The 144,179-nt window shown below is 44.4% G+C and overlaps 3 protein-coding genes, 1 long non-coding RNA gene and 2 pseudogenes across 13 annotated transcripts in view; 2 read left to right on the forward strand and 4 right to left on the reverse strand.

The window, feature by feature from the left end:
- The first annotated feature begins 3,152 nt into the window (after positions 1-3,152).
- On the forward strand, positions 3,153-32,201 carry LOC147913655 (uncharacterized). 7 transcript variants are annotated; one of them, XR_015548605.1, is made up of 5 exons: positions 3,153-4,678; positions 4,756-4,820; positions 18,659-18,757; positions 21,492-22,328; positions 23,017-30,533. It is a non-coding gene; the product is annotated as an uncharacterized LOC147913655 (long non-coding RNA). The 7 variants fall into 7 exon arrangements; XR_015548609.1 differs by having other exon boundaries at positions 3,167-3,574; positions 4,513-4,678; positions 21,492-30,531; XR_015548604.1 differs by having other exon boundaries at positions 3,169-3,916; positions 4,513-4,678; positions 21,492-30,531.
- Positions 21,098-31,425, reverse strand: LOC101403363 (speedy protein E4-like; annotated as a pseudogene).
- Positions 32,202-41,229: 9,028 nt separating the features above from the next.
- On the reverse strand, positions 41,230-46,488 carry LOC147913656 (speedy protein E4-like). The gene is made up of 6 exons (XM_087417521.1): positions 46,330-46,488; positions 45,580-45,804; positions 44,874-44,932; positions 44,297-44,382; positions 41,467-41,635; positions 41,230-41,289 (listed from the first exon to the last, which is right to left on the reverse strand). Exons 1-6 carry the CDS (start codon positions 46,436-46,438, stop codon positions 41,230-41,232), a joined length of 708 nt encoding a protein of 235 aa, XP_087273647.1. The 5' UTR covers positions 46,439-46,488.
- A 3,918-nt stretch (positions 46,489-50,406) lies between these two features.
- ZNF12 (zinc finger protein 12) lies at positions 50,407-111,625 on the forward strand. 4 transcript variants are annotated; one of them, XM_087417515.1, is made up of 7 exons: positions 50,407-50,530; positions 51,275-51,458; positions 51,970-52,034; positions 60,791-60,917; positions 61,194-61,289; positions 64,841-64,948; positions 111,266-111,625. In XM_087417515.1, exons 3-7 carry the CDS (start codon positions 52,020-52,022, stop codon positions 111,343-111,345), a joined length of 426 nt encoding a protein of 141 aa, XP_087273641.1. In that variant the 5' UTR covers positions 50,407-50,530; positions 51,275-51,458; positions 51,970-52,019; the 3' UTR covers positions 111,346-111,625. The 4 variants fall into 4 exon arrangements, with proteins under 4 accessions (XP_087273641.1, XP_087273643.1, XP_087273642.1 ...); XM_087417517.1 differs by lacking the exon at positions 111,266-111,625 and adding an exon at positions 68,667-68,702; XM_087417516.1 differs by lacking the exon at positions 111,266-111,625 and adding an exon at positions 67,279-68,582.
- Positions 80,303-82,709, reverse strand: LOC101403103 (uncharacterized; annotated as a pseudogene).
- A 15,762-nt stretch (positions 111,626-127,387) lies between the features above and the next one.
- ZNF316 (zinc finger protein 316) overlaps positions 127,388-144,179 on the reverse strand; it is a 19,667-nt gene continuing 2,875 nt past the window's right edge. Inside the window, 6 exon segments of the mRNA XM_087417522.1 lie at positions 127,388-131,186; positions 131,188-132,784; positions 140,192-140,305; positions 140,827-140,953; positions 141,790-141,899; positions 142,116-142,444. Coding sequence (XP_087273648.1) covers positions 130,481-131,186; positions 131,188-132,784; positions 140,192-140,305; positions 140,827-140,953; positions 141,790-141,899; positions 142,116-142,416 — 2,955 coding nt within the window. The 5' untranslated portion in view covers positions 142,417-142,444 and the 3' untranslated portion in view covers positions 127,388-130,480.

Below are 144,179 nucleotides of genomic sequence, written 5' to 3' on the forward strand. Positions count from 1 at the left end.
TAAAGCAAAACACCAAAGTAATAGAAGGGGAAAATACTAAAGAAAGTCAGTCAGTCAGGTTCTATTGCTTCTTTGGATTCACCCCTAGGAGCTGAGAAAAGATGCACCTGGGCTTCACCTGCTCATGAGGTGCACCACTCATTTTTGTTTTCCTTTTTTCTACAGTTTTATTGAGGTCTAATTGATATACACAACCCAGCACATATTTCCTGTATACAATTTGACGAGTTTGGACATAGGCAGACACCTGTGATACTATCACCACAGTCAAGGTAACAAACACATCCATCTCCTCCAAAAGCTTCCTTGTGTCCCTCTGCTTTTTGCGTGAGTACGTGTGCCTGTGTGTGTTAAGAATACTTAACATGGTAACAGGTATATGAAATGGTGCTCAACATCACTAACCATCAGGGAAATGCAAATCAAAACCACAGTTAGAGGGCCGGCCCTGTGGCTTAGCGGTTAAGTGCGAGTGCTCCGCTGCTGGTGGCCTGGGTTCGGATCCCAGGCGCGCACCGACGCACCGCTTCTCTGGCCATGCTGAGTCCGTGTCCCACATACAGCAACTAGAAGGAGTGCAGCTATGACACACAACAATCTACTGGGGCTTTGGGGGGAAAAACAAAACAAAACAAAAAAAACCACAGTTAGATATCACCTCACATCTGTTAGCATGGCTATTACCAAAAAAAAAAGAAAGAAAGAAAGAAAAAAGGCAACAAGAGTTGTTGTGGTTCTGGAGAAATTGGAAGCCTTGTATGCTGTAGGTGGGAATGTAAGTTGGTGCAGTCACTATGGAAAACAGTATGGAGGTTCATCAAAAAATTAAAAATAGGGCCAGCCCCATGGCCTAGTGGTTAAGTTTGGCGTGCTCCACTTCAGCAGGCTGGGTTCACAGGTTTGGATCCCAGGTGCAAACCTATACCACTCATCAGCCATGCTGTGGCAGTGACCCACATACAAAATAGAGGCAGACTGGCACAGATGTAGGTTCTGGGCAAATCTTCCTCACGGAAAAAGGTGAAGATTCGCAAAGGATGTTAGCTCAGGGAGAATTTCCTCAGAAAAAAAAAAAATTAAAAATAGAACTATCATATGATCCAGCAATCCCAATTCTGGTTATGTATTCAAGGGAAGTGAAATCAGTATCCGGAAGAGATATCTGCACTCCCATGTTCATTGCAGCTTTATTTACAATAGCCAAGAAGTGGAAACAACCCAAATGTCCATTAACAGATGAATGGATATATATACAATGGAATATTATTCAGACTTTAGAAAGAAGAAAATCCTACTATTTGTGACAACATGGATGGAACTGAAAGACATTATGCTAGATGAAATAAGTCGGTCACAGAAGGACAAAACTATATGACTCCACTCACATGAAATCTCTAAAACTGTCAAATTTAGAGATGGAATGGTGATTGTAAGTGGATGGGGGGCAGGGGATGGGGGAAGGGGAAACATGGAGTTGTTCAATGGGTATGAAGTTACAGACATACAAGATGAATGAGTTCTAGAGACCTGCTGTGCAACTCTGTGCCCAGAGTTAACAACGAGGTGTCTACTCTTGACTCGAGGTTTCCCTGGCTCTGTTAGGTGAATCCATTGGGGATCTCTGTGAAGACCTCCAAAACTGTTAAAACATAGGCTAAGATCATGACTCTCATACAGATATAAACATGAACATATGCTAAACATTTTATTGAATTCAAGAGGGATCCGGCAGCTGTTATAACTGAATCAAAGGAGAATCTGAGAAACAGACACCTTACAGATCAGGACTATTGAAATGAATACGTAAATGGAGAAATGAAGACAAAACTGGATTTTCCCTGGGTGGGAGTGGGGTAGGGGAAGTCAACTGAAATTCCACCAGACAGGACAGAATTTGCACCAGTTACCTAAGAACAGGGCTGGAATCAAATCACATGCAGGGATGTCCTCCAAACAACGCTTAGTTTTCCACTGAAACAGACAATTCTTTTTTTCACATGCATCATCCTCTTCAGGAGGTCAAGTTCTGAGTAATTTTCATCTTTCAATTTTGTGTTTTATAATTTTCTACAGTTGTCACAAATTAAAAGTGGTTTGGAAAAGCTAGGTTTCTTTTTCCCAACAAAGGGGGAGGAAGGTGTCCTAGGCTAATACTCTATTATGCTATTGCTGAGCTCTATTTACTAATATTTTAGTTAAATGTTTCACTTATGATTGTCAACGCAAATAATCTATAATCAATCTATAAATCAAAATTGGGGTGAGTTTATTATATAAGCCAGTTTGAGGACTATAGCCTGGGAGAACATTTCCACCAAGGAAGGACGCTCTGCAAAGAAACAGGGTGTACAGAGCGGTTATATATCATCTTGGAACAAAGAGCTTACATCGCATATGACAGGAATATCTCTTTTACTACAGTCGTGAGATGCTTTGCTAGCACAGCAGGTCGGTGGTCAGAAGGTGAGCACAGCAATTGGGTAGTTAGAGGGTCGTTTTCACCAGCCAAGTTAAAGTAGGTCAGTAATTAATCCCTAGCTTCTAGGAAGACATGCCTATCCTTAAAGAAGTGCTGATATGGAGGAGACCACATCCCTATTTTAAGGGCATCATTCTCCGCTGTGGGACATTTTAAACGTTTAAAGTAGATGTACAATACATGCTCGGTAGGCCACATCAGGCCTTTCTGGAAAAACAAGGTCAGACTCAATTAGTTTTAAACCAAATGGCTTCCTCATATACTCCAATACATCCTCTTGCTTTTCATTTACTCATCATGATCATAAGCGGACATGATACATCTCCTTCTCTTATTTGTAATGGTTGTGCTAGACATTGTAAGCCTTAAACACTCAAGGTGAGGAAAAGACTTGGGCGCCAGGACACAATTAGGCAAGACAGGCGACATTACACATGATCCCTTAAATTAACTGAAAATTTGAGAGCCATGCCTAGATGGCCAAGCCGCTCAGCCAGAGGGCCTCCTAACGGCTAAATGAGGTACAGACGTTTAAGACGTTGCCAGCTAAATCAGGTAGAGACGTTTAACACGTTCCATAAACGCGTAGGCTCACCAGAAACAGAGTTCTGGTATTTGCCAGGTTGCCGCCACCCCGCCCCTGGGGGGGCCGGGCAGGCCGACTCCCCACATCCTCCTGCGCATGTGCACCTTGCCCAGTGTACGTGTTCGTGCATGCGCACCGCCGGCGCGCTGGTCTGGCTTTCTGTTCGTGTCCAGGTCGCCGCTCGCCGTCGTCCTCAGACTTTGGCCTGTGGAGGGCGAACGTCCCGGGACCTGCGGGGTTGGACGCCGTCCGGCCGCGCCGGCACCCAGCGAGCGTGGGCTGTGCGGGCAAGGGTTCGCGTTGGCCGGGCGGGGACTGGAGAGGGCACATCCGAGCGCGACCCCGGAGCCCGCAGGCTGGGCCGTGGGGCCGGGCGGGCGGCGGCGGCGGCGGCGCGGGGTCGGCGGGGCCCGGGCCCGGTCCGTCTGCACTCGCGGCGGCTCGGCGGAGGCTCGGACCGTGCGGCCCCGTGAGGCCGAGTTGGGCCCCGGGAGGGACGGTCGCCTGAAGTGAGTGTGTCCCGTAGGCCCGGAGCAGGCTTCTCGGGAACTGGGGCCTGGTAGGGGGAGAGGAGGGGACCCCGGGAGGGAAACGCCCCGGAGGAGCAGCCCCCGGCCCGGGCCTCGGGAGCCTGGGGCGGATGAGCGCGTCCCGGCGGGGTAGGGGGTGGGCGTGCGCCCTCGAGGCGGTTCTCGATCTTCCCGCCCGCAGTGAGCAGGGCTCGGGGGAACTGGCCCAGGCCGAGGACGCGAGAGTGTGCGACAGGGAGGGTCGAGCGCTCCCGGAGACGCGCGTGGCTGTGCTGGAGGGCAGGGGCGCTCTGCTCTCGGGTGGACCCTGCACTGGGACTCGTGAGTTCAAGGTTTTCTGGGGCTTTAGGGCCACAGGCTGCGCTACGGACATGCGGTGTCCACTCCTCCCTGCACAGCCCAACACCCCTTCCTCCTTCTCCTGCCCTCTCCCGATTCCAAATGTGTCTCTAAAGGTCCACCAGCACCTTTGTGCTCTGATCGCAGTGTGCAGTGATTCCCCCTCAGTTCTGCCCTTGTGGAATCACACCGTGCCGTGCGGGGTAACTCTGCCGGGTTCTGTCCTGCAGCCTCGGTTGACAGAGGAGGAGATTGGGCCTGAGAGGGGAGGAGAGTTGTCCAAGGTCGCCGGGTCTGTAGGTGGGATTGTGAAAAGGACTCAACTCCTGGGCCAAGTGTTCTGTCTTCTGTATTAAATTTAAACCAAAGTACATTTCTTAAGGAAAGATCCTTTTGAGCAGCAGGCTGCAGTTTGTAGAAATAATTTAAAGGCTGAGCCATACCTGAATGTCTCTGATTACTCAGAACATCTTGTGGATTTCGTGATCTTAAGTAGTTAAAAGAGTTAGTAAGAAAATCGATGACTATAATAGAGTTTCTTTTATCTTCTATTTAATGATGGACGATTATTTCAATAGGATTTGATGTTCACTCTGTAATGAGAAGTATATCCTCTCCCTCACCACATAATCGTGTGGAGTTCTGCGTGTACAAGTGGGTGCTTCCTCCTTAATCTGCTATCCAGTCACTTCTGAAGGCTTAAAGGGACCGTCTCCCATAAGTATCTTTCATGGAACTTTCTGGGTAGGTTCTTAGGCAGGAGGTACTTCCTGGCAGGCCAAATCACTTGTAAGTTCATTGCCTGCATTTTCCTTCCTCAGGTCTGCCTCTGCTTTCACAGTCCTCCACGTTTTTCCAAGAGCAGCAGAAAATGAATACATCTTTGGTGAGTTGTTCAGTTTGCTTATTTATTCCGTACCTTGTTTTATAACACACCTTAGGAAGTGAAGAGTCCAAAGTTTAAAGTGTGAAAGTAGGGCTAGATAAAAGATATGGTGAGGGAAAACACAGAGTAGTAGATCACCACCGAGCATCTGTCACAGTCATACACGTAGATACCATGATCCTTCAGAGCTCTTACAGCCGGAGTGCCAGTGCACCTCGTGTTCATTGCAAACAATGACAAATACCACCCATTACTTGACTCAGCATTGACCTGCCCAAGTACTTTTGTGTCCTTGTGAGATTTCCAGCTTTTTTTGATCATCTTACTGTAATTGTGGCTAGCCTTCCTAAATGACAGCCCCTAACCCATTTCGGTTGGTCCCTCACTTGTGCCTTCTGTAAGCTAAGGACATACTGTCCAGGGAGCACTCAGTGCACGTGACTTTCCTGGTGAGTAAGCCATTGTCGTCCCATAGATACATTGTTTTCACAGCTCTATCCAGGGATAAAATGAGGATCATGGAGGAATGCCCTTCCAGCCTTCAGATAATCTCCTGGAGTGTTTCTCTCTGGCAATCTGTTTGGGTTGCACAGTGGACTGTGCAGTGGTGTCTCTGGCAAAGATTCCTTATTTCCCATTCACATCTTCTCCTGCAGCCAACAGTCTTGCTTCTGCCCTGAACCTGCCCCGTAAACGTTACCTGTGATCTAACACACAAACCCGGTGGAGACTTGCCAGTCCTTGCCTTGGAGCACTGTGCCGCCTCTCCTACCTGCAGAGGCTCCTTTGTTGGTTTCTGTGACAAATCTCTCCAGCTCTCTTCCTGACTGTTTGTTCTGCCCTCCTCGTGTGTTCTTCCACCCTTGGCTCACGACTCTCACGCCTGTCTGAGCTGACCCTCCCGTGCTTACCCGCCAGCTCTGTCGGTTCTCCCGGGAGGACCAGATGCCTCTGTCCAGCCTCCTGCCAGCATCTCCACGGAGTTTGTCCACAGAACACCTCAAGTGGATAGATCCAATAGATCCCAAAAGTATAATTTGCACCCCCACCTATGCCTTCTCCTCTTGTCCCTATTGGTTCTTTGTTCCATCGTCCAGCCTGTCACTCTGTCCAGAAAAATGGGATTCATTTGAAACTTCTTTTCCCTCCGCTGTTACCCGCTTCGATTGCTCAGGTTTGGTAATGTTCTTTACTGCGTGGTTTTAATCCCTCCCCCTTCAGCCCCTCCCTGCTGCCATTGAAGTGTATTTCTTCACCCCTGGGCTGTGACATAAACTTCTTTCTGTGCTGCTGCTTCTTTCCTCCACTGGCTCACATGTGTTTTCCACGTTGAGTGTTTCTCCTCAGATGTTAATCAGGTGATTTTGCCTCCGTGTGGAAGGCACTTTAGAGGCTCCCTGCGTGACTAGGAAAACGAGGTTGCCATTCCACTGAGATGGGGAAGGTTGTGGGAAAAGCAGATGTGAGAAAAGGCTAGAATTAGGTTTTGCACATTTTTTTTAATTTTAATTTTTACTTTTTTTGTGAGGAAGATCAGCCGTGACCCAACGTCCATGCTAATCCTCCTCTTTTTGCTGAGGAAGACTGGCTCTGAGCTAACATCTATTGTCAGTCCTCCTCCTTTTTTTCCCCAAGCCCCAGTAGATAGTTGTATGTCGCAGTTGCGCATCCTTCTAGTTGCTGTATGTGGGACGTGGCTGCAGCATGGCTGGAGAAGCAGTGCGTCAGTGTGCGCCTGGGATCCGAACCCGGGCCGCCAGTAGTGGAGCATGCGCACTTAACCGCAAAGCCACGGGGCCGGCCCCTCAGACATTTTAAACTTGAGCTGGCAATGTGACGTGCACGTGGAGATGTTGGGAAGCAGGTGTGTGTGACTGGGGCTGGAGCCGAGCCTGGGCCGAGAGTGGAGCAGGTTGTGCATTGCTGCCTTATGGATGAGACACAGGAGGGAGGGAGCCCCGGTGCTCCCGGGTGAAGAGTCTGGAAGAGGAGGAACTGAGCAGGGGCTGCCAGGAAGAGGAGAGCGAACTGGGAGAGTGCAGGCTTAGAAGCCAAGGGAGCGATGAGTTTCAGGGAGGGTCATCCCTGTGTCAGATGTGGCTGATAGTCAGGTACAGTGAGGACTGAGAATCAGCCCTTGAACGTAGCACCAGGGAGGTCACGTGATGATGATCAGTTTGGGTGGATGCGGGTAAAGTTCTGATGGGAGAGGTTTAGGAGAGAGGGATATAAGAACTGGATTGGGTCTATTCCTCACTTTTTGAAGACGTTTTGCCCGAATGGGGAAAAGAGAAATTGGAGAGTAGCTGGAGTAGGAGGTGAGATCAGGAGAGGATTTTCTGTTTTGTTTAGTTTTAGTGGGAGAAATGGCAGTGGGAATGATCCAGTTAGAATGAAAATAGTTGATTCGTCCATGTGGGGGAGGGGAGAATTGTTGCGGGGGTCCTGAGTGGAGAGGGGCCGGGGGCGGCAGAGTGGAGTTGGAGACAGGGTAGGACGTGTGGCATTCCCTCTGGTGGCTTCTCTTTCTCAGGGAAGTAGCCCATCAGCAGAGGGCGAGGAGGAGGTTGGGGGTTTGAGGAGAGTGGAGTTTCGGGGCCCAGCTCCAGCCTGGCCATCAGCACACACAGCTCAGCTCGCTGGGAGGGCTGGTATTTTCCTGCTCGTGTCTGAAACCCCATCTCCATTCTTAAAATGTGGATGTCGTTTCCGCCTTGGGGAGCGTATGTCATCACACCGTGCCTCTCAGCCCAGTTGTGCCGTGGAGGCTTTCTGCGCTGCTGCTTGAGAATTCCCAGCAGAGCTCCGGACCTGCTTGGCTCTTTGCTTTTGTGACCCTTTGCATCATCGAGTGTCTTATCTATTTTCTTAGACATTAACGTCCTGTGTCTTCAGGTTTCGGATATGATTTTAAGAGGCAGTTCTTTCCCTCAAGGAGCTTCTGTCCTCCCCACAGGAGGTACTTACGGCAGATGATGGGGGTCCTCCTGGTCAGTATGTGGGAAACCCTCAACTGATGACGAAGCACAGTGGTTTTAAATGTGTCGTCAGAGGCTGTGGCTCAGTCAGTGAGCCAAGGGAGAAGTGTTTATGTTGCCACATTTGGCTTCACAGGTTCAGTCGTGTATTCCGCAAGATTAAGGGGGAAAGAAGATGACGTGGTGTCAAAAGCGTGAACGGCAAAGACTGAAGCAGCATTAATATCTAAAAAGGGGTGCAGAGAAGAACAGGGCAGAGAGACCAAGAAGGGACTTTGTTAAGGACAGCTTTTTGACAGTAAGAGTTGGTTCTAGTTCAAGAGAGCGGTTGAACCTACACAGTTACTTTCCTGCCTCAAAAACGCAAAAAGTCCAATTCAAAGATACAAAATGCAGCACTGGAACACAGAGGTTACCAACAGCAGAAATTTCTTTGAGGAAATTATTGAGATATGGAGTAGAGTAGAAGATGAGAAATCAGAGCTGAGGACACACAGCTTTACGCAGGGCAGATATTGGGCCACAGCAAAAGTGAAGCCCAGACCTCCCAGCAGAGCCCTGGAAAATCTCCAGGCCCATCAAGGGGGCCTTGGGTTCCTGTGGGCAGTAGAGTGACTGATTGACAGAGAAATTAACCACAGGACTACCTGACTGCCTGAGTGGTTCTCTGTTTTCAGTACACAGAGCAGCCAGATGAAGGGTGAATCTGATAAGATCTCTCTGGCTATAGGCACTGTGGCCACACACATAGTACAACACACTCTAGACCTCCTCAGTTAGGGTGGCCACACATTCACTGCCCAACCAGAAAACTTCTGACTGGGACAAATGTTAAACTAGACAGGATACCAGGAATATAGGTGTAATCCAAGATGGCCTCAGGGAAACCAGGACATACATTCAGGTCTATCCATGTTGGGCATGGATGTTTTTCCTAAAGGCAACTCTTAGAAAACTGCTCTCAATGTAAAGCAACTTGAGTGACTTAACCTTGTCTGCCAGCTCACCGCCAGTTCAAAATGGAGTGGCGCCTACAAATTTTGTGCTTCAGAAAACACTACCAACAGAGGAAAAATGCAGCCCACAGAATGGGAAGATATATGGCTACTACCAAAAAAACAGGAAATAATAAGTGTTGGAGATATTAGAATCCTTGTGCCCTGTTGCTGGGAATGTAAAATAGTACAGCCACTGTGGAAAATGGTATGGCGATTCCTCAGAAATTAGAATTATAGATGATGCAGCAATTCCACTGCTGAGCATATACTCAAAAGAATTGAAAGCAGGATCTCAGATATTTATATACCTATGTTCCTAGCGGCATTATTCACAGTAGGTAGAACGTGGTAGTAACACAAATGTCCATCAATGGATGAATGATAAGCAAAATGTGGTATATACATACAATGGAGTATCGTTCAGCCTTAAAAAGGAGGGAAATTCTGGGAGATGCTCCAACATGGATGTACCTCAAGGACATTATGCTAAGTGAAATGAGCCACTCACAAAAAGACAAATACCGTATGATTCTACTTAGATGAGCCACTTAGAGCAATCAAAATCACAGAGACAGAAAGTAGAATGGTGGATGCCAAGGACTGGGGGGAGGGAAAATGGGGAATTATTATTTGATGGGACAGAGTTTCAGTTTTGAAAGATGAGAAGTGTTCTGGAGATGGATGGTGGTGATGGTTACACAGCAATATGAATGTACTTGATACCACTGAACTGTACACTTAAAAATGGTTAAGACAGTAAATTTCATGTTATGTGTATTTTACCACAATAAAAAAAATTGGAAAAATAAATTGAAGTGGTGTCTGTCTAAATACGTATCCCTGCCCACTCACTTCTAGAGCTCTGCAGCCATCCCCTCCATGAAGGAAGGGGGAGTGAAACAGGGTCAGTAGTGTATATTCACATTATCTATCAGTAATCATTCTCTCAAAAATCGAAATGAAAAAATCAAGAATTGCCAGGTAATTGAGGAAAACAGTGTAAATGAAAGATAAGCATCAAGATGTATCACTCAACAATGATACCACCAAATTCATAAAGGAAAGAACTTACATTTTCTTCTATTGATTTAAAGATTTTTTTTTTATTTTTTTTTTATTTTTCCCCCCAAAGCCCCAGTAGATAGTTGTGTGTCATAGCTGCACATCCTTCTAGTTGCTGTATGTGGGACGCGGCCTCAGCATGGCCGGAGAAGCAGCGCGTCGGTGTGAGCCCGGGATCCGAACCCGGGTTGCCAGCAGTGGAGCGCGCTCACTTAACCACCAAGCCACCGGGCCGGCCCTCTTCTATTGATTTATATTTTTTAGTAAATCAGGCAGGATATTGCTTCCTTAAAATGAGAACATTCTGCTAAGAAACAGCCATCAAAAAATACTTAGAAATTAAAGGCTGGATTGTTGAATTTTAAGAAAATCCTCAAGTAAGAAGCTTGAATAACAAATGGGGCATAGAATATCTAATTTAGAAAGTCTCTCAGACTATGAGAAATCAAACTGATTAGATAAAATTTGAGATGTGAGAGCCAGATCCAACAGATTCAGTATCTTCAGAAAGAGAGAATGAGGAGGATGAAGAAAAAGATCATCAAAGGCAGAATTGAAAGTGATGCCTGCGCTAAGAATTGTAAGTAGTGGTCTAATGTGCAACAAGAATATTGGGAAAAATACAGAGACCCAGAAATTTCTTGATAAAATATCGAAAATTGAAAAACTAAGAAAAAAATCCTAAACTTACAGAGAAAAAAATACATAGTTACCCTGGTAACTGATGTTCCACTTCTCAGCTGAGAGAAAACAATGGAGAACTGCCCACAACTTTTGAAAGAAAAAGGATTTTGGACCTAGAGCTGTATACCAAGCCAAACCATCACTGAAGCCTAAAGACACTGCAAAAGTATTTTCAGAAAAGCAAGAGAATTTATTACTGATGAAAACAGTTTCTGTAAAACCTTCAAAGATGTACTCCACTGAAACCCAGGAGATCCAACAAAGAGGAACGTGGGGATATGGAAACCTCACTGAAAGACCAGCCACAAGGGGTTTCAGTGCTGTTGTGAGGAGCAGTTCTAGAGATTGCAAACCTTTAACTCATATTTCAGAAGGGAAATGCTCAGCAGACATGTCCCTTATCCTACTGTTTATAAAGGAGACATCAACAGAGGGTTTCCATGAGCTGATACAGCCACAGCTGGGTAGAACCCACGGCTGAGATTCCCTGAGATCGAGAAGCAGAGCTGCTTCAATGACTGGTGAGAACCCAAAGCAGGACAACCAGGACTATCCAAAGGGCAGCCAAGTGAACTTTAAAGGCTGCTGCAGGGAGTAATACCCTCCAGGTCCACTTAGTCCAGGAGCCAAGGAGTGGAAGGGGTTAGCAGACTGATCAATCCAATAAATAAGTTACATACCAGTATCACTTATGTCAACACCCATATCCAAATAAAATATTAGCAAACAGAATCCAACACCAGATTGAGAAGGTAATATGTAATAGCCAGGGAGGACTTATTCCAAGGCTACAGACTGGTTTAATATTTGGAAATCCATTAGTATTATATGCTGTTATAATACAGCTAAGAAGAAAAATCTTATATCCCAAACATGCTGAGGAGGTCTCTGACAATATTCAAAATGCATACCTGATTAAAAAAAAACCCATGAAAATAGGAATTGGTGGATACTTCACTAACATGAATATAGGTGTACACGCACACACACACACACACACCATAATATGTATAGTACGTGTGATATATATATATATATGCACAAACATATATCTCAATCACATACAAGCATATATGTACGGTTACATTTACACACGTGCACCCACACACACATTTATGCTTCAGTCCTCTTCAGTTGTCAACTCAGGATTTTACTTAATGGAGGAACACTAGACACATTCCCACTAAGATCAGGAACAAGGCAAAATGCTCATTATCTCCAATTAGAGAGAAAAATTAGAACCATAATCATCAGTAAGAAAAAGTAAAAACATTTCTATTCGCAGATGGTATACTGTACCTGGAAAACTCCCAGAGTCACTGATGAAACCAACTCCATAAAAGAACTCTGTTAGGCATCAGGGCATATAATTAACACATGTAAAGCAACAACCTTCATCAACTAAAAAAGAGTGAGAAGATGTAATTCAAGTGTACACACAGTTTACAGTAGCAACAGAAAAGATAAAACTCGTAACAAGAAATGTACAAAATCTATATTAGGAAAATGTTAAAACACTCCCGAAAGACATGGAAGTAGACTTGAACAAATGAAGTGATATTCCTGCTTCTTGGTTAGGTCAACTTAATAATACAAAGATGTGTGTTACCCTAAATTACTTTATAAATAGATGACCCCAATAAAAGTACCAAAAAGCTTTTTCCTGGAACTAGACAAGTTGACACTGAAGTTCATATAAGAGGGAAAAAAATTTTCAAACAGCTCAGGAAATCTCCAAAGAAAGAAACTATCAAAAGGACCTAACATTATGAGATTTAAACCATAGTCTTTATGATTAAAATAGTTTGGTACTGGCGCATGAATGGAGAGAGACCAGTAAAATAGAGCACAAAGTCTAGAACTAGACTCTTAAGATCATATGATATATGACTGTGATTATTAAACCATAATACAGTAATCGGTGGAACTGACTTTTAATAAACGGTGTTAGAGTAACTGATAGCCGTTTGGACGTGGATAAAACTGCATCCAGATCTTACACCATAAAAGAACAAAGTCCAACTGGATCAGTGACCTAAATGTTACAATTAGCAGAGGAGATTAAAATAATTTATAACTGTATTGCATATGTTGAAAAAAATTGAGTAAAGAAAGGGAAGGTATAAAAAAAAGACTCAAATTGAACTTCTGCAGGTCAAAATTACAATATCTGAGATGAAAATCATACTGGACTAGGTTAACAATATTGCCAGAAAAAAGATTAGTGAACATGAAGACACAGCAACAGAGAAGCTATATAAAATGAAACACAGAGAGAAAAAAATTAAATCAAAAGGCATCAATGAGTTGTGGGACAATTTCAAGCAGCATAATATACAGGTAAAAGGAGTCACTGAAGGAAAGGTGGGGGGGAGGCAGGTGAATATTTGAAGAAATAGTGGTCAAAATTTACCCAAACTTGATGAAAAACATAAATGCACAGATCCACAAAGCTCAGTGATCCCCAAGCACAGAAACATGAAGAAAACAATAGCTAGACATATCCCAATCAAATAACTCAAAACCAGTGATAAAAAAATTTTAAAGGAAGAGAAAAAAGCAGATGTTATATACACAGGAGCAAAGATGAGGCTGACATCAGATTTCTCTTGGAAACAGCATAAGCAATAAGACAGTGGAAGAACACATTTAAAGTACTAGAGAAAAAAAGCACAGCAAAGATACCATTAAAAGCAAAGGCAAAATAAAGATATTTTCAGACATATGAGACCTGAAAGAATTCATTACCATCTGGAAATGTTAAAGAAACCCTTCAGGCAGAAGTAAAGTGACAGTAGATAAAAATCTGGATCTATGCAAAGGAATGAAGAGTACCAGAAATGGTAACTGTATTTTCTCTTTTTACTTATATATCTTAAATAGATAGCTCTTTAGTTAAAAATAACAGTATTATGCAATTGGTACTACCTGTGAAAGTAAAATTCAACAATAGAGTAAGACCAAGTGGGGAGAAATGGAAGTCATTGTAAGCTTCTTACACTCAAAGTGCAATGGGATATTCCTTGAAGATAAACTAGGATAAATTATAAAGTTGCGTGCAGTAGCCCTAAAGCACCCACTGAAATACCAACGGTGTTGTAGCTCACAGCCCATCAAAGGATGTGAAATGGAGTCTAAAAAATACTCAATTGAAAGGAAGGAAGACAAAGAAGGAAAAGGAATCAAGGAAGATGAGATAAATAGAAAACAAAGACAACAGAGTATAAGCTCTCGGTTATGTCACTAGTCACATTACATGTAAGTGGTCTGCACACCCCAATTAATAGGCAGAAATTGTCAGGTAGGAGAAAAAAGGAAGACCAAACCATATGCTGTCTGTAGAAATGCACTTTAAATGTAAAGATGCAAATAGGTGAAAAGTAAAAGGATGGAATAAGACACAACATGCCCACACTACTCAAAAGAAAGCTGGTATCACTGTATAAATATCAGAGAAAGTCCGTTTCACAGCACAGAATGTGACAAGGAGTAAAGAAGACCATTTCACAGTGACAAAGTTGTTAATCAATCAAGAGGACATGACAATCTTAAATGTTCATGTACCTAATAAAATACATAAAGGAAAAACTACAGAATTGCAAGAAGTAGGTAAACCACAATTGCAGGAGATTTCAGTTCCCCACTCTGACGACTGAGGGGACATGTAGGCAGAAGATCATCAAGGATGCAGTGCCCTGAACAACACTACCACCTTGATCTGACATTCACAGAACACGCCAGCCTCCGAGACAGAACAGGCATCTTCTCCAGCGCACTGGGAACTCTTCCAGGAGATGCTCTATTCTGGGCCATATGTTTAACAGGAGTCCTTAATCCTGTAGCAGTCCTGCCGAAAATTCACACTCTAAAGCAAGTCATGAAGAAGCAACAGGGAAACCTAAATTCAAAGAATTCTATAAAATAAGTGGCCTGTATTCTTCAAATGTTATAATGGCACTGAGAAACTATTCCATATTAAACTGACCTAAAAAGCATGACAGCTGAATGCAATTTATAATCCTGGACTGCTTCCTCGATCAGAACTCACAAATTGCTATAAAGGAAATTACTAGGAAAACGGGAAAAACTGGAAGATGAATTATAGATGAGATAAAAGTATTATATCAATGTTAAATTTCCTGAATTTAAAGACTGTGCCAGGATATGTAAGAGAATATTCTCGATCGTAGGAGGTACAGTCTGAAACGCGACAGGGTGAAGGGGCATGACATACGACATCCACTCTCAGTTCAGGAAAAGTGTGTATCTACACAGAGAGAGATGAGCTGATAAAGCAAACGTGGGAAAATGTCAGAAACTGGAGAATCAGGGCAAAAGGAACATGGGAGTCTTTTGTACCATCCTTGCAACGGTTCTGTAATAAAGTTGATTTATTACACGGTTCTTAATAAAGTTGATTTTCAAAATAAAACAATGACTATTCTGGATTATTTAACAATCATGTAGTGATTCTTCTGTAGCAATGACAGGTACAAACTACTGATACACACAACAACCTGGATGAATTTCCAGAGAATTGTGTTAAGTGAAAAAAGCAAATCCCCAAATGCTACACACTGTATAATACCATTTATACAACATTCTCACAGTGGCTGGATTACACAGAAGGAGAATGATGAGTGGTTGCCAGGAGGTGGAGATAGTGCGGGCGTTCGTGGTGGAGGGGAGTGAGTGTGAGTATAAGGGTAGGATGCACACGGGAGGTCTTTGTGGTGGTGGAATAGGTTTGTTTCTCGATTGCTGCCATAATTACACAGATCTACACATGTGGTAAATGGCAGAGACCTACACACATATTGTCCTGAGGTCAGTTTCCTGATGTGGATATTACACTATGGTTACATAAGATGTCGCCGTTGGGGGAAATTTGGTGAATGGTACATGGGACCTCTGTGTATCCTCTTTGCAATTTCCTGTGAATCTATAAGTATTTCAAAATAAAAGGCTAAAAATTCCAACAAAGCACATTATACGGAGTGAAAAGTGCAGACACAAGAGTGCTGTATTCTTCCAATTTTATGTGTCTTTAGAAAAGACAGCCTAATCTACAGGAACAGAAAGCAGATCAAGGGCTGGCCCCGTGGCGTAGCAGTTAAGTGTGTGCACTCTGCTGCTGGCAGCCCAGGTTGGGATCCCAGGTGCGCACCGATGCACTGGTTATCAGCCCATGCTCTGGCGGCGTCCCACATAAGGTGGAGGACGATGGGCATGGATGTTAGCCCAGGGCCAGTCTTCCTCAGCAAAAAGAGGAGGATTGGCATGGATGTTAGCTCAGGGCTGATCTTCCTCACAAAAAAAAAAAAAAAAAAAGCAGATCGGTGGCTTCCTCTGGTGAAAGTTTGGTTGGATTGTTTGGGAAGAGGCACAGGAATATTTGTTTTCTGGCTTGATTTTGGTGGTAGCTACATCATCGTATAAATTTTCTTTTCTGAAAGTGATCAAAATGTACACATTAAATGTTTTTCATTATCTGTACATAAATTATATCTTAATAAGGTTGATTTTCAAAACAAAACAATGATTTTTCCAGATTACTTAACAATCATGTAGTGATTCTTCTGTAGCAATCACAGGTAAACTGTCCTGTGCTCATGCTTCTCTCCTCCCTTAGTAATACAACCCTAACTTCTTTCTCAACTTTCATGATGGCTGGTGTGGTCATGTGATTGGTTCAGGCCGAAGTTTTTGAGGGAGAACAATCTGAGCATCCTTGGGTCGTCTTCTTAATGGCAAGGACACTGCCCTAGACTCTCTTTCTTCCTCCTGCCCCCTCAGTAGTAAAGAGTGCCCAGTTCAACAGCCATCCTGGACCCAGAGATGGAAGCCAAATCTCAGCACAGCAGAGCCAAGCCATCAGCCATCATCCCAGTTGGCTTCATGACAGAATCATTTCCCCCCTATCACTGCAGGATCACAGGAGGAAGAGAGCGCATCTGGTTCATGTGAACTGTGTATTTGGAGTCTCTCTGTTTCAGCACTTTATCCCATAAGTTAACGTGTCCCCCCTGCCCACTGGTGGGTGTAAGGGTGTCCATTTCTCTACACCTTTCGATGACACTGAATATTGTCAAGCTTTTACATGTTAGGAAAAGGATAGCCTATTGCTGTGGTTTTGATTTGTAGATTCTGACCAGTAGTAAGTGTTATGCACTGAATTGTGTGCCTTTCTCCAAATCCAATGTGACTGTGTTTGGAGACAGGCCTTTAAGGAGGTCATTAAGGTTAAATGAGGTCACAAGGGTGGGACCCTAATCTGATAGGACTGGTGTCCTTATAAGTAGAGGAAGTGACACCACAGATCGATCTCTCTCTCTGCCTCTCCCTCTCTCTCTTACTCTCTCCCCCTCTGTTCCTCTCTCCCCCTGTGTATGCACAGAGGAAAGCCATGTGAGGACACAGCAAGAAGATGGCTGTTTGCAAGCCAAGAAAGTGACTCCCACCAGGAACCTAATCTGCCCCCACCTTGATCTTGGACTTTCCAGTCCCCAGACTGTGAGAAAATAAATGTGTGTTGTTGAAGCTCCCCATCTGTGGATTTAGTTATGGCTTAACCACTATGCCATGGGGCCGGCCCCTAGGGCTTCCTAAATACATTTCAGTTCCTAGGTGTCTCATAAGCTGTATCTGTTTCCAAGCTGCTCCCATCAGACTGTTACTCCTCTCTGTTTTCTAGTTGTTTCCGTGTCTGCTGAATATAGTTTCTCTGCTACCCGTAGCCCATCAACCATGTCCCACTGCTGAGTGCGTCCATCTCCCGGAGCTGTTGCCATCAGCTGTTGATGTCCCCATAGCACTTTTGGCCTTGGTGGTTTCACTCTCTCCATTTGCTCTGTGATCGTCAATGGATCTCATTTACAAGAACTGCACGCCAACTCTTGGCACACAGACATGCGTTTTCTATGGCATTTCTTCACTCGGTTACTCACATATCATTAGCTACTCCTATCTCGTAAATTTCTCACATCTCTTGAGGTGTTACAGTTGCCTGTGAGAACCCCATTATTTCAGTCCTTCTCAATTCTTTCACCTCTCCAGTCTCCCCTGACATAGCTCTGACCTAAAATGTTCCTGAACCTACACCTATTTACCTTCCCTGACCAGCTGAGTTCTGAGGGAGCTCCCGACCATGGTCAGGGTGTTGTATAAGGAAGAATTTGGCTGGTCCCTTTCCCTGGTTCTTGGGACGAAGCCTTTAAATCCTTGGAATTTCCTGAGTGATAGGAGTGTCTGTTACTCATGGTGGGCCCCTCAGACCACACTTGAGTTTATGCTAACGAGGTGACCTAGGATGCTGGCCAGTCACCCTAGAAAGACCATCGCCATGATTATAGGGTTGGGGCTTGGAGCCCCTTGACATCAGCCCAGTCTCTGGGAAGGGAAGGTGGCTGGAGATTGAGTTCATTGCATGGCCAGTGATGGAATCAATCACGCCTACATAATGAAACTCTAATAAAAACTCAGATCACTGAAGCTCAGGTGAGCTTCTCTGATTGGTGAAACACATGTGTGTGCTATGGGGTGGCTTGAGGACACGGAAGCTTGGTATTTGGGGCTGTCCCAGTGTTCTCTGATGCTCCCATCTCCTAAGATCTTTTTCTCCAATAATTCAGTATTCATGTTATTATCTCTTTCTTCTTCACACCTATCTTGTTGAACAGATTTAGCTCTTCCTGTCTTCTCCTTTTTTCCAGAAATTTCTCCAACACCCTCATGTTTTTCCTTGCTCCTATTTTTTTCACCCGCTCTAGGTTTCCCTTCTACCACATAAACCTGGAAGGGGAGGTTGTGAAAAGGACTCCCATTAGGATTAAAATAGAGCACACTGTGTGTGTTCCCTTGTGCCCTTGGGTCTGTGTGCCAGGGACCATTTCCAGGATGCATGGCTTGTTGGTCGCCTTTCCTTGATTCTGAATTTCATTATTATGCAGGTACCCAGAGTGCTTTCTTCCTTCTTTCTACTCTTCCCATTGTCCTCCCTCAATATCTTCCCCTTATTTCCTGCTTTAAGACTCTAGCTTAGGATCTGCCCTGTCTTCTATTGCTTTTTCTACGTGAAATGTGTCTACATGAAAAATAATTCAGCATTATTTTTCAGAGTTAAGAAATGTGGTTGAATCATCACAGCCCCGTTAAGCAACATTGTCATTAGACAGCGAACGGGCAAACCAGACTTTGGACCACACACATGGTGAAGGTGAGGAGACTTTCATCTTTATTATATTTCCCAAGAGATGAAATATCACTGTTTTCTTTCATAATCTAAATAACATACAAACATGTCATCGAGGCGAGTTTAAAAAGTACAACTAAATTCTCACAATTCAATAAGGGAGTCTAAAAAATATAAATTTATGTTTACAAGAATTTGGGGGAACTACCCACCTAGCTATAAGTAAATATATAATATATATATATATATTATGTAAATATACCAGATAAAAACACAAAAACATTTCTTAAATGTAAATAAAATTATATTTATAGCTCATACAATACTCATCACAAAACTTTTTAGGAACAGTATGTTTTCAAAACCATGAGTATTTCAAAACTATTTAAAATAAATATATAAACAAATATAAATTAGAAAAATAGATATAATAATTGTATGGGCAACATTTCTAAAATAAATCAATGAAATTTATAGTGTAGATTGTGCTACCTATCACAATCTTTGGCTGTAATATTATATTTTTAAAGTAATTCCCTCTTATTCTGAGCCCCTATAATCCACCTTCAAATGGTTCTAGACTATGTCAAGCAAGTGTGTAAAAAACGGGACCTCCAGCTTCTACCTCAGGGGAGATTTGAATTCAACAATCTGAGAATCTGGGTGGTGCCTTAGCAAGCGATGGGACCTGAAAAACCCTGGTTTCTTGTTGTCCGTCCAGGAACTCCTAGAAGTATCCCCAGCTCCTAGGTCTACGATGTGATAACTCTGTTCAGCTCATTCTAAGATTCTGGGTTCTTCTAGATTATGTGCACCAGAGGTTCCTCTCTTGCTTCCTCATGTCTGTCGTTAGTGTCTGGAATGACTTCCTACTGAAAACCAGCATCTCCCCTGGGCTCAGTGATCTGGAAGTAAGAGAAAGATAGGATGTCAGATTTCAAAGAGGCAACTCCCCAGATATAAAGATTATTCACATTTTCAGTCAGTTCTAACCAGAGTTTAAACAAACTTAACAAATGCCATTTTATGTCTAATGCTCCATTCTAAACCCCAATCCTGAACCATCATTTTCAAGTGTGATTCTTGGACTTTGGTGACCCTGACTCCAAAAATTACTTAATACGCCTAAGGGCAGGCCCAGTAATCAGCTTCATAGCAAGGACTGTGTGTGATTCTGCTCAGGGAGTGGTGAAGAGGGTCTTCACCAGAACCCGACCATGCTGGCACCCTGGTCTCGTAATTCCAGCCTCCAGAACTGTGAGAAATAAATGTTGTTCATAAGCCACACAGACTGTGGTATTATGTTATAGCAGCCCAAATGGATTAAGATAGCAAATTCACGAGATTTAAACCAAATCTTTGCTTAATCCTCTGCCAAAATCTATCACTCTAATGTGTCGATTGTCATAAGCCACACTGAAGCTAGTATTTCTTAACCTTTGCTCTTTCTGAGAAATTGCTTGATCATAAACCTGAGGGGGAAGGTGTCTTTGTACAGGAGGAGAGACTGGTCCAGAAGTGGTTGAGTCAGGGGAAAGGAAGGGCACACAAGTCGTCTGGCCATAAGCAACTTGTTTGAAAGTAAATTTGGATAAAACATAGCTAGTCCTAATTTATCTTTTATCATTGGATGTGTAGACTGTCCCATCTAATAATCTCTTGTTAAGCATTTACTTTGTTGTAAATAGATCCCTAAGGTGGGTATTCTTGAAGGATGACAGGCCAAAAATGAATGAAAAAGAGAAAGGCAACAGGCTGGTCCTATGCCCTAGTGGTTAAGTTTGACATGCTCCGCTTCGGCGGCCCGGGTTTGGATTCTGGGCGCAGACCTACACCACTTGGCAGCAGCCATATTGTGGCGGTGACCCACATACAAAATAGCGGAAGGTTGGCACAGATGTTAGCTCGGGGCCAATCTTCCTCAGCAAAAAAAAGAAAGTAAGTTAAAAACACCATATATGGAAAAAACTAGAAACAAATTCATTTCTCACAAAAATCAGTGTTTCACTAAAGCTGTTATTTGGACCCAGTTGCTTTGGGTGAAGTGATTTCAGGTGAATCCATGCCTCGGTGACAAACTGGTTATGTGAGTTCTGGCTGCCCACCCACCCCACCGAGGTCGTGCCTGTGTGTGGTTGTCAGTTTGTGCTGGGAGCTGAGTCAGTGTCTGGCTGTGCGCTTGGATGGTCTACTTCACAGTGTGTGGAAGGGTGATGTGGGGTGGGGGGCCCATAACTGTGGGTCCTGCAATTGGATTCCTCAGATTTCCAAAAAAGATGAGAAATCATCCTGTCCATACCTGACAGGACACAGACCTACCTTCCCTCAGGCCGGTGACCTCAGACCTCCATGGTCCCTGGATCTCTAGGGCAGGAGGGTGCGATCTCACCCCCACACCCAGAGCTCTGGATCAAAAGCCTGGATCTGGAAAGACAAACAGCCCCCTCAAGAGATGATGACTCTCCAGGTGGACCCCGCCCTCTCTTGTCCAGCCTCCAATTCCTTCTCTTCCCCAAATCCCAACTCCATTCCCCATGATCCCCTCTCTCTGCAATCGGCCCCTGCCCCTCTCCCAAATCCACACAGCCCACCCACCTCCTCGCACTCTTCCTGGGAGACCCTCATCCTCCAGTCCATGGAACGGATGAATTGGAATCGCAGTTTGTGAAACGGGGCGCTTGGCGCGGTTCTCCCCATAGAGGAAGGAAAAGATGGCCTGTTTAGGGGCCTGGTTATCCTCTTCCATGTCGTTGGCCAGGTAGCTGGGGAAAGACATCAGCATGCTGGTGAGGAGCGGGACCAGGAAGGACCCCCGCCTGAGGTCAGCTTCCCAGAAAGGACATGGGCTGATCATCTTCACACAGGACCTACGGGAGCCCTGCCCAGTGTCGCAGAGTGCTGCCAAGTCATTGAGAAGTCACGGGGCCGGCCTGGTGATGTAGTGGTTAAGTTTGTGAGCTCTGCTTCGACACCCTGGGGTTTTCCTCAGCAAAACAAAGAGGATTGGCTGCCAATGTTGCTGAGGGCTAATCTTCCTCACTGAAAAAAAAAAAAAACCACTGCTGGGCAATGACCTGAAGGACGCCTCTCACACCTTGATGATGAAGACAAAGCCCAAAACCCCTCCACCCTTCAACTGCCTGTCTGTGCGCACAGCTGTGTCCTTAGATTGTAAGCACATAGGCAGCTCCTGAGGGCAGGAAGGGGCTGTGGTCTGTTTCTCAATTCATCTCTTCCTAACAAATGACTAACATAGGCTTGGTGCCTATTGATGCATTAGTTCAACAGCACTTCTTGAATCTCTTTCCCCATCACCTCATATTCCCTGGCATGGAGGATGTACTTTATAAGGTTTTGTTGAATGAATGAATGAATGCTTTATCCTCTAGGCAAACGCAATACTGATTACCTCGTAGGCTCAATATAACTTAAACATTTACAAAATGTAAAGAATTGTGCTGAGTATTTTAAGAATGCATTGATATTTTTACCATACCTGCCTTCAACAGGTGCCTAGTCTAAAGGGTTGAAGAGGAGGAAGGGAGAGACAAGAAATAACTATAATCCAAGCTATCATATTATCATAGGATTTTAAGTAAGTGCTACCGGGATGTGGAAGTTAGGGAGGTCAGGGAAGGCAACATGAAGGTTTCGGTGTTTGAACCGACTCTGAGAGGTCGTTTTCTTCAGATAAATATGGGTGAGAGACACCTAGACAGAAAGCACAATATAGAAGCAGAGGGAAGAGTATTAGGAAGGCGCAGTGGAACAAAGGAATGAGATGTCAGGACAGGAAGCAGTTTTGATGGAGATTGTAGGGAGGGTTGAATTCAGACTGAGGATTCTGGCCTTGGTTTAGAAGGCACTGAGCCAAGGGAATTCTGAAAGAGGATGTGAAGGGGTTAGACCTGTGTTTTGGAAGGATATTCAGGGAAATAAAGCCATCTGGCCTGGGGAGAGACTTGTAGAAAACACAGGAGGGGAGGGTATTGTACAATAGATCTGTGTGAGGTAATGGGGGCCTGAACTGTGGCCTTTGTCCTGGGAACCCAGAGGAGGAGGACAAGGACACTTGGTGTTGATCTGGGAGGAGAGAGACAGAGGATCAGAGAGGGCACCTTCTCAAGCCTCTTTGCTTGGGGGCAGGGTGTGTCAGCTCTTTCTTTCCCTCCTCTCAGGAGGGTGTTCTTTCTTTTCACTGATGGTAGGGTTGTTTGTTTTTACAAAGAATGGCATGACAGAGGAAAGGTCAAAGTCCTCTTTCTCTCCCTCCACCCTCCAAGGGTCGGGAAGATTGACTGACGGGAGGAGGGGAAATACCCACAGAGCAATGAAGAAATGAATCCGCTGGTACTGCCAGGAGAAGAGGCCAGCCCGGCTGAAATAAGCTATGACCATGGCCAGGAGATACTGATGGAAAGAGGGTAAAAAACACAAAGGAGAGGTTACATCCTAAGGAGGAAGAGCAGGATAAGGGTGCGGGAGCATGGGGGCAGCTGTCTCTGCTGCTCAGGGAAGAAATCCCCGTGTTGGGTGAGCCTGCTCAGTTGGGGAGGACAGGGGACGTCGGTGGGCCGGAGTTTCTGATGCTCCCCGGACGGCAGGCTCTACTGGTTTGAAGGCCTGTGTTTAGGACTGCCGGCGCAGGAGGGTCTTTGAGAAGCTGGAGCAAAGGGGAGTCCTCAGGAGCTGAGAGGAGAGAGAACTTAAGGTGGCAACAACCAAAGGGGCACGCTGAGAGCTCAGGTCCCTGAGGATCTGCAAGAAACTACGAGGACCACGAAGGGACCTGTTGAGAAGGTGTCAGGTTGAAGAGAGAAGTGAACTGTAGGTTCTGAAAGCACTCCCCCGCCCCAGGAGAGATGCTGGACCAGGAAGACATCTGAGTGGGGAACAATCATACCTTGTCAGATAGCAGCAGATCTCTGTCCCAGGCTAGGAATTTTTTAATGACGGGATCCTCTGAGAAGAGAGGGCATTTGTTAGGTCGACAACCAGAAGAAGATTGCTTTAGGAACATTCCAGAGCAAGGAGGAGAACCATGCCTCCCTTGGAGAAGTTTTTGGGTTGTGGGCAAGGGGGAGGTTGATGGGAAAAGGGGCAAGCAGACCATTCACTGGACAAGGAAAGATGGTGACTGCCTTGTTTGGCGTGGCTGAGTGGGAGGTGGGTGTCCATAACACGTCTCCATGGTTCAGAGCTTACATGACAGTGATGCTCCCTCATCATGTGTGAATGTACACTGCAGAGGCCATGAAGTCATTGAGAGTCATTTTCTCAACTGACAGTCGCATCAGGCTGCAAAGACAGCCTTATTATCTCGCTCACACTGGTGAAGGCATTGAGTATCTAAAGGCCAGTAAGAGTTAAGAAGTCTCAGAGGGACAGTTGAAACCAAGATCTCTTATCCCAAATGCACACCCTTTCCAAGTCTAGCCTGGTAAATAAATGGCAAGCAATAGGATATATTGGAGTATATGAGGAAGACATTTGGTGTAAAACTAATTTGGCCCTACCTTGTTTTTGCAAAAGGGCCAGACATGGCCTTTGAACATGCATTGTATATCTGCTTCAAGCATTTACTATGTCACAAAGACAAGAACAAATGTCCTTAAAATAAACTAACTTCCCCCACTTCAGCATTTCCTTAAGGATAAGAATCTCTCTCCCTAGGCTAGTGATTGATTGCTGACCTGCTGTGACCACCCAGCTGGAGACCACAGACCTGCTACCTGCTGTGTTTACCAATGCTGTGTGAGTCCGTGTGCTGGCTAGGCAGGCTAGGCAATCTCGTGACTGTTGTAAAAGGGACATTGCAATCACATGTGATATATGCTCTTTGATGATGTGTAACCACTGTGTACACCCCACTTCTTTGGTGCACTTCCTTCCTTGGGGAAGGAAGGCCCCAGGCTGTATGGTCCTCTAATTTGGCTCATAGTCAACTCACCCCAATGTTGATTTATAGATTGGTTATGGATTATTTGTGTCAACATTTCTTGGCATAGTCGTGGCAGAATTTCAGAGTAACCCGCCAGACACCACCTGGCATCTACACTGAACTGGCATTTGGTGCCAGTAGGGGCCCATTGAGCCCCCCTGGATCACTGCATTCTTCAGGTGACTCTGGTGAATTCTCCTGAAACCTGGACCTCCTTATTTTAAGTTGATGGTCCAGAGTTTATTTGAGCTTTTTCAAGCCTTAAGACTAGGTGTCTTAAGGGTGTACTGGTACATATCCTAGGTAACAGGAACCTGGAGGGGGTTTCCTGGGAAAGAGAAACCTAGGGGAAATTTCCTAGGCCAGGGGAGCCTAGGGGGAACTTTTGGAGTGAATGGGGCAGGCTGACCTTTTTAATTTGGAAAGAATTATGTTTATAAAAGTCTGAACAAACTGCTTGGTAAATGAGAGGCTGAATGTGTTCAGCTCTGAAGAAAAGGGACATTGCTCCTCCTGGTTGAAAGACATTCTCAGGTGACTGAGAACCTCAGCGGGAGTGTCAGAGGTGATCCTCACGACGTGTAGCAGTCACATAGAGAACTCCACTATCATTCACGTTAATTAATTAATGGCTCTTCCTGGGATGTGCTTATGAGGGTTGGTGACCCATGCGCTCTGTGCCCCCATGGTGGTCTTACACGGCCGGCGGGAAAAAACAAGGCACGTAAGACAGTGATTACGACCTTTCTTTAGGGAGTAACACTCACAGGCAGCACACTTCTGACCCACTATACTGTCACTGGAAATTGTTCAGACTTTATAGCAAAATGAAACTAAAAGAAAAGCAGGAAATCGAGCTTCTAAAAGCCTGACCAGTTCCCATGCGGCCAGCCTCCCCTCCAAACTCTAGAGTCTTGAACAGGTGCTTAATAAAAGGAAATATCTAGCCCATCCCAGATTCCTGAGACTGAAAGACAAAAAATGGGAAAAGAAGCTTTTGCAGACACAAACTGCTAAAATTTTTAAAACAGAGGCCATAAAATCTTAGTTGCATATGTTTGTTAGTTATGTGTGTGTCTATATGTATGTTATATGTGTGTGATATTTTACCTCTGGATGGTATGGCTAAAATTAAGAGCTCTGTTGGCTTAAAGTAAGCACTTACAAAAATGATTTGTATGATAAAATATTACACATTAATTATAAGTTTATCTACTTTTGGCTTCTTATTACAGAGAAACTAAAAGGTTTTTTGGATCTATTAGTAAACATGTCATGTGTTTTATTAAAAGATTGTACTATGAAGTAAAATATTTTTAAAAATTATAAAAGGTATTTATAAGTTTGCGAAGCCATGAAAAGCTAATGTAAAAGAAAGTTTATAATTGCTTGCTTAGTTTTTCCTAGAAATTAGGTTTCTAAGGGTTAAAAGTTCTAATATATGATTAGAGCTACTAAAAATCAATAAGGGAAACATCTTTGTATTCAAGGAAAGTAAGATGTATGTTTTCAGTAAAGAAGGTATAAAGAAAGGAAATATTTTTGTTTGGTTGGTTAAGAAAGATAAATTTGTCCTAAAGTATTAGAAAGGGAAAAAAAAAGGCATGGGACAAATTCTGAATGTAAAAGGATAAGTTACAGAAGATTTGTTGAAGAGGAATCCTGAGGAAAGAGTTTTATGCATGATCAAGTTGGCTAAGATTAAAATAAATTTAATGAAGGGAATAAGTTTTAATATCAGAAGTAAGCTGGTACAAAAATTAGAATTTGGTTTTCTCTTTCTCTTAAAAGGATAATTTTCTTAAATGCTTAGTCTGGTCTTGATAGAGTTTATTATATAAGAAGGTTTTTCTTTACCTTTGAATAAGTTTACCTAAAAGACAGAGATCTATGTTTTGTTAAGGTAATTTCCTTTGTTCAAAAGACTGAGGTCTCTCTATTAAGGCTTTTTTTTAAATATATTTTTTTACTGTTTTAATGCTCTGTTTGCAGCTGACTGTTTCTGTTGTCACTTTGTTTGAATGGATAACTAAGCATTGGTTCACAGCGACAAGATCAGCAACCTCTTGTTCTTGTCTGACCAAGTGCTTTAAAACCTTTTCATATTTTTGCCAATCTCCCCAAAATTCATATCTTAAATAAAGTCTTTCTTTCGACTTTTTCTTTGAGAATTTTCAAAGGGCTCCTGGGACTTCTCTAAGAAATTTATTCTCTCTTCCTATAAAGCGGGAGATACTAAACCAATTAGGGTTGTTTGGTATACTAAATTGCATGGGAAACATTGTCAGGTAAATGATAAACCTTCTTAGGTTATATTGTGTAGGTAAATATTATTCACTATTTTAACCCTGCTGCCTTGCTTCCAACATCACGAGGAAAAGACCATGACTGCATTCTGTTATCTAATTTGGTTTACAGATGGGTCTTACTTAAATGATAAGCAAGACAGTATCAAGCTGGGTATGCTGTCCAGCCTTGAGAATGCCTGTTACTTCCTATGAACTCTGCTAACCCCATAAAAGATTTCCTTCTACAGGCTCAAGAAATTGCCACAGAAGAAAAGAAACAGATATAGCAGTCAAAAGGGGGAATTCTTGACACCGCCTCACAGATATGATTAGGGTCCAATAAAAAAACCCACATAGTACCTATTTGAGCACTTGTTGTGTTATATGCCCAAAATATAATCTAGGGAAACTATTTCATGGATCAGAAGGAGGTCATATCACTCTCCCTTCCTAAGGGACTCTTTGAGATATGGCAATTGGATTTTGTCCAAATGCCACCATCTCAAGGATATAAATACAACTTGGTAATGATCCATGTGTTCTCATATTGGATTGAGGCCTTTCCTTGCAGAAGAGCAATGGCTTTAGACAAATTATTATTAGAGAGAATAGTTCCTGTTTGAGGAATTCCTACTGAGTTACATAGTGACTGTGGAACTCATTTCACTGGACAAATAATTAAATCTATTTGTGATATTTGGCCAGTAATGCAGCATTTCCACTGTGCTTACCATCCCTAATCCTCAGGATTGATGGAAAGAACTAATAGCACAATCAAAACTCAATTGGCAAAGCTTTCAGAAGCATTTAATCTCTCATGGCCAAATGCTCTTCTGCTAATGCTCCTCAATCTTAGATCTCCATCCTTTGGTAAACATTGACTGTCTCCTTTCAAGATAATAACTGGACGACCTATGCAATTAGACAGAGAAGTGTATGAACCAACTTTGCTTAAAGAAAATATCTTAATTATTGTCAAGGTCTCATTGAGACACTAAAGAAAAAAATGGTAATAATAAGTTTGTAGCTGATGCTTTTCACAGAGAGCTCCCAGACCTTAAGGATCGTGGACCTGGAGAATTTATTTATCAAAAGAGACATCAAATAAAAGACTCTTTGCAGCCCTGTTGGAAAGGACCATACTAGGTACTTTGAACCAATTCATGTACTGCAGAATCAAGAGACATAGATTCATGGATTCACATTCTCGTTTTAAAAAAGAAGCTTCTCCACCTGAGTGGGTTTCAGTTCCTATTTCTGATACCTGACTTCAGCTGGCCAATACAAATATCTCCAAACCGGGATGAGAAGAAGACGGCATCTGTGTAGCCAGCTGTCCCAAGACTCCGGACTAGGCCTGTATTCCCAACCTTATATCTCCTCATTTAAACCTTTGTTATGCTTAAACTGTATACCTATTTTATAATTATTCCATTTAAGGTTTTCAAAATACTGTCATACTTAAAGTGGTTGATTTGGAACAGACTAGGCTCGAAGGCTAGGCATTTATCGGGTGGCTCCTAAAGGAACTCAGTGGTTATGTGGAACAAATCGCTAGCCTTGGCTACTGCCTGGATGGCTAAAATGCTGCACCCTGAGTTTCCCTTGAATGCAGAGAAGGAGTCACACTGAACTAACACCTGTTGCCAATCTTCCTCTCTTTAAGGCCAGATGCGTTCTTTCAGTGTTCCACTGGTAGGGCCACCAAACAGCTTGCTATATTTTTTCCTTCTTTGGGGCTAAAGGAGGTCATATCACATACACAAGCCCTTAACGATAGTCAAGTAGGAATAAATACTAAAATGTCTTTAGTGAAAAAGACTGTCCTTCAAAATAGAATGGCCTGGGGCCGGCCCATTGGCACAGCAGTTAAGTGCACGCGCTCTGCTTCGGCAGCCCTGGGTTCACAGGTTCGGCTCCCAGGCACACACCGACGCACTGTTTGTCAAGCCATGCGGTAGTGGCGTCCCATATAAAGTAGAGGAAATGGGCACGGATGTTAACCCAGAGCCAATCTTCCTCAGCAAAAAAAGAAGATTGGCATCAGATGTTAGCTCTGAGCTGATCTTCCTCACACACACACAAAAAGAGAATGGTATTAGATATTTTAACTGCATCCCAAGGTGGTACATATACATATAATTCAAACTGAATGCTATGTTTTTATACCTGATGAGTCTTCCAATGTGTCATCTCTGCTAAAGCACGTGAAAAAGCAGGTGAATGCCTTAGGCGATCCTACACCTCATCTTGATTTGTTTGGTTGGCTCCCTCCTGTTATCGGTTCCCTTTTACGATCCGGATTGCAGTTCCTATGTATATTACATCTTGGAATTCTTGTACTATTCATAATATTCAAACTAATTGCTGTTTTCTTTACTCAGTGTTGTAAGACTGGCATGTAAGCTGGAGTAATGAAACTTGAGATGGTTGATTGATCTTATAACCCTGGACAAATTTCCTTTTCTGATAAGGATTATGCCTAAGGACTCATTTTAAACTAATCTTTTCAAATATATTGAATTATTATCATTGTTACTGTACTTGTTGTATAATTGTGAACAATGTACACATAAGGAGTCATAGAAAAGCACATATACAATGTGTGTGCAACAACCTAAAATTAATCAAAAACCTTTGAAATGCTTCCTCTGTTAATATTTATATACACACTTCTATGCTTGTCCACTATATCCAATTATTTCCCCTCAACGTGGACAACTGGCCAAATAAATGAGATAAAAGCCTGGCACCGAGGGACATGATGGACCCAGGGCAGGCAGCAAGCACCCTGGCGCCGAGGGACAATATTTTGATCATCAGTGCTTTCTATGGAAAGATTATAGATCAAAAGGGGGAAAATGATAAATAAATGGCAAGCAATAGGATATATTGGAGTATATGAGGAAGACATTTGGTGTAAAACTAATTAAGCCAGACCTTATTTTTCCAAAAGGGCCAGACGTGGCCTTTGAACATGCATTGTATATCTGCTTCAAGCATTTACTATGTCACAAAGACAAGAACAAATGCCCTTAAAATAGAGTAACTTCCCCCACATCAGCATTTCCTTAAGGATAAGCATCTCTCTCTCTAGGCTAGAGATTGATTACTGACCTGCTGTGACCACCCAGCTGTTGACCACAGACGTGCTACCTGCTGTGTTCATCAATTGCTCTGTGAATCACTGTGCTGGCTAGGCAGGCTAGGCAATGTCGTGACTGTTTTAAAAGGTATATTCCAGTCACATGTGATACATGCACTTTGACAATATATACCGCTCTGTATTCCTCACTTCTGGGGTGCCCTTCCTTCCTTGGCGAAGGAAGGCCTTAGGCTATATGGTCCTCAAATTTGGCTCATAATAAACTCATCTCAATTTTGATTTACAGGTTGGTTATAGATTATTTGCGTCAACAAGCCTAACCCTGTGTCATGTCTAAGTGTCCCCAATGAGTGATTAATACTCACTGCTCCAAGGACGGAGAGGTCAGCAACTGGCAGGGAATTCTTTTCCACTGGAAAAGGGTAGTCATTGGAGGTTTCTTCTTTTTTTAAAAAAAGAATAGGGTTGAGGGTGCTGTTAGGGGGCTCTTCCTACCGAGCAGTCTGGTGAAGGCCTTGTGGTGCTCTGGCAGCACTGTAGACACCTGCTATTGCTTCAGTCTCATCTTGAGCCCACAGAGGGACTCCACCACCCAGACATCCTCAGCCTTAGGGCCTCTCTCCTCCTCTGTCTCTTCGTCTGTCTCGTCCTGGAAGGCTGCTGACCACACCCTCTTGAGGCCAGAGGACTGAGGCAGGGGGCTGGAAGCTACCTGGGAGGCTGAGTGAAGAAACCAGGCTACAACTTAAAGCTTTTGTCTTTACAATTAGGCCATTGGTCACCCAAGTCCCCCAAACCCCCTAGACAGCCAAACCTCCTCTCCATTCTCTCCAGTCTCAGAGACTGTTGGCCTTCTCCCTAACCATCTTTCCAGCCTGCTCTGTTGATATCCATCTGCCCCATTCATCTTGTCTTTGTTCCCTCACTCTGTCCTCACAACTCCTCCTCATTATAGAGATTTTCTCCCATTGGGGGGAAAAAAAGGAAGCCTCCACTTGTTTCCTCTCTTCCCTTTTCTCATGCTTGGATCTCATCTCCTAAGCCTCCTCCCTTGCTCCCCAGGTTTCCCTTCCACGTGTATATCCTTGTCCCCAGCTCCTGTGCTCTCCCTCTCCAATCCCTGGCTTTCTGCATCTCTCCTTCTTCCACACACAGCCTACTCAGGTACTCCTTCCTGACTTCTGTTCCCTCTCCTCCTTACTGGTCAACCTCTCAGACCCCTTCCCACTCCAGCTTCCTCACCTGATGGTCCTGGGATTTCTTCACTCACTATCACCTCCAGGGGGTACCCTGACGTGCTAGGCTGGGGGCTCTGGTGCTCAGGCTGGGGACTCGGTGGACGACTGGTCATGATTTCTCCCAAACTCTTCCTTCCCTTCCAAGAAACCTAGACCCTGTTCTATCCAAAGTCCTCTTCTGGATTCTGGCTGAACACAAGCCCGTTATCCCTTCTCCAGGCTGAGGAGACGGAGAAGCTAGGAGTGGAGAAAAGCTCAGAAGATGCTGTTGTCCACCTCCGCTGCCAAGCACCGCGGAGTTGGTCCTTCCAATCAGGAAGGTCGGAAGCCTCTGATGTCATCGTCATTCCAACCTGGCAACCAGTGTGAAGGAAAACTCATGTAACTGCCAGACCACTGTGTGCACTTCTGGAGATCAGGGGTAAACCATACCTCCTGCCACTGATCCACCCTCTGACCATCCTCCACAAGCCTCCTGAAGGTGTCCAGATCACTCCTTACCCCTCCCCAGCAGATGCCCTATTCTCTCCATTCTAAACTTGAGAAGTGTGGGACTCTGTCCCTCCCTCCCATTCCTATTTCAGAGCATGGTCTGGTGGAGAGGGAGGAGAGTGACAAGAAGACTCAGGGTAAGAGGAAATGGGAAGACCCTACAAGAGTAGGATAAGTATGTAAAAACCACCCAGGTACACTGGTTTGTCGGATTAAAAACTTACGTTAAAACACTCAATTTGGCCAAGGTCTTCTGCTCAGTGTTTACCGACTCTATGTTCAGGATTCTGTGCTGGGGGACGCACATCCTCTAGCCCCAGGCATCTTTGAGTCCAAGAGACATTTTGAGAACCTAAAACCATAGAAAACTGTACATGTGCCCACACATACACACACACACACACACACACACACACACAGATACAGACACACTTCACATGGTGTCCACGATCTCAGGGAGTCCATGGATTGCCTGAAGCCTGCCCCTCAATTCCAACTAAGAAACTCTAGTCTACATATCAAATTTTGAGTGTATATATCATTCTTGACCCAGAAATTTCACTAGCTTTTGTGTATCCTATGAATGAAGTGTCACATGCACAAAAAGGCGACAGGAAAAATCTCCAAGACCCAATATGATGTTTCTGTGAAGGTGGGAGCACATGCAAGCACAAATGCAGAAAATAGCCAGCTTGTCTCGACATGCTAGAACTAGTCAGTGCCCGTCTTAGGATATGTCGGTACATTTTCCAAATCTGGACCGAAGAGCCAGTTTGGGTGTGATGTTTGGGGGAAAATGAAACTATCCCCTCTCCTCTTCTCTCTGCCTCTCGTGGAGCAGTTCACATAACAGTGGCTGTAGCTATAGTGCAGAAATACCAGCAGAGTGAAGCAGGAGTGCTGTGCAGACACCATCCTTTCCACATGAGGATCACAGGGAGAAATTCACATACAGATGCCTAGATTCTAACTCGACAGAGCTGAGGTGGGGCATCATTTAACATTCTTGTTGATGCAATTCAGATGTGGAAATTTCTGGGTGGGATGTGCCACCCAGGTCAGGGCACTAGGGATCCTAAAGAAAGCAATGTCACTATTGAGCAATATAAATGGGGTCGAGGGGTGAATGATGATCTGGATCTCACATGCCAGGGCTGTGGCCAGGCTGAGTCCATTGTGAGTGGACCTTCTGAAGCAGCCTTCAATCCTCCTGCCAGGTGGTCCTTGACAACCTCTCCAGCAGCCTCGGTGCTGATGTGGACAAGGAGACCTGCGAGCGGGCTTCATCCTGAGCACCTACCCAATAGCGTGTGTGCCCATGAAGAAACTGCCCTCTCCTCTAGGAAGCTCACCCTTTGTCGGGGGCTGCCCATTCTGGCCGATCTGTCAACTTCTAGGGAATAGTGGTCTCTGTAGCTCCCCTTCTGTGACCTACAAGACCTAGGGAAGCCCCTAGGAGAATGACAGTGAGTGCTAAATCACAGAAGAGAGTTCTGTGATAGGGAGATGGAGAAGAGGTGCTAGATATTGACCTTGAGGGTCTTGTGCCTGAAACTAACTATTAAGGGCAAATCTTGGTCATTAACTTTTATCTTCCCTTCCACCATGGCTGAGATATTCTTGGTGGATCCCCAAGGAAGGTTCGTTGTACTCTGTTATTCATTGCCTGTCTCTTAAGTGTTAACAAAAAGTTGTCTAAGGAACAATGTGCCTATTTATGTTTGAAAAACTTGTTTCAAAATAAAGATTTGTCATTTATGAGACATTTTCAGGAGCATTGTCTCATTTTCTTCATTGAGGTGGGAAAACGGGCTTCTAATATTTGTTGTTTTAGAAACCAGGGGCCTTCAGTAGTACTAGTGAGAAATGGAGCGAGGGAAACCAGGCTGATGGGTGCTCATCCCAACTTCACTGTGGGGCTTCCAAGGTGCTCAGAGAAGCTTCCATCCTCTACCTCGTGAAAAGGAGAACATGGAGAAATGGTCCCTGGACATTTTCCTGGCTCAGGCCTAGAGGAGATGTGGTCACCGTTGCTCCCATTCCAGCATTGCATCCGGAGAATTCAGGCACAGGCCACGCTTAATAGCAGCAAGAGCTGGGAAAGACCATTCCTGGCCCTGCTGCCCCTTCCAAGAGCAACTTTGGAGACCCACACATTTGTGCGGGATTCGAGATTCCTTTAATGCAGCAGTTTAGCTGGGGAAATCAAGAATGGGTGGTGGGCTCATTCATTTGAACAAATCAGTACTTATTATTCCCTTTTTTAGGGCATTTCCTCAAGAAAACGTGTCCTATGAATACTTCCTCTGTCCCTTTCATATGTATCTAAATCTTTTAAAAGCTAGGTAAATCTCTTGCCAGCATTACAACCCAGGGATGTATTTTATGGGCCTGGTAAGAGCTATCTGTTTAAAATGTAAACCTCAAGGAGGATAAGGTCCCCATCTCTGTCTCCAGGGGAGTTTGGGCTGGGCACAGGCACCTTGCTCTGAGCTGTAAGGACCTGCTTGTCATAGAGATATGAGAAGTTTTCTTTTTCCTTTGGATAGAAGCAATTAACTTGCACGGTTGGACACCCTGACTACCAGGTGAATTTAGGATGAACTCTGAAAGAATGCATAGCAAATGGTGCTGTCAAGTCTTTTTACATGAGGCAAGTGACCGTTCATCTTGAGAATGGGTGTGTAATGGCTTGTATCTGTTGAGCCATCCGGAAAGAGGAGCTTCATTTCTCTCTTTGTGATCTCATTAGCGGTTCCTGTGATGCACAACACTGTCTTGGCTGAATGGTTATTCGACTACAAAGCTTATTTCTACGTTTGTGGAGAGGATCTTCTGGGCTGGCAGGAGATTTTATTTTTAATCCTCTCTCCCAACTTTTAAGAAACAGTTGGCCAAGGACATGGTTATATTATTTCACCAAAATAATAACGATAATCATGGTCTGTCTGATCCTATTTTTGATCAACGACTTTTTGCCTAACATAAATATGATCTTCTTTGCACAGTAAGATGCCAGGCATTTGTTTTCTTTTTCGGTTTGTATTTTCTGATTTTTCTACACTTTTTATGCCTTAGTTATATAATCTAGAAGAGCTACAATTTCTATTTTCTTTTCCTTCCCTGGAGAAACTATGTGCCCACGGATAATATTAATTTATGTCATGGCTGGGGATGAATTGTATCCTAGGATTTTATTGAAACTTCTCCTAGTATTTCAGTTAAAGGAACATGAGACACCCTTTCCTTCCAATCTCCTGGTTGTGGGCGAATCTCAGTTCTAACCTGAAAGATCTCACGGCAAGGAAAGGACCAGAGATCCAGGACACAATCTCACCATCTCCTAGTAGAGGTGACACCTTTCCTTGATCCCTAACAGGAGTGAAGATAAATGGGAAATTGAATCCTTGGTCCTAGTGGCCAATTCTCAAATACAGCGCCTCCTAATGGCTAGACGAGCTATAGACTTGAAGTGTTTTCACGGTGTCTAGTCGTTAAGAAGCGCTGTGCTGAGGGTGTTGGCAGCCTGGGCCTGGGATTCAAATTTTCCCTTAATTGAAGGGAATGTGTGTAATGTCGCCACTTCACCAGGCTTCTTCCGTGATTGTGTCCTGGTGCCCTAGTCTTTTCCTTACCTCGACTGTTTAAGGCTTAGAATTAGTGTCTACACACAACCATGATAAATGAGGGAAGAGGGTGTATCACGTCCGCTTATGATCATAAGTGGAATGTTTAACTATTATGCTAGTTAACAGAGCTCAGCGATAACACAGTAGAGTATTAGCCTGGGATACCTTTCTCCCCCTTTCCTGGGGTGAAAAAACCCAGCTTTTCAAAACCACTTTTTTCTTTAATTTTTTATTGAGGTAACATTGGTTTATAACATTATATAAATTTTAGGTGTACATCATTATATTTCAGTTTCTGTGTAGACTACATCATGTTCACCACCCGAAGTCTAATTGCTATCCATCACCATATGTTTGTGCCTCTTGACCACTGTCGCCCTTTCCCCACCCACTTTTCCTCTGGTAACCGCCAGTCTGTCCTTTTTGTCTATGTGTTTGTCTGTCTTCCACATGTGAGTGAAATCATACAGTGTTTGTCTGTCTGTCTGACTTATTTCACTTATGTAATATCCTCAAGTTCCATCCATGTTGTTGCAAATGCCAAGGTTTTCTTTTTTTTCCTTGATTGTGAAATTTTTGTTGTATATTATTGTTTGTCAGTCACCATATAAATGCATTCCTTCACCCCTTGTGCCCACACCCCAACTCCCTTGCCCTTGGTAACCACCAAACAGTTCTCTCTGTCTGTGTTTTGGTTTATCTTCCACTTATGAGTGAAATCATGCGGTGTTTGTCTTTCTTTTTCTGGCTTATTTTGCTTAACATAATGCCCTCCAGGACTATCCATGTTGTTGCAAATGGCAAGATTTTGTCTTTTTTCTGGCGGAGTAGTACTCCGTTGAATATATATACCACATCTTCTTTATATATTCATCCATTGATGGGCACTTGGGTTGCTTCCAAGTCTTGGCTATTGTGAATAATGCTGCAATGAGCATAGTGGTTCATATATCTTTTTGAATTAGTGTTTTCATGTTCTTTGCATAAATACCTGTTACTGTAATAGCTGGATCATATGGTATTTCTATTTTTAACTTTTTGAGAGATCTCCATACTGTTTTCCATGGTGACTGCACCATTTTACATTCCCACCAACAGCATACAAGGCTTCCAATTTCTCCAGAACCTCGACAACTCTTATGTTTTTTTTTCTGGTGATAGCCATGCTAACAGATGTGAGGTGACATCTAACTGTGATTTTGACTTGCATTTCCCTGGTGGTTAGTGATGTTGAGCACCGTTTCTTATACGTGTGTGATGTTAAGTATTCTTAACACCACACACACACGCACGCACGCACACACACAAAAAGCAGAGGGACACAAGGAAGCTTTTGGAGGAGATGGATGTGTTTGTTACCTTGATTGTGGTGATAGTATCACAGGGGTCTGCCTATGTCCAAACTCATCAAATTGTGTACATTAAATATGTGCTGGGTTGTGTATATCAATTAGACCTCAATAAAACTGTAGAAAAAAGGAAAACAAAAATGAGTGGTGCACCTCATGAGCAGGTCAAGCCCAGGTGCATCTTTTCTCAGCTCCCAGGAGTGAATCCAAAGCAGCAATAGAACCTGACTGACTTGCTGTCTTTAGTATTTTCCCCTTCTACTACTTTGGTGTTTTGCTTTGTTTGCGGTGTATTCCGGCAAAGCTGCTTCCCATAGGAGGTAGTAATGATCGGGAGTTTGGCTCAGTGGTTTGAACAGGTGGTGATCTCTAGAAAGGGCTTCATGTTTCTAGAGATCTAATCTCTGTTGGGTGAGAGGCAACAGAGAATCTGGTTTGTTCGTATTTTTTGAGTCTTTTCAGTTTGTCTATTAGTTGTTTCCGTGACTGCTGAATATAGTTTCTCTGCTACCCGTAGCCCATCAACCATGTCCCACTCCAGAGTGCGTCCATCTCCCAGAGCTGTTGCCATCAGCTGTTGATGTCCCCATAGCACTTCTGGCCTTGGTGGTTTCACTCCGTTTGCTCTGTGCTCATCAATGGATCTCATTTACCACAACCGCACCCCGACTCTTGACACACAGACATGCTTTTACTTTGGCTTTTCTTCACCCGGTTACTCACATGTCATCAGCTGCTCCTATCTCGTAAATTTCCCACATCTCCTGAGCTATTACAGTTGCCTGTGAGAACCCCATTATTTCAGTCCTTCTCAATTCTTGGACTTCTCCAGGCTCCCCTGACATAGCTCTGACCTAAAATGTTCCTGAGCCTACACCTGTTTACCTTCCCTGACCAGCTGAGTTCTGAGGGAGCTCCCGACCGTGGTCAGGGTGTTGTATAAGGAAGAATTTGGCTGGTCCCTTTCCCTGGTTCTTGGGAGGAAGCTTTTAAATCCTTGGAATTTCCTGAGTGATAGGAGTGTCTGTTACTCATGGTGGGCCCCTCAGACCACACTTGAGTTTATGCTAACGAGGTGACCTAGGATGCTGGCCAGTCACCCTAGAAAGACCATCCCCGTGATTACCGGGTTGGGGCCTTGAGCCCCTTGACATCAGCCCAGTCTCTGGGAAGGGAAGGTGGCTGGAGATTGAGTTCATTGCGGGGCCAGTGATGGAATCAATTGTGCCTACATAATGAAACCCCAATAAAAACATGGGTCACCAAAGCTCAGGTGAGCTTCTCTGATTGTTGAATCATATGTGTGTGCTGTGGGAGTGGCACATCCCAAGGACACAAAAGCTTGGTATTTGGGACTGTCCCACTGTTCTCTGATGCTCCCATCTCACAAGATGCTTTTCTCCAATAATTCAGTATTCACGTTATTAGCTCTTTCTTCTCCGTGCCCATCTTATAGAACACCTGTAGCTCTTCTTGTCTTCTCCTTTTTTCCAGAAATTCCTCCAACACCCTCGTGTTTTTCCTTGCTCCTATTTCTTCACTCGCTCTAGATTTCCCTTCTACCACATGAACCTGGAGTGGGAGGTTGTGAAAAGGACTCCCATTAGGATTAAAATAGAACATGCTGCGTGTGTTCCCTTGTGCCCTTGGGTCTGTGGCCAGGGACCGTTTCCAGGATGCACGTCTTGTTGGTCGCCTTTCCTTTATTCTGAGTTTCATTATTATGCAGGTACCCAGAGCGCTTTCTTCCTTCTTTCTACTCCTCCCTTTGTTCTCCCTCAATATCTTCACCTTGTTTCCTGGTTTAAGACTCTAGCTTAGGGTCTGCCGCATCTTCTACTGCTTTTTCTACATGAAAGTTTTCTACATGAAAAGTAATTCAGGATTCTTTTTCAGAGTTAAGAAACTTGGTTGAATCCTCACAGCCCCGTTAAGCATTATCATTTGGCAGCAAACAGGCAAACCAGACTTTGGACCACACACATCCTGAAGGTGAGAAGTTTTCATCTTTATTATGTTTTCCTGAGAGATGAAATATCACTGTCCTCTTTCAATCTCTAAATAACATACAAACATGTCATCAAGGCAAGTTTAAAAAGTACAACTAAATTCTCACAATTCAATTAGGAAGTCTAAAAGATATAAATTTATATTTACAAGATTTTGGGGGAGCTACCCACCTAGCTATAAGTAAATATATAATATATATATTATGTAAATATAACAGATAAAAACACAAAAACATCTCTTGAAAATGTAAATAAAGTTATATATATAGCAGATACAATACTCATCACCAGAGTTTGTAGGAACAGCATGTTTTCACAACCATGAGTATTTCAAAACTATTTAAAATAAATATATAAATATAAATATAAATTATGAAATAGATATAATAATCCTGTGGGCTACATTTCTAAAATAAACCAATGAAATTTATGGCGCACATGGCGCTACCTATCACAATCCTTGGCTTTAGTTTTTTTAAAGTAATCCCCTCTTATTCTGAGCCCCTACACTCCACCTTCAAATGGTTCTAGACTATGGCAACCAAGTGTATAAATAAGGGGACCTCCAGCTTCTACCTCAGGGGAGATTTGAATTCAACAATCTGAGAATCTGGGTGGTGCCTTAGGAAGGGATGGAACTTGAAAAACGCTGGTTTCTTATTGTCCCTCCAGGAATTCCTAGAAGTAGCCCCAGCTCCAAGGACTACGACATGATAACTCTATTCAGCTCATTCTAAGATTCTGGGTTCTTCTAGATTATGTGCACCAGAGGTTCCTCTCTTCCTTCCTCATGTCTGCCGTTGGTGTCTGGAGTGACTTCCTTTTGAAAACCGGCATCTCCCCTGGGCTCAGTGATCTGGAAGTAAGAGAAAGACAGGATGTCAGATTTCAAAGAGGCAACTTCCCAGATATAAAGATTACTCACATTTTCAGAGAGTTCTAACTAGAGTTTAAATAAACTTACAAATGCCATTTTATGTCTAATCCTCCATTCTAAACCCCAATCCTGAACCATCATTTTCAAGTGTGATTCTTGGATTTTGGTGACCCCGACTCCAAAAATGACTTAACGTGACTAAGGGCAGCCCAGTAATCAGCTTCATAGCAAGGACTGTATGTGTTTCTGCTCAGGGAGTGGAGAACACTTGGAGGAGAATGCTGCTTTAGACGTACCTCACACCTTGTCTTTCTGTGTTACTTAAGATCTGGACTTCTAACCACACTACAGACATCACTAAGATGTCAATATCAGGAACCATGAGACCAGCTGCCTGATCCCTAAACCTAACCCTGGATACTAACTTTTAACCATAAGTCTTAGTCCTAACCTTGGCTGGTACTATGGTCTGAATGTTTGTGTCCCCCAAATTCATATATAGAAATGCTAACCTCCAAGGTGATGGTGTTAGGAGGTGAGAGGTGATTAGGTCATAGGGTAGAGCCCTCATGAATGGGATTAGTGCCCTTATAAAGGGCCAGCCCAGAGAGCTGGCTCACCCCTTCCACTAGGTGAGGACACAGTGAGAGGCTGCAGTCAGCAACCCAGAAGAGGGTCTTCACCAGAACCCGACCATGCTGGCACCCTGGTCTCGTAATTCCAGCCTCCAGAACCGTGAGAAATAAATGTTGTTCATAAGCCACATGGACTGTGGTATTTTGTTATGGCAGCCGAAATGGACTAAGACAGCTAGTTCACAAGATTTAAACCAAATCGTTGCTTAATCCTCTGCCCAAATCTATCACTCTAATGTGTCAATTGTCATAAGCCACACTGAAGCTAGTATTTCTTAACCTTTGCTCTTTCTGACAGATTCCTTGACCATAAACCTGAGGGGGAACGTGTAATTGTACAGGAGGAGAGACTGGTCCAGAAGTGGCGAGTCAGGGGAAAGGAAGGGCACGCAGGTCATCTGGCCATAAGCAATTTGTTTGAAAGTAAATTTGGATAAAACATAGGTAGTCATAATTTATCTTTTAATATTGGATATGGAGACTGTCCCATCTAATAACCTCTTGTTAAACATTTAGTTTGTTGTAAATAAGTCCCTATGGTTGGTATCCCTGAGGGATGAAAGGCCAAAAATGAATTAAAAACAGAAAGTCAAAAACACATTGCACAGAAAATTGGAAACCTATTCATTTTTCACAAAAATCAACATTTCACTACAGGTATTATTTGGACACAATTGCTTTGGGTGAAGTGATTTCAGCCAAATCCATGCCTCAGTGACAAACTGGTTACCTGGGGTCTGGCAGAGCTCGGCTGGTCTACTTCACAGTGTGTGGGAGGGTGATGTGAGGTGGGGGTCCCATAACTGTGGGTCCCACAATTGGATTCCTCAGATTTCCTAAACAGATGAGAAATCATCCCATCCATACCTGACAAGACACAGACCTACCTTCCCTCAGGCCGGTGACCTCAGGCCTCCATGGTCCCTGGATCTCTAGGGCAGGAGGGTGCGATCTCGCCCCCACACCCAGAGCTCCGGATCAAAAGCCTGGATCTGGAAAGACAAACAGCCCCCTGAAAAGATGATGACTCTCCAGGTGGACCCTCCCCTCCCATTGTCCAACCTCTAATTCCTTCTCTTCCCCAAATCCCAACTCCATTCCCCATGATCCCCTCTCTCTGCAGTCAGCCCCTGCCCCTCGCACAGGGCAAATTCCCACAGCCCACCCACCTCCTCACACTCTTCCCGGGAGACCCGCATCCTCCAGCCCATGGAACGGATGAATTGGAATCGCAGTTTGTGAAACAGGGGACGCTTCGCGCGGTTCTCTCCATAGAGGAAGGAAAAGATGGCCTGTTTAGGGGCCTGGTTATCCTCTTCCATGTCGTTGGCCAGGTAGCTGGGGAAAGACATCAGCATGCTCATGAGAAGTGGGACCAGGAAGGACCCCCGCCTGAGGTCAGCTTCCCAGAAAGGACACGCGCTGATCATCTTCACACAGGACATATGGGACCCCTGCCCAGTGTCACAGAGCCCTACTCAGTCATCGAGAAGCCACTGCTGGGCAATGACCTGAAGGGCGCCTCTCAAACCTTGATGATGAAGACAAAGTCTAAAACCCCTCCTCCCAAGGGAACTCTCATACACTGCTGGTGGGAGTGCAAACTGGTGCAGCCACTATGGAAAACAGTATGGAGATTCCTCAAAAAATCAAGGATAGAACTACCATATGATCCAGCTATTCCACTGCTGAGTATTTGTCCAAAGAACTTGAAAACACCAATGCGTAAAGATACATGCACCCCTGTGTTCATTGCAGCGTTGTTCACAATAGCCAAGACTTGGAAGCAACCTAAGTGCCCATCAAGGGACGAATGGATAAAGAAGATGTGGTATATATACACAATGGAATACTACTCAGCCATAAGAAATGATGAAATCCAGCCATTTGTGACAACATGGATGGACATTGAGGGTATTACGCAAAGTGAAATAAGTCAGAGGGAGAAGGTCAAATACCGTATGATTTCCCTCATTCAGTAGTAGATAATAACAACAACAAACAAACACATAGAGACAGAGATTGGATTGGTGGTTACCAGAGGGGAAGGGGGGAGGGAGGAGGGCGAAAGGGATAATTGGCACATGTGTGTGGTAATGGGTTGTAATTAGTATTTGGGTGGTGAGCATGATGTAATCTATGCAGAAATAGAAGTATGATGATGTACACCTGAAATTTGTACGGTGTTGTAAACCAATGTTACTGCAATAAACAAAAAATTAAAAATAAATAAATAAATAAAAAAGAGCCAAACTCATAAAAACAGCAAATAGAATGGTGGTTACCAGAAACTAGGGGATGGAGGAATTGGAGATATGTTGTTTAAGGGTACAAACTTGTAACTACTAGATAAATCCTAGATATCTAATGCACAGCATAGTGATTTTGGACAACAATACTCTCTTATAAACTTCAAAGTTCCTAGGAGACTAGATCTCTTTTTTCATTGAGGTAACATTGGTTTGTAACGTTGTGTGGATTTCAGATGTACATCATTATATATGAAAATCTGTATAGGCTAGATCTTAATTGTTCCCAGCACAAAAGAAGAAATATAATTATGTGACATGATAGAAGTGTCAGCTAATGCTAGGGTGGTAAGCATATTGCAATATGTAAATGTATCAGATTAACACAGTCAACACCTTAAACTTACACGATGTTATATGCCAACTTTATCTCAATAAAAATAAATTTAAAAAAATAATAAAAAAAAATAAAACCCTTCCTCTCTTCAACGGCCTGTCTGTGCACACAGCTGTGTCCTTAGATTGTAAGCACATAGGCAGCTCCTGAGGGCAGGAGGGGCTCTGGTCTATTTCTCAATTCATCTCTTCCTACCAAATGACTAACATAGGGCTTGGTGCCTATTGATGCATTAGTTCAACAGCACTTCTTGTCTCTCTCCCCATCACCTCATATTCCCTGGCATGGAGCATGTACGTGATAAGGTTTCATTGAATGAATGAATGAATGCTTTAGCTCATAGGCAAATGCAATACTGCTTACCTGTAGATTCAATATAATGTAAACATTTACAAAATGAAAAGAATTGTGAGTATTTTAAGAATGCATTGATATTTTTACCATACCTGCCTTCAACAGGTGTCTAGTCTAAAGGGTTGAAGATGAGGAAGGGAGAGATAAGAAGTAACTATAATCCAAACTATCATATTATAATAGGATTTTAAGCAAGCGCTACTGGGATGCGGAAGTTAGGGAGGTCAGGGAAAGCATCATGAAGGTTTCGGTGTTTGAACCGACTCTGAGAGGTCGTATTCTTCAGATAAATACGGGTGAGAGACACCTAGACAGCACAATATATAAGCAGAGGGAAGGGTATTACGAAGGAGCAGTGGAACAAAGGAATGAGATGTCAGGACAGGAAGCAGGTTTGATGGAGATTGTAGGGAGGGCTGAATTCAGACTGAGGACTCTGGCCTTGATTTAGAAGGCACTGAGCCAAGGGAATTCTGAAGGAGGATGTGAAGGGGTTAGACCTGTGTTTTGGAAGGATATTCAGGGAAATAAAGCCATCTGGCCTGGGGAGAGACTTGTAGAAAACACAGGAGGGGAGAGTATTGTACAATAGATCTGTGTGAGGTAATGGGGGCCTGAACTGTGGCCTTTGTCCTGGGAACCCAGAGGAGGAAGACAAGGACACTTGGTGTTGGTCTGGGAGGAGAGAGACAGAGGATCAGAAAGGGCAACTTCTCAAGTCTCTTTGCTTAGGGTCAGGGTGCTGTCAACTCTTTCCTTCCCTCCTCTCAGGAGGGTTTTCTCCTTTCTTTTCATCTTTCTTTTAACTGACGTTACAGTTGTTTGTTTTTACGAAGAACAGCATGAAAAAACACTGTAGTAGAATCCTATCATTTTTATACAGAGAGGAAACAGTACAAATAGGTTAAAAAAGCAGAGGAAAGGTCAAAGTCCCCTTTCTCTCCCTCCACCCTCCAAGGGTCGGGAAGATTGACTGACAGGAGGAGGGGAAATACCCACAGAGCAATGAAGAAATGAATCCGCTGGTACTGCCAGGAGAAGAGGCCAGCCCGGCTGAAATAAGCTATGACCATGGCCAGGAGATACTGATGGAAAGAGGGAAAAAAACATAAAGGAGAGGTTACATCCTAAGGAGGAAGAGCAGGATAAGGGTGCGGGAGGATGGGGGCAGGTGTCTCTGCTGCTCAGGGAAGAAATCCCCGCGTTGGGTGAGCCTGCTCAGTTGGGGAGCACAGGGGACGTCGGTGGGTCGGAGTTTCTGATGCTCCCCAGACAGCAGGCTCTGCTGGTTTGAAGGCCTGTGTTTAGGACCGCCAGCACAGGAGGGTCTTTGAGAAGCTGGAGCAAAGGGAAGTCCTCAGGAGCTGAGAGGAGAGAGGACTTAAGGTGGCAACAAAAAAGGGGCTTGCCAAGAGCTCAGGTCTCCAAGGATCTGCAGGAAACCACGAGGGCCCCAAAGGGACCTGTTGAGAAGGCGTCAGGTTGGAGAGAGAAGTGAATTGTTGATTCTGAAAGCACTCCCCTGCCCAGGAAAGCTGCGGGACCAGGAAGACATCTGAGTGGGGAACAATCATACCTTGTCAGATAGCAGCAGATCTCTGTCCCAGGCTAGGAATTTTTTAATGACAGGATCCTCTGTGAAGAGAGGGCATTTGTTAGGATGACAACCAGAACAGGGTTGCTTTGGGAAGAGCAAGGAGGAGAACCATGCCTCCCTTGGAGAAGTTTTTGGATTGTGGGCAAGGGGGAGGTTGATGGGAAAAGGGGCAAGCAGACCATTCACTGGGCAAGGAAAGGTGGTGACTGCCTTGTTTGGCGTGGCTGAGTGGGAGGTGGGTGTCCATAACACGTCTCCATGGTTCAGAGCTTACATGACAGTGATGCTCCCTCATCATGCGTGAATGTACACTGCAGAGGCCATAAAGTCATTGAGAGTCATTTTCTCAACTGACAGTCGCATCAGGCTGCAAAGACAGCTTTATTATCTCGCTCACACCGACGAAGGCATTGAGAATCAAAAGGCCAGTAAGAGCTAAGAAGTCTCAGAGGGACAGTTGAAACCAAGATCTCTTATCCCAAGTACGCACCCTTTCCAAGTCTAGCCTAACCCTGTGTCACGTCTAAGTATCCCCAATGGGTGATCAATACTCAGTGCTCCAAGGACAGAATGCTCAGCAACTGGCAGGGAATTCTTTTTCACTGGAAAAGCGTAGTCATTGGAGGTTTCTTCTGGTTTAAAAAGAAGAATAGGGTTGAGGGTGCTGTTAGGGGGCTCTTCCTACCGAGCAGTCTGGTGAAGGCGTCGTGGTGCTCTGGCAGCACTGTAGACACCCGCTGTCGCTTCAGTCTCATCTTGAGCCCACAGAGGGACTCCACCACCCAGACGTCCTCAGCATCAGGGCCTCTCTCCTCGTCTGTCTCCTCGTCTGTCTCGTCCTGGAAGGCTGCTGACCACACCCTCTTGAGGCCAGAGGACTGAGGCAGGGGGCTGGAATCTACCCGGGGGGCTGAGTGAAGAAACCAGGCTACAACTTAAAGCTTTTGTCTTTACAATTAGGACATTGGTCACCCAAGCCCCTCAAACCCCACCAGACAACCAAACCTCCTCTCCATTCTCTCCAGTCTCAGAGACTGTTGGCCTTCTCCCTAACCATCTTTCCATCCTGCTCCTTCGTTGACATTCATCTGCCCCGTTCATCTTGTCTTTGTTCCCTCACTCTGTCCTCACAACTCCTCCTCATTATAGAGATTTTCTCCCATTGGGGGGAAAAAAAGGAAGCCTCCACTTGTTTCCTCTCTTCCCTTTTCTCATGCTTGGATCTCATCTCCTAAGCCTCCTCCCTTGCTCCCCAGGTTTCCCTTCCACGTGTATATCCTTGTCCCCAGCTCCTGTGCTCTCCTTCTCCAATCCCTGGCTTCTGCATCTCTCCTTCTTCCACACACAGCCTACTCAGGTACTCCTTCCTCACTTCTGTTCCCTCTCCTCCTTACTGGTCAACCTCTCAGACCCCTTCCCACTCCAGCTTCCTCACCTGATGGTCCTGGGATTTCTTCATTCACTATCACCTCCAGGGGGTACCCTGACGTGCTAGGCTGGGGGCTCTGGTGCTCAGGCTGGGGACTCGGTGGACGACTGGTCATGATTTCTCCCAAACTCTTCCTTCTTTTCCAAGAAACCTAGACCCTGTTCTGTCCAAAGTCCTCTTCTGGATTCTGGCTGAACACAAGCCCGTTATCCCTTCTCCAGGCTGAGGAGAAGGAGAAGCTGGGAGTGGAGAAAAGCTCAGAAGATGCTGTTGTCCACCTCCGCTGCCAAGCACCACGGAGTTTCGTCCTTCCAATCAGGAAGGTCGGAAGCCTCTGATGTCATCGTCATTCCAACCTGGCAACCAGTTTGAAGGAAAACTCATGTAACTGCCAGACCACTGTGTGTACTTCTGGAGATAAGGGGTAAACCATACCTCCTGCCACTGACCCACCCTCTGACCGTCCTCCACAAGCCTCCTCAAAGTGTCCGGATCACTCCTTACCCCTCCCCAGGAGATGTCCTGTTCTCTCCATTCTAAACTTGAAACATGTAAAACTCTCTCCCTCCCTCCCATTCCTATTTCAGAGCGTGGTCTGGTGGAGAGGGAGGAGAGTGACGAGGAGCCTCAGGGTAAGTGGAAATGGGGAGACCTTGCAAGAGTGAGATAAGTATGTAAAGACCACTGCATGCACATTGACTTGTTGGATTAAAAACTTACTTTAAAACACCCAATCTGGCCAAGCTCTTCTTCTCCATGATTACTGACACTATGTTCAGGATTCTGTGCTGGGGGACACACATCCTCTATCCCCAGGCATCTTTGAGTCCAAGAGACGTTTTGAGAACCTAAAACCACAGAAAACTGTACATGTGCTCACACACACACAGATACAGACGCACACTTCACGTGGTGTCCACAATCTCAGGGAGTCCACGGATTGTCTGAAGCCTGCCCCTCAATTCCAACTAAGAAACTCTAGTCTACATATCAAATATTTGAGCCTGTGAATCACTCTTGACCCAGAAATTTCACTAATGTTTGTGTATCCTGCATAAAATGTCACATGCACAGAACAGTATATGGAAAAATCTCCAATTCCAGACCCAATATGATGTTGCTGTGAAGGTCAGGAGCACAAATGCAGAAAATAGCCAGCTTGTCTAGACGTGCACTAGGCAGTGCCCATCTTAAGATATGTCAGTACATTTTCCAAATATGGATTGAAGTGCCCAGGCCGGGTGTGATGTTTGGGAGAAAATGAAACTATCCCCTCTCCTCTTCTCTCTGCCTCTCATGGAGCAGTTCGCATAACAGTGGCTCTAGCCATAGTGCAGAAATACCAGTAGAGTGAAGCAGGAGTGCTGTGCAGACACCATCCTTTCCACATGAGGATCACAGGGAGAAATTCACATACAGATGCCTGGACCCAGCCCCATAGATTCTAACTCAACATAACTGAGGTGGGGCCTCATTGAACTTTCTCATTGATGCACATTCAGATGTGGAAATTTCTGAGTTGGATGTGCCACCCAGGTCAGGGCAATCAGGATCCTAAAGAAAGCAATGTCACTAGTGAGTGAAATAAACGGGGTGGGGGGGGGGTGAACGATGATCTGGGTCTCACATGGCAGGGTTGTGGCCAGGCTGAGTCTATTGTGAGTGGACCTTCTGAAGCAGCCTCCAATCCTCCTGCCAACTGGTCCATGACAACTCCACCAGCAGCCTCGGTGCTGTGTGGACAAGGAGACCTGTGAGCAGAGTTCATCCTGAGTACTTACCCAATAGTGCGTGTGCCTGTGAAGAAACTGCCCTCTCCTCTAGGAAGCTCACCCCTTGTCAGGGGCTGCCCATTCTGGCCGATCTGTCAACTTCTAGGGAATAGTGGTCTCTGTAGCTTCCCTTCTGTGACCTACAAGACCTAGAGAAGCCCCTAGGAGAATGACAGCGAGTGCTAAATCACAGAAGAGAGTTCTGTGATGGGGTGATGGGGAAGAAGTGCTAGATATTGACCTTGAGGGTCTTGTGCCTGAAACTAATTATTAAGGGCAAATCTTGGTCATTAACTTTTATCCTCCCCTCCATCATGGCTGAGATATTCTTGGTGGATCCCCAAGGAAGGTTCGTTGTACTCTGTTATTCATTGCCTATCTCTCAAGTGTTACAAAAAGTTGTCTAAACACCAATGTGCCCATTTGTTTGAAAATCTTGTTTTGAAATAAAGATTTGTCATTTATAAGTCGTTTTCAGGAGCATTGTCTCATTTTCTTTGTTGAGGTTGGAAAGCGGGGTTCTAGTATTTGTTTTTTAGAAACAAGGGACCTTCAGTAGTACTTGTGAGAAACGGAGGCCAGGGACCCAGGCTGATGGGTGCACTGCCCAACTTCACCGTGGAGCTTGCAAGGTGCTCAGAGAAGCTCCATCCTTTACCTGCTGAAAACGGAGAAGAACATGGAGAAATGGTCCCCCGACGTTTTCCTGGCTCAGAGGCAGAGGACGTGTGGTCACTGTTGCTCCCATTCCTTGGGTGGGAATTCAGGCACGGGCCACGCTTAATAGCCACAGGAGCTGGGAAAGACCATTCCTGGCCCCGCTGTCCCTTCCAAGAGCAACTTTGGGAACCACACATTTGTGCGCGATCTGGGATTCATCTAATGCAGCAGTTCAGCTGTGGAAATTAGGAAAGGGTGATAGGCTCATTCATTTGAGTGAATCAGTACTCATTATTCCGTTTTTTAGAGCATTTCTTGGAGAAAACTTATCCTGTAAATACCTCTTCTGACCCTTTCATATGTATCTGAATCTTTTTAAATGCTAAGCAAGTCTCTTGCCAGCATTACAACCCAGGGATGTATTTTAAGGGCCTGATAAGAGCTATCTGTTTAAAATGTAAGCCTCAAGGAAGATAATGTCCCTGTCTCTGTCTCCATTGGAGTTTAAGCTAGACACTAGGCACCTTGCTCTGAGCTGTAACTACCTGCTTGTCATAGACACATGAGAAGTTTTCTTTTTCCTTTGGTACAGGCAAGTAACTAGCACAGATGAGCACCCTGACTACCAGGTGAATTTAGGATGCACTCTGAAACAATGCACAGCAAATAGCGCTGTCAAGTCCTTTTACACGAGGCTAGGGACCGTTCCTCTTGAGAACATGTGCCTAATGGATTGTATCTGTTCAGCCACACAGAAGATGAGCTTCATTTCTCTCTTTGCAATCTCATTAGGGGTTCCTGTAACGCGCAACACTGTCTTGGCTTAACGGTTATTCAACAACAAAGCTCTTCCTTATTTCTACGTTTGTGGAGAGGATCTTCTGAGTTGGCAGGAGATTTTGTTTTTACTCCCCTTCTCCAGCTTTTAAGAAACAGTTGGCCAAGAACACAGTCATATTATGTCACCACAATAATAACGATAATCATGGTCCTTCTGATCCTATTTTTGAACAACAGCACTGTTACCTAACATGAACATGATCCTCTTTGAGAGGTAAGATCCCAGGCATCTGTTTTCTTTTTTGGTTTGTGTGTATTTTCTGATTTTTCTACACTTTTTATGCATTGGTTGTGTAACCTAGAAGAGCTACAATTTCTATTTTCTTTTCCTTCCTTGAAGAACCATATGCCCACGGGTAATATTAGTTGATGTCATGGCTGGGCATTAACTGTATCCTAGGATTTTATTGATACTTCTCCTAGTATTTCACTTAAGGGAACATGAGACACTCTTTCCTTCCAATCTCCTGGTTTTCGGGAAATCTCAGTTCTAACCCGAAAGATCTCAGGGTCAGGAAAGGACCAGGGATCCAGGTCACAATCTCACCGCTTCCTAGTCGAGGCGACACCTTTCCTTGATCCCTGACATGAGTGAAGACAAATAGGAAACTGAGTCCCTTGTCCTAGCGGCCAATTTTCCTAATGCACCACCTCACAGCGGCTAGCTGAAGTACAGACTTTTAAGACGTTCCCTAAAGTTGACGGCGCGTAGACTCGCGGGAAATAGAGTTCTGTTATTTGTCCAGTTCCCCGGGGCGGGCCCTGGCAGGCGGACTTCCGGCATCCTCCTGCGCGTGTGCACCTTGCCCTGAGTGCGTGTTCGCGCACGCGCACTGCTGCCGCGCTGGTCCGGCTTCCTGTGCGTGACCAGATCACCGCTCGCCGTCGTTCCCAGGCTTTGGCCTCTGGCGGGCGAACATCCGGGGACCTGCGGGGTTAGATGCCGTCCGGCAGCGCCGGCACCCAGAGGGCGTGGGCTGTGCGGGCAAGGGTTCGCGTCGGCCGGGTGGGAACTGGAGAGGGGACATCTGATCGCGACCCCGGAGCCCGCGGGCTGGGCCGTGGGGCCGGGCGGGCGGCGGCGGCGGCGGCGGCGCGGGGTCGGCGGGGCCCGGGCCCGGTCCGTCTGCACTCGCGGCGGCTCGGCGGAGGCTCGGACCGTGCGGCCCCGTGAGGCCGAGTTGGGCCCCGGGAGGGACGGTCGCCTGAAGTGAGTGTGTCCCGTAGGCCCGGAGCAGGCTTCTCGGGAACTGGGGCCTGGTAGGGGGAGAGGAGGGGACCCCGGGAGGGAAACGCCCCGGAGGAGCAGCCCCCGGCCCGGGCCTCGGGAGCCTGGGGCGGATGAGCGAGTCCCGGCGGGGTAGGGGGTGGGCTTGCGCCTTCGAGGCGTTTCTCTATCTTCCCGCCCGCAGTGAGCAGTGCTCGGGACCTGGGGTGAGGACGCGAGAGTGTGCGATAGGGAGGGAGGGTCGAGCGCTCCCGGAGATGCGCGCGGCTGTGCTGGAGGGCAGGGGCGCGCTGCTCCCGGGTGGGCGCTGCACTGGGACTCGTGAGTTCAAGGTTTCCTGGGGCTGTAGGGCCACAGGCTGCGCTATGGACATGCGGTGTCCACTCATCCCTTCACACCCCGACACCCCTTCCTCCTCTGCCCTCTCCCGATTGCACATGTGTCTCCACAGGTCCACCAGCACCTTTGTTCTCGGATCTCTGCGTGCACTGATGCCCCCTCGGTTCTGCCCTTGTGGAATCACACCGTGCGGTGCAGGATATGTCTGCAAGGTTCTGTCCTGCAGCCTCGGTTGACAGAGGAGGAGATTGGGCCTGAAAAGGGAAAAGACTTGTCCAAGGTCACCGGCTCTGTAGGTGGGATTGCTAACAAGATTCAACTCCCCGGCCAAGTGTTCTGTTCTCTGTATTATTTTTAAGTCAAAGTAAATTTCTTAGTAAAAGATCTTTGAGCAGCAGGCTCCAGATTGTAGAAATACTTTAAAGGCTGAACCATACCTGAGTGTGTCCCATTACTCAGCAACTTTAGAATTTATCTTAAGTAGTTACAAGAATTAGTAAGAACATAGGTGATTATAGTAGAATTTGTTTTACCTTCTGTTTAATGATGGAGGATTATTTCAGTAGGATTTGATGTTCACTCCGTAATGAGAGATGTATCTTCTCAGTCACCACATAATCATGTGGGATTCCACACGTACAGGTGGGTGCTCACTGCTTATCATTCTGGTCACTTCTGAAGGCTTAAAGGGACAGTCTCCCATAGGTGTCTTTCATGGAACTTTCTGGGTAAGTTCTAAAGCAGGAGTATACTTCCTTGGCAGGCTAGATCACTCATAACTTCATTGCCGGCATTTTCCTTCCTCAGGTCTGCCTCCGCTTTCATAGTCCTCCACGTGTTTCCAAGAGCAGCAGAAAATGAATACATCTCTGGTGAGTTGTTCTGTTTATGTATTTATTCTCTGCTTTGTTTTATACACACCTTAGGAAGTGAAGAGTTTGAAGTTTAAAGTGGGAAAGTAGGGCTAGATAAAAGATATGGTGAGGGAAAACACAGAGTAGCAGATCACCACTGAGCATCTGTCACGGTCATACGTGTAGATACCATGATCCTTCAGAGCTCTTACAGCCGGAGTGCCAGTGCACCTGGTGTTCATTGCAAACAATGACACATACCACCCATTACTTGACTCACATTGACCTGGCCAAACGCTTTCGTGTCCCTGTGGGATTTCCAGATTTCTTTGACCATTTCGCTGTAATTGTGGCCAGCCTTCCTAAATGACAGCCCCTAATGCATTGCCGTTGGTCCCTTACTTGTGCCTTTGGTAAGCCGAGGACATAGTGTCCAGGGAGCACTCAGTGCACGTGACTTTCCTGGTGAGTAAGCCATTGTCCTCCCATAAATACATTGTTTTCGCAGCTGGATCCAGGGATAAAATGAGGATCGTGTGGAGGAATGCCTTTCCAGCTTTCAGATAACCTCCCGGAGTGTTTCTCTCTGGTAGTCTGTTTGGGTTGCACAGTGGACCGTGCAGTGGTGTCTCTGGCAAAGATTCCTTATTTCCCATTCACATCTTCTCCTGCAGCCAACAGTCTTGCTTCTGCCCTAGCCCTGCCCTGAACCTGCCCCGTAAACGTTACCTGTGATCTAACACACAAACCTGGTGGAGACTTGCCAGTCCTTGCCTTGGAGCACTGTGCTGCCTCTCCCACCTGCAGAGGCTCCTCTGTTGGTTTCTGTGACAAATCTCTCCAGCTCTCTTCCTGACTGTTTGTTCTGCCCTCCTCGTGTGTTCTTCGACCCTCGGCTCACAACTCTCGTGCCTGTCTGAGCTCACCCTCCTGTGCTTACCCGCCAGCTCTGTCGGTTCTCCCGGGAGGACCAGATGCCTCTGTCCAGCCTCCTGCCAGCATCTCCACGGAGTTTGTCCACAGGACACCTCAAGTGGATAGATCCAATAGATGCCAAAACTATAATTTGCACCCTCACCTATGCCTTCTCCTCTTGTCCTTATTGGTTCTTTGTTCCATCGTCCAGCCTGTCACCCTGTCCAGAAAAATGGGATTCATTTGAAACTTCTTTTCCCTCCGCTGTTACCCGCTTCGATTGCTCAGGTTTGGTAATGTTCTTTTCTGCGTGGTTTTAATCCCTCCCCCTTCAGTCCCTCCCTGCTGCCATTGAAGTGTATTTCTTCACCCCTGGGCTGTGACATAAACTTCTTTCTGTGCTGCTGTTTCTTTCCTCCACTGGTTCACATGTGTTTTCCACGTTGAGTATTTCTCCTCAGATGTTAATCAGGTGATTTTGCCTCCGTGTGGAAGGCACTTGAGAGGCTCCCTGCGTGACTAGGAAAACGAGGTTGCCATTCCACTGAGATGGGGAAGGTTGTGGGAAAAGCAGATGTGAGAAAAGGCTAGAATTAGGTTTCAGACATCACTTGAGCTGGTAGTGTGACGTGCACGTGGAGATGTTGGGAAGCAGGTGTGTGTGACTGGGGCTGGAGCCGAGCCTGGGCCGAGAGTGGAGCAGGTCGTGCATTGCTGCCTTGTGGATGAGACACAGGAGGGAGGGAGCCCCGGTGCTCCTGGGTGAAGAGTCTGGAAGAGGAGGAACTGAGCAGGGGCTGCCAGGATGAGGAGAGTGAACTGGGAGAGTGCAGCCTTAGAAGCCAAGGGAGTGACGAGTTTCAGGGAGGGTCATCCCTGTGTCAGATGTGGCTGATGGTCAGGTACAGTGAGGACTGAGAATCAGCCCTTGAACGTAGCACCGGGGAGGTCACGTGATGATGATCAGTTTGGGTGGATGAGGGTAAAATCCTGATGGGAGAGGTTTAGGAGAGAGGGATAGAAGAACTGGATTGGGTCTATTCCTCGCTTTTTGAAGACGTTTTGCCCGAATGGGGAAAAGAGAAATTGGAGAGTAGCTGGAGTAGGAGGTGAGGTCAGGAGAGGATTTTCTGTTTTGTTTAGTTTTAGTGGGAGAAATGGCAGTGGGAATGATCCAGTTAGAATGAAAATAGTTGATTCCTCCATGTGGGGGAGGGGAGAATTGTTGTGGGGATCCTGAGTGGAGAGGGGCCGGGGGCGGCAGAGTGGAGTTGGAGACAGGGTAGGACGTGTGGCATTCCCTCTGGTGGCTTCTCTTTCTCAGGGAAGTAGCCCATCAGCAGAGGGTGAGGAGGAGGTTGGGGGTTTGAGGAGAGTGGAGTTTCGGGGCCCAGCTCCAGCCTGGCCATCAGCACACACAGCTCAGCTCGCTGGGAGGACTGGTATTTTCCTGCTCGTGTCTGAAACCCCATCTCCATTCTTTTTTATTTTTATTTTTTTTTTTTTTAAAGATTTTATTTATTCAGTTTTTTCCCCTGAAAGCCCCAGTAGATAGTTGTATGTCATAGGTTCACATCCCTCTAGTTGCTGTACGTGGGACTCGGCCTCGCGTTGGACGGAGAAGTGGTGCCTCGGGGCACTCCCGGGATCCGAACCCGGGCCGCCAGCATCAGAGTGCGCGCACTTAACCGCTAAGCCACGGAGCCGGCCCTTCCCATCTCCATTCTTAAAATGTGGATGTCGTTTCCTCCTTGGGGACCGTATGTCATCACACCGTGCCTCTCAGCCCACAGCGATCAGAGTGCCAGTCCTCCCCATGGAGGCTTTACGCACTGCTGCTTGAGAATTCCCAGCAGAGCTCCGGACCTGCTTGGCTCCTTGTTTTTGTGACCCTTTGCATCATCGAGTATCTTGTCTTTTTTCTTAGACATTAACGTCCTGTGTCTTTAGATTTCAGATGTGATTTAAGAGGCAGTTCTTTCCCTCAAGGAGCTTCTGTGCTCCCCGCATGAGGTACTTACAGCAGATGATGGGGGTCCTCCTGGTCAGTAGGTGGGAAACCCTGAACTGATGATGAAGCACAGTGGTTTTAAATGTGTTGTCAGAGGCTGTGGCTCAGTCAGTGAGCCAAGGGAGAGGTGTAGGTGGATGAGGCCATTTGTGACGGCCCTGGAATGATGAGGATCCGGGTAGTTGCCAAGGTTGATGAAGGCGCTCAGAACAGTGTGAGGTGGACGGATAAGGCTCCTCAAGTCCCGGTAAGGATCTTTGCTTCCTTAGCATGTGGGCTTCCTGTTCAGAAACAGTGAGAGATGTGAATGGAGGTAAACATTGAGGGTGACTGAAGAGCCCCTGGGGCTCTGCTAAGGTTTGGTGTCATCCTGTGGAGAATTTGAAACCCTTTAATTGGGAAAGTGAGTCATCTGATAGAAAGTCGTCATATATAGAGACTGTTAATGTGAGTGGCATGAAATGCAAGGCCTGGGGTGGGGGAAGGCAGTGAGTCAAGGGGACTCAGGTCTCTAGTGACATGCAGACAGCAAAGGAAAATGACTTGGGGTGTTCCCACTGATCCCAGACCCCACCAGTATGACGGTAGGCTTGGGCTTTTCTTAATCATCAGTGAGGTTGAGTATATTTTCACATATTTAGAAGCTGTTTCTTTTCTTAATTGACTATTTTTAAGAGCAGTTTTAGGTTTACATAAAAATTGAACAGACAATAGAGTTCCCATCTACCCCCCTCAGAGTGTCCACTATTGTTAACATCTTAACATTAGTGTGGTGCGTTGTTTCAATTGATGGATCCGTATTGACACATTATTATCTAAGTCCACAGTTTACATTAGGGTTCACTCTTTGGTAGTATGGTTCAGGTTTGGACAAATGTACAATGACATGTTTCCACCATGACAGTAGTTGCACTGCCCTGAAAGTCCCCCGGTCGCTGCCTATTCATTCCTCCCTTCTCCCTGCCCCCAGCCCCTGACCACCCCTGGTCTTTTTACTGTCTGTATGTTTTTGCCCTTTCCAGAATGTCATAGACTTGGAATCATACAGCATATACCCTCTTCTGACTGGCCCATTTCTACTTTTACGTGAGGTGCCTGTTCACGTCTACTGCCAGGCTTTCTATCACAGTGCTGTTTTGTTTTATTGTGCTTTTCTTCTTGACTTACAGAGTAGTCTTAATTGTTTATACATTTTTCCAGTTTGGGTCATGTTGGTAAACATTTTCTTCCAAGTTTGTCTTTTTACTTTATTTTCTAGCATTACCGTTTAATTCCTTAATATTTTTTAGAAATTGAATACTATGTAGTTTTTAAATTGCTCAAAATGAGCATGCTTGTGTGGATGAGATTCCTAGTTGAAGAGCACCCTCTTCAGTCAGTACTGGAGTACGGCTTCTCTCACGGATCGTCGGTGGTGGGGGGAGGAATTCGTGGTCTGGTGGTTCTCTTTCATGTCCATGGGTTCTTGGTTTTCCCCTTTCTGGCTCTGGGGTACTGCGTCACTTGCTCCACAGGACAGACCACGTGAGTGGTGCACTAAGTTGCTGACTCTCTGGGGACTTGCATGTTGGAGGTTGTCTTTCTCTGTCCCTCGTGTGCAAAGGCCTCTGTTGGCTGGGGAAGGGATGTTGGACGGCAGTCTTTTGGCCCCTGTCAGCTCCCACTGTCTCTGACTGTGGTTTGGGTCCCAGCAGTCTGACATGGGCAGCCGTGACACAGAGCCCGTTTGTTCAAGTCATCTTGAGTCTTCGTTATTTACAATCCTCTGAGGAATACTCTTTTTCTCTGTTTTTACTAATGGAATTCCAGTGCTTAACCCTCCTAGCCATCATGAAAGGAATCTCAGTAATGGGGGAGACTGTGTTCTCCTTCCCCCATTGTAAACCCAGCTATGGGAAAGGGTAGATTGAGATGTTCACAGAAGGATTCTCACTCACATCCAGTGTTCTGGCTTGTGTGAAAATACGTACCCAGTTCTGAGTTCTGTGATTACAAAGCTGCCTCTGGAATGTGACCCATACAGAGTGGTCTTTTAAGACACGCATGTCATGGATTGTTCCCTTGTGTTTTGAAACTAACCTAAAATCCTGCAGTTCTGATTGGTTGTCTTAATTTGTTATCTAGGTCTCTTGAAACCCATTTTCTTCAAGTTTAAAATGCTTGTAAAGCTGCTTGTTTTAAGCTAGAAGAACAGTGCACATTTCCCCTTCTCCCTGTGCATGAAAGTGAACTTGGGCAAGCTACCTAAGCCCATGAGCAAATACAGAATCAGTTTGGAACATCATGGTAGTGCTGTTTTCAAGAAGCAGCAGTGCATGTATTTTATATATATGTGTTACAAATAACAAAAACTCTAATTTTTATTGTGCTGTTATTTTCCTCATAAGGCAGAATGAGAAGCAATTAAAAAATCCCTCAAAATTGCACATTTTTTGAAATTGCAAATGCAAAACCAGAAGTTAATATAAAATGTGCATTATTCTATTTATGCATTAAAATTAGACTACTTCATGCTCTGATCCTCACTCTCTTGCCTTTGGTCATGACTTTTTTTTTTGGTGACAAATAGTGGCCCCGAGCTAACATCTGTTGCCAATCTTCCTCTTTTTGCTTGAGGAACATTGCCGCTGAGCTGACATCTGTGCCAGTCTTCCTCTACTTTGTAGATGGCACGCTGCCACATTGTGGCTTGATGAGTGGTGTGTAGGTCCTTGCCTAGGATCCGAACCTGCGAGCCCCGGGCCGCTGAAGTGGAGCGCGCAGACTTAATCACTATGCCACTGGGCCGGCTCCTGGTCATGACTCTTAATATATAGGAACTTAATTGAACTACTTTAGTTTTTTTTTTTTTTTTTTTTTTTTTTTTTTTTCGTGAGGAAGGTCAGCCCTGAGCTAACATCTGATGCCAGTCCTCCTCTTTCTTTTTTTGCTGTGGAAGACTGGCCCTGGCCTAACATCCGTGCCCATCTTCCTCTACTTTATATGGGATGCTGCCACAGCATGGCTTGACAAGCAGTGTGTCGGTGTGCACCCCGGGATCCTGCAATCCCCGGGCCGCCAAAGCGGAGCACACGCACTTAACCGCTGTGCCATCAGGCTGGCCTCAGACCTACTTGAGTTTTTTGACCCTAAAATAAATCTTTCTTCCCTTCAGTTAGCATTCCTTATTAAGTAATCATTCATTTATTCATTCACAGATCTGGGTGCTCTCCTAGGTACTGAGATTCAAAAAAAAAATTAAATATTCCTTCTCAGGAACATCCCTTAGAATAGTGGGAAAGACACACATAAAAACACATTACATAAGAGCTATAGAATAGAAGCTTGAATGAAATGATAGGTTTATTTTGTGGTATGTTTTTTATAATAAGCATGTACCTGGGATATTTTTAACACGAGATTCTGGTTTAAAATAGAGGTTTTATCACTTCATATTTGTTGTAGTCCTGGATATGTGTGGTCTTATTACTTTTATCTGACTGTTTTAATCTATAACACTCTTATTTATTTGCTTTTCTTTCCTGTATTTTCCTGAATTGATGGCCTTCTTCTCTACATTTCTCTTCTCTTCTTATGAGTGATTTGAAAGTCTTTTGTCCTGTTTTTACCTGTTGTACAATCAGTGTATTGACAGTGATCAAAAGTAGTTGGTTCAGGGGCCAGCCCCGTGGCGTAGCGGTTAAGTGCGCGTGCTCTGCTGTTGACGGCCTGGGTTCAGATCCCAGGCACGCACCGACGCACTGCTTGTCAGGCCATGCTGTGGCAGCGTCCCACGTAAAGTGGAGGAAGATGGGCACAGATGTTAGCTCAGGGCTGGTCTTCCTCAGCAAAAAGAGGAGGATTGGCATGAATGTTAGCTCAGGGCTGATCTTCCTCACAAAAAAAAAAAAAAAAAAAAGTTGTAGGTTCAGCTTGACAGACACTCAACAGGGACCCCACTTGAGGAAATTAACCTGGTTTACTTCTCTGAGAAATAAACAAGGAAGTTACTGCTCAGGAATGCCCAGTGATGTGACATGTGAACGTCTGGACCCCTGATCTTCATCAGGGCAGCCACAGTCATGGGGGGTGATGCCTGAATGAAGTATGGGCAGAGCTTCTAGAAGACTCACTGTTGCCCTCTGAGACAGTATCCTTGCAGGCTGGGCCTGGGGCAGCTCTGCACACAGCTTAGCCTGGATTGGGCAGGAACCACTGCTTCCACCCCAGTCTGTCCCATCAGCAATTGGGCAGTCTCCAACCTGGGCACCCTCAGCCTTCCCAGGCCAGCAAAAGCCTAGACAGGGATGTCCCTGGACATCCCTGCCCCTAGAGCTTGGGAGAATAACAGGCTCAGGTGACCAGGCATCTTAGAGAATCTTACAACAGCCCCCATACTGTACTCTTCCATCATTCCACACAAAAAAACTTAGATTTTTTCAGTCAATGTGAGGAGTTTGTCATTCTCTCAAATGGCCCCTGAGCGTGCCATGGCCTTTTCCCTCACCACCTCCACACACCACTCCTCCCTCCATGTTTTGTTGAAAACATCTGACCCTTTTTGTTTTTAACATACTGATACTGTGTTGTAATCCTTTCTTGGCAATTGCATAAACTTAACAGCCACATTACCTCAGTTATTTAAACTTACTTCTGTGTTTTCTGGTTTATTTCTGTCGTGATTTGGAAAGAGTGCTAAGATAGACAATAGATAGTTAACAGTAATAGTAGGTATCATTGAGAAGTATGTATTGTGTCTAAAGAACTATGGTAAGTGCTTTCTGTGGATTAGCCCATTTAATGCTGGTATTATGTGATGGGTGCCATTATTATCTTTATGTTAGAGGTAATGATACTGAGGGAAACAGTTATAATAACTAATGTGAGTACTTGTGAGTTGGACAAAAAGATCCACATTTAAAGTCTGGTTTTGGCAGTTTCCAGGTCTGTTGTAAGCTGTCTGCCCCTCTTCAGGGATGTGCTCCTCCTTTGCTGGAATGTGTAAATGAGAGGAAAGGGAATTCAGAGGTCCCCAGCTGTGAATTAGGGACAACCGAGCCAAGCTATTACTGACAGTTCTTGTGGCAGGCCATGGTCAGACCTGCTGTAGGCTTACCTCGCAATAAAATACAAAACTGGGATATGTGTTGCTTGGCTTGCTTGTCTCTTTGGTAATTGTGGCCAGTATCGCAGATTGGCTCCTTCTGTAAGCTGCAGGAGGAACAGATTTGGACAGAAACAGCAACTGAATTTTGGGCATGTTGAGTTTGAGATCTGGGATATAATGTGTCTGGAGTTTAGGAGAGAAGTCTGGGCTGGTGATAGAAATTTGGGAAATGTTGATATATAGATGGTAATTAAAGCCATGAGGCCAAATGGGATCACCGTCACACCAGTGAGTACAGACAGCAAAGAGTAAAAGACAAAAACTGAGCCCCGGAGCCCTGTGACTTCAGGGTGACTTGGAGGGGAGGAGGAGCCAGCACAGGAGGCTGAGAAGGAGCGGCCGGGGAGGTCAGAGGAGAACCAACATTGTTAATGTTCTGGAAGAAAAATGAAGGAGCAAAGTGCATTGTGGGTTTCCATGAGTGCCCCTCAGGCCTCTTGAGGACAGGGGCTCTGTCTACTGGTCTTAGTGTCCCCAGCAGCCAAGATGGTTCCTGACTTGCAAGGCGAGTCTAGTGATTTCTTTCTTTGATGTATACTGAATGAACTCATGCAGTATATTTCTGATATGTTTATTTTTCTTCCACAATATGTAACATAAAAAAGGTATACAATGTTCATAACTTTACCAGTGAGCTTGGTAAGCTTTTGTCCCTGTTTGCCTTCTCCATGTCACCCAATTCTGATCATGGTGCCATTACAGGGGCCAGTGTCATTCAAGGACGTGGCCGTGGACTTCACCCAGGAGGAGTGGCAGCAGCTGGACTCTGAGCAGAAGACAACCTACAGGGATGTGATGCTGGAGAACTATAGCCATCTCGTCTCCCTGGGTGAGGACAGCTTGCTTTCTAAGTTGCTAGGCTATATGGGATTTCTCTCGAGTTTACTGACGTTAACTTTGATTTTGATGGGACAAATGTGAGTAATCTGTTTTGGGTGCCAGGCAGGGCATTTTGGTCTTTACCTCCCCAATGAAAGGTTCTAATTTTGATACAGCTCAGATGGGCATTTCTGTCGTGTAGCTCCTCAGGCAGCACTTTCCTCATACGACAGTGAACTGGAAGCCCAGCGGCCAGGCTCAAGTTCTCTTTCATTTCTGTTAACAGGGTGTCACATTATCAAACCGGAAGTTATCATCAAGTTGGAGCAAGGAGAAGAGCCATGGATAGTAGAAGGAGAATTCCTACTTCAGAGTTACCCAGGTGTGTTAGTGGAGGCAGTGAGGAGACTGGTAACTTGGAAGTATTTTTCCCAGGAATTTTTTAATGGTCCCAAACCTTTACAAGTGACTAAAGATGGTTACTTGTATGTTTTAGCTACCTGAATCCCACCCCCAAAGGCTTCTTCCTTCCCCACAAAAACTTATGTTTGTAGAGTTTTCCATGCTTACCTTTACGCAGAAGCCAAATCCAGTCACTGCCTCTTCAGCCTTGGGTCTTGCTCTTGTAGCATTTTCAGGAACCCATTATCATAGATTCCTTTTGTTTTTAGGCACTCATCAGTCTATTACTAAAAAAATAACTTGTGTGACTCTTGTGTTCTTATTACCTTCCTTTTCTCTTCTTCTTCACTGCGAAATGCCTCAGACTTGTTTCTATCCCCAGTTTCACTTTTCATGTCTCTTTCCTTGAGGTCAGATTCTAAAGCCCCAGCCTCTGACTGAGCCAGGCAGTTCAGTTCACCTATGTTGTCCTGGGCACGTTGCTGTCATTGTTCCTGAGATCCAGCCCTTCTTCAGTTTGGTGACAACAGTCACTGCATCTCTCCCCCCAACCACTCATTTTCATCTTGTCTCTCTTATTTACTGTTCTGTCGCCAGCACCTCGAATAATGTCCTGTCACGGTAGGTGCCCAGTAGGTGTGATATACAGAGAGAATTGTGATTCATTTGTCCTCCTGCCCCTTCCAGAAATGTCTCTAAAGGATCTGCTTCCACCTTCGGTGGTTTGTTTGTTTCCAGAGTTCTTCAAAGGGCTCCTCCTGTCTCAGGTCTGTAGGGTTTTTGTCTGTCTGTCTGTTCTGTGCTACAGCATCCACTCTGTCCTCTAGTCCACTGTTTCCTGTAATAGCAGTGCAGCGCTCCTTCATTCTAATGGATTTGCAAGATGTGTTTGTCTGAGATTCCCAGTCAGTCTTATCACTAGTCTCAGGATGAGCCCACAGTCAGTCCCTGTTACTTCCTAAAGGGAATTTAAATTCCTTGTTCTTTAAGAATCACCACAATATTGACCCTATTTTGCCTGGAAAAATTAATTTTCTGTTGTTTCCCAAAACTCTTGCTAAACTCCATTTGGTTCACACTCCTAAATGTCTTCTGATCATGTGATGATCGTCCCTACAGCTTTGCATTTCAGTGGGGCGTGCTTTATTTGCCAAGGTAACACATTAATTAAGTCTGAGCTCAAATTTTCAACCCCTACTTGAAGTTGTCCTTCTGGCTCTTATCATTATTCCAATCTCTTCCTTCTCTCAACTTTGACTCCACCTCATGGTGGAACCTTAAAAAAAGTTAGATCTGATCAAGTAATCTGTTATTTGATAGTATATATTTTTTGCTTGAGCTTCTTTCTTCCCCTGGATCATCATCCTATAAAGACAAAGGCATGTGCTCTTCCCTCACCGTAGTATGTAACATACAGTACACATTTATTTCTTTGATTATCTCAGGAGCCAGGTAGGTGAAAGAACTTCTTGTGCATCCATTCAGAAATAATTTGTAGACAGTTATTTCTAAACATGCATGCCTGGGTGACATCCCCATATGTTCTGCAGGTACTTGAAAGATAACCATATGATTCAGATTAAGAACAGCTTCTCTGATTTCTATTCAGGGGTTCAAAGGAAATAGGAAATAGAGTCATACTTTCTAAGAGAGAGGTTTTGGTTAAGAAAAAAAGAATAGAGCTTCATGGAGTAATTTAAAACTTAGCATTTGACATGGAATGTTAATGTTCCAATGCAAGGCTGAATCATGTTGTGCTAAAATGATTGTTTGGAGAGTAATTATTTTCAACTTTAAGGGGAAATGCAGCTAACTGAGGTGAGAAAGAATTTGAGGAGTAATTTTTTTTAAACATGGAAATTCCCTGAAAGATAGGTTTTGAGTAAATCGAGGCTGGAAGTCAAGCAAACTGGGAAAACGACAGGAGCAGAGACGTGTGGTTGAGCTGGGGCATTGTTGGTACCTCGAAGCCGAGAGTGCCTTAGGTTGTAATGTCTCTCTCCCAACTTGATGTGAGGTGATGTGGTGTGAAGTGCTGATCCACCTCCCCCACAACTAATCTTCCTTGAATATGTCATGTGACCCTCCTTGTCCAACAAATAGCTTGGTTTCCCTGGAGCAGAAGTTATTTTTAGTGGTCTAGCATAATCCTAGTTGGGAATCATATTGTGAATCTAGGTGGTGAAGAGTATTCTTTATCAGATTTTTTCCCCCATTTTATCTGTTGGTGTTTTGGCAGTGGACTCAGGGAAGTTGTAGGTTTTGGTGAACAGGGTTGATATGGTTTCATTTGATGTGGATGATAGCAAGTAAAATAGTCAAGTCCATCCAAAAATTTGTAAGATTAGTAAAAGTAAAGGTGGTATTTTAGGAGCAGATTGAGGAATCTGATTTTTAACGTTTGTACACTAAATGAAACTCAGGAGTGGGGAAGTACTATTCACATTAAGAATTCAGTGACAGTGTATGTCAAAAACAGGACTGTTTTAAGGAAATTGTCAGGAGATCGAAAATGCGACAAATGTTTGCTCAACTCATTGAGCATGTATGAACGGCGCTTTATATTAATTTATGTAATCTCACTACAACCCTATAAAGTTGGTACCATTATCTCCATTTTACTGGTGGATGATCCTGAGTCACAGAGGGCAGCTAAATACCTTGCCCTGGGTCGCCTAGCCAGAGTTCACGCTGTATTGTCCAAACAGGAACAAATAGAGTTTCATAGTCAGAATGAGTTGAGTTTAAATCATGTCATTAGAATATTTGGGAAATCTAAAACTTTTGAAAGGATGGCATGCTCTGTAGTCTATTTTATACTTCCTATTAGACCTACATCTTGTTGGGACTCTCCTTCCAAGTAAAACAGAATTACAGAGAGAGCCCTGGTTGCAGGACCGTTACTCTAAACGTGAGGAGATTTGGGCATAAGTTTATTTGGCACTACTGTGTGGCATCTGAAAAAAAGGTGGACTAGTTTGGAAGGATCTAGACTAGTCAAAATGCTACCACAAAAATCTCAGTATAAGGTGATAGTACCTTAGATTATAATCTGTCTCTCCCAACTTGATATGAAATGAGATGGTATAAAGTGCTGATCCACGTCCTCCAAACAGACCTGCCCTTTGGATATATCTTATGACTCTTCTTGTTGCCCTATTGGTTTACCCCATTTGCTGTGAGTCCTTTCACATCTACCTTGTCAGTCAGTCATCCAGCATCCTTTGTCTTCCAACCATTGCTCCATGTTTATATTTTATCTCTAGATCCAGTTTTGAACGAAATCTTATAAAGTAGCAAAGATCAAAGGTGCTTGTGTTTTTGTCAGTTTACTTCCCCCTTTCCTGACCACTGCTGTGTGTGTGTGTGTTTTCCAAACCAAAAGAATAAGGAAAAACAGTACATTTGGAATTATTTTCATCTATCCTTGAAGCTAACATCTATGCCACAATGAAATGCTTGTGTATAAGTCACATTCCATATTTTATGTAGGAAGATGTACAAAATTTGGTTAATTCTGCCTCTTTTTAGAAGAAGTCTGGAAGGTCAATGATCTGATAGAGAGAGTCCAGGAAAATGAAGACAAACATTCAAGACAGACTGAATTCATCAACACCAAAACCCTGATTGAAGAGAGAGGTAATGTTCTTGGTAAGACTTTTAATGTGGAAACAAACCCTGTTCCTTCAAGAAAAATATCCTATAGATGTGACTCATGTGAAAAGAGTTTAAAATCTATTTCAGAATATATTAGTAGTGATGGAAGCTATGCAAGATTGAAACCTGATGAATGTAGTGCATGTGGGAAATCACTTCTCCATGTTAAGCTTGAGAAAACTCATCCTGGAGATAAATCTTATGAATTTAATCAAAATGGGGAAGCTTATACTCTAAATGAAGAAAGTATTTATCAGAACATTCATATTTTGGAGAAACCCTTTGAATATATTGAATGCCAGAAAGCCTTTCAAAAGGATCCAGTTTTTGTTAATCATATGGAGGAGAAGCCCTATAAGTGGAATGAATCTGAAATAGCCTTTCTCCAAATGTCAAACCTAAGTGTACACCAGAGATCTCCTGTGGAATTGAAGCCCTATGAATGCAATGCGTGTGGGAAATCCTTCTGTAAAAAGTCAAAATTTATTATACATCAGAGGACTCATACAGGAGAGAAACCTTATGAATGTAATCAATGTGGGAAATCCTTCTGCCAGAAGGGAACCCTCACTGTACATCAGAGGACACATACAGGGGAGAAGCCCTATGAATGTAACGAATGTGGGAAAACCTTCTACCAGAAGTTACACCTCATTCAGCATCAGAGAACTCACTCAGGAGAGAAGCCCTATGAATGTAGTTATTGTGGAAAATCCTTTTGCCAGAAGACACACCTCACACAACACCAGAGAACACATTCAGGAGAGAGACCTTATATTTGTCATGACTGTGGAAAAACCTTCTCCCAGAAGTCAGCACTCAATGACCATCAGAAAATTCACACAGGTGTGAAACTCTATAAGTGTAATGAGTGTGGGAAATGCTTCTGCCGCAAGTCTACTCTCACTACACATCAGAGGACACATACAGGAGAGAAACCCTATGAATGTAATGAATGTGGAAAGTTTTTCTCTAGGTTATCATATCTCACTGTACATTATAGAACTCATTCAGGAGAGAAACCTTATGAATGTAATGAATGTGGGAAAACCTTCTACCTGAATTCAGCCCTCATGAGACATCAGAGAGTACACACAGGAGAGAAACCTTATGAATGTAATGAATGTGGAAAATTATTCTCCCAGTTGTCATATCTCACTATACATCATAGAACTCATTCAGGAGTGAAACCCTATGAATGTAATGAATGTGGGAAAACTTTCTACCAGAATTCAGCCCTTTGTCGACATCGGAGAATACATAAAGGAGAGAAGCCCTATGAATGTTATATATGCGGAAAATTCTTCTCTCAGATGTCATACCTCACTATACATCATAGAATTCATTCAGGAGAGAAACCCTATGAATGTAATGAATGTGGGAAAACCTTCTGCCAGAATTCAGCCCTTAATAGACATCAGAGAACACACACAGGAGAGAAAGCCTATGAGTGTTATGAATGTGGAAAATTCTTCTCTCAGATGTCATATCTTACTATACACCATCGGATTCATTCAGGAGAGAAACCCTTTGAATGTAATGAATGTGGAAAAGCCTTCTCTCGGATGTCGTACCTTACTGTACATTATAGAACTCATTCAGGAGAGAAACCCTATGAATGTAATGAATGTGGGAAAAAATTCTACCACAAGTCAGCCTTCAATAGCCATCAAAGAATACATAGGAGAGGGAATATAAATGTAATTGATGTAGGAAGGCTTCTCTGAAGACAAACCTCATTTTATGTCTGAGTTTTTATGAGTTTTCATTTTATGAAAAAACCCTTTCAATATAATGAATAAGAAACTCCTACTGTTGTAAGTCAGAGAGTTCACACAGGTGAATGTGGACAAGCCTTTGTGCATTAGTCAAACTTGTAATCTGCAAGTTCACAGGGTAGAAATCACAGTTGTAACAAGATCACATGATTTGTTGGATACCAGACTATACAGGAGTTAAAATTTGTAAATATTTAGAACATATATATGTTTCACCGTGGATTCAAACTGTTACACATATCAGGGAATTCATACCAAGGGGAGTTCTCTCAATTCAAGGAATGTAGGAAACAGTCCTTTGGAAATTACTACTACTAAACATTATGTTTCTGATATAATATCAAGCGTTTCGTGAAAAAAGAAAAAGGTAGCTGTTGTGAATAAACATACTCCTATGTAAATAGAAGCTGTAAAATCATCAGATAGCTAATCAAGACAGCAACATAGCAACATTAAACTCATATATGAGTGGTTCCTGAGAATGTAGGACTTAATGTTTTTGAGAGTTTTTTGGTTTCTTTGTTTGCTTTTTAGGATGCTACATTACAGGAATTGTATGTTCAGTTTGAATCATGTTTGAAAAGGCATTGTATCCTTATTAGAATAATCTGTAAGATACATGGTAAGATTACCCATTTTAAATAGCACAACCATGTTAGTATCTTAATATGCATTGTCATTGAATTAATATTTGATAAGTATAAAGAATGCTTCTTCTTGAACTTTTTCCTGGCATTTATAAATGTATTTGATCATTGTTAATGAACTAAATCTTCCATAAAGAAGCCAATTTTTTTATAATGTTTTCAGCTGTATCTGAGTCAGCAAGAGATAGAAATCTATGCATAAAATAGAAAACTGCAGATAATTTTAAGTTGTTAATTCCAGAAGTCTCCAGTAGTGAGAAATAGCTGTAGTACTGTAGTACTCATTGTACTCTATACAGTTAAAAAATGTATTTTAAATATTCCCGTTTTTATCTAATATTTTTCATCTATTTTTTATTTGGATGCCTATGTAAGTGTAAGTGTGCAGAGCACACGTACAATGTAACTTAGGAATTATCTGTATTTTTATTTGATACAATAGTGTTTTTAAACATTGTGCTCTACTCCTTCCCATTCTTGAATAAATTAAGGACACATTCATAAGGGTTTGTGGCAGACATCGTTGAGTGACTACTCTAGTCACTCCCTCCTTAGTGTTTGCTGGCAGAGTTTGGGTATCCATTCCTCCTCACAGAACAGGGGATAAATCCTGATTAGTTTCAACCAATAATGATAATCCCTTTCTCATTGCCAGCAATTGGTTTAGAGTGGTCATAAGACCCAAGTCTAGACAGATAAACAAAGGAGATATCGGACAGGTTATTTCTGGAAAAGGTTTCCTCAAAGATTCAACGAATCATGCGAGGTAAAGTGGAATCTTCTGTTGAACATTTCCTTGTCTGGATGTGATGCCTGCTTATGTCTTTCAACCATAAATTATAGTTTAAGCATGGCAGAGCAGCAAAAGTGGAAGAACCTGGGACCTGGATGATGTTATTGAGCCACTGAACCAACCAGCTGTGTAGCCACTCCACCTCTGGACTGTTTCTCTAGTGAAAGACTAGAAAGACTAAATTTATTTTAAGCCAGTTTATTTAAGTTGCTCTGTTAGTGATAACTGAAGGTACAAAGGTATACTTTTGTAGGAGTTATGCAGTTGAGAAGTGGACTTGAGGTAAATCCTTTATTTTGAGGTGTTGATATAGAGATTTATTTTCTGTAAATTTTGATGTAAATAGTTTGAGCATTAGAAATCAACTTGAAACAATTAAATGTGTATGCTTCCTTGAATTGTTATATCATTGATGTAAGAACCTTTGGAACCTGATATAATGTACCTTGCTTTTCATAATGTATGACATCAGTTTTGTTTAGGTTAATCTATACCATTCATGGATCGTTGCTACAATGTTGGTTGACAACATATGGTATGAGGTAAGGACCTACTTTTGTTTGCTTTCCAGTGATTAACCTGATAGCCTGTATTATTTGAATAATTTACCCCTTACCACTGAGATGAAATGCCATGTTTTTCATGTATTTCAATCACTCGTGGCACCTGTTTTTGTTGCTCAGCACTTTTCCTCCATATTCTTCTAGATGCTTGTGAGTATGCTACATAACAGGAATTAAAAGTCTGGTAGATGGTATAGTTTTGTGTAGGAACTATATATTCATAGTATATTTGTTGAAATGATATCTACAAAGGTTTCCCACACTAGTGTGTCATTATAGCTTAAATACATAGTATGCATTGTAAGTAAAATATTTGAAAAGTTTAAGTGGTTTACCACATTCTTTTTCTCTTACGGCATGCCTGCACATAAAAGGGTCCTGGTACATATGAGTAGTCCCAAACTGCCTCTTCAATAACGTAGTGATGTAATTTGTTCATAGTTTCAGAGATGTCAATGTTGTCATATTATACTTCTTTGAAATTAGGATCGATAGCATGTTCTAATTTGGCATTGTTTTTCTTCCTTAGAACTACTTAAAATAATGGTTTGTCTTAGATTTGATGGAATGCAATATTTGAAAGGTTTTTAATTATTCCTGGCCAGTGTGTAAGACACACAAGGCCTGAGTTCATGCAAGACAGCCCTATGGGGGACTGGTTCAGTTTACCTATCCTGCAGCAAGGACTGAAAATGGAATTGAGGCAGAGCATGAGTACTTGCTTTTTATACACAACGGCTCATAATTTGGAACGTGAGCAGATTAGGAACCTGAGGGATTTTCAAGGGCTGAGCAGGAGGTTGACCCTTCCTGGTGGGTGGAGGTGAGAGTCCCCAATTTTTTTTTTTATCATCCTAGGGTTAGTGAAGTGGTGGTTCACTTGTTGCTTCCATGGCCTCTCAAATAGGTTGAAATGAAGACGTGGTGTTAACACCAGGGCTATATTCTATCTGAGGTCACAGAGTTACCTTCTCTTTCTTCTTCCATCTCAATAGTCTGGCTGGGCTGTCCAGTCAAGCTCCCCAAAGAAGGCTGTATAAGCCACATGACGGCACCCCAAATAATTTCCAGCTTTATAGAATGCCTCCAATTAAACAAAACAAGGAAATGCATTTTAAAAATTATGTTGCTTTTTTCTTCTTATCACAGAGATAACTACATCACAAGTAAGTTGCTTTTCCCTTCCTTGAATTTAAAGTCTGTGATTCCTGCCAAATTGATGGACTAGCACGAGTTGCTGGCTTGTAACCATAGCCCAACTCTGGAGATGCCATAGAAGTAAGAGCTGCTCATGGCTGCAGGGAACTGAAGTGAAGGGGAACCTTCAGGAGAAGACGCAGAGGTGGTTCTTTAGTGGGGGAGGTATTGGCAGCCAGAGACAGCGGAGAGGCAGGTGCTGAAGAAAACTTAGATTGTAATCTTTTTCTACACTGTACTTTTACTCTCCACTGTCGTGTCCCAAGCACATTATTGCCCACCATGGTGCCTTCATGAGACAGGAATGCAGGTGCATCAGCTGGGCATTGCAGGGGTGGTTCAGGGTCCATGAGAGCAGACCCTCCGTCCAGCTGAGATGAGGGATGGACACCACAGACACAGGTAGAGTGTCAGCCTGGAGCATCCTCTCCTTGCTCCAAAGCCAAGTCATTACAGTAAGTGGGCATGCTTTTCTGGAGGAGGTACTTTTGGTGATCATGTAAAGTGCCCAGAGGGAGAATAACCAGTCAGGAAAGGGGCTTGTCCCAGTTGGGGGAGGCTTTCTCTTCTGTAACACATACTTCTACTTAAACCACCCTGAGGAGCAGGAACTAGGGATTACACCTTCTCCCTGCTGCTCATGTCGGCTGAGATTTGTGGATACCTCTGAAAATTAATTCCGAAAAAGTAATCAGACGTGAGGAGTTTACTAAGACAGCACACCATACCATCTACACAACTGGCAAGCTTAATGGGATGTGGAAATCCAGATTTCAAAATTTTCTGAATAGACATCCTTGGTGAAAAGTATATTGGTGATATGAAGCAACAACAGAGAGTTACCAAAAAAAGGGGGGCGGGGGGTGGGCATGAATAATTGGCATAAAGCAAATAAATAGATGAGATTAATAACAGAATTGATACAGCCAAAAAAGAAGTTAGTGGACTGTGTGTTATGGCAATAATTCTCCCAGAACACCAGCAAGAATAAAGAAATGCAATGTGAAAAACAAAAAATTGAGATGTAGAAGATAGTAGAGAGAATAATATCCATATACTGGGATTCCCATAGAAAAAGAGACTAGATGGGAAGAAAATATATAAATTAAAATTTTAAGTTAGAAAGAATGAAATTGAAAGGAGCTTCTGGGGGCCGGCCCGGTGGCGCAAGCGGTTGGGTGCGCACGCTCCGCTGCGGCGGCCCGGGGCTCGCTGGTTCAGATCCCGGGCGCGCACCGACGCACTGCTTTGGCAAGCCATGCTGTGGCAGCGTCCCATATACAGTGGAGGAGGATGGGCACGGATGTTAGCCCAGGGCCGTCTTCCTCGGCAAAAAAACAGGAGGATTGGCAGATGTTAGCACAGGGCTGATCTCACAAAAAAAAAAAAAAAGAAAGGAGCTTCTGTGGTGCCAAATGGAAAGATATAGAAAATCTCATCAGTCCGTAAAGGAAAATTTGTTTAGCCTAAAGCAAGACCAATAACTAGACTATATATCTAGCAAAGTAGTAAGAAAAGGGCAGTACATCCAATAGAAGGGATATGACAGCACTTGAAATCATTAGTAATGAGAAAATGCAAGTTAAAACAACAAAATACCCCTTTACACTCACCAGAATGGCAAAAATCACAGCGATGTATAATAAATATTGGTAAGGATGTGAATGGTAATGTTTGTGTACTGTAGAAGTGTGAAATGATATAGCCATTCTGGGAAACCTGGAAATACCTTTTAAAATTAGTCATGTGTATGTGGTACTCTCATCTGTTTGTATATCCCAGAGAAATTCTATACACATGAGGATGTGTACACAGGGAATTTCATCACAATGTTTTTGAGATATTCTAGGTGAACATCACTAGAAGAGGTAAGTGGATCAAGCAGTGGAGTGCTGTCCAGCAGTTAGAAGTACACACTATATTTGCATGTAGCACTTTGATAAAATGTTTTAGATATGAATGGAAAAAAATAGATGGAATGAGACTTCATGTAACTAAGCAGTATTTGAGTTAATTAAAATTACACAAACACACACACCCCTACATAGGTTACAATGGTATGTGCTTAAGAGTGTAAATTTACTAGTGTCAATGCCTATGTGGGAAGGGAATGGAATTGGGGTTTAGTATCAAGAGAAAAATTAGGTGGAGTAAGAATGGGGTCCATGCAGAAACCAATGTTGATAATAAATATGTTTTGAACTGAGTTGTATGATAAACACTGTACCACAGGACTCTTCCGGAAACAAACACTAAAACACACAGAAAAATTAAAAGCCCAGAGAAATTAAAATCCTCAATAATGTTTTATTCTGGTCAGTTTTAGCCTGAGTTTTACAGCTCAGGTGCCTAAATGATGTCTGTACCTTTTTTGGCACCTTCAACCCAAACCAGCTTTCAGTAAAATGATCAGGGCTGCTCCATCTGTTGGTCACTCTGTACTTCTAAACATCCTTCCTCTGAAGAAAGAGTACCCCACCATGGAGGATCTGCCGCAAGTTACAGAACTCAGTGTAACAGAGTGGACTGCCAATTGTACTAGTGTTACCCTTCTTTATTTTTGTAAGAATTTCCCCCTTCCCTCCAGTGTCAGCTGGGCACATCACAGGAGATGTAACTGCCCAACTTTGCTTTCACCTCGGTATGGCCAGGTGACTAAGTTTTGGTACAGGGGGTGTGTGAGGGGACATAATGTGTCATCTTCTGAATCACATTTTTTTGTTTTTTTGGTGAGGAAGATCATCCCTAAGCTAACATCCACGCCAATCCTCCTCTTTTTGCTGAGGAAGACTGGCCCTGTGCTAACATCTGTGCCCATCTTCCTCCACTTTATGTGGGATGCTGCCACAGCATGGCCTGACAAGCGGTGCATTGGTGCCCGCCTGGGATCCGAACCCTGGCTGCCAGCAGCGGAGTGCGAGCACTTAACTGCTAGGCCATGGGGCTGGCTGGCCTGAATCACATTCTTAAAAGAGGACTGTTTGTTCTTCAGTGCCTCTTTCTCCCTTCCCTTGGGCTGTGATAGAACTGTGGTGCTGGTGAGCTACCTTCCACCCTAGGACAAGGACAACACTTGAGGGCAGGGGTCAGCAACCTTGTCCTGAAAAGGGCCAGCTGGAAATACTTCAGGCCTTGTGGGCCATACAGCCTCTGTGGCAGCCACTCAACTCTGCGGCTATAGCACGAAAGCACCTACATTGCATATGTAGATGAGCCTGGCCATGTTCCAACAAACTTTTATGTATGGATGCTGAAATTTAAATTTCATATAATTTTCACATGCCATGAAATATTATTTTCATTAAAAAGAAAAACACGGGGCCAGCCCTGTGGCCTGGTTGGTGCGCTCCACTTCAGTGGCCCAAGTTCAGTTCCTGGGTGCAGACCTAAACCACACATCAGCAGCCATGCTGTGGTGGCGACTCACCTACAAAATAGGGGAGGATTGGCACAGATGTTAGCTCAGGGCGAATCTTCCTCAGCAAAACAAAACAAAAAAACACAAATGTAAAAACCATTCTTGGCTTACACACTACAAAAAGAGGCAGTGGGCCGAATTTGGCCTGTGAACCATATTTTGCTGACTCTTGCATTAGGGGATGGAAAAGCAACAAGATAAAGGAAACTTTTCTCTGGCTAACACCATGGAACAGTGCTGTCCTGCCTCCCTGGACCACCTGTTAGTTTGGAACTGTACATGAGATATCAACCTTCTATTTTGGTTCAGCCCCTTGGCAGCCAATCCAACACTGATACAGAATTAGCCAAAAAAAAAAAAAAAAAATGAACTGCAGTCATTTCTTCTAAAATGTAGCACAGTCATTCCTCCAAAACCTAGTAGTGTACAGATGACTAAATAAAAGAGTAGATCTTAGGAAGAAAGTCGAGTTAAGGGTAGCCCACTCAAAATCTGTAATATCATAACAAGAGTATTAGCAAACTCAATAGAAATCCTAATAAAACATACTAGTGCAGTTTAAAAATATTAAATTCCTAATAAAACATGCAGTATTTTTATCTTTAGAAAAATGTGTGTCCAGATCTTGGTTTCTAAATATTATTCTCCACTAAATGGAAGCAGAGCTTTTTAGAGTAACAGCCTATCCCAAGGCTGATAAGGAAAAATCAAAGAGCATCAAACATTTATTTACTAGGAAACAGGAGGTACTCAAGAATTGATAGAAGCGAATTCACCAAAAATGGCCAAGTAGGGAAATCCAGGGCTTTGTCCCTGCAGAGTGAAAAACAAACGAGCTGGCAACTTGCACAGAACTCTAGAATCTAGACCAGAATTTACAACCACTAGGGGGAGGCTTGGTGAAGAGGAGGGCAGCAGCTTTGCAGAGAGAGCTGTGACTTTTAAACTGCCACCTGCCATCTCTGCGCCAGGTGGATGATATCCTGTGCTCCAGATAAAACTGGCGGGGCCAGGGGGAGAATGGCAGAACTTGTTCTCAAAAACTTGTGGTTGTAGGTTCTACCTCTTGGGCTGCTATCTGTAAGACTGTCGCAAGGGTTTCCCTTTGTTTCCTTGACTCAGAGTGGTCACAGGCCTGGGGTGGCTTCCCAGATGGCTTGTGCCAAAATCATTTAAAGGCACAAGTACTGGCTGCAGCAACCTCAGGGCAAGGAATGACAGTCACAGTGAGTAGACATACTGAGAAGCCTGGGAAGGAGGAGGCTGAAAAAGATAATGTGGGAATAAAGGCTTCTAAAAGCTTCCATGTGAACGAGGAAGACACGTGTGCCCAGTGTGGGACACAGGCTCAGAAAAGCCCTGAGAAGTACCTATGCTCTCACCTGGGACTGGTCTGCAGGCTCCATGGACGCTCAAGTGAAGGCTAAGGCAGAACTGTAACCAGCTTGGCTAAGCATCAAAGGAGTGCCTAGCACAGAGCCAATCTGCAAAGCCTGGGAAAGTGTTTTTTTCCTTTATTTTCCCCTTCTTTTTCTTTATTCTTTTTTCAGTTCCAGGTGTATAAGGAAACTCTGGAAAAACACACCTGATCTCTGAGCTAATGGAACGAACAATTCAGTGGCCACACACGACAGAATATAGATTTACAAAAGTAGTTAGAAAAGGTGATAAAAAAAACAACAAGAACCCACAACAAACAACAAAAACCCTGGGGCAGGTGGGAGAATCTGATTTCCAGAGTTGTCACGTTATAATATTTAATGTGTCCAGTTTTCAGCAAAAAATTACAAAACATGCAAATAAACAAGAAAGATGGCCCACTCACAGGAAAAAGAAATGAGAAGCCCTCCCCACAGGCCCCCAGTCTCTGGTCGCCGGGGATGGTTCCAGCCACTGGACTGAGTGCACCACTCTCAGTGAGCAGGTACGCAAACTCAGAATCCCAAAAGGCTTGGGAGAGGAGCCTGGTAAGTCCATTCTAAAGGTCATCTCTAAGAACTAATGTGGGAAAAGTCAAGAAAGTTTTGAAAAATAGAAGAGGGACTTGCTCTTCAATATATGGAAAACCATTACGAAGCAAGAGCAATTAAAGCATGATACTATTTAGCACAACTATAAAACAGTTCAGTAAAACAGAAAATAAAACCAGAATCAGAGTACTTACAAGCTATGAGTAGGACTGAGACTGCCAATAGGAGAAAACCCCATATAACCAAGCTGCTGGCAGCTCCAGGGTCAAAACAAACCCCTGGTCTGCGAATATCCACCGTTACAGAAGCCCCAGCAAGGACTCCCATGGACTCTCACTGACCTCTCCTAGATGGAGAGTCCATCCCAGGAACAACTACACCGGGCCCAAAGGACAGGTGCTATGATTGGGCCACCAGGGAGGTGCCAGCTCAGGTCTGAGCTTCTCTCTCTGAAAGGACGGGGGGAAGAGAGCTGAGGATACGCAAAAGCAAAGCCACCACTAATGATAACTGAATCAGGGATCTGTATCTAACACTTCTGAACTGCATAATTAAAAAAATATATACACCTCTGCAATTTTAAGGTGCATTATAGCTCCAAGTAACGGAAAATCTCAACTCTAACAGGCTCAACCAATATGGGAAATTAACCACCTCAGGTCTTCCCGGTACAGAGCAACTTCAGAGCTGGTTAATTCACCACTCCGTCCAACCACTGCCCATTGCTCTTCATCTCTCTGCTCACCATTCTCAGACTACCAGCCCCGAGTCACAAGATGCAACCAACGGTTGTATGCAGACGGACGATGCCATTCTGCTCATGACTCTTTATCAGTGATGACACCTTTCCCAAAAACCAAAATACGTCCCTAAACATCCTATTGGCCAGTGCTTGGTCATATGCCCAACCCAAAACAATCCCTGGTGAGGGGAGGAAAAACAGGCCACATCAAGGCTCTCCAACAAGGAGGACGAGGAGAGCAGCCTGCCAACCTGCTGCAAGGAAATGGGGTAAAGTAGCAAGCAAGGGTCAGGGCACAGTATCTGCCACCCTATGATGTTGCAGATGCTTCCTGGTTTCCTAACCCTTGGGCTATACGCATTGTACCTCTGTACGCACTCTGAATCCCGCCAGGAGTAGGAAAGATAAGGGTGTTTTTTATATGTAGCACTATTTTCAGCGTAATGAGCACTACTGTTTGCAGCTCTTTCTTAACACGAGCTTGTGTTGTTAACAGTGCTGTACCCTGCCTTTGCATAATTTATGAATGTGTTATCATTAAACCAGTGAAACCCAAGACAAACACTTTTTTTAAAAAGGCATTGTTTGGCTTCTTTATTGAAGAGCAGATCAATAACAATGGGCATCATTATTTATATTTGCCAAAAAACAGTAAGGGAATAGATAAGCGGTGTGGTACTTTTCCAAAACTTTTTACAAAATTTTTCAGAGCTCTTTCAAGAAAAATATGGTGAACAACCATGTGCCTACCACTAAGTTCAACACTTGCTAAAATTGTGCTATTTTTGCTTCATCTACTTAGGTATGCATTTTTTCCTGAACCACTTTGAAGTTGCCAGGCATTAAGACAGTTCCTCTCTCTATATTCAGCATGCATGTTCTAGAAACAGACACTAACATTCATAACCACAATCCTCACACTTAAGAACATTAACTCTAATTCCCTAATATCATCTAATACCCATGCCACATTCAAATTCCTCCAACGGCCTCCAAAATATCTACAATCTAGTCTTTTTGAGCCAGATGTCTTTTGGATCCAATCAAGGTTCATGCATTGCATTTATGTCTCTTTAGTCTCTTTGAATTGAAAAAAGTCCCCCCACCTTTTCTCTCTTTTTTTAAAATGACATTGACTCTTTGAAGAGACCAGCCAGTTGTCTTGTAGAATGCCCCACATTCTGGATTTGTCTGATTGTTTTCTCCACTGAAGCTGTTCCTCTATCTCCTGTATTTCCTATAAACTAAAAGACTAAATATTTGATTAGATTCATATTAAATATTCTGGAAAGAACATGCCACAGTGCAATGTAAGTACTTCACATTGCATCTCATCAAGAGGCACATAATGCCACTGCTATTCATGATGCTACATTTGCTCACAGTGGGGCAGTCAGTCCTTCCACTGGAAAGGTACACTTTTTCCAGTTTCAATGAGTAAGATATCTGTGGGTGATACTCTGCAGAGCACTATACAAATACCCTGTTTCCTTTGCATTTAATGATCTTAGCATCCATTGATGATTTTTGCCTAGATGCACTAGTGGTTGCAAATTAGCAATTTTTCAAATTCTGTCATTCCTTCTACATGTATTGGCTAACATTTTTCTATAATGGACACCTTCCCACACCTGGAGATGAACAACTGCTCCTACTAAAGGGTAGGGTGAAAACCTAATACTTTCTCTCTGATTATAGAGTAAGGAGTCTGTGGAAGATGTGCCTCCAATGGTGGAAATGAGCTTAGCCCCTCTCTCCTTTTGTGTATTGCCGTGGACTCAGATTTTTGTTTATTCAAATGTTACAGTCATTCTGTTTGACCATCAAATTACCTAAAATTTGGCCTGAGGAAGCCCCTTCTAGCTAGCTTCTGTGACCTTTGACACATCCCCATTAATCTTTGAGTGCTTCCTTGGTTCTTGACACAAGAGGTCCCAGGCTCACCTTGGACAGTTCAAGGTCCATACCCAGAATGAGCTATTTCTCCAAGGAGTTCTGGTTCCTCATAGTGGGCAATGTTGGGGACTGAATTTGCACATCACCATGTGTCTTGACATGAGTACAGCCATGTTTGGCCGCTCCATTGACCTATAGCCACCAGCACAAAAAAGAAATACAAAGCTGCTTTCTGTGTGGTGGGAACTGGCCTTTTCTCGGGAACTGGCCTTTCTCCCATGGAGAGAGTTGCAAGTTGTAACATTTCAAGGCTCTTGGAGCGTCGTAGCCCGGAATGGACTGGCCATCTGTGCCAGGCTGAGATGATAACCAAAGAGAACAATGCACGTACACAACTACTGGGCTGGGACGTTAGCCAGGGGGCTCAGTGCACATATGCCACTGATAACCATTTGTGCATGGAAACACTAAATGCTTGCTCTGCAAACTCTAATTGCTTACTCTGAAAATTACTGATGGTATAAAAACTGCTGGAAACTGAGCCCTAGTGAGAGTTCCACCTGTGGAAGGGACACCTTGCCCAGGACGTGTGATCCTTGCCCAGCCGCGTCGATTGACAGGGCTCTCCCGGCAGTGGGGCGTGGATGTTGTGAGTAACTGATTTGATGTGAAGTAATTGATTGATATGAAGTAATTGATTTGATGTGTTCTCTTTTCGGTCAACCTGGTGTTTCTCTTTCCGGTTGATTTGTGTCATTTCTCTTCAGCCAATGTGGGTGTTTTCCCTTGCCAGTCGGGCTGATGTTTTTTCCCTCTTAATATTTGACCTATTTGGATCTGTTTGCAGACTGTCGCCTTTACTATCCTCTATATAATAAAATATACCTTCGGTCCATTTGTTTGGAGTGGAAAGTGTCTTTTACATCTCCGATCGAATCCCCGAACCTCTCATAACACCATGGGGGTACCATTGCTTCTAGGCCCTCTCAGTGGACAGAGCTAGGAAACAGAAAATTTTTAAAAAATAATGAGCAATATTTTAAGTTCATATTTATAATTATAGGAAGTTTTATGTAAATTCTTTGATTTTTATGGTTGTCTCTTCTCTTAAATTGGTTATTTTGGCTCCTAGTAACTTTAACAATTTCTTTTTGCTTTATCTACAATACACACAAAATAGATTCAAAATAACACCAATATTATTAACAAGAAAATTAATGAGTGATGTTTGTAATTTTTTTTAGGTCTTTCTGTCCTTAAACACATCCCATTAATGATGTATAGTCATAATACCATGTTCAGAAGTTTCTTGAAAGAATTATTTTCTCTGTGTGATTGTTACCAATTTGATATAAAATTTAATTGATTTGTCCCTGTTTTCAATTTCATAATCTACTTTTATTTTTTATATTTGAATATGTAAATCATTTACATTTGTTCAAAAGTCCAAATTTCATAAAAAGGTATAATCAAAGAAACCTGTTTCCATCCCTATCTCCACCACCCTGTTCACTCTTGCCTCCAGAGGTATTCATTTTTATTAGTTTGTAGTTTATCCTTCTAATGTTTCTTTTGCAAAAATAAGCATTTGTGTGTGTATATATATATACACACACACACATTATATACTTCTTTCCTCTCTTACACAAAATGTAGCATGCTATATATAGTTTTCTGTATTTTGCTTTTCTCACTTAATAACATGTTGCAGTATGGTACTTCAAATTTGTCAAACATGTCACTTACAATGTATATTGTACTATCAAAATATAAGAAACACTGGTGGCATTTAGTGTGGCTCATGATACTTATTAAGCTATGGAGGGATATTTCCTACTGACAACTATTTTGACATCCACTATGTGAATCAAACATACACAACATGTGTATGCTGCATACTAACACACCTAAGCCTGGCTTACCTTAAGCACACTTCAAGTGTCTAATGCTATCAGCTTGCTACTTGCAACTGGTGTTTCAAAAGGCTTCATATTCCAACAATGAGTATCATTAGCGTTAGATATATCTTATGTCACATTTTCAAAATATACCATATCAGAATCATGACTTCTAGTATTATATTATTTCTAGAGAAAAAAATGTATCCACATTTCCTAAATTGATAGATTTCCCCTCTGTTATTCTTTTCTTATAAAGTTTGACTTTTTTCTTGAAAGCTTTCATGCATATAAAAATTTGCATGTTTTCACTCCAGTATCAATTACCTGATGTTCAATAAGTTGTGACTTTGTAAATGCTTTTCTACTTTTGTTGCATTCTTTGTGTTTTGCTCTGTGATTTCTCTGAAGCATATCTTTGATTAGTAGGTGGATACTAATATACAAGATGTTCTCAGAGATCTCTCTCCATATGAGTTCCCTGATACTAAAGTATGACAAGCAAGTTTTCCAGTATTCAATTCAATCACAGAGAGCCCTCTAAACCCTACCCCATGTGTGTTTTCTGATGCCAACTAAAGACTGAATTTACACAGAAGGAAGTCTCCACGTTATTACATTCATAAGGTTTCTCCTGTGAGTTCTCTATGGTGTGACAAAATTTGACTTCACACAGGAGAATTTTCCACATTTGTTGCAACTTACGGTCTCTCTCTTGTGTGCATTACCTGGTGTTTGGTGAGAGTTGACTTCTTGCAGAAGGATTTCCCACGTTCATTACATTCATAGGGTTTCTCCCCTGTGTGTTCACTGATGTACCGTGAAGGTTGACTTCATCCAGAAGGATTTCCCACATCTCTTACATTCATAAGGCTTCTCCCCTATGTGAGTTCTCTGATGACTGATGAGGTTTGATTTCACATAAAAAGTTTTCCCACATTAATTACATTCAAAGGAGTTCTTCCCTGTGTGTGTTCTCTTATGTTCAATGAAGTGTGACTTCTGGAAGGTTTTTCCACAGTCCTTACATTCATAAGGTTTCTACCCTGTGTGTTTCGCGGATGCTTAGTGAGGTGTGAATTCTGGAAGAAGGTTTTGCCACATTCTTTACATTCATAAGGTTTCTCTCCTGCGTGTATTCTCTGGTGTTGACTCAGGACTGACTTTATATAGAAGGATTTCCCACATTCATTACATTTATAGGGTTTCTCCTCTGTATAAGTTCTCTGGTGTACAGTTAAGGTTGACTTACGGCAAAAGGTCTTCTGACATTCATTACATTCACAGGGTTTCTCTTCTGAATGTGTTCTCTGATGATCAGTGAGGTTTGACTTCATAGAAAAGGCTTTCCCACATTCATTACATTCACAGGGTTTCTCTTCTGAATGTGTTCTCTGATGATCAGTGAGGTTTGACTTCATAGAAAAGGCTTTCCCACATTCATTACATTCATGGGGTTTCTTTCCCATGTGATTTCTCTTTCCCATGTGATTTCTCTGATGAATACTGAGAAGTGACTTCACATAGAGTGACTTTTCACATCATTACATTTAAAGGGTTTCTCTCCAGTGTGAGTTCCCTGGTGTATAATTAAGGTTGATTTCATATGAAAGCCTTTCTCACATTCATTACATTCATGTGGTTTCTCCCGTGTGAATTTTCTGATGTTTAGTGAGGGCTGACTTTTTGTAGGACTTCTCACATTCATTGCATCTGTAGGGTTTCTCCTTCGTGTGAATTCTTTGATGTACAATGAGGACTGAATTCATAAAGAAGGATCTGCCACACTCATTACATTCATATGGTTTCAAACCAGTGTGAATTTTCTGATGTTTAGTGAGATTTGACTTCACACAGAAGGTTTTTTTCACATTCATTACAATCACAGGGTTTCTTCCCTGTATGAGATAACTGATGTATAATTAGGGCTGACTTATAGCAGAAGGATTTCCCACACTCAGTACATTTATAAGGTTTCTCTTCTGTATACTTCCCTTGAAGTATGTGTAGAGCTGACTTATAGTAGAAGGATTTTCCACATTCGTTACATTCATAGGATTTCTCCCCTGTGTGTGTTCTCTGATAGTCAGCAAATTGTGACTTTCGTAAGAAAGTTTTCCCACATTCATTACATTTGAAAGGTTTCTCCCCTGTATGTGTTTTCTGATGTTTAGTTAGGTTTGATTTCACACAGAAGGATTTCCCACAATCTCTACATTCATATGGTTTCTCCCCTGTGTGAGTTCTCTGAAGATGACTGAAGTTTGATTTTGCATAGAAGGATTTCCCACACTTGTTACATTGATAAGGCTTCTCTCCTGTGTGAATTCTCTGATAGACTTTTAGGGCTGAGCTATGAAAAAAAGCTTTCTTGCACTCATTACATACATAAATCCTCTTTTCTATGTTCTCTGCTGATCAGTAAGGGTTGACTCACAGGGATTTCATCACATTCATTGGGTTTCTCTCCTGTGTGAGTTCTCTGCAGGTCAGTGGGTTGTGATTCCTGGAAGGTTGTCCCACATTTGTTACTTTCACATGGTTTCTCTCTCGTGTGTGTCTTCTGATGTTGAGTGAGGTGGGACTCCCCATAAAAAGAATCCTTGCAATGACTACATTCAAAGGTTTTCTCTCCTGTCTAAGTTTTATGAGGTTGAGTGAGATGGGACTTCTTGCTGAAATTATTCTCATTTTCATTAGATTCATGAGTTTTCTCCTCCATGTTAACTTTCTGATGTTTAAAGAAGGTTGACTTCTCACACTCAAGTTTGGAGTGATTCTTCCTTGTGTGAGTTTCCTGATGGGCTTTGAGTATTGACCTGTCACTGATATTTTCCCCATGTTCCTTATAATCACAGAATTTCTCTTCTGTTTGAACCTTCTTAGGTATAATGATGGCTGCTTCTTAAGCAAGGCTTCTTCACACTCATTATCTTCAAAAGGTGGTCCCAAAGTTTGAATTTTCTGTTGCTCAATAAGGTCCTCATTATGATTCAGGGATTTCCCATCTTGGTTATATTCATCAGATTTTGTTCCAGTATGAGTATTTTCTTGACTATTATAAGAAGAAAATTCCCACATGCATTAATTTTATCAGCGTTCTTACTTGAATGAGAACAAGTTCTTTTTATCACTACAAATTGATTCTGAAACATCTTTCAAATCATTCCACATGAGGCATAGTGACAGGGTGTTTTTCTGAAAACATTACCTCTCTTCTTAGTCAGTGTTTTTTTTGCTGATGAGTGAGACTTGCCACAAATGTTTATCTTGGTTTTCCTGGCTTCTGTTTATAAGGTCACAAATAAGAAAAATTAAGTATACTGTAAAAATGTTAACACATTTCCTATATAAGTATAATTTATTATATCACTGATTCTCAATTTTCAGGCCTAAGCTCCCAGGATGAAATCCCAAGCGTATATTTTTCCTTGGACCAGAAAAAAAAAAACAACAACACCTAATATAGTGGAAAAGGGAGAGTAAAACTACAATGAACACACACATATTTGCTATTTTAAAAATAAGACCTTCAGAACTAAAAAGAGAAAGGGAAACAAACACAAGGAACAGTGAACCAAGGAAAAAGCATGATAGAAACACTGACAGAGGGGCCGGCCGTGTGGCTTAGTGGTTAAGTGTGCGCGCTCCGCTGCTGGCGGCCCGGGTTCGGGTCCTGGGCGCGCACCGATGCGCCGCTTCTCCGGCCATGCTGAGGCCACGTCCCACATACAGCAACTAGAAGGATGTGCAGCTATGACATACAACTATCTGCTGGGGCTTTGGGGGAAAAAATAAACAAATAAAATTAAAAAAAAAAAAAAGAAACACTGACAGATAATTGGGTGAACCCAACAAAAGCTATGACAGGAAGTAGAGTGACACATATTAGTATACGTGGATGTTCAGGAGAAATATCACAGGAAGTCTTAGGTATGAGATAAAACGGGTTATCTACATCTATATAGAAATAGCCCACTATCTCTATGGCAATTGACAAAATAAGATTTATATTCATTGTTCAAGATATTCTTACAAAAATACACAATAAACATTTTTTTAAAGATCCATTCCCAATCACAATTCACAAGTCTGATACAGATTCTGACACTCAGCTAGCCTAATTTTCAGCTTTGTTTCTACTAAAAACTCAGATGTCCTCCAGGAAATGTATGTTTCCCTCTACCCTCCCTCCCTCTCTCTCATACACACACATACTTTTTTCAAGTCATCCCTCTTAAACTCCATTATTTTGAACGTTGAAAGTAGTCACTACCTATACTTTTCATTGACACATTTTTTAAAGCAATAACTTTATCCAAATAGCACTTGATAACACTGAATTTCAAACTCTATCACACAATTTTGTTTGCCTCTCCCAACTACAATCTATGCTTTTAACAAGTTTTAATGTATCCCCACTTGCGTTTGAATCCCTCTGAGTAGATACACGGTTGGTGGCCCTCAACAAGCAGTATGCATCAGAATTACCTGGAAATTTTTCTTCGAAACAGGGTATAGATTATCATGGCCCCATGTCAGTCTATATACTCTATGAATCAGAACCTATAGGAATGTGATGTAGGCCTATGTACGCAGGAAATGCTTTCTGATTAGATAAACATATCTATCAGTATTAACAGATAAACATATTATATATTACACATCAAAGTAAGGACGAGTAAAAAAATGAGACCTTTCAGATGCGGACAAAAGCCTTAGGCAACACCAGATGCTCTCAGGTGTCACAGTATATGATCAAGTCTGAGTTTCTTGTGGCTTAGCCACTAAGAAATTGGAATGGGAATTCTAAGAAGGGAGAGATTACTGTTGGTTAGAATAATTAAGAAGCACTTCAAAACAGAGGTAAAATCTTTAGCTAACACATCAAATATGTGTAAAAATAAGTACAACAAGCATTAATTATATGGCAGGTATAGTTGTAAGCCCTTTCTTAAGGATCTGGAGGCAAACCTCAAGAAGAGGTGCAGATGTGGGGAAGATGTATGAGTAATATTTAGGCGGCTGGGTCAAATGGAACTTATCATGAGTTTTTGAGTGACATCAACAAAAAAGAGATGAATATGGACCTATCGTGTTAAGAAGAGGTGCCTTAAGTAATAGAGGGCAACCCAAGGTTTATATAAGGCTAGCAACAAGACAAAATGGATGTTTTACATTTAAAAATATATACTTAGAATTAGGAATGAAATAAAGCATCAGAGAATAAGGATCTGGTTTTGAGTGAGGTCACTGGAAGGTAAGAATAAAAGCTGTAGAAGACAGTTTTCAAAGGAAAATAAAAAATAAGAGGAACTATGGAGAGATCAGTATTACAGGGATTTTCATGGTTGTCACATATGGGACAAGAAAAATGGTAGAGCCTAATTAAGTGGAAATAAGGAATGTGAGAAGATGTACAATTTGGAAGAAATGATTTTGGGGTTTTTGCCATATTGGCAATGAAAGGACTGGAACACCTCAGGTAAAATGGAAAGTAGAGTGCCGATGAGACCGAGATAGAAGAAGCAGGAATTTTTCAAGCATCAGGTAAAGCAAAAAGCTTAACTCTTAGCAATGGAGGAGGCACTGGGGGAGTATTACAGAGAAGGAACATGGGAAGACCTAGTCTTGATGAATCTTCCCAGAAGAAAGAGTGATCATGTGATCAAAACTGCTTAATTTTTGCCAAATTTGAAGCTATAAAATGCTATTTCAGTGTCATACTTTTTATTTCTCTGATTACCATAAATTGTAGATATTGTCATTTATTATTTGTGTTTTTGTTTCCTATTTGTGTCTCCTTTTCACCTAAGTGTCTTTTGTCCATTTTTCCATTGGGTTGTTTGACTTTTTAAAATTAATTTGTAGGAGTTCATTATTCAACAAACTTTTATTGAATGCTAAAATGAGGTTTGCACTATCGTAGACAGTGGAAACAGAGACATGAAAAAAACTCTGTTCTCGTGAAGTTTACATTCTAGTGCAAGGAAGCAGAAACTCAGTAAAATGACTAATGTAAAATACCTTATTTCAATTTCTACTTGAAAAAAAAGCCATGAATACATTTTAGATATTAAGCCTTTGCTGGTTATATGTATTATAAATAACTTCTCTCACTTTATACCATGTCTTTTGAATTTTTTATCGTGCTTTGTGATGAGTGAATGTTCTTAATATAATTAATCTATATTTATCTTCTATAAACAGTATTTGCATGCTGTTTGGGAAATCCTTTCCTAAGGACTGTACATACATGATGATATATATATATATACACCAAGAGCACACATATATTCCCCTATTTTTATAGAGTTGTAAACATATTCCACTACACTTTCTGCTAAAGGTTTTATATATTTTACTTTTAAATTGATTTTTGTATAATAGTAAACGACAGAAATGTTTTCCCCCATATGGCTAAATAATTTTCTCAACATTACTTATTGAATAATCTCCCCTTTGGCTGTTCTCTCACACGTCTGATTTCAATATGTGTGGAGCTGGTTCTGGGATCTTATTTCTGTCCATTTATTTTTACACCAATATCACACTCTTAATTACTACAGCCATGCAACTAGCATTGACATATGAGAGGACAAGCTCCCCAACCTAGTTTTTCTTAGCCTTCAAAAGTACTTTGGTTATTTTGAGACTTTGTTCCTCCACACAAATTTAAAATTTTATATCTAATAATGCTAAAATCTGAAGTTATTTATGTTTTAATTCTGTTCTGATATTCAATCTCCACTGTTAGGCTTAGTTCTCAGTTAAACAAACCAGTACTCAAAAATAGTCTTCTGCTATATTATATTTTACCATTTCTGGATTGAAGTTCATTTACTAGTAGATTCTTTAACAAGAATTCATGATTATTCATGAATATTTCCCTGCATTCTTGCATATTCAAACTTATTTTATTGCTGTTACTGTGACTGAATGACATTTTGTCTACATATAAAATTACTGAAATTTACTTTTAGTCTTTAAGGATGTTGTAATTCTTTCCCCACTGCTTTCAGCAGAATGCTATTATGAATGTCTGAGATCAGCTTGATTTTTTTCTCTCTTTTAAAAATGACTTAATTCAAGTTCTGAGGATCTAATGTACAGCATGGTGACTATAGTTAATGATATGATTGTATACTTGAAAGTTGTTCAGAGTAGATCTTAAACATCCTCACCACACACAAAAAATTACCTATGTTAACTATGTAAAGTGATGAGTGTGTTAATTATCTTGATGTTGCTAATCATTCTACAACATATATGTACATCAACTGATCAGGTTGCACAATTTAAATATATACAACTACATTTGTCAATTATTCCTCAATAAAGTTTTAATAAATGACTTAATTCTTTGGTTTGGCAGACCAAAAAGAATCTTTCTTTAAAAATCTAGTAACTTCCCTAGGATAAATCATGGTGGTGACCACTGTGAGTTACTTTCCCATAAGTTACTCTGTCCTTCTCATATAGATTCTAGTCTTCTTTTTTTTTCTGCTCAGGAAGATTCGCCCTGAGCTAACATCTGTCCCAATCTCCCTCTATTTTGTATGTGGGTCGCTGCCACAGCATTGCCGCCACCGAGTGGTGTAGGTCTGCACCCGGGAACCAAACCCGGGCCACCAAAGCGGAGCACGCCAAACTTAACCACTAGGCCATGGGGCCAGCCCTTCAGTCTTATTTTATATCAGGAAGTTTTTCCTGAAATATATCTTTAAATATTTGTTCTAGTCAATTAATTTTGGGTTCCTACTTTGGGGACTGAATTGTGTATATGTGGAAACTCTTTTTTCAGTCTTCTACATATAATCCTCTTTAACTTATCAATTTCCAGTTCATTTGCTCACTTTCTCTATTTCCCTCTTACAGGTCCCTTACTGTGTTTTCAGCATCCTTGTGTTCCTTACAATTTCACACATTTTATTGTTAGGATGTTTTTTATTCCAATCCATTTCTGAGCATTGGAAGCTTACAGATAATCTCCCATCCTATGATCTCTTCCATCTCTCACCTAAGTTATTACAGCTCCTGTGCACTTTTGCATCATAAAGGCAATTGCTTCATTAAGCTATGAAATATTCATAGTGAAATACTTGGTCATAATATTTATCTCTTCTATAAAAATATTTTGCAGGTGAGTGTTCTTCACTTACTACTTCTTTTTGACTTTTCTTTTTTTCTATTTCTCTCTCTATTTTTTTTCTTATGAAAACTTCTGTGCATCCTGCACTGGCTGCTTAGGACCAAGGACTTTAGATTGAATTTAAATAGCTTCTATTTCTCCCAGAAAATCCCTGGGCATTTTCACATTCAAAGTCTCTTTTATCCCCAAACTGCTACAAAAACAAATTCTTTATGCAGCTAAGGCTTATGTGTGTGATTCCACCCTGAACCCCCCTCTTCTGCTTCTTAGAACCAAAACGGGTAATAAGGAAGTTCCTGCCACAATCTTGTTCAGTCCCTTCCCGATGTTTTGATAAGGGTTATGCACCTCACATTTCCTTCTGAGGTCAGCAGCCCTGGAAGTCCCTCTCTGGTTCCAGGTGCATGTACACAGCTTTATTTTTAATTGCTTTCAACAGTTCTTCCACTTATGTCATAGTTGCAAGTTTAGCTATTTCTCAGATTTGTAGAAAACACAAGTCTGCAACTCATTTCTCAATCTCCTAGTTGGTTTTAGATGGTTTACAGGAAGAGAGGGGGGAAATGCTGACTTTGCATTTCCATTTTCAAATCAGAAATTCATTGTTTCCTTCTTGAAAAGTACCTTTCTTGGCCTCCAGGATATACTCTTTTGGTTTCCTTCTATCTTACACACATGACTTCTAAGTGTTGTAAGGCCCTGGGTTTCAGCCTCTTTTCTTATCTAGCTACATCCATTCCCCCAAGGCACTGTCATCACTGCACACCATCTTTTACCTCACGACTTTCAAATTTCGCCTGCACTCCTGTCTTCTCTCCAACTCCAGATTTAAATGTCCAAGTGCCTCATAAATGCCTAAATTTGAATAATTAATAATCATCTCAAATCACTGAAACTTCTAAAAGTAACTTCTTAAAAAATTTTCCCCAAACTGCTCCTGCCCAATTTTCCCATCTCAGTAAATACCTCCCACCTCCATCATCACATTGCTCAGACTAAGTACTGAGGTTGTCCTTGCCTTCTCTCTTTCTCTCACACTCCACACCCACTCCAAAAGCAAATCCTACTGGATATACTCTCAAAACATGTAGCCACATTTCATCACCTCTACCACCTCAGAAGTCTAAGCCTCCATCATTTCTCATCTGAGCCACTGCAAATATCTCTTCACTGTTGAGAGCTGAAACCATCAACACCCACACTGCTTACAGCTACATTAACTTGACTACTATTCTACAGTCTTTGTCAACAGGACTTTATTATTCCAGGAAACTCTTGCCCATGAAGCTAAAAGTTGCAAATGATTTTACTGTTCATTTCAGAAGCTTCCCCAAAACCCTTTTAAACAAACCCCTCAATTTTCCAATAGATACTAAACTGTTCATTCACCAAGACCCTTCAGTCCTTGTTCTGTCCATAAATCTTAAACTATTAAGTTTAAGTACCCAGTGGTACTCAAACCCCTCCATTAAAAAATATAACTTAAACCATACCCTCAAATCTCATAAATAATCCAACTTTGTTCACTCTCCTCCAAGATGCTACTAAGACTGTCAGGACAAGCAATACATTCAAATTTGCCTATCAAATGGTAGGTGGTATGTTGGAAAAACCAACATTTCACATTGCCTTTCTGTTTCTACTGTCGTCCACCACCTCTGCCGTTTCCAATATTCTCTGTACAGTAGTCAGAGAAATTCTTTTAAAACATATTCTTTTGCGGAAATCCATTAATTGCTACCTATCACACCCAAAATGAAGTCAAAGCCCTTACCATGTCCTGTAAAATATCACTTGGCCTCTGTCTTCCTCTCTGATGTCATTTCCTACCAGCATGCCTCTCAGATACTTTCCTGCTTCCCTCCCACACTGGCCTCTCTGCTATTCCCAGAGCACTTCCAACAAAATCCTGCCACAGAACTTGGCCTGGCTGTTCCTTTTGCTTGGAACCCCCAGAATCCACATGTCTCACTTCCTCACTTCATTCAACTATCTGCTTTAATACTGACCTCATCAAAAAGGCATTCTCCGACCACCACTTAAAAGAGCACATCCCACTGTCTCTCTCCTGTTAGCCTGCTTTAATTCTCTTCCTCATTCTTGTCACCACTTGACACGTATATTTATTTATTTCGGCCTATCTCCTCCTGCTAGCTTGTAAGCTCTAAGACCTTAGGGACATTGCTGGGTTCACCGGCATATTCCCAACACCAAGAACATGAGTGGCACATAGGAGGAATATCTGCAGAATTAATTAATTAATTAGTGCCTGGGAGGAAAATAAAAAGAAAATAGTCCATTAAAATGGAGGGAAAAATGAATACTAGAGAAAGAGAACCAAAAACAAAGGTTTAAGATGAGGCAGGCAGGGGTTCAATACTGGGTACAAGAATGGTCAACTTTCCTAAAAGTTAGGCAGAAAAGGAAACCATTTGTATTCAAGAATGATGAACAGAAGGGCCATTCAGGTTATCTGGGGCATGCTGGCTCGCTGTTCAGTTACTTCCAAAGGTCTGAGGGCCCTAAATGGAATTATTGAGAAACAAACCAAAGGTCCTAACCTCAGAACCAACACATCTGGGATCTGATTTCCACTGGCTTCTTTTTTTTGCCTGGTAATGACTAACTCACCTGGATCACTCAGGTCTGGGAATTCTCTCTCTAATGGCAACGGCTCTTCTCCTTGCTCCAACTTGATGATCACCTCTGGTTTGGTGACTTGATACTCTCTGAGTGAGATATGGGGTGAGACTTCTGACAAGCCACTTGGACATCAGGACTCCTGAAGAACGAGGAAGGTACAGCTTCAGGAGACACATGATAAAGGTGCCCATTTGAACTATTCATTAGGGAAGTGAGAACACAAACATTCTTTCTGTGCCTAATGGGAACAATCATCTTTGACCCATGAGATGTACACACAAATATCATTAAACTCCACCAAAGGCCCATAAATTTTGGCAGCTAAGAAAGAAAGAAACGAAATGCATGCTATGAGGCATTACACAGGGAAAACTTCTCACCTACTGAGATCAAGTGGCTGTAGTTCTCCAGCATCATGTCCCGGTACAGAGTCCTCTGCATACTGGTCAGTTATAGCCACTCATCCTGGGTGAAGTCCACAGTCACGTCCTTGGATGACACAGACCCCTGACCAGCACATTTCTACTCAAGCCAAAGAGATCAGTATTGGGTGACATGAAAAAGATATGTGGGAAATAATTCTTAACATGTTTATTTTGAGAGATTACCATAAACATTATATAGGTTGCCTATTCTGTACTTTGTTTTGTATTTTACTTTGTGGGATGAAGTGATATCATGATAGGAAAATCCAAACAATGCATTAACTTATTAATTTAAACAAAAAAAATTAAAGTTCCTACCCTGTGTCTGAAACTGTCCTAGCTTGCCAGTAATATTAAACTAAATCAATCTTTTTTTTCCTCTGGAAGGAGCTTAAATCCTAGTAAGGAGACAAATCATATTTATGAACATTTATTCTGTAATAAGGTATTATTAAAGCTATGCTAGAATCATTTATAATCAATGTTAAATAATTGTAGAAAATATGGTTCTATTTTGTATGCTTAGGTTGGGCTTCACTGAATAGTAGATCTTCATTAATGTGGCACCATCACATAAGCAAAGTCAAAGAGGCATGACAAACACATAGCAGTATAACAGGAGAACAGGGCTTAGGGCTATGAGAAGATAAAGAGCTGCAAAGGTATTCAGGAAAACATTATGGAGTAATTCTGGACTTATTCCTATAGTTTAGTGGTCTCCAAAATACTTCATCACCACCTAGCAATAAAGTTTTGAGCACTCCCAATGTATTTATTTTTTAATAAATAATATATACATCCTGCTAATCTACACAATAAGGATAAATGTAATTTATCTCTTTTTCCTCCAGTTGAAAGTTAAATATAGGGGCTGGCCTGGTGGCATAGTGGTTAAGTTCGAGTGCTCCACTTTAGCAGCCCGGGGTTTGCAAGTTTGGATCCCAGATACAGACCTATGCACCACTTATCAAGCCATGCTGTGGCAGGCATCCCACATATAAAGTAGAGGAAGATGGGCATGGATGTTAGCCCGGGGCCAATCTTCCTCAGCAAAAAGAGGAGGATTGGCAACAGATGTTAGCTCAGGGCTAATCTTCCTCACCAAAAAAAAAGTTAAATGTAGACAACCGATTGTTTTCCTCCCACAGGAGAAGAAAACACTGGAGTATCCTGTGCCCTCCATAGGTGGTAGGTGTGACTACTGAAGACAATAAAGAGCCAATGAAGATATGCAAGCAATTACCATTATAGGTATAATGTTTACATTAAAAAACAAAAAAGATCCCAAATCAACAACCTAACTTTACAACTTAAGGAACGAGAAAAAGAAGAACAAAGTAAACCCAAACCTAGCAGGAAGAAGGAAATAATAAAGATTAGAGCAGAAATAAACAAAATAGAAAATAGAAAAATAACAGAGAAAATGAAACCAAAAGGTGTTTTTTTGAAAAGATGAACAAAATTGACAAACCTTTACCTAGATGGACTAAGAAAAAAAGAGAGAAGACACAAGTTACTAAAATCAGAAATGAAAACAAGGACATTACTACTGATTCTGCTGAAATAAAAAAAAATCATGAGAGTACTAGGAACAACTGTATGCCAACAAATTGGATAACCAAGATAAAATGGACAAACTCCTAAAAACACAAAACTTACCAAGACGAAATGACAAAACTAATAGACAATCTGAATAGACCTATAATTAGTAAGGAGATCGGATCAGTAATCAAAAACATCCCAACAAATAAAGGTCCTGGACCTGATAGCTTCACTGGTTCATTCTACCAAACATTTAAAGATGAGCTAATACCAATCCTTCTCAAACTTTTCTGAAAAATTGAAGAGGACCAAACACTTCCTAACTCATTCTGTGAGGCCAGCATTACCCTGATACCAAAGCTAGAAAAAGATGCTGCAAGAAAACTAGAGACCAATATCGCTAACAAACAATGATGCAAAAATTCTCAATAAAATTCAGCAGCATATTAAAACCAAATTCCGCAGCATATTAAAACGATTATATGCCATTACCAAGTGGAATGCAAGGATGGTTCAAAATACAAAAATCGATCAACACAATACCCCACATTAACAGAATAAAGGCAAAAAAAACACATGATCATCTCAATTGATCCAGAAAAAGCATCTGAAAAAATTCAATACCCATTCATGATAAAAAACACTCAGCAAATTATAAATAGTAGGAAACTACCTCAACATAATAAAAGTCATATATGAAAAACCCACAGCAAACATCATACTCAATGGTAAAGACTGAAAACTTTTCCTCTAAGATCAGGAACAAGACAAGGATGCCCACTTTTGCCACTTCTATTCAGGATAGTATTGGAAGTTCTAGCCAGAGAAATTAGGGAAGAAAAATTTTTTAAAAACATTCCAATTGGAAAGGAAAAAGTAAACTTTTCTCTATTCACAAGTGATATGATCTTATATGCAGAAAACCCTAAAGCGTCCACAAAAAAAGGTGTTAGAGCTAATAAATGAATTCAGCAGAGCAGCAGTGTACAAAATCAACACACAAAAAACCACTGCATTTCTATACACTAACAGTTAACAATTTGAAAAGGAAGTTACAAAAACAATTCCATGTACAATAGCATCAAAAAGAATAAAATACTTAAGAATTAACAAAAGAAGTGAAAGACTTATACAGTAAAAACTACAAAACATTGCTGAAAGAAATTAAAGACAAAACTAAATGGTAATCCCATGTTCATGGATTGGAAGACCTAATACTGTAGAGATGTCAGTACTAACCAGAGCAATCTACAGATTCAATGCAATCTCTATGAAAATCCCAAAGACATTTTTTACAGAAATAGGAAAACCCATCCTAAAATACATATGGAATCTCAAGGGACCCCAAATACCCAAAACAATCTTGAAAAAGAAGAGCAGAGCTGGAGGACTCACACTTCCTGATTACAAAACTTATTACAAAGCTACAGTAATCAAACCAGTGTGGTACTGGCATAAAGAAAAACACACAGACCAATGAAATAGAATAGAAATCCCAGAAATAAACCCTCACATATATGGTAAAATGATTTTTGACAAGAATGACAAGATCATTCAATGGGGAAAGGACAGTCTTTTCAACAAATGGTGCTGGGAATATTGGCTATCCACATGCAAAAGAATGAAGTTGGACCCTTACTTAACACCATACACAAAAATTAACTCAAAATGGACCAAAGACCTACATGTAAGACTTAAAACTATAAAACTCTTAGGAAAAAAACATAGAGCAAAAGCTTGGTGATACTGGATCTGGCTATGATTTCTTGGATATGACACCAAAGGCACAGGCAACAAAAGAAAAAATAGACAAATTGGACTTCCTGAAAATGAAAAATTTTGTACATCAAAAGACACTATCAACAGAGTAAAAGGCAACCCACAGAATGGGATAAAATATTTCCAAATCATATATCTGATAAGGGATTAATATCCAGAACATATAGAGATTAATATCCAGAACATATAGAAAACTAGTAAAACTCAACAACAACGAAAATCCCAAACCTCCAACTAAAAAATGGGCAAAGGACTTGAATAGACATTTCTCCAAAGAAGATACACAAATGGCCAATAAGCACACAAAAAGATGCTCAACGTCACTGATTAGGAGAATGCAACTTAAAACTACAATGAGAGAGCACCTCATACACATTATGATGGCAATTATAAACACACACTAACACACAAAATAACAACTGTTGATAAGGATGTGTAGAAATTGGAATCCTTGTAAACTGTTGGTGGGGATGTGAAATGGTATAGCCACTATGGAAAAGAGCGTGGCAGTTCCTCAAAAATTAAAAACAGAATTACCACATGACCCAGCAATTCCACTTCTGGGTATATATGGAAAAAAAAAAGTGAAAGGAGGGTCTCGAAGAAATATCTCAACACCCACGTTTATAGCAGCATTATTCACAAAAGCTAAAATGTGGAATCAACCCAAGTGTTCATCGAGAGATGAATGGATAAGCAAATGTGATATATACATAAAATAGAAGATTATTCAGCCATAAAAAGGAAGGAAATTCTCACATACGCTACAAAATGGATGAACCTTGAGGGCATTATGCTAAGTGAAATAAGCCAGTCACAAAAGGATAAATACTGTATGATATCACTCATATGAGGTACTTAGAATAGTCAAAATCATAGAGACAGAGAACAGAATGGTGGTTGCCAGAGGCTAGGGGGAGGGAGGAATAGAAAGTTATTGTTTAATGGGTATAGAGTTTAAGTTTTACAAGATTAAGATAGGGGGATAGGTGATTGTGATGATTACACAACACTATGAATATATTTATTTAATACCACTGAACGGTACACTTAAAAATGGTTAAAATGATAAATTTTATATGTGTATTTTACCACAATAAAAAATCTTGGAACAAACTACATTAAAAATAAAAGTAAAACTCCTCCCCCAAAATGTACATGGATGGAAAAAGATATACCATGCTAACACTAATCAAAAGAAAACAGGAGTAGCTGTATTATTTTCAAACAGAGCAGACTTCAAAGTAAGGAAAGTTATCAAGGTTAAAGAGGGGGCATTCATAATGATAAAGAGGTCAATTCTCTAAGAAAGATAAAAATCCTTAACATGTATGTGCTCAACAACAAAGTGTCAAATACATCAGGCAAGGGGCAACCTGGTGGCATAGTGGTTAAGTTCATGTGCTCCACTTTGGTGGCCCGGGGTTTGTGGATTTGGATCCAGGGCACAGACCTACGCATTGCTGATCAAGCCATGCTGTGACAGGCATGCCATATATAAAGTAGAAGATGCCCATCCTTGCTCATGCCCTCTAGAAGATGCCCATCCTTGCCCTTCCTCTAGAAGTTGGGCATCGATGTTAGCCCAGGGACAATGTTCCCTAGCAAAAAGAAGAGGATTGGCCATGGATGTTAGCTCAGGGCTAGAATTCCTCACCAAAAAACCAAATATATATATATATATGTCAGGCAAAAACTGATAAAACTACATAGAGAAAGAGACAATCCACTGTTACAGTTGGAGCATTCAACACCCCTCTATCAGAAATGGACAAATCCAGCTGGCAGAAAATCAGTAAAGATACAGTTGAACTCAACAACACCATCAATCAACTCAATCTAAGTGCCATCTATAGACTACTTCATCCAACAAAAGCAGAATACACATTTTTCTCAAGTTCACAGGGAACATTCACCAAGATGGACCACATTCTGGGACATAAAACACACCTTAATAAATTTAAAAGAATAGAAATCATTCAAGGTCTGTTCTCAGGCCAAAATAGAATTAAACTATAAATCAATAACAAAGATAACTGAAAAATTCCAAAATACACTAAGATAAAACAACATACTTCTAAATAACACATAGGTGAAAAAAGAAATCTCAAGAGAAATTTAAAAATATTTTGAACTAAATGAAAATTAAAACAATTTATCAAAAATTTGTGGGATGCAGTGCAAGCAGTGCTTGGAGAGAAATGTATTAACATTGAATGTATATTTTAGAAAAGAAAGATCTAAAATCAATCATCTAAGATTCCACCTTATGAAACTAGAAACAAAAGAACAAATTAATAAAAAGTAAGCAGAAGAAATAATAAAAATTAGAGTAGAAATCGATGAAATTGAAAACAGGAAATCAATAGAGAAAATGAATGAAACCAAAAGCTGATTCTTTGAAAAGATCAATAAAATCAATAAGCCTCTAGCCAGGCTAAGAAAAAGGAGAGGACACAAATTACTAATATCAGAAATGAAAGAGGGATATCACCACAGATCCCATGGACATTAAAAGAACAATAAGGGAGGTGATGTCAACATCATGGTGGAGTGAGCTGTCCCACAAACTCTTCCCCTGATAAGATACAACCAAAGGGACAGTCACAGACCAACAAGGGACTCTTACACAGCAAAAAGAAAGATCAGAAAGACCCACACTGCCGCACATCTGAAAGTGGACATGCTGGGGCCCCCAGAGGAAGTGGGGAGAGGTAAGGAGAAATCCTCTCCCTCCCCATCAGATCGGTGATTCGGGTCCCAGAGAGGGGGGCGGGGCGGCCCTCTGTGGGGAAACCGTAGCTCTTCAGGCTCCCTCAGCCAGTAGGAAACTCCCACACAGAGGACTCAGAACTGCTGCAGGGGTGCCATCAACATTTGAGCACCCCAGGAGAGCGGATAATGAGGGGTGAGCAAGAAGCCCCCCCCAGGGACCCAGCGGGCAAAAGAGAGAGCCCCTCCCTCCCCCTATGCCTGACACTGCAGCTAAGCCGACCACACAGAGCAGCTGGGACAATCGCAGGTGGCCTGCGACTGCAGAGCAGCAGGGGCCGAGGGCAGGTGACCACGGTGGAGTGCAGGGGGCTCAGATTACACAGCCCTTAACCCCCACATGGTGGTGGCAGGTGGAAACTGCCACCAGATATTTCTAGGATGAGGAAAAACAAGTGAATACAGGAACCACAATGCAAAGGTACATTAAACCGCCAGACCAGAAGGAAAATGACAAGCACCCAGAAATCAACCCTAAGGCACAGAAATCCATAACCTAAAAGACAGAAAATTCAAAATAGCTATCATAAAAAAGCTCAATGAAATACAAGAAAACACAGATAAACAATTCAATGAGATAAGAAGTTTCTTCACAAAAGAGATTGAAATCATAAAGAAAAACCAATCAGTACTGATGGAGATGAAGAACACATTGGAGGAGATAAAGAAGAATCTGGACTCTTTAAAGAACAGAGCTGACAATATGGAGGAAAGAATTAGCATTATAGAGGATAGGAATACAGATATGCTCCAGATGGAGTAGGAGAGAGAACTAAGACTAAAAAGAAATGAAGAAAGTCTCCGAGAAATCTCTGACTCAATTAGGAAATGTAACATAAGAATTATGGGTATTCCTGAGGGAGAGGAGAGGGAAAGAGGAACAGAGAGCCTATTCAAGGAGATAATAGGTGAGAACTTCCCCAAACTGGGGAAGGAGTAGGAAATACCAGTAAGTGAAGCCAACAGGTTGCCTAAATATGTCAACAGGCAAAGGCCCACTCCATGGCATATAGTGGTAAGGCTGGCTAAAGTCAATGAAAAAGAAACAATATTAAGGGCAGCTAGACAAAAACAAAAAATAACGTACAAAGGAACTCCCATCAGGCTCTCAGCAGATTTCTCAACAGAAACTTTACAGGCTAGGAGAGACTGGAATGATATATTCAAAATACTGAAAGACAAAAACTTTCAGCCAAGAATACTCTATCCAACAAAAATATCCTTGAAATATGATGGAGAAATAATAACTTTCCAAGATAAACAAAGCTAAGGGAGTTCATGGCCACAAGAAGCCCACTACAAGAATGCTCAAGAAGGCCCTCAGGCCTGAAAAAAGAAAAGAAAGGGAATGCAAAGCTTGGAGCAAGGGGAAAAATAGGTAGAAAAAATCAGAAAAATAGATCTTTACCAGAATAGGTTAGCAACCACTTAAATACAAAAATCAAAGATCAAAGGAAAGAAAACACCAAAAAGAAATATAACCTCATCACTGTAAACACACACCCACAGCACAAGATAGAATAAGTTGTGACAAGAATAACTTAGAAGGGGAAGAGGAAAGAGATCGAATTGACTTAGTATAAGGAAATAAGAGGCCATCAGATAATGGACTATCTCCTACACAAGATTTTTTATACAAACCTCAAGGTAACCACTAAACAAATAATCAGAACAAAATCATATATGATAAATAAAGAGAAAACTACAAGAGTCATAAGACAGAACAACCAAACTGAATTGGCAGTCCAAAACACATGGGACAAGAAACAAAGGAAATACAAAAGAACCAGAAAATAAGTCACAAAACAGTAACACTAAGCCCTCATATATCAATAATTACCCTAAATGTAAATGGATTGAACTCTCCAATCAAAAGATACAGAGTGGCAGGAGGGATTAATAAGCAAGACCCAACAATATGCTGCCTCTAGGAAACACATCTCAGCTAAAGACAAGCACAGGCTCAGAGCGAAAGGATGGAAGACAATACTCCCAGCTAATGGCAAACAAAAGAAAGCAGGTGTTGCCATACTCACATCAGACAAAGTAGACTTCAAGATAAAACAGGTTAAGAGAGACAAAGAAGGGCAATATATAATGATAAAAGGGACACTCCACCAAGAAGACATATCAATTATAAATATATATGCACCCAACATAGGAGCTCCAAAGTACATAAAGCAACTATTAACAAACCTAAAAGGAGATATTAACAACAACACAATAATAGTAGGGGATCTTAATACCCCACTTACATCAATGGATAGATCATCCAGACAAAAAGTCAATAAAGAAACAGTGGACTTAAATGAAAAACTGGACGAGATGGACCTAGTAGACATATACAGAGCACTCCATCCAAAAACAGCTGACTACACATTCTTCTCAAGTGCACATGGAACATTGTCAAGGATAGACCATATGTTGGGAAACAAAGCAAGCCTCAACAAATTTAAGAAGATTGAAATCATAACAAGCATCTTTTCAGACCACAATGCTATGAAACTGGAAATCAACTTAAAGGAAAAAAACTGGGTAAGTGACAAAGATGTGAAGATTAAACAACATGCTACTGAACAACCAATGGATCATTGATGAAATTAAAGGAGAAATCAAAAAATATCTGGAAACAAATGAAAATGAAAATATGCCACACCAACTCATATGGGATGCAGCAAAAGCGGTCCTGAGAGGGAAACTCATAGTGATAAAGCCCACCTTAACAAACAAGAAAAAGCCCAAATAAGCAACCTTAAATTACACCTAACAGAACTAGAAAAATAAGAACAAACAAAGCCCAAAGTCAGCAGAAGGAGAGAAATAATAAAAATCAGAGCAGAAATAAATGAAATTGAGACCAAAAAAAAAAAAAACAGTAGAAAGGATTAATGAAACAAAGAGTTGGTTCTTTGAGAAGATAAACAAAAGTGACAAACTCTTAGCCAGACTTACTAAGAACAAAAGAGAAAAGGCTCAGATAAATAAAATTAGAAATGGAAGAGGAGAAATTACAACAGATACCATGGAAATACAAAGGATTATAAGAGAATACTATGAGAAACTATATGCCAACAAATTGGACAATCTAGAAGAAATAGATAAATTCTTAGACTCATACAACCTCCCCAAACTGAACCAAGAAGAATTAGAGAATCTGAATAGACCAATCACAAGTAAAGAGATTGAAACAGTAATCAAAAACCTCCCAAAAAATAAAAGTCCAGGACCAGATGGCTTCTCTGTTTAATTTTACCAAACATTCAAAAAAGATTTAATACCCATCCTTCTCAAACTATTCCAAAAAACAGAGGAAGATGGAACACTTCCTAACTCATTCTACGAGGCCAACATCACCCTGATACCAAAGCCAGACAAAGACAATGCAAAGAAGGAAAATTATAGGCCAATATTGCTGATGAACATGGATGCAAAAATCCTCAACAAAATATTGGCAAACTGAATACAGCAATACATTAAAAAGATCACACACCATGATCAAGTGGGATTTATACCAGAGATGCAGGCATGGTTCAACATCTGCAAATCAATCAACATGATACACCACATCAATAAAACGAAGAATAAAAACCACATGGTCATCTCAATAGATGCAGAGAAAGCATTTGACAAGATCCAACATCCATTTATGATAAAAATTCTCAACAAAATGAGAATAGAAGGAAGGTACCTCAACATAATAAAGGCTATTTATGACAAACCCACAGCCAACATCATACTCAATGGGAAAAGACTGAAAGCCATTCCTCTGAGAACAGGAACAAGACAAGGCTGCCCACTCTCACCACTCTTATTCAACATAATACTGGAGGTTTTTGCCAGAGCAATTAGGCAAGAAAAAGGAATCCAAATAGGCAAAGAAGAAGTGAAACTCTCACTATCTACAGACGACATGATTTTATATATAGAAAACCCTAAAGAATCCATTGGAAAACTATTAGAAACAATCAACAACTACAGCAAAGTCGCAGGGTACAAAATCAACCTATAAAAATCAGTTGCATTTCTGTATGCTAATAACGAACTAACAGAAAGAGAGCTCAAAAAGATAATACCATTTACAATTGCATTGAAAAGAATAAAATATCTAGGAACAAATCTTACCAAGGAGGTGAAAGACCTATACAATGAAAACTACAAGACATTATTGAAAGAAATCGATGATGACATAAAGAAATGGAAAGACATCCCATGCACATGGATTGGAAGAAAAAACACAGTTAAAATGTCTATATTACCTAAAGCGATCTACAGATTCAATGCAATCCCAATCAGAATCTCAATGACATTCTTCACAGAAATAGAAAAAAGAATACTAAAACTCATATGGGCAACAAAAGACCCCGAATAGCTAAAGCAATCCTAAGAAAAAAGAACAAAGCTGGAGGCATCACAATCCCTGACTTCAAAACATACTACAAAGCAATAGTAATCAAAACAGCATGGTGGTACAAAAACAGACACACAGATCAATGGAACAGAATTGAAAGCCCAGAAATAAAACCACACATATACGGACAGCTAATTTTCGACAAAGGAACTAAGAACATACAATGGAGAAAGGAAAGTCTCTTCAATAAATAGTATTGGGAAAACTGGACAGCCACATGCAAAAGAATGAAAGTGGAGCATCTGCTATCACCATTCACAAAAATTAACTCAAAATGGATCAAAGACCTGAAGGTGAGACCTGAAACTATAAAACTCATAGAAGAAAATACAGGCAACACACTATTTGACATTGGTCATAAAGGAATCTTCTCGGATGCCATGCCTACTCAGACTAGGGAAACTAAGGAAAAAATAAGCAAGTGAGACTTTATCAGATTAAAGAGCTTCTACAAGACAAACAAAACCAATCGAGATGAACAGACAACCCACCAGCTGGGAGAAAATATTTGCAAAACATATATCTGACAAGGGGTTAATCTCCATAATATATAAAGAACTCACACAACTGAACAACAAAAAAACAAACAACCTGATCAAAAAATGGGCAGAGGAAATGAACAGACACTTCTCCCAAGAAGATATACAGACGGCCAAGAGGCACATGAAAACATGTTCAACATCACTAATCAGCAGGGAAATGCAAATCAAAACAACACTAAGATATCACCTCACGCCCATTAGAATGGCTATAACCACCAAGACAAAAAACAACAAATGTTGGAGAGGATGTGGAGAAACAGGAACTCTCACACACAGCTGATGGGAATGCAAACTGGTGCAGTCCCTATGGAAAACGGTATGGAGATTCCTCAAAAAATTAAAAATAGAAATACCCTATGATTCAGCTATCCCACTACTGGGAATCTATCCAATGAACCTGAAATCAACAATCCAAAGAGGCTTATGCACCCCTATGTTCACTGAAGCAATATTCACTATAGCCAAGAAGTGGAAGCAACCTAATTGTCCCTCAACTGATGATTGGATCAAGAAGATGTGGTATATATATACAATGGAATACTACTCAGCCATAAAAAAAGGACAAAATCATCCCAGGTCCATGGATGGACCTGGAGGGTATTAAGTGAAATAAGCCAGAAAGAGAAAGACAAACACTGTATGATCTCACTCATATGTAGAATATAAACCAACAAATGGACAGAGAAAACTGTATTGTGGTTACCAGGGGCAATGGGGGTAGGGGGTGGGCACAAGGGGTGAAGGGAGACATGTATATGGTGATTGACAAACAAAAATATACAACCAAAATTTCTCAATGTTATAAACTATTAAGACATCAATAAAAAAAAAAAGAACAATAAGGAATACAATGAATAACTCTAATGACCACAAATTTGATAACCTAGATGAAGTGGACCAATGTGTTCAAACGCAACCTGCTAAACTCACACAAGAACAAATACACAATCTAAATAAGTCTATATCTATCAAAGAAATTGAAGCAATAATTAATAACCTTCCAAAACAGAAAACACCAAGCCTAGATGGGTTCGCTAGTGAATTCTACCAAATATTGAAGAAAGAAATTATACTAATTCTCTATAATCTCTTTCAGAAGCCAGAAACAGAGGGAATAGTTCCTATCTCATTCTGAGGCGTAATACCAAAACAAGACAAAGACATTACAAGAAAAGAAAACTACAGACCAATATCTCTTATGAACACAGATGCAAAAATCCTCAACAAAATATTAGCAAATCGAATTAAATAATGTATAAAAAGAATTATACACCACAACCAAGTGGGATTTATCCCAGGTATGCAAGGCTGGTTCAACATTTGAAAATCAATTAATGTAATCAATCACATCAACAGGCTAAAGAAGAAAAATCACATGATCCTATTAATAGATGCAGAAAAAGTATCTCACAAATGATAAAAACTCTCAGTAAACTAGAAATACAGAGGAACATCCTCAATTTGATAAAGAATATCTATAAAAAACCTACAGCTAACATTACACTTAATGGTGAGAACCTAGAAGCTTTATCACTAATATTAGGAATAAGGCAAGGATGTCCCCTCTCACTAATCCTTTTCAACATTGTTCTGGAAGTCCTAGGCAGAGCCCAGAGATAAGCCACCTGGGCAGGAGGCCCCATCCCCATCTTTGGACAGGGAGAAGTCAAGATGGCAGTGTAGGCAGACTCTGAACTCACCTCCTCCCGTGGACACAGCCAATTTACAACTACTCGTGGAAAAATAACTCCTGAGACAGAACTGAAAACTGGATAAAAGGAACTCCTGCAACAAAGGACAATCCTAACTGAGGTAGAAGAGGCAGAAACTCCCTTCTGGAGAGGAAAAACGCCGCCTTCACAAGCCGCAGCGCCTCACGGCCGCCCGGGAGCAGCCCACAGGTACACGGGGCTGCTCCGCCCGGGAGCAGCCCTCCCTGGAGGAGCGGGGCCCTGAGCCGGGAGCGCCCCCGCTGGGGGCACTTTGTGGACCCAGCATAATCGAGACAAGTGGCATAATGCCTGACTTTGCCTGCCACTAAAACATTGGGGAGTACCCCCAGAAAAGCTGGTTCACAAAGAAATTAAAACTGGCTCTTAAAGAGCCCACGCACAAACTCACCCGTTTCAGAAAGCAACCTAAAATCACCAGAAAGAAAGGTGCACAGTGCTTTGGTGAAAAGAGACTCACCTAATAGGGCCTGTGTGCATCTCAGTGAGAGGTGAGACCTCTCCAGGGACTGGGACATTGGCGGCGGCCACTGTTGTGGCCTGGTGTGGGTGTGCTAACACAGACGCCATTGGAGTTCTCCCTGGGGCCTGCTAGCCCAGGGTCTGCCCCACCCGCTACAGCACCAATTTAATCCAGCTCAGCCAGGGCAGCCAGCCCACCCTAGAGACTGGCCCCACCCAACAACTAGCCCTCAGGCAACTTGTGGGCCTGCATAGATTGGAGACTGGATTCTCTGCAGCCTGGCAACTGAGCCAACTTCAGTGGGGCAGGGCATGCACAAGGAGTGGGTGGAGAGTGTGGGGCAGTGGTGGAGTGTGTGGGGCTCCCACTGTGGAGAGACTGGGTCTGCTTCAGGAGGTCGGGGTGCGCACACGGGGCAGGACTATGTTGACTGTGTGTGTGGACCTGTGGGCGGCAGGGCTTGTCAGCTGCAGAAGACTTGTGCTTCTCAAAGACCCACATAGGGGGTTTGCCCCACCTTCCAAAGCCTGAAACAATTGGGTGCTCCTGTGCCTGAGGCCAGACCCACCCAGCTGCAATCCTCAGAGAGCTGAAAAGAGACTTAAAGTCTGGAGGCTTATAGCAACTGTAAGGCCCTGAGCCTAACAACCTGCCACGCTGGGGGCCTACTCACTTAAAAGAAATACTGCAACACAAATGTGGTATTAGAACTTGCAGCCAACTGTGCTGGGGCTCCCCACACCTGATAAAGAGACTGAAGGGCCCACAACTACAAGCAGCTGAGCATTACAGCAGCTGGCCAGGAGTATAACTCGGCCTCCCTGGGCGCCTACAGGGAGAGCAAACAGGCCACAACAGAAGGACACACGTAGCCCACATAGGGGTCACCCCTGGAACATTGAGAACTGAGGGAAGCACACGGCAGGCCTCCTAAGCCATCACTTACATAAGGTCACCTATCCAAGAGCAGGAGACGTAGCTGACCTACCTAATACGTAGTCACAAGCACAGGGAAAGAGGCAAAATGAGGAGGCAAAGGAATACATTCCAAGTAAGGGAACAGGACAAAACCCCAGAAAAGGAATTAAGTGGAAGTCCTAGCTAATGCAATAAGACAAGAAAAGGAAATAAAAGGTACACTGATTGGGAAGAAAGAAATAAAACTGCCTTTGTTCACAGATGACATGATTATCTATGTAGAAAATCTGAAAGAGTCAACAAAAAGAATTCTGATACTATTACGCAATTATAGCAAGTTTTCAGGATACAAGGTTAATATACAAAAGTCAATCATTTTCCTATATACCAGCAATGAACAAGTGAAATTTGAAATTAAAAACACAATACCATTTACATTCACACCCAAAAAAATGAAACAGGTATAAATCTACTAAAATATGTACAAGATATATATGAGGAAAACTATAAATATCTGATGAAAGAAATCAAAGAAGAACTAAATAAATGGAGAGAGATACCATGTTTGTGCATGTTTGAAGTCTCAATATTGTCAAGATGTCAGTTCTTCTCATCTTGATTTATAGATTCAACACAATCCCAATCAAAATCCCAGCAAGTCACTGTGTGGATATCAATAAACTGGTTCTAAAGTTTATAAATAGAGGCAAAAGACCCAGAATAGCCAACACAATATTGAAAGAGAAGAACAAAGTTGGAGAACTGATACTACCTGACTTCAAGACTTACTATAAAGCTACAGTAATCAAGACACTGTGTTATTGGCAAAAGAATAGACAAATAGATCAATGGAGCAGAAAAGAGAACCCAGAAAAAGACCCACATAAATATGGGTCTTTTTATAAATATAGTCATCTGATCTTTGACAAAGGAGCAAAGGCAGTACAGTGGAGCAAAGATAGTCTTTTCAAAAAATGGTGCCAGAACAACTAGACATCTACATGCAAAAAAATTAATCTAGACACAGACCTTTAACTCAAACCTAATTAACTCAAAATGGATCACAGACCTAAATGGAAAACACAAAACTATACAACCCCTAGAATATAATACAGGAGAAAATCTAGATGACTTTGGGTTTGGCAATGACTTTTTAGACACAACATCAAAGGCATGATTCATGAAAAAAAGAACTGATAAGCTGGACTTCATTAAAATTAAAAATTCCTGCTCTATGAAAGACACTGTCAAGAGAATGAAAAGACAAGCCACAGACTGGGAGAAAATATTTGCCATAGACATATCTGATAAGAGAGTGTTATCCAAAATATACAAAGCACTCTTAAAACTCAACAATAAGAAAACAAACAACACAAGACCTTAAGGGACACCTCACCAGAGAAGATATACAGATGGCAAATAAGCATATGAAAAGATGCTCCACACCATATGTCCTCAGGGAAATGCAAATTAAAACAAGATACCACTACACACCTATTAGAATGCCAAAATCCAGAACACTGACAACACCAAATGCTGGCAAAAATGTGGAGCAACAGAAACTCTCATGCATTGCTGGTGGGAATGCAAAATGATACAGTCACTTTGAAAGACAGTTTGATGGTTTCTTACAAAACTAAACATACTCTTACCATGTGATGCAGCAATCATGTTCCTTGGTATTTACTCAATGGAGTTAAAAACTTATATCCACACAAAAACCTGTACATGGAGGTTATAATAGCTTTATCCCCAATTGCAAAAACTTGGAAGCTACCAAGATGTCCTTCAGTAGGTGAATAGATAAATTGTGGTACATCCAGACAATGGAATATTATTCAGTGCTAAAATGAAATGAGCTATCATACCATGAAAGGACATGGAGGAATCTTAAATGCACATTACTAAGTGAAAAAAAGCCAATCTGAAAAGGCTATATACTATATGATTCCAACTATATCACATTCTGGAAAAGGCAAAATTATGCAGACAATAAAATATCGGTGGTTGCCAGGGGAGAAGGGTATGAGAAGGATGAACAGGTGAGCACAGAGGATTTTTAGCATATTGAAAATATATGATACTGTAATGGTGGATACATGTCATTATATGTTTGTCCACACCCACAGAATGTACAACACCAAGAGTGAACCCTAACGTAAACTGTGGACTTTGGGTGATTATGATGTGTCAATGTAGGTTCATCAATGGTAACAAATGTACCACTCTGGTAGGGATGCTGATAATGGGGAAGGCTGTGGGTGTGTGTGGGCAGGGACTATATGGGAAATCTCTGTACCTTCCACTCAATCTTGCTGTGAACCTGAAACTGCTCTGAAAAAATAAATTCCAAAAAAAGCAACAACAACAAGAACAAAATTCCACCTTGCATGATCCAAGACAGCATTCAGAGAAGGGAAATGAGGCCCCAATTCTCCCAGGCCCTGTTCTTTGTTCAGGTAGGATGGTTATCCAGTAAGAACAGAGTTTGGTTCCCAAATAAGATCAAGCCTAACATTTGTTTTGTCAGCCACAAATATGTGATGAGCACCTCCTAGGAGTGAGGCGCAGAGTGAGGGACTGAAAGAATAAACACAAGCACGGTGTACATCTGGACTTTGAAGGGCCATTGGTCTGACTGTCAACCCAGACACAAACAGGTAATTTCCACACAATGGACAAAGTGCAGTGACAGGGACAGCATGGGGTATTGTGGGAGCATAGAGGAAAAGGGCAGTTAATCCAGAAGGGGACAAAGAAAGAGGAGAAGGGCTTCCTGGATGAGATATCCCCCAAGTTAACTCCTGAGAGATGACCTGGAGAGACTCAGAGAAGGACACAGAGCAGGGGTCCAAAGTCAGCCCACCTAACCAGAACATGCCAGGCAGGCAGTAACAGGATGTGTTTAGGAAACTACGTCAGGTTTGGGATCACTGAAGAATAACATTGCATATTTACTTTTTAAATGTCACCTTCTCCACTAAACTGTGAACTCCATCAAAAAGGGACTAGGTCTCCACATTGTTTTGAGCGGAGTCTGTGGCACACGGTTCAGCACCTGGCACACTGAACAAATGCCCAATAAACCACTGTTGAATAAAATGTAAAGAGTATTAGAAGAAAACATTTTTTAATAAAACAAAGAGAAATAGGAAGTGACCATTTTCTCAACAGCCTTAATTTCATAATGAGGAGCTTACCCGTGCCCCTGTGGGTGGCTGAAGCTACTCAAGTGGTTTCCATATTGAAGTGGCATCATCTGAATAGTATTTTAGATTAATTACTCAGGAGGACAGCTTCAGCCTAGAGGAGAAAGAAGCAAGAAGCTGTTCCAACAGTTCAAGGGAGAGAAAATGAAGCTCTGATAAGGGGAGAAGGAATTAAGTAGAAAGAACAGGTTTAAGAAATTTGACATATTAAAAGTAGTAAACCTAGATGCCACATAGGATGTGAGGGAGGGGACATCTAGGATGAATCACGTTTTGGTGGCTTCATTCACTGATTGGTGTGGACCATCACCCAACAGGAAATAGAGGGGCCAGATTAGAAGGGAGGTGGGGGAGGCTGTAAATGATAATTTTAATTTTGAAAATTGAGGTGCCTCTAGCATCTGCACAGAGAAGTACGATTCATGAAGGAAGAGCCCAGGCTAGAAAGACAGTTGGTATTAAAACCATGGAGGGCATGAAATACTCAGGTAGGACTGACAGAGTAACAGGACGAGGGAGCTAAGAATAGAAATTTGAGGCTGACACGAGAATGGGCAGAAAAGGAGGAAGATGCTATGAGGTAGACAAAAAAATCAGAGTAGGAATAAAGGCAGAAGAATGATGTCACAAAACACCAGAGAAAGAGGTCTTTCTCGGAGAAGGTGAAAGTGGGTTAACTGCCACACGCGGCAGAATGTTCTAGTAAGGTAAGATCTGGAAAACATCCATTGGACTCTAAGGACATTACCACTGAGCTTTATCAGGACATACTTAGGCTTAGGCAGGTGGTGGGGAAGAAGTGAGATTGCATACAGTTGATTAAAATGTGAATGGATAAACAGATACTTGTACCCGAATGCTCATAGCAGCACTATTCATAATTGCCAAAAGGTGGAAACAACCCCAAGTGGCCACTAACAGATGAATGGATAAACAAAATGTGGTACATACATACAATGAAATATTATTCAGCCACTACACGGAATGAAGATCTGACATGCTACAACATGCATGAACCTTGAAAACAGTATATTAAGTGAAAGAAACCAGACACAAAAGGACAAAGATTGTATGATTCTACTTCGTCTGGGGTGACGAAAAAGTTTTGGAAATAGTGGTGATGGCTGTACAACATTGCAAATGTAATTAATGCCACTGAACTGTACATTTAAAAACAGTTACAATGGAAAATTTTGTTATATTTTACCACACACACACAAAAAGATGAATGGATAGTGCAGGAATATTTGCCAAACACTATGAGTTTGAACTCTCTGCTGTCCAACCTGTGCAGTTTAAGAGGTTGTTTTAAGGACATGTTGTCCATTTCTTTCATTCCTCCAGACAGTCTCAGGTTTTGTCCCTAGATCAAAGTGGATGTTCAGAAAGCTCTCTACGGAGTCCACAATGCTTTGGTCCCTCATAAAACCTGAGTTCTGCCCTCCACTTCCAACAAAGAACAATTACAGGCAACAGGGGGTTACTACAAGGTTCTTCACTACTTGAAGACGTTCAAAGACATTTTTTTCCAGACTCCAGTGCCAGGAAGTCTTTCTGTCTCGGGAATAACTGGCTGGTTTCTCTCTGTGGTCAGTGAAAATCCTGTGTAGATCAAGAAGATCAAAGACAAATGTGCTGCTCACCTTCGAGGACTGTAGGATCACATGACCTACACAGATGACAGCCACCTCTGCCTGCTAGTCAGGTGCCACTCACTCACTACTTCCGGAAGTAGCTTTTTATCTATTTCCACTTTTCCATCTTAATATATGAACACACTTATAAAAGCCATGAAATCCACTGGAAAATGAAATAGGGAATAAAGAAAAGAAACAACTCATGTGGGATTTGTTCATTTTCTATTGTTCTTGGAAGAGCATCAAAACTTGGGAAGGCATGCCTGGAAGAGGAGGAAAGAGGAATGGAATAATGAGAGCTGGCTAGCCCTACAGCTTCCCAATTGTCCTCCTAAAAACTTCTACACACCAGGTGGAGAAGGAGAGGAAGGTAACATCAGCCCGTTTGTGACTCCTTTAACCTGCAATGTTCCCTACTGCTTTAACTATTTATGCCCCCTCTCACTAACACAGAAACACTAAACAAAATTCTTTTTTTTTTTTGTGAGGAAGATTGGCCCTGAGCTAACATCTGCCAACCCTCCTCTTTTTTTTGCTGAGGAAGACTGGCCCTGGGCTAACATCCGTGCCCATCTTCCTCTACTTTATATGGGACGCCGTCTCAGTATGACCTGACAAGTGGAGCGTTGTGCGCACCAGGGATCCAAGCCGGCAAACCCCACGTCGCTGCAGCGGAGCGCACACACTTAACCCCTTGCACCACCGGGCCAGCCCTAAAACAAAATTCTTAAGCAAATGATAGCATCTCAAAATATGATACCTTCATTAAAACTGACGTTACAGGGGAAAAAACCCCTAAAGTCTATTTTGTGTATCTGTTTTACTACCAATAATAGTAACCCCTTGAGTCCAAGAATCCTCACAAAGCTTTGGAAAAAGAGATAGATTTCTTAAATATAGGTCTTTAAAAAAATTGTTTCTTGGGGCCAGCCCAGGGCCTAGTGGTTAAAGTTCCCATGCACTCCACTTCAGCAGCCCAGGTTCTCAGGTTCGGATCCCACATACAAAATAGAGGAAGATTGGCAAAGATGTTAGCTCAAGGCCAATCTTCCTCAAGCAAAAAGAGGAAGATTAGCAGTGGATGTTGGCTCACAGCGAATCTTCCTCAGCAAAAGAAAAGAAAAGAAAAAAGTTTCTTCTAATCTAATTGCTGTTTTTCAAAATGATCTTTTAACAGGAAACTTGTTTCAGTGTGATTGTGTGGACAGCACCAAGCCAGGAGTGGGCGACTCGGACTTCTCATTCACCTCTTATTGATCCTAGGCAAGTCATTTCCCCTTTCAGAGTCTTTTTTCCCTTCTGTCAATGAGACAAAAACAGATAATCCTGGCAGACCTTCCCTGAACTACTACTCTTGACCCTGTAAGATCAGGAAAGACAGAAGAGCACATCTCCAGATTCTGGACATGGTGACCGGACGCGGTTAGAAAGCTGCCCAGCTTCTGGAAAGAATAAGTGGAGAAGGAATGGAGGGAAGGTGCCGTTTGGGGGTGGCGATTGAAGATAAAAGCTTCCCAGCGGTGGAATTCCCCAGCATCCCGCCAAGGAGGTGACATTTCTCACGCAGTCCGTCTCTCGCCACCACTCTCAGTCCCAGCTCCCTTCTCTCTTCTGCAAAGTGACTCACAGCTTCTAAATATGGTGAAATCACTCAAGCCTTGACCCCTGTGGGCGAAATGCTCCTTTTGTGGGTTTCTTCGGCCTCTCTTTTGAAGCTCTGATGGGTCTCGGGTAGGAGGCTGGGGCGGGGGGGATTCTTCCCAGTGTGATTTCTGGTTCCTGAAGTCCCTCCTTCTCGCCTAAGTAGAGTTGCTTTGCCCCCAGCGGAGCCTAGGGGGCAAAGTCACTTTCTCTGGACCCTTCACCAGGGGCCCAGATCTGCCTAAGAACACACAGGAACCTCGGGCCGCACTTCCACAAACGCAGAGCCGGAGGCTGAGGACAAAGGCGGGCCGGCCACAACTGAAGCGCCCTCAGCCGTCGGACAGCGCAGGTGCGAGCCACCTCCATCCCGGCAGGCAGCTCCACTGGACAGCGCCGGGCGAGGTGGGCAGGCGGGTCCACGCGGCTTGGTGGTGCAGAACCTTCCACGAGACCTAAGGAAACACGAAGGACCCCCGGGATTCAAACTGCGCCGGGGAGGCCGGAGCACACACACTTCAGGGACGTATTTGGGGCCCTAGGAACGGGCGCCACGCCAAGTCCGCGGAAGAGGCAGGGCGGCTCTGGACCCGGCGCCCAGCAGGCGGGGCCGACACCGGGCCTCGGGCTCACCTCCCTCGTCCGCGGCCCGACCGGTCTGCCGCTCCGTCCTCGTGGCCGCCTTCCGGCCGCCTCGGCGGTCGCGGAGATGCAGACTCTGCAGCGAGCGCCACTTCTCTTCAAGATACCCCGCGCCCCTCTCCGCAGCCTCGGGCCGCCCGCGCTGACCACGGCCCGCACCTCCAGGGCCCACCGCCAGCCCCACGCGTGACCGCGCCCGGGGACGCCCGACACCCCCAGGACGCCCCGCCGAGGAAGGACGCGCGCCTGCGCACACAGGCCGACGCCGTCCGGGCCGCGCGCGCCGCAGACCCCCGCAGGAGGCTCCGCCCACATGCAGGGAGGGGCCTGCGCGGGGTCCGCTCCGCCCCCCACCCCGCCAACCCCCCATCACCCCCGCCTCTCCATACCCCACTTCACCCTCCCCTCCCCCACATCACTGCTAGCCCCCCACCATCCTCACCTCTCCACCCCACTTCAGCCCCGCCCCTCCTCACATCACCCCTACCCCAGCTCCGCTGCGTCTCCAGCCCAGAGGAGGGGCTTCTTCGAAGCCGCCAAGCGAGGGAGGGATTCGGGAATATAAACAGAAATTTAACCAAATTAGCCCAAGCAACTTTTAAAAATGAGAATGAAAAAGAAATAAAGGAGGGGGAATAAAATTTTAAGACGCAATACACGAAAATTGAAAGTAAGTTAAAATGCACACAAATGAAAAGAAAAAAAAGTATCTTACACATTCTCCCAGACATGACTGTACTGAACCATTAGGTAGGCATCTTTCTAACATTTTTACTGTAAAGAAAAAACAAAAAAGGATCATGAGAACCCAGAGAACAGGCCTGGGACAAAGGGTATTTAACACTTTACCAAATGATGAAGGCGCCTTTGGGATTGGTGGGCAAATAAAGTATTGATACATTATGTTAGCTCAACCAGGGACCATACTCAAATACAATCAAGGTTAAATCCTTAGCTCACAGATTAGAGTAAATAAGGTTTACTTGGATTCAAGATATTAAAATTCAAAAGCAAATTTTTAAAGCATAAGTGAAGTTTAAAATATAAAATCCATGAGTGGGAAAACATAACAATTGAAAGACCATTAAGCTAAAAACTGACTGATTTTATTTTAGCAAGTTACACACTTCAGTTTCAGATTAAAAATTTGAACAAAGTTTAAAAATAAACTAGAAAAAGATCTTCATAATGTACATGAGAAACAAAGGCTTTATAATCTTAATTTATTAACAGCTTTTATAAATCATTGAAAGATCAGCATTACTATTGTCAGTCCTTTAAGATATGAAAAGGGAATTAAGAAAGGACAAGATGTAAATGAACAATATATATATGAGAAAGTCCCTCATGACAAATAAAAGACATGCAATGTTTAAGATATTTTTGGAAAGTAAAATTTGAAAAGAATAAAATTATAGCCATATCCAGGGTAAGTATAGATTTAGAAAAATATTCATTTCCCTCATGTCTAGTATAAGGGTAATTCATACAAACTTTCTGGAAGCTACTCTGCATCAACAATAATAATACCCTTTAATCTAGCAATTCCACTTCTAGTAGTGGATATTAATGAAATAATCATCCAAAGATGTATGTACACGTATCTTGTTCACTGTTTAGTTGTAACAGAGAAAAAAGGGAAGCAATATAAATTTAGACAATTTAAATGTTTAACCCAGTGAATATGTAAAATAAACTGTGGACAGTGGTAGCCATTCAAAATGATAATGTAAGGTATACTAACTCACAAGTAAGAATGTTCAAATTTGGACATTTTGGAATCAAAATGCAGTTTATACGCCAATATATAAAATAGAGTCCCTTTTTTAAAAAATTGCACATGTACCCTAAAGAATATAAAAATACGTGTTCTAAAAAATGAACAAAGAAAAAACCCACAGATATAACAACACAGAACAGTATGGACATTCTGGACATGGTTCATTCACAGGAGTCTAAAGAAGAATGGAATTAACATCTTTTTTTTTGTGTGTGTGAGGAAGATCAGCCCTGACCTAACATCCATGCTAATCCTCCTCTTTTTGCTGGGAAGACGGGCTCTGAGCTAACATCTATTGCCAATCCTCCTCCTTTTTTTTTTTCCCCCCAAAGCCCCAGTAGATAGTTGTATCTCATAGTTGCATATCCTTCTAGTTGCTGTATGTGGGACCCGGCCTCAGCATGGCCGGAGAAGCGGTGCGTTGGTACCCGCCTGGGCTCCGAACCCCAGGCCGCCGGTAGCTGAGCGCGCACACTTAACCGACAAGCCACAGGGCGGGCCCTGGAATTAACATCTGAACATCAACTAGAGGGCCACTGCCCTGCAATGATGGCAAAGCATGTCAGCTTCAATTTTGTACAATTCCTGACAATTCTTAAAAATTGTATTATTTCAAATTTTGGGCTTTCCATGAGATTATCAATATTTTATTAGCATTACTGTCATAATCCAAAGACCCGTTTGCATAATCCAAAGACCCGTAGGAGTGTGCCAGCATTCTACTCTGGTTTGTCTATAGCTGCTATATTTGTATATAAATTGGTAGGAAAGGTCAGGATGGCTGCACAATTAATTGACAACGGCGATGTCCTCTGAGTAGGGGACCTCTATTATCTAAATAAGACTTTAGATTTCTCTGCAAACATTTATTTTTTTCACGGGGAAAAGATACTCCTTATTTGTGGAATTTTATGGCTCAAGGCAGCACTGCATAGTAGTCCTGTCCCCAAAAGGGGCCGGTTGTATGGAGCTACACAGAATCTGGGGTCATTCATTTGTTACCACAGCAAAGCCTAGGACATTGTACCAAGCTCATCCCACATGTAACTCACAGCAACCCTATCGTGTAGATACGTAGCCCCATATATGTGGAAAAACAGGCTTTTCGAGGTTGTCACTTGCAGGGCTCATAAAACCCGTAAATGTCAGAGTTAAGATTTGAACTGTGACCATTTTCCTTAGATTCAGCTCTTAAGTATAAGGCCAGAGAAGTGCCACTAACAAAAGAATTTCTTCTGCCATACTGCCAGGAAAATAGGGGAGCTCCATCCAAGGGGCCACGTTCTGTTTTGACCATGAGGAAGGATGGAGAGGCCAACTAAGTCAGGGAAGGAAACTTGAGCGCATCCTGTCGCGATGCCTCCTTCCCCTCTCCTACACCTAAAATGTGAGACCAGACACTGTTCAGGACAGTTGCATTTGCATCACTTTTCTTCCTTCCCCTTTAGAAGGAGAGAAAAACGCACTCATTCCCCAAGGATATCCACGTGGACTCCTCTCAGAGCCCCTTGTCTCCCCTCCTCCTTGGTGACTGCAGCATCCTGATAATGCTTTTTCTCAACATTTATTGAATAAACTGGATCTCAGCCCAAAGGCTCTGTATCTGAGAGAGACACTGACCCTACTTCTCAGGAGTCTTTGGAAAAACTGGAAAGGGCAGAAATTCAGAACCAGAAGAAATGCATCCGCGCCAGGACACTTGGTTGAGTTAAGGGGCGAACATTTAGCCTCGTTTTGAAAGGAAAGGCGTGCACATGGAGTTCCAGTAAATCCAGGTGTCCACGCTGGATTCAGACCCACAGACGCCAGGAACCTCCGTCACCCCAGGTCCGAGTCTCACGCTGGCCAAGGTCAAGGGTTGGAGGCAGAGGTGCAGTGTAGGGGAGATGGGAGGGATCCCCCATCTCTGTACTTCCTGAGTAGACCAAATAAGAGGACACTGCCCACGCTCCAGACACAAAAGAGGTCGGGTAAATCACGAGGGGAGGCACAGAGGGAATCACCCCCCTGCTCCTGCCGCCCTGTCCAAAGAGCTGAGCCACGGGCCAGCCTCGAGGTTCTACTAGGGGCTACCTGTGCGCGGGCGAGGAAAAAGGGGACAAGACGGCAGCCAAGGAGAAGGCGGGAAGAACTTCATTGACTCAGCCCATCCCAAGGGAGCATCATAGGGCGTGCAGAGCCTGCCTCAGCCAATCCCGAGGGTGCAGCAAGCCTATTGGGCGAGCCCTTCAACCAATTAGAGAACGTGGTTCATCCCACCAAGGTCCTTTTGTGAAAACCATTTTAGGCTGCAGAGGCTTTTTCTGGGTTTGCAGGAATCTGGTTAACGCTCAGACACAAGTTTGTCTTAGGGAATGTAAGTTCTCAGTTATTAATGTTCAACAGTAATATCCTCTGCACCAAAAAAGGCAATTGGTTCTTTCTCTTCCGCAAACCTGTACATTTCCGGGGAAATTCTCCCAGGATTCTCCAAAGGATTTAAACCATTGCAAAATGGGAATTGCAGGTAATTTAGGAAAATTATCATGCAAGCATCATTAACACCTGAAATCAGAATTGATTTAACTATCAATAGGATTTTTTGACTGTTTGCATTTTTTAATATAAAAATAGATTTTTATTAGAAAGTAAAAATTGGATTTCAGGAAAAGTAAGAAAGAAATTTTGATTTTAATTGCAAGGCATTTGATTCCTATCCTGTTTAAACTCTCCACGTAGAAAGTAACATTGCCTACTTAGTAAGAAATATATTATTTTCTTAGAGCTCTCTTCTGAGTCATTGTGTTTGTAACAACAGCAACAAGAGCGAACGCTTTTTGAGAACTTAGCACTAATGGGAGCTCATTTCCACACATTTGATTCTCACGACTAAGGTGGGAGGTAGCCATTGTGTTGAGGCAACAGAGGAACAGTTTTATTGGGGTATAGTGACATATGAGTTGAACGTATTTAAAGTGTACAATTACATAAGTTTTGGCGTATGTCTGTACCTGTGAAACCATCACCACAATCAAGATAATGAACAGATCATACTCCAGACAGTTTCCTCATGCTCCCCATAATCCCTACCTCCCACTCTGCCTTGACCCCAACCAATTCCCAGGCAATAAGTGATCTGCTGTCACTACAGATGTTTGCATTTTCTAGGATTTTACATAAATGGAATCATACTCGTTTTTGAATGGCTTCTTTGAGACAACATAATTATTTTGAGATTCATCACTGTTGTTGTATCAATACTCTATTCCTTTTTATTGCTACATAGTATTCCTTTGTATGAACAAACCATTATTTGTTTACCCATTCATCTGTTGATGGACATTTGAGTAGGTTCCAGTTCATTTCTCTTGGGTAAATACCTAAGAATTGAAAAGCTGAGTCACATGATGGATGTATATTTAACATTTTAAATATGTTAAACCAAACTGCCAAACTAGCTGATCATTTTACATTTCCACAGCAATGTATGACAGTTTAATAGCTCCATGTGCGTGGTATGGTCAACACGTGGTGTGGTCAGTTTATTTAGTCATAGCCATTCAAATAGGTGTGTAATGGTTTTCATTTTTATTTCCCTAATGATTGATGATGCTAAGCATCTTCTCAGTGTGCCTAATTGCCACCCATACATCTACTTTAGTGAAGTGTCCAAATCTTTTGTCCATTTTTTTAAATTGAGGTTCTTTCTTTTCTTATTATTGAACTTTTAGAATTTTTTATATATTCCGGATTCAACTTCTTTGTCAGATATGTGATTTGTAAATATTTTCTCCTAATCTTTTCATAACAATATCTTTCAAAGAGCAGAAGTTCTTGATTTTAGTGAACTCCAATTTACCAATTTTTTCTTTTATGGATTTTGTTGTATCTAAGAAATCTTTGCCTAACCAAATGTTCAGAAAATTTTCAATGTTTTCTCAGATGCTTCATGGTTTTAGGTCTTACATTTGGGTCTATAATCTATTTTGAGCTAACTTTGGTACCTTGAGGGAGGTGTGGATCAAAATACAGGTTTGGGGGCCGGCCCCATGGCTCAGCAGTTGGGTCCTCGCACTTCGCTGCTGGCAGCCCAGGTTCGGATCCCAGGCGCGCACCGACGCACCGCTTGGCTGGCCATGCTGAGGCGGCATCCCACATACAGCAACTAGAAGGATGTGCAACTATGACATACAACTATCTACTGGGGCTTTGGGGAGAAAAAGGGGGGGGGGGGGAAGGAGGAGGATTGGCAATAGATGTTAGCTCAGGGCCGGTCTTCCTCAGCAAAAAGAGGAGGATTGGCATGGATGTTAGCTCAGGGCTGATCTTCCTCACACACACACAAAAAATACAGGTTTGGTCCAGTAGTCAAATAAGAATTCAGAAGAAAACAGAGAGAATGATGGAAAGGCAATATTTATAAAATTACTGACTAAGAATTTTCCAGATTTATGAAATATGTTCATATACCTATTCAGAAAATAAAATAGGTTCTACCGTGACAAATTAAAAATCCCCACTTTCCCAGTAGACTGCTATCTCTTTATCTGTAGGAGTTCCTTGAGTATTTTAGATGGTAATCTCTTGTTAACTTTAGACATTGCAAATATTTTTCCGCTGTGATATCTCCTTATTTAGTTTATCTCTGGAGTCCTTTGTGGTCCAAGTTATCAATTTTGAAGTAATAAAGTTCATCAATTATTTGCCTCATGGCCATGGCATTGGAGTTTTGTTGAGTCCTTTCCTATCCTGATGTCACAAAGATTTCACCTACATTTTCCTCTGCTAATGTTATGGTTTTACCTTTACTTTTAAGTCTTTAATGTATCTGGCATCCATTTCTTTCTATGATGTTAAGTAGGGATCCAGTATTATCACCTAGATCCCTATCATCTACTGAACAATCTGAGCTTCCTCCCATTGGTAGGGTAAGTTACTCCCTCTTTTCTCATCATCTTCCAAAGAAATTTATCAAGGCTCAAAAAGCTCCACTGAAATTTTCACTAAAATTGCATGAATGTATGGATTAATCTGGAGAGATCTGCCATCCTTATAACACTGTCATCCCTTCCAAGAGCATGAAATATCCATTTAATAGGATTGCTAGTTAGAGAAACACTGTTGATATTTGTGGGTTGAGCTTGTATGAATACTTCTATAAGTTCTAATATTTTAACAATGGACTCATGTTTATTTAGATCATGTTATCTTGGAATGATGACATTTTTGTTTCTTCCATTGTAATTCTTACACAACCTCTTTCCTTGCCTGGAAACTCTAGTACCCTGTTAAACGATGGCCGGATAGTGGACACATCTGTTTCCAATTTTAAAGGAAATCCATCTAATATTTTTCCATTAAGTATGATGTTTGTATAGATTTTTGTTGTATGACCCTTACAAGGTTAAGAAAGTTTCCTTCTAGTTCTAACTTGTTGAAGAATATCTAATGTTCTTTCTGTATCAATTGAAATATATGAATTTGATGACTCATATACACAGTTTAAAGTTATATATAACTGTAATATATAATTAGTATATATCATAGTAATATATGTATATATAGTAATATATATGTATTTTGTATATATATATATACACACGTGTGATATATACAATTTAAATACAGTTATATATAGTTATATATACACAGAATTTGATGACTAATATGCAGAGTTTAAAAACATTCAAAAATATTGTTTAATAGTATAACTCTGACAACATGCATGGGAGTAATGAACAGCAAATTAATGATAATAATCACTTTCATGGAGGAAAGGAAGAGAACGAAATTAGAGAGGGATGCATAGATGAGTTCCTTTGCATCTGTAACATTTACTTCTAACAAAATTAAAATTCTGAAACAATATAGAAAAACATTAAGTCTGGATATGGATGAAAGGTTCATGGTTGTTCATTATAGTATATTCTCTATGCGGGTTATTGTTAAATTTTTAGTTAAAACAATTGCATTCTGTTTTACCCATCAGGTTACCAAAGATCAAGAGGTTTGATAATACGTACTGTTGGCAGTGGTGTGGGAAGACAGGAGTCTGTATGTTGTGGGTGAGAGTGTACTTCATTGTAATTACTTTGGCAAAACTCAAAATGAATTGTACCCTTTGACACAGCAATCCCACTTGTAGGAATTTATCCTACCAATCATATTAACCGTGTGTACAAAGGGCGTATATGCCTTCCAGCGGTGGTTGTGGTAGCAAAAGACAAGAACCATCCAAAATGTCCATTAAAGGGGAGCTGAGTGAATAACTGCAACATTCATATAATGCAACTACGTAGCATTAAAATGAGGAGGTAGGTTTCATTGTGCTACTATGGAATTAACTTCAGGATATATGGGAAAAAGGATAAAAGCATTGTGTTTAGTATTCCACCGTTTAAAAAGAAGGTAGGGATATATGTATATATATGTATTTGAATATGCATATAGTTTCTCTGGGACACACAAGAGATTAATAAGAGCAGGTGCCTTTCAGGAAAGGAATGGCGAGCAGGTGGGACTCTAGAATAGGTATGAGAAAAAGAATCAACTTTTTTTCGCTCTGAACTAAAGCCTTCTAATATGATGTGCATGTATGAACTTTTCAAAAAGATAAGAACATTTATATTAATGATGTTCTCATGTCCACGTCACCCTTCTATCTTGCCTTTTATGATAGCAATTTCTGAAACCGTAGTCTATCTTTGCTTCTTTTGGTGGACTGGGGAGGTTACAGGCTTGGAAGATTCAGATGGGCTGAGAGGCTCCCCAACTCAATAGAGAACTGTACTAGCTGGGGACCACCACAAACCTGGTGTCCCTAGGTCTAGACGTCACCTTTTGACATTCAGTGATTCATCCATTCAAGCATGTTTATTGTACAGATTCTTTACCAGGCACTGGGCTGGTCAGAGGGGAGAGAACAAAACGGACTGTCCTTGCCTTGTTGGATCATACTGTCTCATGGAGGAGACAGTCATTAAACCAGTGACACAAATAATAATGTAATTTGTGATAAGAACTGCGAAAGTTAGAACCCGTGTGGTGCTATAAGAGAGTAGGACAGGGAAATCTAAAGTAGCTGAAGGGAGCAGAGGAGACCTGTCTGAGCAATAGATGTTTAAGCTGAAAGCTGAAGGATGCTTTGCTATTTAGGACACTTTCTGCCGCAGGTACAAAAATCCAACTCAAATCAGCTTAAGCCAAAAAAGGGAAACTGTTGTCTCTAAGTAACTAAAAAGTCCAGGATGGGTCTCACTAACTTCAGACACAGCCAGATCTAGGGGCCCAATCAGCCACATCAGAGCTGTGTTTGTTTCCCTCTGTCTTTTGGCCCCAGTTGCCACTTTCCCTTGTGTTATGAGTTGAATTGTGTCCTCCCAAAAAAGATGGGTTGAAGTCCTAACCCCTAGTATCTCAGAATGTGACCTTATTTGGAAATAAGATTGTTGCAGATATAATTAGTTAAGATGAGGTCATACTGGAGTAGGGTGTGCACTTAATCCAGTGTAACTGGTGTCCTTGTGAGAAGAGGAGAGACACACACAAGGAGAATAATGCCATGTGAAGACAGAGACACACAGGGAGAAGATGGCCATGAGACCACAAAGCAGAGATTGGAGTGACACGTCTATAAGCTGAGGAATGCAGAGAACTGACAGCACATGCCAGGAGCTAGAAGAGGGAAGGAAGAATTCTCCCCTACAGGTTTCAGAAGGAGCATGACCCTGCCAACACCTTGATTTGGGACCTCTAGCCTCCGAACTGTATGACAAAACTTCCTGTTGTCTTAAGCCAACAGCGTGTGGGACTTTGTTATGCAGCTCTAGCTGACTGACACACTTAGTCTTTGTTCTCAGGAGACTCTCTGCTTGTAAAGCCAAAGTCAGCCGTGGAAGCTGCAGGCTTTCTCATTCTTAGTCCTCACAATCTTAAAGTAAGGGACATCCTATCCTCACAGTGTTCTCTTTGCCCCAGTAGATTTTGTTATCAGTTCTCATGGGACTGCTTGAGTCTGTGAGGATTGGCTCTTGGTCATAAATGAGATTTGAACCTAAGAAGCAACATCGTGAGGACAAGGTGCCATTTGGCACTCCGAGAAGTTGCGTTCCAGGTTTGCATACCCAGAGCAAATGGCTTTCCTATGTGGGAGAACTAATTCTAGTCACACAAGCTGACAAGCCCCAGGGGAGCCTTCCTGTCCCAGAAAATGCTTAAACTCTGCTCTAAATGGTGGGCTCCAGCCCTCACTAAGGGCAAGGTCCTGCCTGGTCAGAACTAGGAAGGGAAAATCCACTCTCTGCTTCCCTTAGTTGCAAGCTTATTAGTTTACTGGGCATTTCATCCAAAATGTGTACCATTTTCTTCCTTGCCACACTGGCAGCGAGGCAGAGGTAGGTCTTAGGTAATAATTTGCTCCTTCACATCACTGGGACACCATTTAGTCTCACAGAGAAATGTGTCGGAAGAATGTTGGCTAATTGGTGACCCTGTCAAATTTTCCTCATCCATTTTGGTTTGTGGACAGGAAGTTCTTATGCCTAGGCCCTGGTTATCAGTGCTTATTAAGAATCTGCACATACCAACTAGGATGGCTATAATATGGCCATGATTTCAAAAAGGAAAATAACTAGTGTTGGCAAAGATTTCTCCAGTGGCAAGAAATTGGAACCCTCATACATTGCTGGTGGGAATGTAAAATGGTGCAGCTGTGTTGGAATACAGTTTGGTAGTTCTTCAGTAAGTTAAACAGAATTACCATATAACCCAGCAATTCCACTCCTAGACATATACCCCAAAATATTTGAAACAGGGACTCAAATAAATAATTGTACATGAATGTCCATAGCAGCACTATTCACAATAATCAAAAGGCAGAAACAGCCCACATCAAAGGATGAATGGATAAATAAATGGTTACATATACATACAATTACATGTTATTCAGCCTCAAAAAGGAAGAAAGTACTGATACATGCTATAGCATGGATGAACTTTGAGAACATTAGTTCATCAAAGTTCATGACTAAGTGACTGTGCCAGACATAAAGGCCACATATTGTATGATTCCATTTATATGAAAAGTCTAGAATAGGAAAATCCAAGAGAGAAAGTAGATTAGTGGTTGCCAGGGGGTGGGGGCAGGGGGAATCAGGAGTGACTGCTTAACGGGTATGGGGTTTCCTTTTGGGATGATGACAATGTTTTTGAACTAGATAGAGGTAACGGTTGCACGATCTTGTGAAAGCACTAAATGCCACTGAACTGTACTCTTCAAAATGGTGTCAACAAGCAGCCTCCTGTGGGGGTCCCTATTGATGGCAGGGGGTAAGGATATGGTGAATGGGCACGCATACTCATTCTCACTTCCGTCTAGTGTGCCTTCCTGTACTGCTGAGGATGGAAAGCTAAACACTGCATTTCCCAGGCTCCCTTGCTGCTGGGGTTCTGGACTCCAGTTAGGCTCTGCCAGGTAGATGCACTTGTGTGAAGTTTGGCAGGCGGGGGAAAGGAGAGTGCATCTTCCTGCTGCTTCCAGCATTGTGCTGGCAAACAGTCGTGGAGACGCTGGGTTTTTTGCAGGCTGTGAAATGTCCAGCCACCAGCTCTATGAATGAGCATGACAGATGGAAATAAACCAAGTCCACATTTTTGTCACCTGTCCTGCCTGTTGCCATCTCTGCCTGGAAGGAAACCCTAAAGGGGACAGGGCATGAGAATCAGCATCTTGGCAAGTGATTCCGGAAGGCATGACTGGTCCCAGGAACAAGTCTCAACCGACCTGCACTGAGGGGCAGAACTAGGTAGGTGACACCTATCCCAGGTCCTTTAAGAATGGGCTGATCACCTAGAAAGGAAGTCCTTGAAGGAATGCTACAGCCAAGGCTGTGTGCATTAGATGTTGTAAAGGCCCATGTTCAGGATGGGGGGACTAGGAAGAGATGCCATGATGAGGTGGAGATAAAGCCCAGGGTGCCAAGAACCAGGATCAAAGAAAGGGGCCTCCCCAGGATTTGCATGAAAGAGCCTGGATGGTGGAGAATAAGAAAAGCCTGGAAAGGCAGAGATGCATCCCAAGAGCCGAGCCCATCCCTGTGCTCTCTTCCTAATCCACCCTGGTAGTGAATGGGAAAGAGCCACAGCTCATCGGTCAGGGAGAGGGATTCCCAAAGACTTCCCGGATATGTCAGTTATTACAGGGGTACAGCAAATGTTACCCATAGTTTTTGACTCTCCAGGGAGGAATCCTTTGTTGTGGGAGGCAGCACCCACGTCCCACTATAGATGCCTAAGGGGCCAGGTATTCTCCACTCCCTGGCAGCTGGGAAATGTGCCCCTGACCCAGGCTCAGCCAATCAGATGCTTCCACCTGGGACTTTGAGTCTTGAGGGAATTATGCGAGTACAGATGGTCAGTTGAGAAATTATTTCCGGCGGCAGCAGCTGGAGTCCAGCAGCAGAAGTGGCCAGCTGATCATCCTAACCGGGAAGTTCCTGGGGTAGGTCCTTGGCTATGTCCCTACTGCCCAGCCCACCTTGGATCTTGCTCATGGGGACTCCAGGCTCTTGCTATTTTTCTGCTAGGCCATCTCAGCATGTGGCTCTCATCCTGAAGTGACTTCATTGTCCCAAGATGGCAGCTGACCTCTAGCCATCACATCTGCATTGTAGGCATAAGAAAAAGAAGTGTCAAAGGGCAAAAAGGGTACCTCCCAGCTGAATCAGCCCCTTTTAAAGAGCTTTCCTGGGAGCCCCACATAATGATGCCACTTCTATCTATAAGGGAGGCTGGGAAATGTAGATCAGCACCTCCAGCAATACAGAGATTCTGTTAAAGAAAAAGAAGGGGGAAATGGATATAGAGTGGACAACTAGGGAGAGTAGAGGCAATAAAGTTAAGGGGAAGTGATAAAAAAGACATCGAGCTGGTGAGATAGCAAGTTTGCCTTCAACATATTCCTTTGCTTCGATCACATAGCAGAGAAAGATAAAATTTGTAAACAGATAATTAAAAAGACAGAGCCAGGCTCGGAAAGCAAGGTGAACATCTCTATGGACCAAAAATGAGCAGAAACAGTGTGAGTGGTTAGAAGCAAAGGTCTCATGGGCTCTAGGTCTGGAAGTGAGCAGGAGGTGCTGGGAGTTCAGTTCTGGGGGGAAAGGACACTTTAAGGGCTCCTGGTGAGAAAAGGACCCAAGGCAGGCTTGCTGGGTGAAAGAGAGCGGGAACAAGTGCTGCCCACCTGCTGCCGGGGACGGAGGATTGCAAGGAGCTAAGGACCTAGGAAGGTGGGCCACAGGGACTGAGAGCCAGCTTCCTGACCAGGAATCCAGCCCAGCAGCATGCTGCCTCCTTCCCCACGTCTGCAACACGCCTGGTATCATCATGGAGCAGCATCTCAGAGCACTGTTATCATGTTACCATGGAGGTAACCAACAACTGCTGGACTTCTGGACAGAGGGAGAGGGAGAATGAAACCCAAACACTGGCCAAAAAATAAACAAACAAAAACCCTCCTACTCAAAATGAGTCTGCCTGCAAAGTAAGTTTCCAAAATATGAAGAAATCTAATGCCAAGAAAAACAATCAACAAATTTACCAATCAAAGCATGATCCAAATTAAGTTTATCGAACAATATGGCAGGTACCTAAATAAGTATGATCAGGGTAGTCAAAGATATAAATGAAGACATAACTTCAAAACTAAAAAAAAAAAAAAAAAAATTACAAAACAAAAACTACCCAGATTCTCATGGTGGCCACTTTGGCCATGAGACCTGGGAAGTGGCATCAACGTTCGCTCCATGTCTCAAGGTGGGACCAAGTCCCGGGTTCCTCCCTGACCCAGTTTGTGCCTGAAGCGAGTTCACTTAATGGCCCTGAGATGCCAATGTTGGCTGTTCCTAGCGAAGGCACCTTTTTACCTCCTCACCTGCCTTTCACCACAGGTCTGCCCTTCCACGTCCAACCTGTCAGTCATATTTTCTACTCTACCAGTTATCCCCTATTCCACAGAGACCTACTTCCAGAAGCCGCCCATCCTCTTGCTCAAATCAAATACATACCTGATGTATAGCTGTCATCCTGGACCGCTTTCTCCTGGACTGGCTCCACTATTTCCTACATCCCACATCTTCCTCTTTCTTGGTTGATTCTTTCATTTTCTGACATGCCTCCTAAGGATGGTGAATGGATAGTAAATTTTCTGAATTCTTGCATGTCTAAAAATATTATTTGTTCTCATAACTGTAATAGCTTGGCTGGATATAGAATTCTAGAGGGAAAATTATTTTTTCCTTAGGAAAAAAAATCAACCTAGGAGCATTGAGCACCCCAGCACCCAAATTGTAGTCCCTAAGTATCATTTTCCACTAAAGGAATCACGGCTCCTTGGAGAATTGGCTGATTACAGGTTTGGGGTAAGAAATTTTCGGGATAAGCCTGGAACCTCCTGTCATACCAGAAAGTAAGGAAGCTCTTAACTTGGATGGGATAGGGATATTTCATAGCCACAGCCACAGAACTACCTTAACAAAGCCATGAGTTTTTTAAATAGGTTAAATTTTAACCTATTGACATGTTAAAAATAGAGAAATGCAAGCCATTCATCTCTCCGTAAAACGAAGAACAAAGCAAAGATTAAAACGATTGCTGATGCTCTGTGTTGGCAAGGTCATGGACCACCAGCATTTTCCCACTGTGCTGGGAGAATATGCTGCTGGACTGGAGTCAGCCTTTCTCAGTGGCAATTTAGCTATACCCAAAAATTTAAATATGCATCCCCTTTGACCCAGCAACATCACCTCTAGGACTTTATCTCATATAAATAGACGCATTAAAAATCTACATAACTACACAGATATGTATACAAGAATCTACATTGCAGCACTATTTGTGATAGTGAGAATTTGGAAACAACCAAATACTCATTGATAGAGCAGTAGTTACATAAATCATGGTACATCACCAAATGAAATGCTATGATGGAACAGTTAAAATGAGTGAGGTAGCTCTGTCAGGTGGGAAGGAATGTCATAATATATTGCTAAGTGAAAAAAGCCAAGTTGCAAGAGAATATGTCAAGTATGTCCCTGGTTAAGACATTTCCATGTCCATAGAAGCCACGTGCTCCCACACCACCTGCATCAACCGTGGTGCCTGCTGCGGTGTGACTCCCCAGGAGATGAAGTGTATGGAACACATTTTTGTACTGTTGGAAACTTTACCACTAGTGTGTATTTTATAATCAGGAAAAAATAATGAACAAGGATCATAAAGCTTTATTTAATAAATATAACCAAAAACTTCAAAATACTTTATTCCATAGGTAGCCAATTAGAGAGAGAAAAAGAGCTAGAAGGAAATGTTTGAAGAGCGTAAGTGAAAGGGTCGGGGGGGAAGGGAGGAGGTTGGGGAAGTGTGAGCAACAGAGAAAAAAGAAAACAACAAAGGCAGGTGGAGGCGAGGGGGTGCTCAGGGCCTCATGCTCTCCAAGTGCCACCTCTCATGGGTCACATCTCACGGGTCGCTGGCTTCCATTCCTCCTTGGCAATGATGGGAGATGCTAAATTGACATATGTGGAATCAGGACTCCAGAAATTCAGAAGTCCTCTCAACACCAGGAAGGCTGTCTACTTTTTTTCTATGACAATCAGGATTGTTTGATTTTCCCCCCTAAAACCAAGTATTTGGCTGGACACCTGTGAGCTCTATCAGGGAACAATTTAACTGTTCTGAATAGACTTTAAGATCCTCGAGGCCATCCATTTTAACTAAATCTTAACATCCATCTGCCACTGAAATATTGGGTTTTGTTCTGGAGCCTCCAAATCACATATGAAAAAAGAATTTACTTCATAGTTCACATTTTTCAAATCCATGGGGAAACGATGGGAGAGTCAGACCTGGTTATGGGGACAACAGGTGGTGAGAAGAAAGAAGTCAACAAATCAGTTCAAAGGAAGGTGTTTGGGGCCCTGGGGAGCAGGTGCCCTGGCACAGACCAGGTGGGCCTGAATAAAGCCACATGGCCTTGGGGTTTCTGAGCAGAGGTCTGTGACTCAGGCGCATCTCGACCACCAGGAAGGGGACCTGACTCTCTCCTTCGACCAAAACAATCCTGAATGCAATAATGTCTCGAGATAGGTGCGTGTGTCACAAGGACTATGTAGCAGTGTGGGGTCCTGCTGGGGATCCCAGAAAGACTGGGTGAACACAGGCAACAGGGGGAAAAGCTCGTCTTGCGCTGACTCTTCATGGCCCAATTCCAGTTTCTGTTAAGAGAAACTCCTAAAAACATGTTTGCAGAAACCAAATGGGCCTGAAGCCTTGCAGAGCCTCCCTGAGGGCACCGAGGAACAGCAACAACATGGAATCCAGTCAGAAAGGTCATTTCTCCACTCTTTATTAAAGCTAGGTCCTCCTCCCAACAGCTTCAGGGCAGGGCAGTAGCAGTGGCGGCCCAGGAGGGGCACCGAAGGTATGCACTCAAGGGGCATACCAGGAGGATGGGCATGGAGCCAAACCCCAGCCATGCGAGGCTAGCGCACCTTGCCCTGGCCCCTTTCTGAGGCTCCTGTCCCACAGGGAAAGGAGAGAAACCAGGGGCAGAGGTGGCATCACCCAGCACTGCTGCTGCCTCCTCGGGACCCCTGCCCTCCTCACCACCCCACCCCACCCACCACCTCACCCAGCCAGGCTACTTCTTACCACCACCATCCACGCCCTCTCCCCACCCACCATTACTCTGCCTCCTACCCCGCCCCGAGCCCCTAGCAGCCTGGCTGCTGGCTCTCAGGCCCCGAGACCATGTCTACACTAAAACAGAAGGAACTAGATCTAAAAGGGAATGCAACTGCTTCCAAATCTCAGTTTTCTGGCCCCACTCACACTGGTCAAAAAGGGGTTAAGGAAGGGGGAGTCTTGCATGAGCCTTGCCTCAGCTGCCTGCCCGGTGGCTCCCCACGGCACAGCCCAGAGGGTGGGGTGTGGTCAGGTGTGGACCTTGCATAGTTGGGTGTTCGGTTTGTCATTGAGCCACGGGCTCAGGTCCACACCTGGAGAGGTGGACTGCCACTGTGCAGACTGCCCGCTCTGCGAAATGGGAATCTAACAGAAACACTACTTGCTTCTAGTGTAGAATAATGACAGGAGCAGAGTTAAATGGACCTGCAGATGTCACAGGGCCCTAATTATGGGATGTAAGAAATGATCCTGATACCAACCTCAGTCACTTTACAATTGGTTATTAAATCTAAACGAGCGTTAGGCTCAAAAGAGCAGAGTCCCATGTGTCCACCTGCTCTAGAAGAGGTGGCAGCCCAGGGAGTTGAAGGCTGGGGCCCAAGGCCACGGGAGCCTGCACGGGGCCCCCAAAGGATCTCTGAGTATGCCACCTCCAGCTGCCCCGGATGAGAATACCAAAAGACTCAAGAGAGGCTGAGACTACAACTAACCCAGCGTGACTAGCACCTGGCTGATATCGGTGCTCAAGTGGGGTGAGGAGAGTGAGCAACCCCCGAGAATAAGGCTCCAAGCTCCCTTGGGACCCTTCCAACACCTGCAACCCATCCACCCCGGGCCACAAATTTAGTTTCTGGCTTTTTCTCCTCCTCCCAGATTCCTCAGGCTATACGCGAGATGGAAATAAATATCCACAATCGACAGAATAAAAGCTTTCCCAGTTCAATACCCATCCCCCTGGGTTAGGGAGGAATGTTGTCCTTCGAAAACCCTCAAGGCTTCCCCTTGACACGTACGCAGTACTTAGAACTTTCCGGACATACTCAAATGACCAGAAGGTCTCTGAAGCCTCCGACTGAGGAATGGAAAGAAGTCATCTGCCAAACCCACCGGGAACAGCCACATGCTCTGCCCTCGACAACCCCACCCTCCCCTTGACACAAGGGCTTCCCCTCCCTCACTGTAAAACCCCATTACAAACTCATAAGCCACCTTTCCCCGGGCCACCCAAATCGAATTCCGAATAAAATAAATAACATCGCTTGCCACCCCTACCGCTCGGCTTCACAGCATAAACCCAGGGACGTCGCAGTCTTTGTCGGGGCGGCCGTCCCCTGCCCTCGCCTCCTCGGCGCTCAGCTCTCTTCCTATTCGCGCTCCACGCGGCCTTACGAGCTTGGCGGCCTGGCTCTAGGGGTCAGGCAGGAAGGAAGCCCGAGGCCAGGAGGCGGTGCGCCGGGGCTGAGGGGAAGGCACCGCACCAGGACTGGGACCCTCAGCCCCTCGAGGCCAAAGGAGCAAGGGGCGGGCGCGCAGCGGCCGGCGCCCGAGCCGCGCGGAGGAGGGGCCGGTGGCCTAGCGGGCTGCGCCTCCGTCGGCCTCGGGCCTTCACATGATGCTCTCCTCGTAGGCTCTCGAGGGCCCCGCGAACGCGGCAGTCGGCTCGGAGCCGAAGCTCGTTCCGCCCGCGAACTCCAGCAGGGTGCTGCCGCGCTCCCCCAGCCCGGTGCCCGCGCCTGCGCCCGGTGGCCCCTTGGCGGGCGCCTCAGCCTTGGGCGCGGGGGCCGCCGGGCCGGGCACACCGGCTGCGCTGCGGTGCGTCTTCATGTGGGTGAGCAGGTGCGAGCTCTGCGAGAAGCGGCGGCCGCAGTTGGCGCAGGCGTAGGGACGCTCGCCCGTGTGCGTGCGCTGGTGCGTCACGAGCACCGAGCGCTGCGAGAAGCGCTTGCCGCACTCGGGGCACGGGAAGGGCCGCTCGCCCGTGTGGCCGCGCCGGTGCTTGGCCAGGTTAGAGCGCTGCGCGAAGCCGCGGCCGCAGTCGCTGCAGCGGAAAGGCTTCTCGCCCGTGTGCGTGCGCCGATGCCGCTTGAAGTCCGAGCTGTGGCCGAAGCCCTTGCCGCAGTCGGGGCAGCGGTGCGGCTTCTCCTCCGCGTGGGCCCACTGGTGCCGCGTCAGCGCCGCGCTCTGCCCGAAGCGGCGGCCGCACTCGCCGCACGCGTAGGGCCGCTCGCCCGTATGCGCGCGCCCGTGTGCCGTCAGGTGCGCGCGCCGGCTGAAGCCCGCGCCGCAGACGCCGCACACGAAGGGCTTCTCACGGTGTGGCGCGCACGTGCGCCGCCAGGTGCGAGCAGCGGGCGGCGCGCCGCACTCGGGAACGCAGGAAGGGCGCCGCCGTGTCTGCGTCGCGGTGGCGCGCCAGGTGCGAGCCGTACACGAAGCTCTTGCCGCAGTCGGCGCAGCGGTGCGGCCGCTCGCCCGCGTGGTAGCGCTGGTGCTTGGCCAGCGCGGCGCGGCGCCCGAACGTCTTGCCGCAGTCGGAGCAGATCCACGGGCTCTCCTCCTCGGCCAGCGCGGCGGGCGCCGGCTCGGCCAGCAGCCCTCCAACGGCAGGCCCGAACGCGCGCAGGCCGCCGCCGCCCCCGGGCCCGCCGCCGCCGCCGAAAGGGTCGCAGGCCAGCCCCGCACCCTCTACCAGGGAGAGCCGGCCCCCCAGAGGGCCGGGCATGGGGCGCCGGTCAGCCGGCAGCCGCTCCCCGAAGTCCGGGAGGCCCAGGATCGGGAAGCCGTCCGGATGGAGCCAAGACTTGGGGTGCACAGGGAAGTGGAAGCCGAGCGGGTGCGAAGGGCCTTCGCCCTCCCCTAGACCGTTGCCCAGCTCCAGGAACCGCCTGTCCGGCTCAGGGTCCTCCTTGCTTCCAGGGGTGGGCGCCTCCTCCGCCGCCGAAGCCTCTCTGGTGTCGGCTTCGGCCTCGGCCTCTCCGTCCGCCTCGCTGGCCTCAGGTTCCTCGGGCCCGGCCTCGGCCTCCTCCGGCCCCGCCGCGGGCAGCAGCTCGCAGGGCTCCCGCCGAGGGCCGTCGCCGCCGGGCTCCGCGCAGCCGCCGCCGCGCCGGTGGCGCTGGAAGTCGGCGCGGAGGCGGAAGGCCTGGCCGCAGTCGGGGCAGCAGTGCGGCCGGTCAGCCGTGTGCACTGCCTGGTGCCGCGCGAGCGCCGAGCTCTGGCTGAAGCTGCGGCCGCAGTGCGGGCACGGGTAGGGCCGCTCGCCCGTGTGCGTGCGCTGGTGCGTGACCAGGTAGGAGCGGCGCCCGAAGCCCGCGCCGCAGAAGGCGCAGCGGTAGGGCCGCTCGCCCGTGTGGATGCGGCGGTGCGTGACCAAGTGCGACTTGTAGACGAAGCGCTTGCCGCAGTCGGGGCACGGGAAGGGCTTCTCGCCGGTGTGCGTGCGCTGGTGGATGGCCAGGTGCGAGCGGTACACGAAGCCCTTGCCGCACTCGTCGCAGCCGAAGGGCTTCACGGCCGCGTGGTAGCGCTGGTGCTTGGCCAGCCGGGACCGGTGCGGGAACACTTTGCCGCACACGTCGCACGTGGTCTCAGGGCGCCCGTCCGGAGCAGCCGCCGCAGCTGGGAAGGCCCAAGGTGCCAGCAGGTTTGCGCCCGGCTCCCGGCCCGGCAGGAAGGGCTTTTCCTCGGAACCCTCCGCCAGAACCCCGAGGCCGCCAGGGTCCGGGCCCCACCCTTCCGGAGTCTGCGCTGAATCCGAGTCATCGGGGCCCCACGTCCCAGGCACGTCACCCACGCCGTAGGCTGCGGACCACAGCCCGGGGGGTTCATTCTCCTCCTCAGCCACTTCCGCCAGGAAGTCCTCGTCGTCCTCCTCCTCGTGGTCCTCTATGTCGTCGGTCCAGAACCAGGCCCCTGAAGGCGACAAGGGAAGGCCAGAAGAGATGTGAGAAGAGGCTGATAGGAGCCCTCTGCAGGCTCCTGCCCAAGAATCGCGGCTTCCGTGGGACCCCAAGCTCATGAGATCGGAGCCTCGATCTGGTCGTGGACAACATGCCTCCTTTCCATGGAAGTGAGAGGTCGTGCACGCCCCAGCACACACGGGGCAGTAAAGCCACCGCTTCCCCAGTTAGGAGGAACTTTGCAGACGGGAGAAATGCGCACATGGCTGTCCCCCCCAGGAAGGCTGGGGCTCCTTTACCTCTTGAACTCACTGTCCTCCAACGGCCTTAACTAATCCCCCTTCTAGACCTCCAGCTCGCTCCAGGGCTTGCCACTGCGGAGCAAACAGGGAGGCTCTACAAAGTGGGTGATTTTGCCTGCAGGTTCCTGTGAAACCAGGGGCTAAGCCCATAACAGGGGTCCTGTGCCCAGAGAAATAGACGGAGACTCCTTGGCTGTTTTCTCCATAGCCCCTTGTCTCCCACAGAACTCCACCTCCCTGGCCTGCTTGGCCCAAGGCAGGCAACACTCCAGCACCAGCACAGCCTGCCGCCCGCCTGCTGAGGACCTGCCTTTGTCAGCACCTAAGTTTTGCTCAGCATCCCTACCCTTCTGGGTTCTTCTCCACCAGCCTCCAGCTGGCCAGCAGCCAGGGGTCTCCATCCCACCCCCAGAGCAGAACCAGGAAAGGCTGCCCTGGGCCAGGGTGACCTAGTGGGCCCCACCTCTCTGCACTCACCCTGAGAGGCTCCAGCAACTGTGCAGGCACAGCCCCAGCTTCCCTCCTAAGCAGCCCTGAAGCTTGGCTGCTTCTGAGTGGCTGTGCATTTGGGAAACAGTGCTAAGTCGGCTAAGACTGGGTGAGCTGCCAGCACCTTCCCATCACAAAAGGCCAAGGACCCCCCCGAGGTCCTGCACTTCTGGCCCTCCTCTACCAAGCTGCACCCCACTCACCCTTCAGCACAGAACATGGATATAGAGTCAGGTCTGGAGGACTCCTAGTTTATAAAATGGAGTGCCGACATGCCTGCCATCACCACACACTCAGGAGGAAACTAATATTTATGGAGCAGACACTGAGTCACACAGGAAGAGAAGGGAGAGCACCCGGCCCACGCCGGCCCCAGCTGCTCCAAAGCACCCACGTGCCTGCCTTCTCACAAACTCTTTGCCCCTTCTGAGGTATGCCTACCTCAGAAAACCAGCATCTGGAAGGTTCAGTTCCAACAACACGAGTAGAAATCCCCTCTCCTACCCCGACCATGTCCACCACCAAGGCTGTGGCTGGTGTCAGCATGACCTAGCAGGTGACTCTGGATTACTGAGTCTTGCCCCTGAGGGATGGTCAGGGCCCCGGAAGGCTGCCCGTCCTGGCTCAGCCCTTGTCCTGGGTTCTCTGTGGCACATCTACATCTGTGGTGATACGGTCACACGGGAAAACTCAGCACAGTGCTGAGTGAAACAAAGCCAGATGCAGAACCACACAGGCATGATTTCAGCTTGAAAAAAACATGTATCGCATACAAAAATGGGTTATTTTATTTTTTCATACTTTGCAATACTTCCTGTTTTCTACAGTTAGTGATATTATACTATTATAGTAAAAATAAGCTTTAAATAAAAGACAAAAGTTTCCTAGTACTAAACTGAACTTACCGACAGCTGCCACCCACGACCATGAGTGAGTGACGTGAAGCACTGGGCCCCTGGAACACAGAGAAGGCCCAGCTCCTCCTCATGTGCAGGCTGGAGCGCCCCTAAGCGGTGGGGTGGGGATGGTGGAGGGACAGGTAGTTTGGGCCGATGGTCAGATCAGCTGGGAGTTCTTTCAGTGAGTCTCAAAAAAGATTTCACCTCTAGACTCTGGTGAGGGGATTGAGTAGTTTTAATTAGAGACCCCCTAAGGCAGGGGAATTCAAGCTGAGGAACAAGTACGAGGTCTTAGTGCAGTGAGTGTGCTCCCAGGACCTAGCCAGGGGTCAGTGAGCACTTGCTGGATAAGAGGAGGACACTCAGATCAACTGGGGGCCTGCCACAAGCAATTTCAGCTACTCAGAGCTGGGAGGGGGGCCAGGCCCCAGTGACTCACCCACAACACCTCTTCTTTGGGGTCTGAGGGCAGCGGAAAGCCCCCTTCGGGGGGAGGTGAGCCCTCACCCTGCCCCCACCCCCAGCCTCTGAGCAACCGTGTGCTCTGCAGACGAGGCCAATCCTGGGAGGGGACCTGGGAGACCTCATCACTAGCACTGGAGCTGGCATGGCCGCTTGTCCAAGAATGAGAAAATACTGTACATACAGCAAGGTGGTGGAGACCACCGCTGACACCAAGCAAGGGAGAGTAAGGACATCAGGTCCCTAGGCAGTCAGAGCTGGCCGCACCCCGAGACAAGACCTCGGGAAGCAGCAGGGCCACCGGAGGGGACCCAGAGGGAGACCAGCCTGCCCCGAGGCCAGGCTCTGTTCTCTCGTCTTCTGCCACAAAAGTGGCCCAAGGTCTGGAGGTCTGGGCCCTGGAGTTGGGGTGTCCACTGTAAGGGTTACTCCAGGCTGCAATGGGGACAGGGTTCCCAGGGAGTTTGCTGGCTCTCAGATCCAAACCTGTTTTAGATCTAAGTGAGGATTCATAGGTTTACTTAGTAAGAGGGCAGAGAGGATACTGATGGGGAGCCGGGGGGGTGGGGGCGGGGAGTGTCGTTTCTTAACAGTGGCCCAGGGGGTCAAACGCTGCTGCTGCTTCCAGAACTCTGAGAGAGTAGAGACATGGACCCTGGGGAATGGGAGCTGGCATTTCATCTCCCTGAGACATTTGCTCCCAAGGACTCTGACCCTGAGTGATGATTAGCTGGGCCTGGAGACCAGCGCTGAGGCCTGATGACACTCCTGGGGGCTGACCAGTGGCCTCGGAGCAGAGCCCACCAGGCACTTCAAGGAAGTGCCCTATTGGGACACTAAATAAAAGGGCAGTGGGGAAGATGAGGGTCCTGAGGCCACACGCCTGTGCACCTGTGTCCCTGAGCTGCTGGGAAGCAGACTGAGGGCCGCTCAGCACGCCCTACATGCACCACCCTGAGAACCCGGCGGTTTCCTACAACTCCCACCCCCAAGCACCTCTGCCCCTGTCTGGGAACTGGAGACCTGCCCTGGGCCCCACACGGAGTCAGCTGCGGGTCTGCCCTGACTCAACCCATCCCTGCTAGGCCCAGGCCACAAGCGGAGGTCCTGGAAGTTGGTCACATGACTCAACACCTGCTCCTGACCCTCCATCCAGACACAGAGACTCGGGTGGGCTTGAGGAGAGTCCCTCCCCCCACCCTGGGGACAGTTACAAAGGGAGGGTGTAGACAAGGGTGGCATGCCCAAAGCTGCAGGTGGCTCCTTCCCACTGAGTAGGAATTCAGTGACCCAGGCTGTGCTCAAGCGTAGGGGAGGCGGCGGCTCCAGCAGGGCCAGGTTTCTGCACTGGGATCTGTCTTCCAGCTGCATGGTCCTCAGGCTGACACATCTGTGAGGTGCTTCTCCCCTGAGGACAGGCACAGGGCCTGCCCCCCATGGCTGGAAGGTGACCTCTCTGGCCTCAGTCGCCTCATCTGTACCACACAGATATGATACCAAGGACCAGGTACTAACCAGGAAGCTGAGGCTGGGCCCTTCCTTAGAACTGCTGGCTCATCCCTCACATGCAATTCTGGAAGACAAAAGCTCTCCCAGGCCAGGGGACGCTGCCGCCCTCATCTGTGCCTCCATCATTTCTGAAACCTGAGCGGCCCCTCACCCCTGGGCACTCAAGAATCCCAGGCTCCCTGCTCGGGTGCTCACTCCTTCCCCTTCTGCCCACACCAAGCCCAGGGGTCTGAGGCAAGAAAGGACCTAAGCACAGTCCCTGGCTGAGACTAGAAAAGGGGAATTCAGTGACACCAAGGTCTCCTTGGGGCATAGCAAAGGGAAGGGAAGGCCCACACCAAGGACAGGCCCCCCGAGTTCTCCTGTGGGCAGACAAGCCCAGCCCAGGTGCTCATGGGCTGTGTGAGATAGACACCACCTGCGGGCTGGTGACAGCCTTCACCTGCTGGGGGAGGCATGGGAGGTGGGGGTGTGGGCCCCATGAGGGCGCCAGGCACCAGGCCAGCTGGTGCCTCCACTCCACAGCTATTCCTCTGAGTTCCTCCTCTCCAGAACCGCCGACTGCGCTCACCAACCAGGTTCTCTCACCTTAGTTCTCGCTTTATTGCTTTTTAAACTTTATCTCTATCCCTTCCTGTGTAACGTTTAAGCCGGTTTAATCCTGTGTGTTGTATTTCTCTTCTATCTTTCACTTTTACGTGAAGGGCAGGAACAGCAGCCAAGGAGGGGGGTTAGTGGCCGGCCTCGCTGGGTGCCAGGCCACACTGGGACACAGTGCAGGGGGGACAACACATAGTGCCTGCTCTTATGGAGTGTGCTGGAGGAGGCAGGCAGGAAATGTCTAGGCTGAGTCATTTCAGACAGTGCTGAGGGCTGTGAATGCAGGGAATGTCCTGGAGTAACGTGGGAGGGCGTGCTCCCGAAGTCACAGTGGTCAGAGAACACATGACTCAAGTGGGGACCTAAAAGCTAAGCCAGCCTCACAAGGGAACTGTTGGCAGAGAAAACAGTAGATACAAACACTCTGAGGCAGACAAGAGCTTGAGGAGAAAGGCTGTCTGAGGAGCTAAGGGTGAGTGAGGAGCCTGAAGGGGGCGGCAGGCCTCAAGACCACAGCAGAGAGGCCCAGACACAAGGGCACGAGGAAGCCTCCGGAGGGTATGTGGCTGGAAGCTCAGAGACACCTGCGACCACATGCCTGCAGCCTTGTGCCAGCCTGGGACGGGGTGGGGTGAGGAAGGCAGAGGGACAAGGACTACTCAGGTGTGCACCCAGGCCCACACAGGTGCCGGGGACACTGCAGGAGGGGACCGGGGTGGGAGAAGTGGTGCCACTTCAGGTTCAGGCTCACTTGGAGATGCCCATCAGATACCTAAGTGGAAATGTCAAGCAGATGGTCGGACAGACAAGGTCAGGGCTGGAGAGCGAAGCTGAGGATGAGCAGCGTATGTATAAATTGCACTGAAAGCCCCGGCACCAGCTGGGGTCACCTAGAGAGAGAACAGAAGAGGACGCAGGACCATCCTGGGGCTCGTAAACAAGTGGGGCGGGTGGCGAAGCAGCCAGGAAGGCAGCAGAGAAACGGGCATGTGGGGTCCTGGGAGTCCATCTCAGCAGAAAAGCCAACCCAACAAGGAAACAAGGCCAGACTACCAGGCCATGGTGGCCACGGCGTCCTTGGGGGTCTGTGGTCAGCCTGCAGGCATGCTCTTCTCCAGCCATGTGTCCTGCTCCAGTGTAGGTGTGGAGTGGGCAGGAAACAGTGGTCAGGTGCGGGCAGGGATCTGCCAGGTGACTACAGGGAGCATTCGCAAGGGAGGGAGGGACGCTGCCCTCTAAGCTGGGTGAGGAGAAAGATGGCAGGAAAGGGGTGCGATCAGAAGAGGCAGGAGAGTGCAGGCCAGAGAGCTGGAGGTGGGGGCCAAGGGGGGGCTGAGCGAGGAGCTGGCAGGGAGGAGGGAGTTGAGCCAATTCTCAGCTGGCTCAGCTACACAGACACGAATGCAGGGAGAAGAGTCGGGGGGGCACTTAGCAACAGTCCACAGTCACAGTTAAGAAGGAAGACTGTAGATAGCATCGCTCGGTGTGCTGACCCCAGCATTTGCTACTCCATCCCCTCCCAGCAGACAGGTGCCACATCTGAGACTATGCCTGGATCCTGCACCCACTCAGGCTCTGCAAATGGGCAGGGCCAGGGGTGGCGGGTGGGGCAGCATCACAGGCCCACCATCCCTGGCACAGTGACTGGCCACAGGGGAAGGCAGAGGGGCACGGGCCCAGCTAGCCAGTCCCCTCAGGGAGCTGCCAAACTGCAGCCAGGTTCACAGGTCACATGGGGGGGACCACCCAGGCTCCAGCCTGCAAAAGGCTCTCCCCCAGAACCCTCCAAGAAGCATGGAGAACGGGGGTACATCTAACTACATGAGAAGACACTGGCCAAAGCCAGCCTGTGGCCCCTTCACCTCTGGGTGGCTCTTCTGAGATGTGCCCATAAAGAGTACACACCTCCCACTAAGACTCTCCGAGAAATGTCACCTACATGCCAGGCTCATCCTGGAGGCAGCAGCAATATTTCTCGACAGCCAGAGCCCTCCCAATTCTGAAGCCCAGGAAAGATTCCAAGAGGGTCCCAGAGAATGTGGAGCTCAGGGCAGGAAGGCCGTCCTGCAACACGATGGAAAGTGAGGCCTGAGGCCTGAGCCCCCAGTGGGCGAGTCACCCAATCACTACTTCAAAAGTCAACTTCCTCGTCTGCAAGGCGAGACCAATAATCCCTCTCCTGCTATTTCACAGCGTTGTTTTGAGGACAAAAAGCATATAGGAAAATGCTTTGAGGAGTACACATGCAGGCACAGCGTTGTCTGTGTTTTTCTGTATTTTTATTTTAAAACGCATCTGTGAGCTGCTCCCAGTTTATCCAGACACATGATTGGCATGAGACATTCAGTGCCCCTCACTGGGTTGGAGTCACTCCAGCCCAAAGCCAAATACACCTACTGTGCGAGAGCCTCCACTGCACCTTCCGGAACACTGAGAATAACTCAGCCCTCCAGGAAGCATCTCCACAGAACCAACAGTCCATCCTCAGGTTGGAAATTATGAGTTTAGTTCAAATTCTTTATTGTCTAGGTGAATAAAGTAAGGCTCAGAGAGTTGGAGGAACAGAGCCAGGTCTGAGGTCTCCAGAGCAATCTGCCACCCTGAACATTTCCTGTACACATTTCTCCACGATCTCCTCTCCAAAAGACCCAGAGCTGCCCACCCAGGCCAGAGGCCTGCCCCCAGGCCTTCCAAGGACAGGAGAGAAGGCTGAGGGGGACCCTTTGTTCAGAGATGGCTAAATGGGTGGAGAAGCCAGAGGACCGGCTCAAGTCTGGGAACCGGAAAGGCCGGCTCCAGCGCCCCCAGCACCAACAGTCTGCTCGGCCCCGGTACCTAGCCCTCTGAGCCAACAACTGGCCTTCACTCACCAAAAAAACATTCAGAGGCTCTAAGGCAGGGACAAAGGATCATTTTTAAAGGCTCCTAAGAAGAACCTGTAGGTTCTCTAAGGACTTCTGACCCTTGGGACTCCACAGACTGGAACCAAGAGGAGCCAACCCACCAAGGCAGAAGATAGCCCACAGTGGCCGCTCTGTCTCCACAGAGCCCAGCCCACAACCCAGACCACCAACACCACAGCAGAGAGTTCAGGTGAAGGCCAAAGTCTCCGAAGTGCTGTGTTGGCAGAAAGCCCATGGGATTCCGTCTCCTGCTCACCTGTGTAGACTCCAGTGACAATGTCTCCCTCCTCAGGACGGGGGCTATCCGGCACCCACGGTTCCTCTCCTTGTTCCAGCCGGAAGATCAGGTCTGGCTTGGGGATTGGGTATCCTGCCCAGGAGAAAAGCAGAGCGCAGCTGCAGGGCTGCTCTTGGCAGGCTCTGCCCTGGCCCCACACAGCGCTGCCACCACTGGCTCTTCAGTCCCTCTCCCCTCTTCTCCATCCTCTCCAGGACCAGCCCTCCACTCCTCCCTGCCTCCGCTCTGGGGATTCCACATTCCCTTCTCTCCAGAGCCTTGCCCTGATGCCCCCAGCTCTCCTGCTAAGCCCTTCCACATGCTTCATCTGCAGGGTGCCCACCCCTCTCCTTTGCCACCTGACTCCTCACCCCTCGAGGCTTCTGGGGAGTGTACAGCACAACTGGACTGGCAGCTCCCCAGAACGTGTCCACCTGGCTCACAGTGCTGCTGGGCTGTGAGGATGGTCCTGAGAGCTTCCCTGGCATGTGGGCTGGCTCCAGCACCCCCTTCTCCAAGACCCTGGGGCTCCAGAAGCCACCCTCTCAGACAGCTAAGCCCCTGGCAGCCATCACACCAGGATGACGCTTGGGGACAAAAGGGCCCCTGCTTACCCAAGGACACCAGGATCCCATAGTTCTCCTGCATGACTTCCTTGTAGAGGTCCCGCTGGTCTGCGTCCAGCCTTTCCCACTCCTCCAGGGTAAAGTACACAGCCACATCTTCAAAAGTCACCAGCCCCTGGAAAACAAAGAAGCCTGGCCACTGCCTCAAGCTGCCCCAGGCGAGAGGGAAGAGAGCAACGTAGATGCTTCAATGGGGACTAACCAAGGCCCTGCAACGTGGAGCTCCTGGGGACTCAGCCCAACACCCCCTTACCGGCAGGCCTACCAGTGCCTGACTGTACTTGGGGCTTCTGGGCCTTGCCGCAGCCCCAGGAGGCAGGGACTCCACTCACATCCAGAGACCAGGAACCCAGGCTCAGAGAGGGCGAACGCCCAGCTCATAGCGGGCAGAGCCAGGACTCACAATGAGGTCAGGAGACAACAAAGCCCAAGCCCCTACAGCCATGCTGCGTGGCCACCTCGACCCACTCCTACTTCACTGTCTGGTTCAAGCCAGTGGTCACGTCAGCAGTGTGAGGACCCATGCCTGGGTGGACAAGTGGCACCAACTAAACCGAGTGTGGGCACTGGTGCCCAATCTGACTGGGCTCAGCAGGAAACCAGAGCCTGGACGGGGACCTCCAGATAAGGGGCACAGCCTGACCCCAGTGGGGAGCCAGGCCTCTAAAGAAAGTGTGCACATACAGGTGAGGGGGAGGTGGTGAACACAATCAGGACATTCCAATGGCCTAGGAAGGGATGGGCCCCAGAAGAGTGGAACCAAATTCCCTGGGCTTGGGACTAGAGATGCCCAGCCACTTCCTGCAGCCCCATCCCAGCTCACAGCCTGGGCTCAGCCTGAGGATCAAGTGCCACTGCCCCGCCTACAGGAGTCTCCAGAACAGCAGGTGCCAAGCCCTCCTGGGGAAACCCTGCCTAGTTAACTGAGCTCCAAATGAGAGGGCAGCTCACCTGAGACCCAGCTGTCAAGGAATCGTCATCCTCGTCCTCGTCCTCGTCCTCCTCGTCCTCATCCAGGTCCTCATCCCCAGGTGTGGTTGGAACCCGGGAGGCCTGCAGGGCTGAGGGGAAAGCTCTCTCAGGGGCCAGCTGCCTTTACCATCGGGCCTCATGGCCTGGACCACTTCCACCCCTCCAGCGAGCAGGGTCGGGACTACTGGCTACTCCCTCATGTCAGAAACCCCGCCCCGATGCTCCAGCTTCAGCTCCACCCCCTCAGGCCAGAGTGCTCCCAGCCTGCCCACCCAAGCCCCCAAGGGCCAGCTCCTTTCTCTTACCCTCTTCCTGAAGAACTGGGGACTTGGTGTCACCACCAAGGCTAAGGTGCTCCTGGGTCCCCGACGCTGGACTCTGCTCCTCTGCCACCACCTCTGCCACATCCTCGTCCTCTTCCACCTCCACCTCCGGCTCCTCCTCTACAGCCTTGTCCTCCTCTTCTTCCACTGCTATCTCCTCCTCCTCCTCCTCCTCCTCCTCCTCCTCCTCCTCCTCCTCCTGATCAGGATCACATTCCGACCCGTCCTCGGCCCTCTCCAGCTGGGCAGGTGGGGAGTCTGGAGCTGTGTGAAGGGCTGCCATCTTCTCTGGAAGTAAGCCTCAGCTCAGCCTGAAACACAGGCAGGCGACGGAGATGAGCCGCCACAGCACACTGACACAGGTTCCTCCGTGGGCCTCACATCCACCCTCTGCGAGGCAGAATTTATTTCCCTCATCGTGTAGTAACAGCACCAGAGCCAAGGCAGGACTGGAGCTCTCTCCACGATCCGTGTGGCAAAACCAAGCCACTGTGTACCTGGAAAAGCTGCCCAAAGAGCCCCTCTCTGTGACCCCCCTCATCATGTGGTTTCAGCTCTTTCTCACTAGCAACTACATGCCTGGCATGAACTGCCATGCTTTCTTTTTTTTTTTTCCCCTATACAACACACATTTTTTCTCACTGTTCTGGAGGCTGGGAAGTCCAAAGTCAAGGCACCAGCAGATCCGGTGTCCGGTGAGGGCCTGCTCTCGCTCAAAGACAGCCGCCCTCTCCTGTGCGCTCACACTGCCATGCTTTCTTAAGTAAATCAGGGATTCATCCCAGTTGTTTTTTTTTTTTGTGTGTGTGAGGAAGATCAGCACTGAGCTAACATCCGTGCTAATCCTCCTTTTTGCTGAGGAAGACCAGCTATGAGCTAACATCTATTGCCAATCCTCCTCCTTTTTTTCCTACAAAACCCCAGTAGATAGTTGTATGTCATAGTTGCACATCCTTCTAGTTGCTGTATGTGGGACGCAGCCTCAGCATGGCCGGGGAAGCGGTGCGTCGGTGCGCCCCAGGGATCCAAACCCGGGCCGCCAGTAGCGGAGCACACACACTTAACCACTAAGCCACGGGGTCAGCCCGATCCCAGATCTTTATGCTCAAGGACCACGAGAAGCATTGAGTCCAGGCAACACAGCCTGAGGGTGGCCCACAATTAGCTGAAAGGAGTGACTGTCACCTGCAAGGAAGAGCCCATCTGATATAAAGGAGGAGAAGATGCTCACCCAGCTCTCAACACGCACAGCTTGTCCAGCAGGGAGTGTCAGAGGAGAGGGCTAAGCATGGGCAGGCTGCAGGCACTTGCACAGCACGAAGGGGTGGGGCAGAGGTGAAAGGTAAGACCAGTGCTCATTCACCCCTGCCTAGGGGGCCTAATCTGAGCAGCCAGCAGGTCAGGCTCCTTCCTATGAGAGGCAGTAAAGAAAAGGCCCCGAGTATGCACTACCCTCTGCATCTCCCTTACCCTCGCTCCATCCAGGGCATCTGGAAAAAGTTTGGCAGATCATGGAGATTTGATTCATCGCTAGACCAGCAAAGTGCTCTGTGACATCTCTTCAAGTCTGGGGACCAGAGAATCCTAAGAGCTGAACTGTCAAAGCTCTGGTGGCTTATGGGGTCCTACTCTCACATCAATGTCACAGACGGCTCAGTGCAGGCGCTCAGGGGAGACACAGCCACGCTGCTGCACTACCCAGAGCCAGGGCCTAGGGATCCAGGCGGGCCGGGATGCCACAGGCCCTGGGGCCACTCCTCCCGCCCAACTGTGCATCCTTCTCCAGCCCCAATGGAGTCCCAAGGGCAAGACGGAGTCACGGTTTTGACAAGTCAGTTTCTGCGGCTCCCTTTTGTGTGTAGACCTAAGAACAGGCCCATCATCCAACACCGGCCCCATCAGTATCTCAGGCATGAATGGGGTCATTTCCGAAGTGAGACAAGCCCACTACAAATACAGCAACCCTAGAACCTGGGCTGAGGGCGTGAACCCCAGAAGGATCCTGAAATGTCAGGCCACAAAGCACAGTTGGGCCCAACCTAGCTC

This window comes from Ceratotherium simum, chromosome 26 (assembly GCF_057802395.1).
Source record: "Ceratotherium simum simum isolate JZ-2026a chromosome 26, ASM5780239v1, whole genome shotgun sequence".
NCBI classification, from domain to species: domain Eukaryota; kingdom Metazoa; phylum Chordata; class Mammalia; order Perissodactyla; family Rhinocerotidae; genus Ceratotherium; species Ceratotherium simum.

Bases quoted from the DNA above. Each gene is read 5' to 3' on its own strand.
- LOC147913656 (XM_087417521.1), bottom strand. From the start codon at position 46,438: ATGACCAGTCGTCCACCGAGTCCCCAGCCTGAGCACCAGAGCCCCCAG. The intron at 44,933-45,579 runs GTAGGAAGAGCC...CTCTCTTCACAG, and splicing joins CGCCTTCACCAGACTGCTCG to AGGATCCTGTCATTAAAAAA. The intron at 41,636-44,296 runs GTGGGTATTTCC...GTCTTTCCCCAG, and splicing joins ATTCATTTCTTCATTGCTCT to CTACCTGGCCAACGACATGG.
- ZNF12 (XM_087417514.1), top strand. The intron at 60,918-61,193 runs GTGAGGACAGCT...TTCTGTTAACAG, and splicing joins TAGCCATCTCGTCTCCCTGG to GGTGTCACATTATCAAACCG. The intron at 61,290-64,840 runs GTGTGTTAGTGG...GCCTCTTTTTAG, and splicing joins CCTACTTCAGAGTTACCCAG to AAGAAGTCTGGAAGGTCAAT.